The 106,173-nt window shown below is 63.1% G+C and overlaps 9 protein-coding genes across 19 annotated transcripts; 3 read left to right on the top strand and 6 right to left on the bottom strand.

Annotated features, from left to right (window-relative positions):
- The first annotated feature begins 1,430 nt into the window (after positions 1-1,430).
- ABCA2 (ATP binding cassette subfamily A member 2) lies at positions 1,431-22,172 on the top strand. Of its 2 annotated transcripts, XM_036073203.2 has the most exons (48): positions 1,431-1,577; positions 5,244-5,337; positions 6,328-6,439; positions 6,523-6,686; positions 6,975-7,102; positions 7,293-7,406; positions 7,732-7,950; positions 8,262-8,629; positions 8,888-9,047; positions 9,814-9,942; positions 10,016-10,183; positions 10,252-10,348; positions 11,003-11,176; positions 11,253-11,355; positions 11,438-11,552; positions 11,904-12,094; positions 12,283-12,433; positions 12,507-12,711; positions 12,844-13,008; positions 13,096-13,276; positions 13,366-13,578; positions 13,700-13,896; positions 13,982-14,164; positions 14,395-14,579; positions 14,807-14,927; positions 15,224-15,463; positions 15,546-15,752; positions 16,003-16,105; positions 16,206-16,525; positions 16,608-16,821; positions 16,916-17,021; positions 17,115-17,226; positions 17,317-17,377; positions 17,459-17,633; positions 17,827-17,942; positions 18,021-18,168; positions 18,415-18,538; positions 18,643-18,775; positions 18,865-18,982; positions 19,238-19,416; positions 19,488-19,629; positions 19,707-19,841; positions 19,960-20,063; positions 20,144-20,236; positions 20,349-20,451; positions 20,520-20,657; positions 20,732-20,938; positions 21,382-22,172. In XM_036073203.2, the coding sequence occupies exons 1-48, from the start codon at positions 1,512-1,514 to the stop codon at positions 21,415-21,417; spliced, it is 7,317 nt and encodes a 2,438-aa protein (XP_035929096.2). In that variant the 5' UTR covers positions 1,431-1,511; the 3' UTR covers positions 21,418-22,172. The 2 variants fall into 2 exon arrangements, with proteins under 2 accessions (XP_035929096.2, XP_035929099.2); XM_036073206.2 differs by lacking the exon at positions 1,431-1,577 and having other exon boundaries at positions 7,040-7,102.
- A 143-nt stretch (positions 22,173-22,315) lies between these two features.
- CLIC3 (chloride intracellular channel 3) lies at positions 22,316-31,911 on the top strand. Of its 3 annotated transcripts, XM_078062061.1 has the most exons (8): positions 22,316-26,393; positions 26,898-27,007; positions 27,092-27,217; positions 27,350-27,456; positions 27,535-27,710; positions 27,786-27,866; positions 30,856-30,960; positions 31,412-31,911. In XM_078062061.1, the coding sequence occupies exons 1-7, from the start codon at positions 26,127-26,129 to the stop codon at positions 30,931-30,933; spliced, it is 945 nt and encodes a 314-aa protein (XP_077918187.1). In that variant the 5' UTR covers positions 22,316-26,126; the 3' UTR covers positions 30,934-30,960; positions 31,412-31,911. The 3 variants fall into 3 exon arrangements, with proteins under 3 accessions (XP_077918187.1, XP_077918188.1, XP_077918186.1); XM_078062062.1 differs by lacking the exons at positions 30,856-30,960; positions 31,412-31,911 and having other exon boundaries at positions 22,316-26,095; positions 27,786-28,014; XM_078062060.1 differs by lacking the exons at positions 30,856-30,960; positions 31,412-31,911 and having other exon boundaries at positions 27,786-28,014.
- On the bottom strand, positions 28,699-30,458 carry PAXX (PAXX non-homologous end joining factor). Of its 3 annotated transcripts, none has more exons than XM_036073209.2 (7): positions 30,122-30,458; positions 29,981-30,041; positions 29,684-29,733; positions 29,413-29,603; positions 29,266-29,334; positions 29,013-29,097; positions 28,699-28,900 (listed from the first exon to the last, which is right to left on the bottom strand). In XM_036073209.2, the coding sequence occupies exons 1-7, from the start codon at positions 30,247-30,249 to the stop codon at positions 28,882-28,884; spliced, it is 603 nt and encodes a 200-aa protein (XP_035929102.1). In that variant the 5' UTR covers positions 30,250-30,458; the 3' UTR covers positions 28,699-28,881. The 3 variants fall into 3 exon arrangements, with proteins under 3 accessions (XP_035929102.1, XP_035929101.1, XP_035929103.1); XM_036073208.2 differs by having other exon boundaries at positions 28,699-28,904; positions 30,122-30,442; XM_036073210.2 differs by lacking the exon at positions 29,684-29,733 and having other exon boundaries at positions 28,699-28,904; positions 29,413-29,563; positions 30,122-30,445.
- A 2,215-nt stretch (positions 31,912-34,126) lies between the features above and the next one.
- On the bottom strand, positions 34,127-38,525 carry LCNL1 (lipocalin like 1). Its single transcript, XM_036073198.2, has 5 exons — positions 36,931-38,525; positions 36,453-36,526; positions 36,251-36,361; positions 35,877-35,978; positions 34,127-35,598 (listed from the first exon to the last, which is right to left on the bottom strand). Exons 1-5 carry the CDS (start codon positions 36,993-36,995, stop codon positions 35,573-35,575), a joined length of 378 nt encoding a protein of 125 aa, XP_035929091.1. The 5' UTR covers positions 36,996-38,525; the 3' UTR covers positions 34,127-35,572.
- A 131-nt stretch (positions 38,526-38,656) lies between these two features.
- Positions 38,657-41,982, bottom strand: PTGDS (prostaglandin D2 synthase). The gene is made up of 7 exons (XM_036073196.2): positions 41,776-41,982; positions 40,895-41,034; positions 40,715-40,791; positions 39,942-40,058; positions 39,709-39,810; positions 39,086-39,111; positions 38,657-38,806 (listed from the first exon to the last, which is right to left on the bottom strand). Exons 1-6 carry the CDS (start codon positions 41,887-41,889, stop codon positions 39,086-39,088), a joined length of 576 nt encoding a protein of 191 aa, XP_035929089.1. The 5' UTR covers positions 41,890-41,982; the 3' UTR covers positions 38,657-38,806.
- Positions 41,983-56,092: 14,110 nt separating this feature from the next.
- Positions 56,093-61,190, bottom strand: LCN12 (lipocalin 12). Its single transcript, XM_078061310.1, has 7 exons — positions 61,107-61,190; positions 60,599-60,661; positions 59,519-59,655; positions 57,823-57,902; positions 57,617-57,721; positions 57,379-57,480; positions 56,093-56,357 (listed from the first exon to the last, which is right to left on the bottom strand). The coding sequence occupies exons 1-7, from the start codon at positions 61,188-61,190 to the stop codon at positions 56,329-56,331; spliced, it is 600 nt and encodes a 199-aa protein (XP_077917436.1). The 3' UTR covers positions 56,093-56,328.
- Positions 61,191-62,711: 1,521 nt separating this feature from the next.
- FBXW5 (F-box and WD repeat domain containing 5) lies at positions 62,712-72,735 on the top strand. 5 transcript variants are annotated; one of them, XM_036073184.2, is made up of 9 exons: positions 62,719-63,021; positions 69,424-69,639; positions 69,937-70,094; positions 70,359-70,533; positions 70,658-70,806; positions 70,879-71,299; positions 71,491-71,638; positions 71,716-71,928; positions 72,001-72,735. In XM_036073184.2, exons 1-9 carry the CDS (start codon positions 62,787-62,789, stop codon positions 72,242-72,244), a joined length of 1,959 nt encoding a protein of 652 aa, XP_035929077.2. In that variant the 5' UTR covers positions 62,719-62,786; the 3' UTR covers positions 72,245-72,735. The 5 variants fall into 5 exon arrangements, with proteins under 5 accessions (XP_077918183.1, XP_077918182.1, XP_035929077.2 ...); XM_078062057.1 differs by having other exon boundaries at positions 62,712-63,021; positions 70,658-71,299; positions 71,749-71,928; XM_078062056.1 differs by having other exon boundaries at positions 62,716-63,021; positions 70,658-71,299.
- Positions 66,312-68,178, bottom strand: C8G (complement C8 gamma chain). The gene is made up of 7 exons (XM_036073193.2): positions 67,691-68,178; positions 67,478-67,614; positions 67,289-67,359; positions 67,104-67,211; positions 66,723-66,824; positions 66,604-66,642; positions 66,312-66,519 (listed from the first exon to the last, which is right to left on the bottom strand). The coding sequence occupies exons 1-7, from the start codon at positions 67,826-67,828 to the stop codon at positions 66,506-66,508; spliced, it is 609 nt and encodes a 202-aa protein (XP_035929086.2). The 5' UTR covers positions 67,829-68,178; the 3' UTR covers positions 66,312-66,505.
- A 6,622-nt stretch (positions 72,736-79,357) lies between the features above and the next one.
- Positions 79,358-103,754, bottom strand: TRAF2 (TNF receptor associated factor 2). 2 transcript variants are annotated; one of them, XM_036073189.2, is made up of 11 exons: positions 103,692-103,754; positions 95,326-95,535; positions 94,627-94,705; positions 94,279-94,377; positions 89,208-89,369; positions 88,147-88,221; positions 86,319-86,393; positions 84,000-84,347; positions 83,350-83,527; positions 81,865-82,013; positions 79,358-81,276 (listed from the first exon to the last, which is right to left on the bottom strand). In XM_036073189.2, exons 2-11 carry the CDS (start codon positions 95,511-95,513, stop codon positions 81,058-81,060), a joined length of 1,572 nt encoding a protein of 523 aa, XP_035929082.1. In that variant the 5' UTR covers positions 95,514-95,535; positions 103,692-103,754; the 3' UTR covers positions 79,358-81,057. The 2 variants fall into 2 exon arrangements, with proteins under 2 accessions (XP_035929082.1, XP_035929084.1); XM_036073191.2 differs by lacking the exon at positions 103,692-103,754 and adding an exon at positions 102,786-103,270.
- Between the last annotated feature and the right edge of the window lie 2,419 nt (positions 103,755-106,173).

Here is a 106,173-nt window from a genome sequence, read left to right as displayed (position 1 = left end):
CAGGCGAGCCCCTGTGAGAGGTGAAGCTCCCTGGTGCTGCAGATCGGGGCCCCAACAGGATGCTCCACAGGGGTCAGGATTTGTCCTTGCCCCAGATGGGGGTGGGCGGCAGGTGGAGGCCGGAAGCTGCCCTCCCCCTTGACCGTGGCTTGTGTGAAAGGCCTGCCAGTGACTTCCTGCCCCGCCCTAGCCCCACGTGCTGACCAGGGAGAAGGATGTGGGATTGTAAAGAAGGAGCGGGGAAGCGACAGGTAGCTGTGGTCCCCCAGGCCTGCGATTCAGTTTAGGGGAGCCCTCTATGTGCACCCCCTATGTGCACGCCCCCCCCCGCCACTGGACATCACGTGACCTGCCTCTCCCATTGGCCAGTGGGGAGACTGACGTTGGGGAGGGGCCCTCAGAGCCACCCACCAGGGTTCCCTGCCCTCTGCATCCCCCTGCTGGCCACCCGGGGACACTGCAGCCTCGCTCCCCCAGCCACCAAACAGCCTCTGCGGAATTCACTCCACTCCCAATTCCATCTGCAGGGGCCTGACTGGCTCTCGGATGTGGGGAGAGAAAGGAGCCACTCACCGAGGGGCAGCCTCAGTCTCCCCGAGCACCCTGTCTACCCCACCTGCAGGGAACCGCTTCCTTGGGCCAGAGCCCGGCCAGGCCCATCCTGCCACTTGGTCACCAAGTGGTTCATTCTCAAGGGACACAGGGAATTCTCACAGCGGTGGGACAGCCCCCCTGCAGGCCCCCTCACAAGCGCTCACTCCTCCCTTAAGTGGCGTGGGTCAGGAAGCACCTGCTTGGGCCAGAACGTTGATTCTTGAAGACTCGAGGGCAGACACTGCCCGCCCTGCACAGGTGGGATCTCCAGCCAGGATTGAGCTGTCCCCTCCCCACGTGCGGGCGGCTACCCCTTCCAGCCTGGCAGTGACGCTGGGGACCGGGACCTGGCTCTGACGTCCGGATGAAATTCTTGCCCCCAGCACTTCTGCGCGGGCGGGTGGAGGTCGTGCACCCCCTCAGCATCCACCCAGGGGGCCCTGGGGGCCAGGGACCATCTTGGGGCGCCTCTGCGGGACGATTCCAATGGGGGTTGCTGCGCGCCGGCCACATGCCCCTGGGAGAAGAGCACCCCAGACGGGGGTGAGTCGGGGGTTTAGATGTGAGCTCTGGGGCACGTCACTTCAACGCCTGGCGAGATGGGGGCGACCAACGAAGCCTCCCGTGGCCGGCCGGGTGGAGCTCCAGGAACGGCCCGGCAGGGCGGCGGGGGTTCCGGACGCAGCTCCGGGCGGCGGGCGCAGCGCGGCGCCTTTAAGCGGGGGCGGCGCGGGCGGGGGGCGGCCGCGAGTGGCTGTCACCGCGGCCGCCGGGGCGGAGCCAGCGCGGAGCCGGTCCCGGACGCCCCAGACCCCGCCCCGCGCGGGCGATGCCGAGCGGCGCGGCGGGCGGCGGGGCCGGCGGGGCGCGCAGAGGAGCGGGCCGCGGCGCGAAGGCGGCCGGAGCGCGGCCCGGCCATGGGCTTCCTGCACCAGCTGCAGCTGCTGCTCTGGAAGAACGTGACGCTGAAGCGCCGGAGCCCGGTGAGCGACCCCGCGCGCCTCCGGGCCTGCCCCGAGCCGGAGGTCGCGCGCACGGGGGGTCCAGCGGCGCGCTTTCCGCGCGCACGTGCGGCCGGGCCGGGCGCGCGTAGACCCCGGGCGGGCCCCGGGGGCGGCGGCCCGAGCCACCACTCCGCGGGACCCCGCCCGCCCTTGCGGGCTCTGGTCTCCGGGGAGGGGGCTCGGCCGTGCCCAGCCCGCGGCCCGCGCCCGCTGACATTCGCGGTGCTCGGCTGAGTCACGGGATGGGCGCCCTGCGCGCTCTTCGGGGCTAGCGGCTCGAGTAGGGGGGCGAGCGGCCCCAGGACCCTGGGGTCGCGGGAGGCCCTCGTTCCCGGGACAGAGGGCTGGCATGGGGGACTAATCCAGCCCAGAAGGTCCTTGGTTTCTGGGCCCAGCCCCCCTGGAGCCCCTGCAGGGACCCTGCCCCTTCCCTCTGTCCTTGGACAGACACCTCTCCTCATCCTCCTCCCCCCTCCTCCTCCCCCTCCTCCTCCTCCCCCTCCCCCTCCTCCTCACCCTTCCCACAAGTCCCCCAGCCCTTGCTCCTGCTTTCTCACCAATGGGATGTCCTTGCTGTGCCAGCATCTGCCAGTCTGCATCCCTGAACCCTTTTGTCCTTTGGGGCAGTCCTCCCTGAGGCTGATCCACCCTCTGATCTCCCCTGGGAGCCGGGTCCTGCTGTTCCAAGCTGTGACCACCAAGCACCCCAGCCCTGTGCCTGGGGCAGCCCGGGGCCTGAGGGTGCAGGACACAGCAGCTGTCAGGGACAGAAGCCCTGGTGAGGAGCCAGCCTGAGGCTGTATGGATGTCATCATGCTGGCCCTCCCCGCTCCTGCCCTGGGAAAGGCAGGGGCATCTCTTGGTGTCCTGCCCAGCCGATAGCACAGGGAAGCCTGGGCAGCTCGGGTTTCTGAATGGGCCCTGGGGATTTTCCACAATCAGGCCCAGAGCAGGCTGGGGTCCGGAGTGGGGGGCCTGAGGAGGAAGCATCCTCTTGCCCACCTGGGGCCTGAGAGGCTCCTCTCCCACCTGACTCTGAGTCCCCTTGGGCTGATGAGCTCCTGCCAGGGTCCCTCCTTGGGAAGAGAAACCCGGGACTGCAGACAGGGCAGGGTGGCCGTCATCACCATGGCCTGGCAGGACTCCTCTGGGCACCTGAGCCTGGCGGGGAACAAGTGCCTGGGGCTGGCTGGCTCTGGGTGCCATGGATCAGGCCTGCAGCCTCTGGTGCAGCTTCCCCTGCTTCAGATTCGGGTTACTGGGGACACCAGGGCAGGGCTTGGCGGGCGGGAGGGGTTTGGGATGTTTGCATGCATTAGTATCAGCCCCAGGGTTCTTGGCAGTAAGGGCCCCCCAGGGGCTGGGAGCAGAGGCTAGAATGATGGCCCCTGAATCCACTGGGGATCTCAAGGCCCAGGGAAGGGAGCAGTGGCTTGTGGGGCACCGGGCAGGCAGGTGGGAGGTGTCTACTGCCCTACACCCAGGAGTGGCCCCCACCTGCTAGGTTGGGCCTTCCCTAGAATCTTATCTTCTTGTGCCCCTGCCCAGCAGCACTACCAGGGGCTGGTTAGGCCACATGGAGGTCCTTGGCTTGAGACCACAGCAAATCAGAAATTCTTCCTCCAGGGTGGCTAAGGGCCTTTGCTGGGCTTGTGCTACGGGGCAGGGGCTGGGGCTGGCCAGAGGCCTGGCATGCTCATGCTGGCCCCCCACTTTCCGGGGAGGGTCTTGGGCTTCAGAGTTAGACCTGTGGGCTCGGCCAACAGAGGTTTTGCTCTGTATGCTATGCACTTCTCTGGGGGGTGGGGGTGCACCCCTGGAAAGCTTGGTTTGGAGGGTAGGAACCAAGGACCTCTGTGCCTGGGTTTCTCCATCTGTGAGTGTCGCCTGTCCCCTCTTAGCTGGGGCTGCTGGGGCCTCATCACTGGGTAAAGAGGCCGTTCCATCTTCAGTTCTCCTCTGTTCTCCCCTTGGCACAGCAGGAGGGGGCTTAGGCCCAGAGTGGGCACCCAGGCGCCGGGAACAACGTGGGGGCACTGGGGTAATCTCAGGGCACTGGGGTTTGACCACCTTGCGGGCCCCTGGTGGGGTGCAAGGGGCAAGGAACCTGTGCTCCCTGCCCGTAACCAGGTGCCCCTCTGCCCGCCTGCCCGCCCAGCAGGCCTCCCTCTTCCCAGCAGCTCCTGCGGCGGCCGTTGCTATAGCAATGAGGAGGTAGCCGAGGCCTGTTGCTGCGGTTACACGGTGGAGGTGCCCAGTGGCAGGGCGGGTGTGGGTGGGGCTGGTACCTTGGCCGTGACCCTGGCCGCCTGCCTCGCGTGCAGCCACCCTGGCTCTGTGTCTGTGCGTGTGGCATGGGTGCCGTCCCCAGCCCTGTGGGTGCCCATGGTGCCTCCTCGGCTAGCCCTGGGCCGGATCCTGGCTCGGGGCGGGGCTGGAGGCTGGCACGGACTGGGGCGGGCGTGGGGTGCGAACACACAGTGGGGTGTTTCAGACCACAGAGCACTATTGTCAAAGCACGTAAACAACAGCCGCTGTGCCATGCTGGGGGGCTGGGAGTCCGGGCCCTGGGCCAGACGGAATGCCACGGCGGGGGGGGGGGGGGGGCTCTGGAGTCTGTCTGGGCCCAGGTAGGGGTGAGGATGAAGGAAACCTGGTCCTCTGAGAAGAGCTGGTGGGGGTGAGGGTCAGGGTGTGTCTTTGGGCTGAGCGGGGGGGCTCCCCCACAGAGCAGCTGGCCCGAGGTCCTCTCTCCACCTTCCCTCCCTGAGCTAGGAGGGGTGACGGTGTCACAGACGGTGAGAAGTCCTTCCATTTTCCAGGTGAAACAGAGGGAAGGCTGGGGCCCTGGGGCCTCTGGCATTCCTTCCCCACTCCGAGCAGGTTCCGCCAGGGCTCACCTTGGTGCCCAGCCGGGGGTGGCAGGAGTAGTCCTGGGAATAGACAAGAGTTCTGGGGAGCGCAGGCAGGGCTGCTGAGCCCACCTGAGCCACGTGGAGTGAGGGAGAGGGGCCAGGGCAGAAGGAGGCACTCGGGGCTTTCAGACCTCTGAGCAGGCTTTCCTGGAGGCTCGGGGCCCTAGGCTAGAGCCATGCCTCCCCTTGTCCAGGCCTTGTCTTCCTAGGCTCTCTTGTGGGGTGTAATGGCGCTGTGACAGTGAGGGGGGCTGACCCTGGGGGAGTGTGGGAGCCATAGCTGGGGCCCAGGACCACCTCCAAGATCCTAGCCAGGAGAAGGTGGGGAAGGAGTAAGCTGAGCTGGGCAGATTCATGGGTCATAGTGGACCACAGGCTGACTGGTCTGTCCCTGCTGGCAAATCACTGCGGCACACAGAACCTGGGCTGGGGGTGTGGGAGAGCGGATTTGCTGGGACCAGACAACACTCGCGCTCTCGCCCCCATAGAAAAGGCCCTTGAAGAAAGGGGAGGCCAACTCTGTTGGCCCTGAGGGCCTGGGTTGACCTTTTGTGGTCCCTGTGGGAGGTATGTGGGGTCCAGGCTGGGCGGGGCTGGCCCTGCCTGCCAGGAAGACATCTATCTGTCTGGGGAGAGGAGGGTGCGGGTCTGTCCTGTCCAGCTCTGGGCAGGTGGTGTGGGAGGCCAGGCTGCCCAGGGCAGGTGGCCTTACTCAGCCCACGCTTTCCAGTGGGTCTTGGCCTTTGAGATCTTCATTCCTCTGGTCCTCTTCTTCATTCTGCTGGGGCTTCGGCAGAAGAAACCGACCATCTCCGTGAAGGAAGGTGAGTGTCCTTGGTTGGGGGGAGTGGGGGGGGCCCAGGGCACAGCTGGGCGGGCAGTCCTCACTGCATCATGCGTCCGTGCCTGTCCTGGGTGCACGTGACCATACACGTGTCCCAGCTCCCACGCTGTCCTGGTGCGGTCCGTGTGCCCCCCCCCCCCCGCGTGGTCCCTGGCCGTGCCTCCTGGCCGGGCCTGAGGACAGGGCTGGCCGTGGCGGCCATTCCTCACTGTTCTCCTCTGTTCTGTTTTGCCCCTCCCCCGCATGGTCTCTGGTCCTCCTCCCGGGCCTGCATGCAGTCTGTAAGTGAGCGGCCCTCCTGCTGCGGCCTCAGCGCGCCCCGCCCCCGCTTGCATTAACAGCCTTTCCTGGCCTGGCTGTGTCCTGCAGAACCCCCTTGCCCACGGTCAGGGACGGCTGGCGCGCTGGGGGACGGGGGGCGGTGGGTACCCAAGGGGGCCTGGGCCACGGTGGCTCCCAGGTCAAGCTTCTGGGGGGGTGTCCGTCTCTCTGTGGGGTTGCTTGGCCCTGCCTTGCAGGGCTGGGGCCGGGTCACCTGGCTGCTCTCCCCTCAGACCCCCGTGGGCTCCTGCATTCTCTCTGCTAACCAACTGGCCAGAGAGGTCAGAGGTCACTGCCCAGTGGGGGCCCCACATGCTCCCCTGGGCTCTGCGGGCAGTGCTACACCTGAATTCTTAGGGTAGGGGTCAGGCATTTTGGCCTTGGCTGGCCAAGGGAAGAGGGACGCTCTGGGAGTTGTGGGGAAGGGATGACCAGACACCCTTTGACCTCTGGCCTGCTGGGGTCACCTGCACTAGAACTCTTGGCCCTCTGCCCCGTCTGCTGCCCGAAGCTGCTTTTCCTCCCTGACTTTCTCTAAATTTCTCTGTTTGGCCTTCATCTTCCTCCCCTTTCTTGACTCCTTCCCCTGTCCTCTCCTGTCTCCGCCCTCGGGCCCTCTCACCTGCCCCGACCGCCCCCACCCCTGCAGCTTTCTACACGGCCGCACCTCTCACCTCTGCCGGCATCCTGCCTGTCATGCAGTCTCTGTGCCCGGATGGCCAGCGAGACGAGTTTGGCTTCCTGCAGTACGCCAACTCCACGTGAGTGCCCCCCCACCCCCTCCGGCTCCCCCCCGCCCCCCGCCCCCGCAGAGGCCAGTGGGTGACCTCTGATGGTGGTTCAGGGTCACTCAGCTGCTGGAGCGCCTCAACCGTGTGGTGGAGGAGAGCAACCTGTTCGACCCTGCGCGGCCCAGCTTGGGCTCGGAGCTCGAGGCCCTGCGCCAGCACCTGGAGGCCCTCCGCTCCGGCCCGGACACCTGGGAGAGCCACTTGGACAGACCTACAGGTACGCCCTGGGCAGGTTGGGCTGTGCCTATGCTGGGGGGCTCGAGGCCCAAGCTCTGATGTCAGCTGCGTTCAAACCCCAGCTTGGTCACTTCTCACCGCGGGCCTGTGTTGGGGCCTCCGTCTGGGCCGTCGCTTTGCGTTCCTGGGGCAGACGTGCTCAGGCGGACCCAGCCGAGCTGCCCTCCATATGGCTGGGTCTGGTGCGGGCACCTCGGCTCTGCGTCTGTTCTGGGTGCCTTGACCCTGGGCCCAGCTGGCCCTCAGCGCCGTCCTTCTGCCTGTCCAGTGTCCTCCTTCTCTCTGGGCTCGGTGGCCAGGGACCCACAGGAGCTCTGGCGTTTCTTGGTGCAGAATCTGTCGCTACCTAATAGCACAGCTCAGGCCCTCCTGGCTGCCCAGGTGGACCTGCCTGAGGTGAGTGGGACAAGCGTCCACAGCGAGCATGTGTCTCCTCTTGGGGTGGCTCCCGGCCCTGGGCTGTCCTCTCTGCCCTCCCCTGCTTGTAGGAATGGAGAGCAAGGAGGAGGGATGCGGGGCTCTGAGGCAGTCCTGGGGCCGGGTTCTGGGACCCCCTGGCCTGAGCCACGCCCCCTTTATACCCCAGGTCTATCACCTGCTTTTTGGCCCTTCGCCTGCCCTAGACGTGGGGTCAGGACTCCCCAGGGGTCAGGACCAGCCCTGGAGCCGCCTGGGTAGCAATCCCCTATTCCGGATGGAGGTGAGGGGACCTGTTAGTGGGATGGGAACACGCCGCCTGCCTCCGGGTGGGTGTTTCTGCCTGAGAGGGTGAAGAAAGGAGCCCCCTTGATAATCCTGAGCTTCTCCTGAGGGTGAGGGAGGTCCCTGGGAGTCTGCGACTAGCATGGGGAGGGGGAGGGCAGGATGGTGATGTGCGTCCACCCCTCACCCCCATTACAGCGCCTGGGCTATCAGACTTGGTGCAGGGGGTGGGGCAGGGGAGACCTGAGGCCTTCTTGGGCTGGGGCCTTGGTTCCCTCTTGGTTGGGGTCCCTCCCCAGCTGTTCCCTGCACCCCGCCCCCAGGAGCTGCTGTTGGCCCCTGCCCTGCTGGAACAACTCACCTGTACACGGGGCTCCGGGGAGCTAGGCCGGATCCTCACTGTGTCCCAGGGTCAGCAGACAGCACTGCAGGGCTACCGGGATGCTGTCTGCAGTGGGCAGGCTGCAGCCCGTGCCCAGCGATTTTCTGGGCTGGCTGCTGAGCTCCACAACCAGCTGGATGTGGCCAAGATCGCCCAGCAGGTGAGAGCCTGCCCGCCTGCTGGCCCCATGCGCCCACCGCCTGGGCTGGAGGAGATGCTGGGGCTCCTTGGGCCCAAGGCTGCGAGTGGGGTGTGCCTGTGGTTGGGCGTCCCGCGCACCCCCAGTGAGCTGTGCCCCATGTCCTCCCCCAGTCTGTTTCCCAGCCCCTAGCCAGACTCTCCCTCAACCTCTCTCATCCCCGCCTGTGTCCTCTGTCCGCCCCTGACCTCAGTCACGCACCTTCCCATCAGTTCCCAGCCCCTGCTCCCTCTCCTGGGCCTGCATCTCCCCACGTGCCCATTTCCCCTCAGCTGGGCCTGGACGCCCCCGACGCCTCGGCCCCCCAGCGGCAGCCGCCACCCCCACAGCGGCTGCAGGTGCTGTTGGAGGACCTGCTGGACGCCCAGAAAGTTCTGCAGGATGTGGACGTCCTCTCGGCCCTGGCCCTGCTGCTGCCCCAGGGCGCCTGCGCCCGCCGTGCACCGGGCCCCCCAGCCAGCGGCCCTGGAAGGACGGCCAACGGCACCGGAGCTGCGGGGGGCACGAGCTCCAACTCCACGGTGGAGGAGGGCGCCCCGTCCGCTGCGGCTCCGGCCTCCTCGGACGCGCTGCAGGGTCAGTGCTCCGCCTTCGTGCAGCTCTGGGCTGGCCTGCAGCCCATCCTGTGTGGCAACAACCGGTAGGTGGGCGGCAGGGAGAGGGCACAGGAAGACAGATGGGGCGGGGCCTGAGCCCTCGCCGGGCTTTGACCCCCCCTACACCCACCTGGCACCCACTCTGAATCCCGGCCCCGTGCCCCGCCCCTCCCGATGCACCACTCCCACCCTGAGCTTCTGCCCTGTCGGCTCTTGAAGCCCCGCCTCCAACCCCGGACACCCCGCCCTGATCCCCATGGCGGAACCCCAGCTGCGCCCCTAACGTCCGCCCCCCGCGCTAGCACCATCGAGCCGGAGGCACTGCGGCAGGGCAACATGAGCTCCCTGGGCTTTACGAGCAAGGAGCAGCGGAACTTGGGCCTTCTCGTGCACCTTATGACCAGCAATCCCAAGATCCTGTACGCGCCGGCGGGCACTGAGGCAGACCGCGTCATCCTCAAGGTGCGCCAGTCTGGCGCGTTGGGGGCTTGAGCTTCATGTGCCTTCTGCCTCCTTCTGGGGCAGAAGCTGAAGGAGCAGGCCAGAGGGGCTCTGCAGGCGGGGGAGACTGGGGTCAGTAGAATTGTCACGGGAGGGGGCTGCGGCCCTGGCACTTGAGCTCTGACTTGGCTTGGGGGGGGGGGAGGGGAGGACCGTCGGAGGGCGTTCGAAGTGCAGGGGCACTTGGGGGCTGCTGTGGGGATGTCCTGGACCGGCTGGGTCCTGCCCGGGTGCAGGGTCCTGGCCTGGCTGGGAATGGCCAGGGCCGGCAGTGCTGGTTTGGATAGAGGAGGGGCCACATGGGGCCAGCTGAGGGCAAGATGTCCGTGGCCATTCCAAGGGAGAAGTCCTGTCTGGGAGAAGTAGAAATTAGGGCTGGAAGTGGCCCAGGAAGGGGAGAGCCTGTGGAGGGGTCTCTAGGATGAGTGTGGGGGAGAGGAGGGCCAGGTGTCAGGGCTGTTCAAGGAACATGTGGAGGAGGGTCCAACAGAGGTGAATGGGGGAAGCGGGAAGCCAGGTGGCCCCGGGGGCCAGGGCAGAGCCAGTTCTGTGGGTCCTTGCAGGAAGGTGGGGAGGGAAAGTTTTCCGGCACACCGGTGGAAGTCTGCCCAGAGCAAGATTGGCTGTAGGCGAGGACTGGCCTGGGGGGAGACAAAGGAGTGGAGAACCCCCTTGCTGGCCGGGGTTTTCCCATGAGCCCCGTGACTCATGCCCTCACCCTCTGCAGGCCAACGAGACCTTTGCCTTTGTAGGCAATGTGACCCACTACGCCCAAGTGTGGCTCAACATCTCTGCCGAGATCCGCAGCTTCCTGGAGCAGGGCCGGCTGCAGCAGCATCTGGGCTGGCTGCAGCAGGTGCTGGGGGCGCCGGGCTGGGCTGGGGGAGGGCCCCAGCTGGGCCGCCCTCTGAGCCAGGCCTCCCCCGCAGTATGTGGCAGAGCTGCGGCTGCACCCCGAAGCGCTGAACCTGTCCCTGGAGGAGCTACCGCCTGCCCTGCGTCAGGACAACTTCTCACTGCCCAACGGCTCGGCCCTCCTGCAGCAGCTGGACACCATTGACAATGCGGCCTGCGGCTGGATCCAGTTCATGTCCAAGGTGGGTGGCCGGGCCCCGCGGGCTCCGCTGGTGCCCAGGGCCGGCTCCAACGACGCGCCTCCCCCCAGGTGAGTGTGGACATCTTCAAGGGTTTTCCCGATGAAGAGAGCATCGTCAACTATACCCTCAACCAGGCCTACCAGGACAATGTCACCGTGTTCGCCAGTGAGCTGGTCCCCCTAACCCCTGCTCTTCTGCCCCCACCCCCCCAGCCCCAGCCTCCAGTCTCCCCCCATCACAGCCCTCCCCTACCGCTTTCCCTGCCCGTTGTGCCCTTTTCCCTTCAACGTCACCCCGCCTTAGTCCCACCTCCTCCCTGGCCCCGCCCCTCACTCCCCAGCGCTGCCCCAGCCCCTGGTCCTGCCCCCTCCTTCACGCCCCGCCCCCTCCCAGCTCTCCAACCCCGGCCCCACCTCCTCCCTGGCCCCGCCCCTCTCACCCCAGCGCTGCCCCAGCCCCTCGTCCTGCCCCCTCCTTCACGCCCCGCCCCCTCCTTCACGCCCCGCCCCCTCCCAGCTCTCCAACCCCGGCCCCACCTCCTCCCTGGCCCCGCCCCTCTCACCCCAGCGCTGCCCTAGCCCCTCGTCCTGCCCCCTCCTTCACGCCCCGCCCCCTCCCAGCTCTCCAACCCCGGCCCCACCTCCTCCCTGGCCCCGCCCCTCATGCCCCTAAGGCCCCGCCCAGCGCTGCTCTAGCCAGGACCCACCCCCTTTTTGTCCCTGCCCCTCCCTCCCTTCAGGCCCCTACCCCCCCCCGCCACCCCCCCCCCCCCGCAGCCAGCCCCGGCTCTGCCCCTCCACCTGCTCCTCATGTCCCCAGGCGTGATCTTCCAGACCCGCAAGGACGGTTCCCTGCCGCCCCACGTGCACTACAAGATCCGCCAAAACTCCAGCTTCACTGAGAAAACCAATGAGATCCGCCGGGCCTACTGGCGGCCGGGGCCCAACACGGGCGGCCGCTTCTATTTCCTGTATGGCTTCGTCTGGATCCAGGGTGAGGGCCGCTCCTGGGGCTGCGGGGGTAGGGCCTGGCCGCCCCCAGCCCATGGCTGACCCCCCCCTGCCCACAGACATGATGGAGCGTGCCATCATCAACACCTTCGTGGGGCACGACGTGGTGGAGCCCGGCAACTACGTACAGATGTTTCCCTACCCCTGCTACACGCGAGACGAGTGAGTGTGTGTGGGGGAGACTGGGGGCTGGGGCTTAGGCTGAGCCCCTCCCCTCACGCCCCTGCCCCGAACCCGACCCCAGCTTCCTGTTTGTGATCGAGCACATGATGCCACTCTGCATGGTGATTTCCTGGGTCTACTCGGTGGCCATGACCATCCAGCACATTGTAGCGGAGAAGGAGCACCGGCTGAAGGAGGTGGGGGCCCGGGGGCGGAGGTGGGGGAGATGGGGTATGGGGCAGAGGTGGAGGGGGATGGAGGGGTAGAGGTGGGGGGCAGAGGTGGAGGGGGATGGAGGGGTGGAGGTGGGGGGCAGAGGTGGAGGGGGATGGAGGTGGGGGAAAAGGGGTATGGGGCAGAGGTGGAGGGGGATGGAGGGGTGGAGGTAGGGGGCGGAGGTGGGGGAGGAATGAGCGCGGAGGGGAGGCTGCAGGCACCTTTCCCTCCCTGGGGCCTAGCTGGCACGGTGGAGGCAGGTCATTCCTTCCAGCCGTCCCACCCCAAGTGCCGAGGCCTCCTGCCCCAGCCCGCTGTGCACCTGCCCCCAGGTGATGAAGACCATGGGCCTGAACAACGCGGTGCACTGGGTGGCCTGGTTCATCACCGGCTTCGTGCAGCTCTCCATCTCCGTGACGGCACTCACGGCCATCCTCAAGTACGGCCAGGTCCTCATGCACAGCCACGTGCTCATCATCTGGCTCTTCCTGGCCGTCTATGCCGTGGCCACCATCATGTTTTGGTGAGCACCATGTGGCTGGCAGCGGGCTGGGAGGGAGCCTCGCTTGGGTCCTGGCAGAGTATCCCTTGCATTCACCCAGAAACCCGGACACACCCCAGGAGGGACGTCCCGGGAGGGCTTCGGGCTCTGCACCGAGGGCCGGGTGTGGCTGATGACCCGTGGCCCACCCCCCGCCCGCCCCGCCCTAGCTTCCTGGTATCTGTGCTGTACTCCAAGGCCAAGCTGGCCTCGGCCTGTGGCGGCATCATCTACTTCCTGAGCTATGTGCCCTACATGTACGTGGCAATCCGCGAGGAGGTGGCCCACGACAAGATTACCGCCTTTGAGAAGTGCATTGCGGTGAGGGTCATGGGTAGTTGGGGTGGGGGTGGGGTGCAGCCTCCTTCCCCCACTGACACCACTGTTCCCTCAGTCCCTGATGTCCACAACGGCCTTCGGCCTGGGCTCCAAGTACTTTGCGCTGTACGAGGTGGCAGGCGTGGGCATCCAGTGGCACACGTTCAGCCAGTCTCCTGTGGAAGGCGACGACTTCAACCTGCTCCTGGCTGTCACCATGCTGATGGTGGATGCGGCCGTCTACGGCGTGCTCACGTGGTACATTGAGGCCGTGCACCCAGGTACCAGCTGACTCCGTGGAGGGGGAAAGGAGAGGGTGCGTGGCTCCCTGGGGTGGGTGGCGGGCACATGGCCCGGGCTGGACAGCAACCCCGGCCCTCGGTCAGCCTCCCTTGTGCTCCGCCCACCCCTAGGCATGTACGGGCTGCCCCGGCCCTGGTACTTCCCGCTGCAGAAGTCCTACTGGCTGGGCAGCGGGCGCGCGGAGGCCTGGGAGTGGAGCTGGCCGTGGGCACGTGCCCCCCGGCTCAGCGTCATGGAGGAGGACCAGGCCTGCGCTATGGAGAGCCGGCGCTTGGGTGAGGCGGGTGCCGGGGTGGTGGATGGGGCAGTCACTGGGTTTTGGGGGCCCCGGGCAGCCTTAGCTGACCCGCGCCCTGGTGCAGAGGAGATGCGGGGCATGGAGGAGGAGCCCACCCACCTGCCGCTGGTAGTTTGCGTGGACAAGCTCACCAAGGTCTACAAGAACGATAAGAAGCTGGCTTTAAACAGGCTGAGCCTGAACCTCTACGAGAACCAGGTGGTGTCCTTCCTGGGACACAACGGGGCTGGCAAGACAACTACCATGTGAGCGTCAGGGCAGAGCCCTCACCAAGCGGGCAGCAGGGCGGGCTCCCTGCAGGAGGTGGGGGTCGTGACCCTGCACGCCCGCCCAGGTCGATCCTCACTGGCTTGTTCCCGCCGACCTCGGGGTCGGCCACCATCTACGGGCACGACATCCGCACAGAGATGGACGAGATCCGCAAGAACCTGGGCATGTGTCCACAGCACAACGTGCTCTTTGACCGGCTCACGGTGGAGGAGCACCTCTGGTTCTACTCGAGGCTCAAGAGCATGGCCCAGGAGGAGATCCGCAAGGAGATGGACAAGTGGGTGGGGTGGGGAGGGGGCCGAGGGGCTGGGGCAGGGCGGGCCCAGAGGCGACCCCAGCGTCGCTGGCTCCCAAGGTCCAGGCCCCACACGCCCGCTCCCACCCTGTGTGGCCCTCAGGATGATCGAGGACCTAGAGCTCTCCAATAAGCGTCACTCGCTGGTGCAGACGCTGTCGGGCGGCATGAAGCGCAAGCTCTCTGTGGCCATCGCCTTTGTGGGCGGCTCCCGCGCCATCATCCTGGACGAGCCCACCGCAGGCGTGGACCCTTATGCACGCCGAGCCATCTGGGACCTCATCCTGAAGTACAAGCCGGGTGAGCAGGGCGTGGGGCGGGTGTGGGTGGCCCCCACCTGGCCTACCCGGCCCAGCGCCCTGACCCCGATCCTGGGCTCCCCCAGGCCGCACCATCCTGCTGTCCACCCACCACATGGATGAGGCCGACCTGCTCGGGGATCGCATCGCCATTATCTCGCACGGGAAGCTCAAGTGCTGTGGCTCCCCACTCTTCCTCAAGGGCGCCTACGGGGACGGCTACCGGCTCACTCTGGTCAAGCGGCCTGCTGAGCCTGGGGACCCCCAAGGTCTGTGCAGAGGCTGCCTGAGCCGGCCTGGGGCCCCCCCTACCCCAGGACCCCTCCCCCAAGCCCAGTGAGCTTAAGTGGTGGCCCCCGCCACTGCCCCAGTGAGCCTAGTGCGCCTGCTCGGGCCTGGGGCTCCTCATGCCCCCTCTTGACCTGGCTGGGCCCCTGTAGAGAATCCCCCCTCCGGCAGCCCCTGAGTTGGGCTCCTCTGCATTCCCCTCCCTTCCTAGAGCCAGGGCTGCCAGCCAGCCCCCCAGGCCGCACCCAGCTGAGCAGCTGCTCAGAGCCCCAGGTCTCCCAGTTCATCCGCAAGCACGTGGCCTCCTGCCTGCTGGTCTCGGACACCAGCACAGAGCTCTCCTACATCCTGCCTAGCGAGGCTGCCAAGAAGGGGGCCTTCGAGCGTCTCTTCCAGGTGTGGGGTGGAGCGGGCTCAGGGGCGGGGGCCTCTCCCAGGCGCGGGGTGGAGCGGGCTCAGGGGCAGGGGCCTCTCCCAGGCGCGGGGTGGAGCGGGCTCAGGGGCGGGGCCTCTCCCAGGCGCGGGGTGGAGCAGGCTCAGGCGCGGGGTGGAGCGGGCTCAGGCGCGGGGGGCGTCCCTGCGGGGGGCCGTGCTGCAGTGGGTCACGTGCAGCCATTTCACAGCACCTGGAGCAGAGTCTGGATGCGCTGCACTTGAGCAGCTTCGGGCTGATGGACACCACGCTGGAGGAGGTATTCCTCAAGGTGTCAGAGGAGGACCAGTCTCTGGAGAACAGTGAGGCGGGTGAGAGGTCCCCGAGCTGCTCGTCAGTCCTGCCCCCACCCCCGGGGCCTGAACCTGGGCTGGGGCTGCTCACTCTTCCCCTGTTTCTGGGGACCAAGGGCTCTGGGTGGGAACAAGGTGCCACGATTCCCTGCCAGGCTGACTCGGGGGTGAGGAGCTTGGGCAGGTAGGTGCCATGGGACTTGGGGCTCCCCATGGCGAAGTGGGGCTGAGGGTGGGTGGGTGAGCGTGGGGACTGGGGTCCCAGGCAGGCCTGAGCCCTGCTTCTCCCCTCCCTGGCCCCTCGGCCACGGCAGATGTGAAGGAGTCCAAGAAGGACGCACTGCCCGGGGCGGGGGGCCCGGCCTCGCCGGGGGAGGTGCACGCTGGCGGCCTGGCCCGGTGCACCGAGCTGGCACAGTCTCAGGCGTCCCTGCAGTCCGCATCATCTGTGGGCTCTGCCCGTGGTGACGAGGGACCCACCTACGCGGATGGCTATGGCGACTACCGTCCCCTCTTTGACAACCTACAGGACCCCGACAACGTCAGCCTGCAAGGTGGGGGGCGGCTGGGTGGGGCCGGGCAGGGTCCCTGGAGGGTGGCGCGGGGCCGCCTGCTCAGCCCCCACTCCCCGCGCAGAAGCCGAGGCAGAGGCCCTGACGAGGGTCGGCCAGGGCAGCCGCAAGCTGGAAGGCTGGTGGCTGAAGGTGCGCCAGTTCCACGGGCTCCTGGTGAAGCGCTTCCACTGCGCCCGCCGCAACTCGAAGGCGCTCTCCTCCCAGATCCTGCTCCCCGCCTTCTTTGTCTGCGTGGCCATGACTGTGGCCCTCTCCGTCCCTGAGATTGGTACGGCTGCCAGGCCAGGCAGAGGGACATCGGGGGCCAGCGTCCCACTCTGGCAGGGATCACCCGCTCGGGGCCTGGGCACTGCATCCGAGACCGGCAGGCACTCTGCGCGGCTTGTCTGGGACTCATGTCTCCTTGGGACCCAGACCCCAAGCTTGGACCCTAAGGGTCCTGGGGAGGAAGGACCTGGGCCTGGGGGCCGCTAGTAGGCAATCAGAACCTGCTCAGGCTTCCCCGTGCGCCCCTCCAGGTGACCTGCCCCCGCTGGTCCTGTCACCCTCCCAGTACCACAACTACACCCAGCCCCGTGGCAACTTCATCCCCTACGCCAACGAGGAGCGCCAGGAGTACCGGTGAGGCCGCCTGCCAGGCAGCCGTGGCGGCCCAGGGCTGGGTGAGGGCGGGAGATGGGCGGGCACCTCCCCACCCAGACTCACGCTGCGGGTTCCCCAGGTTGCGACTGTCGCCGGACGCCAGCCCCCAGCAGCTGGTGAGCACGTTCCGGCTGCCGTCGGGGGTGGGCGCCACCTGTGTGCTGAAGTCTCCGGCCAACGGCTCCCTGGGGCCCGTGCTGAACCTGAGCAGCGGCGAGTCCCGCCTGCTGGCGGCGACGTTCTTTGACAGCATGTGCCTGGAGTCCTTTACGCAAGGGCTGCCGCTGTCCAACTTCGTGCCGCCCCCACCCTCCCCCGCTCCGTCCGACTCCCCTGTGTCCCCAGAGGAGGACCCGCTACAGGCCTGGAATGCTTCGCTGCCCCCCACCTCCGGGCCAGGTATGGGCCCAGCGGGCTGCCGGGGGGGGGGGAGGCAGGGGAAGGTGCGGGCCTAAGCTGACGGCCCCTGCCGCGCCCACAGACAACTGGACGTCGGCGCCGTCCCTGCCGCGCCTGGTGCGGGAGCCCGTCCGTTGCACCTGCTCTGCACAAGGCACTGGATTCTCCTGCCCGGGGGGTGTGGGTGGGCGTCCACCCCAGATGCGGGTGGTCACGGGAGACATCCTGACCGACATCACTGGCCACAATGTCTCCGAGTACCTGCTCTTCACCTCTGACCGCTTCCGGCTGCATCGGTGAGCCGGGCGGGAGTTGCGTGCCGGCTGTGGGCGAGGGGGCAGCCCACATGCTGCATGCTGGGCCTCACTGCCCCGCGCCCTGCCTGCCCAGGTATGGGGCCATCACCTTTGGCAACGTCCAGAAGTCCATCCCAGCGTCATTTGGTGCCCGGGCCCCAGTCATGGTGCGGAAGATTGCGGTGCGCAGGGCAGCCCAGGTGAGCCGTGAAGCCCGGGCCCGGGGCGCCCAGCTCTCGCGCGAGGTGGGCAGGAACCCACAGGGCTCTTAGGGCACTTCTGGGTCCCTCCAGGTTTTCTACAACAACAAGGGTTACCACAGCATGCCCACCTACCTCAATAGCCTGAACAATGCTATCCTGCGCGCCAACCTGCCCAAGGGCAAGGGCAACCCTGCGGCCTATGGTGAGCCTAGGCGGAGGGGTGGGGGCAGGCGGGGCCGGGGCCGGGTGGGCGCGGAGCAGGTCCCTGAGGCCGCCTTCCCCTGTGCCCTAGGCATCACTGTCACCAACCACCCCATGAACAAGACGAGCGCCAGCCTATCCCTGGATTACCTGTGTGTACGGGGGCAGGGAGGGCAGGGCTGCTGCTGTGGGACTCGGTGCCCGGCAGGGGCTGATGGCTGCCGTGCCCCCAGGCTGCAGGGCACGGACGTGGTCATCGCCATCTTCATCATCGTGGCCATGTCCTTCGTGCCAGCCAGCTTCGTGGTCTTCCTGGTGGCCGAGAAGTCTACCAAGGCCAAGCACCTGCAGTTTGTCAGTGGTTGTAACCCCGTCATCTACTGGCTCGCCAACTACGTGTGGGACATGGTGTGCCCCTCCCCGCGTGGCCGAGGGCGGTTCCCATTACCCCTAGACCCCTGCCGTCCCATGACCTTGTCTCCTGCCAGGCCCACCAGTTCTGGCCCCAGGCCCCCAGCCCTGCCCTGGGAGCCCTCACTCCTGCCCTGGGGCCCCTCACCCCTGCACCTGGGCCCCTTACCTGCCACTCCTGCTCTGGTAGCTTAACTACCTGGTCCCAGCCACCTGCTGCGTCATCATCCTGTTTGTGTTCGACTTGCCGGCCTACACATCACCCACCAACTTCCCTGCCGTGCTCTCTCTCTTCCTGCTCTATGGGTAAGGGGGAGCGGGCGGGGGAGTGGGCCTGGGGTGGGGGCGGGCCACCTGGTGACACCTGCACCCATCCACCCGCAGGTGGTCTATCACCCCCATCATGTACCCGGCCTCCTTCTGGTTCGAGGTACCCAGCTCAGCCTACGTGTTTCTCATTGTCATCAACCTCTTCATCGGCATCACGGCCACGGTGGCCACCTTCCTGCTGCAGCTCTTCGAGCATGACAAGGTGGGGCAGGGGGGCCGCAGGGCACAGTGGGCAGCAGGGCAGGGGGCGGCGGGGCACAGTGGGACAGCGTGGCAGCGGGATGGCGGGCACAGTGGGCGTCAGGGCAAGGGGACGGGGGAGGCAGGGCAGTGGGATGGCAGGGCACAGCGGGCAGCAGGGCAGGGGGGCAGCGAGGCACAGTGGGCAGCGGGACACGGCGGGACGGCGGAGCCCAGGCTGTGCCTGTGACCCCCTGTGATACCCCAGGACTTGAAGGTGGTCAATAGTTACCTGAAAAGCTGCTTCCTCATCTTCCCCAACTACAACCTGGGCCATGGGCTCATGGAGATGGCCTACAATGAGTACATCAACGAGTACTACGCCAAGATCGGTGAGCGGGGCGCGGGTGCCGTAGAGGGTCATGTCCCCAGAGATCGGGATTTGCAGGTGTGGGGGGAGCCCCCAGGCACAGGCCCTGAGCCGGCTGCCCCACAGGCCAGTTTGACAAGATGAAGTCCCCGTTCGAGTGGGACATTGTCACCAGGGGGCTGGTGGCCATGACGGTCGAAGGCTTCGTCGGCTTCTTCCTCACCATCATGTGCCAGTACAACTTCCTGAGGCAGCCACAGTGAGTTGGGGAGTGCCAGGAGATGTGGGGGCCATAGCAAATCGGGGAGCAGTGGGTGATGGATGGCACGGCCTGCCCTGTCCCCACAGGCGAATGCCAGTGTCTACCAAGCCCGTGGAGGACGATGTGGACGTGGCCAGCGAGCGGCAGCGGGTGCTGCGGGGGGACGCTGACAATGACATGGTCAAGATCGAGAACCTGACCAAGGTGGGCCAAGCCCTGGTGGGGCTCCGGGGGGCGGGGCCCAGGTGGGAGCGTGTTTCCAGGCGGGGGTGGGGCCCAAGTGGGGGCGTGTTTCCAGGAGGGGGAGGGACGCGGTGGGGGCGGGACCCGGTGGGGGCGTGTTTCCAGGGGGCGGGGCCCAGGTGGGGGCGTGTTTCCAGGCCGGGGCGGGGCCCAGGTGGGGGTGCGGCCTGGCGAGTGCTTGGCCCTGCTGAATGGGCTGAGCCCTCCCCACGCCAGGTGTACAAGTCTCGCAAGATCGGCCGTATCCTGGCGGTGGATCGCCTGTGCCTGGGCGTGCGTCCTGGCGAGTGCTTTGGCCTTCTGGGCGTGAACGGCGCCGGCAAGACCAGCACCTTCAAGATGCTGACGGGTGACGAGAGCACAACGGGGGGCGAGGCCTTTGTCAACGGGCACAGGTGCAGGCGGGCGGGCGCCTGGGCGGGTGGGGTGACCGTGGCCGCCGGTGCTGATGGCACGGTGTCCGCAGCGTGCTCAAGGAGCTGCTCCAGGTGCAGCAGAGTCTGGGGTACTGCCCGCAGTTCGACGCCCTGTTCGACGAGCTCACGGCCCGGGAGCATCTGCAGCTGTACACGCGGCTCCGCGGCGTCCCCTGGAAGGACGAGGCGCGGGTGAGGGGCGCCCGGGCGGGGGGGGTAGGGAGGGGCTGACGGGAGGGGCGGGCCCTGATGTCGGTTCTCGCCCCCAGGTGGTGAAGTGGGCCCTGGAGAAGCTGGAGTTGAGCAAGTACGCCGACAAGCCCGCGGGCACCTACAGCGGGGGCAACAAGCGGAAGCTGTCTACAGCCATTGCCCTCATCGGGTACCCCGCCTTCATCTTCCTGGTGAGCCGGGATAGGGGGTGGGCCCGTCTGCACCCCCTGGTGAGCGGGGCCGGAGGCAGCGGGTTGGGCCACCTGGGGTGGAGCGGGCCGCCACGGCTGAGCCTGGCACCGCCCCCAGGATGAGCCCACCACGGGCATGGACCCCAAGGCCCGGCGCTTCCTTTGGAACCTCATTCTGGACCTCATCAAGACGGGGCGCTCGGTGGTGCTGACGTCCCACAGGTGTGTCCCTGCCCGTAGCGCCCCTCCCCACCACACACAGTGCCCCGCCCCACCGTACCAGCCTGTGTGTCTGCCCGCAGCATGGAGGAGTGCGAGGCGCTGTGCACACGTCTCGCCATCATGGTGAACGGGCGCCTGCGTTGTCTGGGCAGCATCCAGCACCTGAAGAACCGGTGAGCCGGGCCAACGGTGCCAGCGTGGGGTGGCGGGCTGTGGGGTCTGTGGCAGGTGGGGGATGGGCTGCCCTGGCGGCTGGGGACTCGGGGCCACAGGCCTGTCCCACAGGTTTGGAGATGGCTACATGATCACGGTGAGGACCAAGAGCAGCCAGAACGTGAAGGATGTGGTGCGGTTCTTCAACCGGAACTTTCCAGAGGCTGTGCTCAAGGTGGGTGGGGCCCCAGGGGTAGGGCTTTGGGGCCTGCTGAGCAGCCTCTGACCCCCGTGCCCCCCCAGGAGCGTCACCACACGAAGGTGCAGTACCAGCTCCAGTCGGAGCACATCTCACTGGCTCAGGTGTTCAGCAAGATGGAACAGGTGGTGGGCGTGCTTGGCATCGAGGACTACTCCGTCAGCCAGACCACCCTGGACAACGTGAGTGCTCCAGGTCAGGGGCGTGGGGCCAGCCTGGGCTGGCCCCTGCTCACCCACCTGCCCCCATCCGCCAGGTGTTTGTGAATTTTGCCAAGAAGCAGAGTGACAACTTGGAGCAGCAGGAAACAGAGCCACCCTCGGCCCTGCGGTCACCCCTGGGCCGCCTGCTTAGCCTCTTCCGGCCCCGCTCAGCCCCCACGGAGTTAAGGGCGCTGGTGGCTGACGAGCCTGAGGACCTGGACACAGAAGACGAGGGCCTCATCAGCTTCGAGGAGGAGCGGGTGAGCCGCCTTGGTAGGGTCAGCCTGGCCAGAGGGCTCGGGTTCTGCAAAAGGAGAGGTGTGGGGGAGGGCCGCCTGGGGACTTCTGCTGTCCTGAGCTCAAGGGGACAGAGGGATCGCTCTGATACTTAGGGCGAGGGTAAACACCGGAGGCCCCAGGCACAGGCAGGTACAGACCCACTGCAGACCGCACAACACGCTGGGAACTTGGAGGGATGTCCGAGGCGGGCAGAGCAGAGTAGGGGGAGCAGAGCCTGGGGACCGGGGAGAGCTGGAAAGACTGCAGCCACCTGACCTGGCCGACAGACGCCCAGGAGGCTTCACCACTGAGGGAGAACTCCAGAGGGACAGAGGAGGGGTACCCAGTCCCACACCGGGGGTGGGGGCTGGGGGTGTTTGTGGACGCCCCCCCAAGCCCGGCCTGCCTGCCTTCTGCCCACCAGGCCCAGCTCTCCTTCAACACGGACACACTCTGCTGACCACCAGGCGCTGGCTCAAGGACATGCAGTGGGGACAGAAGTCAGGCGGTGGCCGAGGCCCCACCCCGTGCCCCCAGTGCCCACCCACAAGGCCCTGGAACGGGAGGTCCAGGACCTAGGGCTTCATGCCCCCTCCAGCCCCTCACCTGTCCTCAGCCCTGCCTGAGGCCACTGCGCTGCCCTCCCCTGATTGTGCCAAAGGTTGGCCTGGCCCTGGGCTGCGCACACCCTCACCCTGCTCTGCCTTAAAGCCTTGGGGTCTGGCCGGCCCCTCGTCTCTGCCCCTTTCCAGCTCTGCCCGCCACTCCTAGGGCCACTGGGCTGACACAGGCCACCAGGTACTACCAGACTCTGCTGGCCGGGCCTGACCTCCTGAATGGGCTTTTCTCTGACCCTCAGTACTGATGGGCCAGTCTGGGGCTGAGGTTGGGGACTGGGGTAGGTCCTGTCCCCAGACCCTTATTTATTTTGCTTTAGGAAGAGGCTTCCTCATCTTGCTGTCGTGCAGGGAGGCCCCCACCTGAGGGAAGCCGTGGGCGTGGGCCAGGGAGGGGCTGCCTCAAGGTGGTGGGCCGGGTGGCAGGAATGGAGAAGCTGGACCCACTGGCCGACAAGGGGCCAGACCCCCTCCCCACCCCCTCCAGCTGCCATTGCTCTCCCTCCCAGCTTGGCCCCCTGCACACCCACCCACCCGGGAGCCGGACCTGTACACAGCGCACAGATGTTTGTTTTAAATAAATAAACAAAAAAGCCCATGCAAGCCTGCGCATGTGGAGTGGGGTGTTGGGGTGAAGACGGGCCCCCTTGATGCAAGTTTATGGTCTCTGCCTCATAGGCACAAATGCAGTGTCCCCGAGCGCTGAGCCCAGAGTGAAGGGAAGGTGGCCGGGTTAACCAGGAGGGGGTGGGGCCCCTCATCCCTCTAAACAGCTGTTGGGACAGAGGCAGGGACTGTCCATCACTCCCCTCCCCTGCCCCACCCACACAGCCTGGACTCCCTGCCTGGAGGCAGGTCCTGAGTGGGCCTCTTTGTGCCATGTTGCCCACCCTGGGGGTGTGCACTCCCTGCCACCTTCTCCCCAACCCCTGGGACTCAGGGCCCACTGAGGGCCCACAGGCCGGCTCTGTGTGCTGGGCTGTATCCATCTCATCCAGGATGGGGGGCTTGCAGGACGAGGTGATCTCTAGGCTAAGAACCAAGTCCAGGAGGGAATATCAAAGGTTGGGGGCAGTGTGGAGGCTCCCAGGAATGGGGGGTGGGGCGCTCCGCAGCGATGGACCTGGAGACAGGCCACAAGGAAGGGTCCCAGAATCAGCACCCCTCGAGCTTGGCCGTGGTCAGTCTCCCAGCAGAGACCCGTTCAAGGGGACTGGAAGGGACACAGAAGACTCCCCAGGAGGATGAAGGGTCATGTGAAGAGCTTGTTTCTCAAAACCTTTTACCCCAGTGGGGGGTGGGCTGCAAAATGGTGGTTTTCTTTTTATTCTTTCTTGTTTTAAGATTTATTTATTTATTTATTTATTTAGAGTCCGGGGAGGCGCCCAATAAAGATTTTTTTTATTGTGGAAAAATACACTTAACATCTACCGTTTTAACCCTTGTAAGTGTACAATTCTATTGCTGTCATTTTTACGCTCAAACTATCCTGGATATGGCCAGTGGGACTCCTGCATGGTGACTTCCGTGTCCTTTCAACTTGTCCTGGCCATTTCTTTTGGAGACTTCCTTTCTGTTACAATGTCCAGGTCTGGGGTGCCTGGATGGCTCAGTGGTTAAGTGTCTGCCTTCAGCTCAGGTCATGATCCCAGGGTCCTGGGATCAAGTCCCACATCGGGCTCCCTGCTCGGCAGGAAGCCTGCTTCTCCCTCTCCCACTCCCCCTGCTTGTGTTCCCTCTCTCGCTGTGTCTCTGTCAAATAAATAAATAAAATCTTAAAAAAAGATTCAGCCATTTTCCAAGGAGCCCTGGTTCCTCTGGGCAGAATGGTATTTGGAACCCCTGTCTGGACTCTGGGTGGGCTCACCTGGCTCTCTCAGTGGGCAGAGCCAGGAAACACATGTCCACGGTCCTGCCACGACCCCCTGCCGCCGCAGGGCCCCTCCCCGTCCCCCTACAAGTCTGTGTCTCCTTTCAGAACAGACTGTTGAACATTGCCATGAGGGGCCCCCAGCCAGGGCTCAGGAGAGAAGTGTGGCCACTGCATGGATGAGGCCAGGTCCAGCAGCTCCTGGGACTGCAGGCCGAGAATGCCCCCCACCCTCCCAACCCCCGGAAGGAAGGGAAGGGCGGCCGGGCGGCGGCAGGGAGGTTTGCTTCGGGCCCTGCGTAGGTCAGGGGCCAAAGTCGGTGACTGTGAGCTTCTGGTCTCATTCATTTAAAAACACTGCCTATGAAATCATGATAGGAAATTCAAAAGGTCTGAGGACATCCTCTTGGCTTTTTTCAGAAGGATAGGAGCAGACCCAGACGGACACATACCGATGCAGTGTTTTTCAGCTGGGTCGGTTTTTTCTCTCACTGGTCTTGGTGTGCTACGGCTGCCGAAAAGTACCACAAACTGAGCAGCTTAAAACAACAGAAATGTAGGGACGCCTGGGTGGCTCAGTCGGTTCAGCGGCTGCCTTCGGCCCGGGTCATGATCCCAGGGTCCTGGGATCGAGTCCCACATCGGGCTCCTTGCTCAGCGGGGAGCCTGCTTCTCTCTCTCTCTCCCTCTGCTTGTGCTCGCTCTGTCAAATAAATAAAATCTTTAAAAAAAAAAAAAAAAACAGAAATGTATTCCCTCATAGTCTGGAGGCCAGAGGTGCAAGATCAAGGTGTGGGCAGGGCTGGTTCCTTCGGAGGCTGTGGGCAAGGGTCTGGTCCACACTCTCCCAGCTGCTGGTGGTTTTCTGGCAACGTTCCGTGTTCCTGGCTTTGCAGACACCACCCGACCTCTGCCTCCATCCTTGCGTTGCGCCCCCCCCCCCATGTGTGTCTGAGTCCAAATCTCCCATTTACGAGGACACAGACTGGGGTAGGGCCCCTCCTGATGACCTCATTCTAACATGATGACTTCCGTAAAAACTCTGTCCTAATGTCACATTCTGAGGTGCTGGGGGCTAGGACTTCCACCGTGAAGGGGGGGGGCACAATTCAGCCACGACACCACCAAACCTGAGACTAGAGAGACTCACTTCCTCTGTCTTCTTCTGTGAACATACCAGGACTCTCCCACAGACGGGGTGCTTGCTACCCAGAGGACAGCACGGATCTGTGTATATGTCCCTCATGCTTTTACAGGGACACTTGGGGCTGATTCCCAGGGGGCTGAACCATCTGGACAGTCTTGCCAGCCCACAGCCACCGGAGCGATGTGTGCTCACACCCTCGCTGAGCACAGGGTTACCTGCCCATTGCAGCCCTGAACCCCGTCCTGTCCTAGTTTGTCTCTTGAAATAAGTGTGAAGTGAGACTCCCACACACCCTGTTGGGTGTTGGTAGATTTCCTTTTCTCTGAACCACCTGGTCACTGGTTCATTTCCGATTTTCTACAGACGGGTAAGGGTATTTTTATACACACAGAAATACCCGTGGGACGGCTGGTGAGCACCTGCAGCTGTGGAGGGGCCTGGGGCCCTTCCCTGGGGCTGCGGTGCGCGGGGGAAGCAGATGAGCAGGCCGAGTCCCCGCCACGTCGTGGAGAAGCAGTAGAAATACTGGTGCCCCGGGAGGGCAGCCAGGTGCCCAGCTCCAGTCTGTGTCCAGGAGCCCTGAACAGTCTGGGGTCCCCGCAGAGCCCTGGGGGAGGAGGCAAAGGTGCGGGGCAGATCCCCAGCTCTGCCACTGGGTGGCGCGGAGCCTTCGCAGGCCCCTCCCTCGGGGCACACCGCCCCCGGAGCTGCGGGGGGTGGGCAGGGGCGGAGAAGGTTGGGGGTGTGTGCACACAACGTCCCCGCGTCGGTTCCTTCCAGCCAACGGCGGGGGCGGGTGGACCCATGGGTCAGGAGGTTGTGGCTTCTAAACGTCCTGGTGCTTCTTCTGAAAGGTTAAGAAGGGGAAAAGCCTGCCTGGAACCCCACCGGCAGGGCAGGGGGTGTGGGGCCGGCTGGCCAGGGACACCTGAGCAGGCCAGCAGCACTCCTGGAATGTGGGCAGGCCTGGGGGGGCGGGGCTCTGCCTGGCCGAACTCGGTGATGGGAGGGGCGTCCCTTCCCAGGAGGTAGGCAGATTGGGAAACTGAGGCTGGGGCCAGGCTGTTCCTTTCTCCTACCCCCACCCCAGCTTTCTGGGGCGGGGGCGACAGACAACAGGGTGTTCCCTGCAGGGAGGGTTGTGGGGTTCATGGCAGGCGTGATTCTGATCCAGAGCTGCCCTCTTCCCAGACTGGCACCCTTGTCTCCCCACCTCCGAGTCCGTTGGTCTCCACCTCCATCCCACACACCCCCTTGGGGTGCTGGGGTTCCCAGCACCGCCAGCCCTGCACACTCAGTACCCCCACAGTCACACCTGCATGCTTGGACACGGGGCACTAACCGCCTGCACAGTGACTCGTCAGGGCGGGCCCTGGGCTGGGGAGGGCGGGGCACCCCGGGAGCCTAAAAGGGCTCTCCAGGCCCCCACCCCTGCCTCGCCGCCACCGCGCCACCACAGCTCCTAGCCATGGCGGAGACTGCCAAGCTCCAGCTGTTTGTCAAGGTGCCACTGGGCCGGGAGGGCGGCCTCGGGGATGCGTGTGCTCTGGGGGGGCTCTGCTTTCTGGGGCAGGCAGTGGGTCTGCACTGTCTCCCTGGCGGTGAGCTCAGGCAGCCCTACAGAGGCTGAGGAAAGAGGGACCAGGACTGGAGGAGGGCCCAGTGAGCTGTCCCCAAGGCCGTGGGGGTGCCGACTCCCAGCCTTGGCTCCGGGACCCAGCCCAACCCTCCTGGAGAAAAAGCCGCTCGGTGGGGAGGTGCCAATCCGACAGCCGGCGGCCAAGGCCCAAGTGGAGCTTGAGGTCAGTGCAGCAGCAGAGGGGGGCTGGGCCAGGTGATCCCGATCCTCGCATCACTGCCCAGATCTGTGGATCCCCGTGCAGGGGCTGCCAGACCCTGGCCTCCTCCCCACTGTCGGGGCGTGGGACAGAGTGTGCCGCCAGCCACTGTCCAGTTTGGCAGGTGAATTACTCAGAAAGCAGCTCACTCGGCCCACTCCACCCCTTGTGACCAGCCTGTAGGACCTGGAGACCAGGAGCCTGGCCTCTGCCCAGGTGCTGATGATAAGGGTCGAGGGGCCAGGCTCCAGAGCTTGGGTCCCACCCCCGTGTCCCTAGGAGGTGGGGAGGCCCCTCCCCACCTCCCGGGGACCCAGTCAAGGGCTCTCACCCACCACTTGTCCAGGCTGTGCCCAAACAAGCTGGAGCCCTGGATCATTCCAGGCTCTTGGCAGTGGGAAGCAGGGTCCTTACTGGCAGAATTCTTAGGTCTGCTCTCTGCCCCGTCCCCCTCTACTCGCCCCCCAGGCGAGCGAGGATGGCGAGAGCGTGGGACACTGCCCTTCTTGTCAGCGGCTCTTCATGCTCCTGCTCCTCAAGGGCGTGCCCTTCACCCTCACCACGGTGGACACTCGCAGGTGAGCCCCCTGCCTCCAGGGGAGCCACTCCCTGGTCTCTGGCCCTTCTGACCAGCGGCTTCCCCACCTGCCTCATGCCCACAGGTCCCTGGATGTGCTTAAGGACTTTGCTCCTGGCTCACAGCTGCCCATCCTTCTCTACGATGGCGACGCCAAAACGGACACACTGCAGATCGAGGAGTTTCTGGAGGAGACACTGGGGCCCCCTGAGTGAGGACCCCAGCCTGGTGGGAGGGGCGAATATGGGGCCCCCAGGGAGGAGCCCAGGAAGAACGCTGAGGGTCCGGCAGGGCAGGGGGCGCGGCACAAGGGTCTGACCAGAGATTCCCTAATTCCCCGTAGATTCCCCAGCCTGGCGCCCCGCTACGGGGAGTCCAGCACAGCGGGCAACGACGTCTTTCACAGGTTCTCCGCCTTCATCAAGAACCCGGTGCCCACGCAGGACGATGGTGAGGAGGGTCTGGAGCCACGGCGGGGGGGGGGGGGGGCTGGCCCAGGCCCCGCCCTCACTGCGCTCCCCGCCCCAGCCCTGTACCAGCTGCTGCTGCGCGCCCTCACCAGGCTGGACAGCTACCTGCGCACGCCCCTGGAGCACGAGCGGGCGCAGCAACCGCAGCTTCGGGAGTCGCGCCGCCGCTTCCTGGACGGCGACCAGCTCACGCTGGCTGACTGCAGCCTGCTGCCCAAGCTGCACATCGTGGACGTGAGTGCCGGGCGCGGGGCGCGCGGGGGGGGGGAGCTCCACAAGGCCCTGACTTGTCGCGCCCCTCGCCCGCAGACGGTGTGCACACACTTCCGCCAAGCGCCCATACCCGCCGAGCTGCGCGCCGTCCGCCGCTACCTGGACAGCGCGTTGCAGGTGAAGGAGTTCAAGTACACGTGTCCATACAGTGCTGAGATCCTAGCGGCCTACCGGACTGCCGTGCGCCCCCGCTAGCCCCTCCCCCACCGTCTACGGCCACCCCCTGCCCACTCTTCTACAGCCCCATAAAGGCACCTCTGCCCCAGTGAGCGTGTCCTGACCTGCGAGGGACCAGAGGGCCCTCGATTTCTGCCACCCCCAAAGCCCCACCATGGAACGCACAGCTCCACATGATCGCCCAGAATGACAGGGGTGGAGGGTCAGGAGGCGGTGTCCAGGAGAGTCCCTCACCCACCCCAGTGGGTGGTTCTGCCCATCCCTCCACTCACCCTATCAGGGGTGGTGGGGGACTGGATTGGGCTCCCAAACCAGTCAGGCCAGGGTGGGGCAGCAGGATGGCCAAGGAGGGTGGGGAGCAGAGCCCAGCCTGGGCACCTAGGGGCTCCAGGCCAGTGGGTGGGGCCAGCCCACATTCCTCAGTCCTGCCCGAGGGAGCAAGCCACAGTCTGACCTCCACAGGTCCTAGTGTGTGTACGGTGCGGGGTACCCACGCTGTGCCCTGTCGGGTGGGGTCTGGGAGAGTGAAGTGTGTGCCTGGAACAGCTGGTAACCGAGTTCCAGCCTGAGGAGCCCTGCCCTGCCTTCCGGGCCCTGGGCTCCTGTGAGAACCAGGCAGGGGCAGCTGGACGAGCCTGGAGAGCTTGGGGCCTCCTCCTCCCAGGGAGTGTGGGGCTGTGCATCTGCTTACATACTCTGGCCCCGTGCCAAATCACAGGCCCCGGGAGATCCCTGACCCCTCTCCCCCAGCCAGTCCCCAGAAGTCGGAGCGTGACCGGTGCCTTCCTCTGGGGAAGCATTTATTTGATGGAGAAGGGGTTTGAGGAGCAGGTGTGTTCCCACCGCACAGCAGGATGGGCAGGTGGCGATTGTGGGGTCTCAGAGGCTATCCCCACCTCACAGGCAGATTCCTGGCAGGGCCACACTCTGTTGCACCTTCAGGGGCTCTCAAAGTCTACACCGCTGGCTGGCTTCTTCCTGGGAGAGAAAGGAAAGTGACACTGTGGTGTTATGGGGGGGGGGCAGCGGTCCAGGGCTTGACCCTGGGCACAGGAGGGAGGGACAGGTGGGTGAGTGGGTGAGTACCTCTTGAAGCCAGGGTTGATGAGGGACTCTCCTGGACACCGCCTCCTGACCCCGAGTCCAGGGCCGCCTCTCTGAGGATCCGGGTCTGAGGCAAACAGGACAGGAAGGGGGTTCCTGTGTCCAGTGCAATTCCAGGGCCACAACCCCCTCTCCACATGCATCCTCTCTCTGGAGTTTGAATCTGGTTCTGGGGAAAATGCGTTGCAGAGGGAAGAGCACAGCCCCAACCAAAGTCCTAGGTGACAGGCCTTACCTGGTAAGAAGAGCTGAGGCCCCACCAGACAAGGGCTCTTTTTGGGGCTGGCAGCTGTCACCTCCACAGCTGGGGAAGAAAGACAAGAGTGAAGGCACGAGCAGGGGGGCCCTAGTGAGGACCCAGGGCACGCCCTCCCCACCCCACCTGCCAGCTGGCTCTTCAAGGTGCACACTTGGGCGGCCAGGCTCAGGGTCAGCGCCCGCAACCTGGAAGCTGCCTCTGGGCCCGGCACCTTGGAGAGGTCAAAGTCCAGTGCTGAGGGCCCCCCGGAGAGGGTTAGGGATGCTCGGTCCTCCTGCAGGGTGAAAGTCACAGCTTGCTGCTCGCAGGCTGCCCTAGGAAAGGACGGCTGCTGAGTGCCGTGTGCAGATCCCCTTGCTCCACACCCACCCTTCCTCCCTGCTCAGGGGCTCACCTGAACCGGGGGGTGATCTCCTCAGCCGCACTCAGGCCAAAACGGGCTTTCTACAGGGCACAGGGGCTGGTCACCAGCTGCTCAAGACCCTGGAACCACCCCAAAACTGCCTGACCCAGAGCCACCCGGGACGCCGGGCCAATCTTAGGACTACAGCTACAAAGCTGGGGGCAGGGTGTCCAGACACCCCGCCCCCCGGGGGAATCCCAGACCGCCCCCCTCGATCTCCTAGGTGGTCTGCACTGCAGGAAGGGGTGCTGGGGGCTTCCAGGCCCGCCCAGGAGCCCCGCTACCCACGAGGGCCGCCAGGCTGTCCGCCGTGAAGCAGGTGCTCCAAAGCTCCGCGGCGTCGGTCACACTGTGGGGGGAGCGGCTGTCAGATGGGACCGCCCGCTGAACTGTCCGCGCCCCCAGAGCCCCGCGCACCACGCCACTCACTAGAGGTTGAAGTCGCCAGGGCCCCCGTCCTCGCTTCCCTCCCCCTCGCAAAAGCACACGAAGCGCGGGGGCCCGGGGCCCGGCGGCAGCGTGCAAAGAGGCGGCGACAGCGGCGGCGGCGGCACCATGACACCACGGCGAGCGGAAACCCGGCCGGGGCGGCCGCAGGCCTAGGGCGCCTGCGCGGCAGCCGGCTCCGGAACCGGGGGCGGGGCCCGCCCCGAGCGGTGCCCACGGGGCCTGCGCGGGGCGGGGCTTACGGCCCTGTCTCGGCCCCGAGGACCCTGGACCCGCGCGGGGCTGGCGGGGCGCGGCGGACCCAGCTTAGGGCGCAGGGCGGGGCTCGGTCTCGGCTGGGGCGGGGAGGGGCGGGGCCTGCGAGCCTGCGGCGGGGCGGGGTCCCCGGGCGGGGCGGTCGCAAGCGCTGTCCGCGCGCCCGCGTGGAGGCCTCTGCGCGCCTCCGCCACCAACCCCGCAGCTGCGCGCCCGCCCCCCCGCCGAGTCCGCGCTTCCCTCCGTGTGAGCCTCGCCCCCGGCTGTCCCAGCGGCCTCCTCCTGCCTTCCCCACCGGCTCTCGCCCTCCCCGAGATATTTCTCAGGTTGTCTTCAGATACACAAAGGTTCCTAACGCCAGACTGTCCAACAGGTCAGAATACAAAAGTGAATAAAGTTTGGCAGTTGGTCCGTTCCACAGTATTTGCCCGGCACCTCTTTTGTGTCTCCTGGTGTCCTAGGTCTCGAGCACACCTTCACCAGCAGACAAGGTCTCGGGTCGCCTGGAGCGTGTGAGATCTAATGGGATGGACGAATAATAAACACCGGAAACATGAAACTCTCAGGTAGCAGTTTGAGCCGTGTGAGCTGTGACCTGGGCAAGGGGGGGGCCGTGCGCGCCAGGATAGGGGATCCCAGGCAGAAGGAGCAGCCATGGAGGAAGGCCCACAGTGGGCACAGCACAGTTGTGCTCAAAGCTTCGAAAGAGGGCCAGGGTGACCCCAGGGCGGCCCTAGGGAGGACGGGCTGGTGGGTTTTCAGGCAATGCTGATGTGTCCTCCACGTGCCTGCTGCCAAGCCTGGCCCCTCCCCGACCTTCCCCTGGTTGACAACCTCAGGCTCCTGCTTCAGGGCCTTTGTCTGCCACCCCATCCTCCAGACTCACATGCTTCCTTCAGGTCTTCAGTCAAGGGGTCACCTTCTCAGTGAGGCCTTCCCTAGTCACCTTACGTTAAAGGTCAACAGCACGCCCAGCATCTCACGTCCTCTCTCCTGTTTTATGTACTTGTTTTCCAGACTTGTCACTATATAAAGTACATTCTGGTTTCCTCACTGTGGCAGCGGCCTCTGAGATGGCCCCAACCATCCTGCCTCCTATGTTCAAACGTTTACTATCCCTCCCCTGAGCGTAGGCTGCATTCAGTAACCTGCTTCCAGCCAGTAGAACGCTGCCGAAGTGATGGGCCGTCCCTTCTTTCTCCTTGAATTGCTCACCACGACATGTGTGGCAGCCCTGGGGACACACCCACGTGGCCCTGGACCAGGCCTGACAAGGGCTAGTGAGGGAGCTGGTATGCAGACCCCTCCCAGCGGAGCCTTCTGCGGAGCACACAGCTCTGGCCGGTGGCTTCAGATGGCAGCCTCCTGAGAAGTGTCAGAGGCCCCAGAACACCCAGGACCAGGTTCCTGACCCTCAGAAACTGGGGGGATGATACAAGCTCGTTGTTTTAAGCCACTAAGTTTGGGGGTAATTTGTTATTCAGCAGTAGGTGACTAATACATTTATTTATCCTGTTTATTGCCCATTTCCCCCAGAGGTCCATAGGGCGGGCCTTTATGTCTGGTTTACTTGCCACTGCATCTTCAATCCTCAAACACTGCCTAGCACAGAGATATTCAATAAATATTGTGGATGAAGGAATGCAGAGCAGGGAGCTGCAGGAGGGTGCAAGCAGGGGTGGGGTGGGGTGTGGTACAACTGATTTATGTGTATAAAGCCCATGTCGAGTGTCACGAGGAGAGGCCACTGCAGGGGTGGAGCCTGGGGGGCAGGGAGAATAGTAGAGGGCTGCTGAGTCCCTCAGGGCAGAGCTGATGGACGCTGGGCCAGGGGCTCAGAGTGTAGGTGGAGAGAGCCGGGGTGAGGGAGGGAGGGATCATGGCTGACCCCTGCAGGTGGGGAGTGCAGAAATGCCCTTGCCCTAGACCACTGGGCTGGGCAGGTTTGGAGATGGGCCACTCCTTTGCTATATGAACTCTGATGGAGATGGTGGAGGCGGCTCCGTACCCAGACTCTAGAGGAGGACCATGTCCAGAGATGTGAGTGTGGAGTCCCCAGCCCCGAGGACCACTTTAAATATCAGTTCCTCCAGGCCCAGCGATTGGGGCCTAGGACAGTGTTTCCAGGAAGAACGAGGCAGGCTGAACGATGACCTGTCAATGTCAGCTTGTATGGAAAAGGGGTTTTTGCAGTTGTGGGTAAGGATCTTGAGATGGGGAGGTTTTCCTGGGTTATCCGAATGCCGTCCCAGGCGTCCTCATAAGAGAGAGGCAGAGGGAGGTTTCACAAAGAAGAGGAGAAGGCAGTGTGGCCAGGGGGCCAGAGGCTGGGGTGATGCAGCCACCAGTCTGGGCTGCTGGCCACCACCAGGAGGTAGGACAGGCAAGAAGGCTCCCCGCCTGGAGCCTTTAGCGGGAGTGTGGCCCTGCCCGCCCCGGATTTCCGGCCCAGGGAAACCGATTTTGGGCTTCTGGCCTCCAGAACCACGAGAAGGTAAATGTAATGTTTAAAGCCACCAAGTTTGTGATCATCTGTCACAGTAGCCCCAGGGAACTAGTTCAAGACCTGAAGCAAAGATTTGTTACAAAACATGGTAAGAAAACCGACAAATTGAAGTTTTAAAAAGATGACACAAATATCTAGACAATGTACGGGATGGCTGGGTCTTCAGCACCTCAGCCCTCCTGCAGGGAGCCGTCTGATGAACATGGGCGTGGGCACAAGTAGGTGGGGCCTCCAACGTGGGCAAGGAAGAGGCTAAGAAAGGCTCCAGCTACCCGGGCTGGGGACTGTGGAAGGGAGGGCAGCCAGGGCTGGCCTCTCGCCCCAGGACACGCCGCATTGCAAGCCCCCCGAGTCGGAGAAGGAGTCGCTAGAGAGGCCAGAGGGCAGCCAGGGCTTGGGGTCCCAGAGGCCCAAGGAGGGAGCACACAGGGTGGTATTTGAGCAAAAGCTTTCAGAGGAGCAGAGCGAGCTAGCCAAGCGGAGAGCTGGAGAAGAGCACCCCCAGGCAGGGCCCGCCTGCATCTCGGCCCTGAGGCCGTCGCAGGGCCAGCGTGCTCAAGGGACATGAGTTGGTCAGCAGGGCTGAGGGAAAGAGGGTAGGTGGTGGGGTCAGAGGAGGGCCGGTCAGGGAGGGCCTTCTTGGCCAGCTAAGGACTTTGGCCTTTTCTATCTGATAGGACGCTCTGGGGGCGGTGGGGAGCAGGGCAGGGAGGGGCTGAGGCAGCACGCAGAGTTCCGGGGCTTCTGGGGAGAGAACTGGCTGAGGGCTGCCCCCGCGTGGTCTGAGCAGGGTGGTGCAGGATGAGATGATGAGCCCGGGGCGGATCTGCAGACGCCTGGGGGGACAGCCCTCCTGGGACCCAGAGGGGCCCCGTGGGGCTGCCCCACCCCAGAACGGAGCCTCTCTCCGAGGAAAAGGTGCCCAGAAGGCCATGGTGGGCAATCTGCATCTCTCCACTCCAGATCCTTCCCAGGGGCGCTGGGAAGGGTCAGTGGGGGAGGGCAGGGGGTCCAGAGCCTGGTGGGCGTGGAGAAGCTGGTGGTGAGACTTCCTGCACCACTCTCCAGGAGAGCAAGCATCCCTACCTCTCCACTTTAAATCCTTGCTGTTGCTGCCGTGGCCTCCTCCACCCCATCTTCTCTTGGTCCATATGGAAGCCAAATGATAACTAATCAATCCATCGATCAGTTGATTTATCGCCTGGAGGTCAGACAATATCTCTCAGCAGGTGCCCCTCTAGGTGGGCAGACGGCACCTTGCCCAGGTGTCGGGAGGAAGGGTGGGTGGGTGAGCTCATAGGTCACCCGTGTGGGAGGAGGCTGGCTCTCTGGGCCTTCCACACACTTGTCCCGACCCCCAGGGCTTCAGTTCCACCGGGGAACTGGTGTCAAGCTGGGGGCAGGGAGGAGACCGGGGCAGGTCCCTGCCTCAAAGTGTCCACAGGTGGGCCAGAGGGTTCAAAGGCACAGGCTGGGTGCACAGGTGTTGGGTGCAGGTGTGGAGGGGCTGTTTGGGGCCCTCAGGGGGGGCTCTTAATCTCTGTGACCTCCTAGCCCAGAAGGACCCCAGTCAAGGCAGCAAATCTGGCAGGACCTGGCTGTGGTTTTATTTTTTTAAAGATTTTATTTATTTATTTGACAGAGAGACACAGCGAGAGAGGGAACACAAGCAGGGGGAGTGGGAGAGGGAGAAGCAGGCTTCCCGCCTGAGCAGGGAGCCCGATGCGGGACTTGATCCCAGGACCCCAGGATCACGACCTGAGCCCAGGGCAGAGGCTTCACGGACTGAGCCACCCAGGCGCCCCCTGCAGGACGTGTCTTTAAAGAAGGGTGATAATGACACAGGGCAGAACAGAGCTTCGCACACACCCCCTTTCCTCTGGCTCTGGGTGGGGAGTGAACTGCGGGTACTTAGGGGCCAGAGATCAGGGGCGAAGTGGGGGGATGGAAGTGGCCCAGATCCCTGCTCTGTGCTGTGGTTTGGGAGGACCCCAAAGGCCCAGGAGGCCCACTGTGCCCGCGGGAGCTCTGGGCTGCTGAGCAAGGGCGACACCCCCAGTCCGGTGCCCTGGTGGGGGGGAGAGTGGCGGGGAGGGCCCTGCAACCCTCCTGTTTGTCTGGATAAGCTTGCTTCCCTCAGAGCAGAGCCCCAGCTCCTCCCAGGCTAAGCACCTGCCAGGCCGGCCGAGCAAGGGGTCCCGCCCTGGTCCCAGAAGCCCGGGGAAGAAATGCACTGCAGCCGTGGAAGAAATGCACTGCAGCCGTGGGCTTTAGGAGATGATTTATTGTGCTGGGGGAGGGGTGGCAGAGAGAAGTGGTGCACGCTCTTTGGGGAAGGCCCAGTACGCGGAGCATGGGCCCCCCCCCCCCCCCCGCCACTGGCACTCCTGGGCGGGATCCTTCCTTGCAAACAAGAGGGCAGGTATAGTGGGGTGAGCACCGTCTTCTGGCCTCTTCCTGCCCTCCCTGGGCCCAGCCCCAGGGCCCCACTCTGTTCCTCCCCGCCGCAGCCTGCCAGCCCACCTTGATTCTGTGCTATCACCCCACCCTGCTCCCAGGATGAGGACCCCACCGGACAGCTTTCTGGCCAAGAGGGGCCTCCAGGGGCCAGCAGGGCACGGGGCACTGCGTGGTCTGGGCAGTGGCGTCCGCGCCTGCCCCTGAGTACTCACCTAGGAGAAGGCACCAGCGCACTGGCCTGCGGGAGAGAGTGGGGCCTGAGGAACCACCCGGGGCCCCCTTCCCCAGGGGTGGAGGCCCCCAACCCTCCCTGAATAACCAAGCCCCCCAGCCTGCGAGCCATCCCCTCCTGGGGGGCCACGGCCAGGGCACCGTCCGGCCCTCCTCTGGCCCAGATAGGCCAGGGCTGCCCCTGGAGCTGCCGCCCCATCCCTAGGGGGAGCCTTGGGGCCTGGCCCTCCCAGTCTGGGTCTGGGGTCTGCCGTAACCCTGAGCTGGTGTGGGGATAGCACTCACCTGACCTGGGCAGCAGGGTGCCCTGGCTGGGGTTCAGGCCTACTTGGGGCACCAGCTGTTGCATCTTCTGGGCCCCTTCAGGAAACAGCTCTGGGGCACGGGCTGAGGGCAGGGCCGACAGGTGAGCAGAGGGGCAGGGGGGCGGCGGGGGGAGGGGCAGGGCGGGGCAGAGGGGCTGGGAGGGGCTGGGTGCGGAGGGGTCCCAAGGAGACCCTGGGGGACAGTGGATCCCCCTGCCATGGAGTTGGAACTTGCTGGAATGTGCCCAACAGTCCAGACCAGGCTTGGGCGCAGGGCTCCTAGAGGAGAGGCCGTGCCCAGTGACTAGTGGGGGCACAGGGGTGCCGGGAGCGCCACCGGGCAGGGCTGCCCACCGTAGAGCTGCAGCCAGACGTTCCTGACGCCCCCCTTCTGCGTCTCCACGTACAGCACTGCGAAATGCTTGTAGTCGGTGGACGCCACGCGGATGTCGGTCTGCGCCATGGCTGAAGGGCGAGAGCCAGCTGAACCTGACAGCCTGGCCGGGCCCCCACCCCCGCCTGGCTCGGGAGCCCTCCCTGCCCTGCCCCCTCTCACCCTCGTTGCTGAACTGCCCGTCCACAGCACCCTTAGTGAAGGTTGTGTCCGTCTTCTGGCACCCGCCATCGGGCCTGGGGAGGAAGACCCACAGCATCCTGAGCGTCCGGCACACGCCGCCCGGCCACGTCGCAAAGGGCCACCCCTTGGGCACTGCTGACCACGTAGGATGGGCCGGTGCTCAGGCTGCCCGGCACCCCTGGACCCCCCTCACTCTGTGCTCAGAGCTGAGAGACCCTCTCAGGGGCGGGGGGCAGGTGTTGCTCAAGGACACACGAGCCAGGAGACGCAGGGGCTCCCTGGCAGACTCCCACAGGCAGACACAGGGACGAGACTCCTCCATGGCCAGGCCACAGGCAAGCCCCTCAGCCTGACCACGGGGGGCCTGGGTCTGACTCCCTATGGTGCCAGGGACACCTCTGGTTCTCGGTGGCTCACCTCTGGCCCAGTCTGAGGTGGGGTTCATGGGGTCACTTACGTGGAGTACCCAAACTTGAGGGCCAGGTCACCATTGGCCAAGGGGGTCACCAAGACCACGGGCATCTTCAGGTTGTCCTTGGAGTCCAGGAAGCCCTGGTCATCCGATACCACCCCGACCACATACCAGATGCCCTGGAACTACAGGGAGGGTGCAGGGAGAGCTGGGGGGACAGGCCCTGCACCCACATCAACTCTGACCCAGCATGGTGGCGGGTGGCTGCAACTCGTCCGGATCTGAGGACCTGGGGAGTGGTGGTGGGCACGAGCCACAGACCAGCCTAAGGAGCCCGTTGTCCTCCCCACACAGCCCACCCCCAGCTGATGGCTGGCCCTCTGGCCCTCCAGCCTCTCTGGGGATAATGCTGGCCCCTGGGACCTGGATGGAGAAGCAAGGGGGTCATCCATGAGGAGGACAGGATGGGTCTGGCATGGGGGTGCCTGGGCCCACCTGGCTGGCATCAAAGTTGGCCTGGATGGGGACCTGGGCCTGGCCTAGGGACACCCTGAGCAAGGCGAAGACCCAACCGATCAGCAGCATCTGCAGCATCGTGGAGGATGGTTCTTAGCAGGAGAGCTGGGGTGGCCTCTCCTGCCCAGCCTTTATGACCCCCCAGATGCCCTGGGGTGGCTGGCCTGCTGGCCCGGGACCAAGCCTACTGAGATTAGGCTGGGATCTTGTTGTGCCCTGCAGTGCACGGGCTCAGCTGTGTCCACGGAACCCCGCCCATCCCCGGTGGCGTTTCCTCCTGAGACTTCAGATCCTTCGATGCAGGGGGAGAACTTTTGGCAGGCTTTCTGGGATGTCTGCCCCCAGCTCTCAGCTCAGACATAGCCCCCAGACCCCCTCCTCCAGGAAGCCTGCCAAGAAGCTCACCCCCACCTCTGAGCCTCACAACTCTTGGTGCCTCTACAGGGCCTGGCTGAAATTTGCCGGGGTGGGGGCCTGGTGGGCAGGATGCCATGTGTGCTGCCCACTGTGAGCCAGGAGGGCTCAGGGCAGGGCCTGGAACCTGGGGGACAGCGGGAGACGTGGGGCAGGGCTGGTCAGGGAGACCGTGCTCCGGGGCCCACGGTGGCTTTGGTGCCAGGGGTCTGGTGAAAGGGTGGGGCCGGCAAACAGGGGACAGGAGTCACCACAGTACCCAGAGGGATGAGGGTGTCCGGTCGTCAGCCCACTCAGTCAGTCCGTCCCAGTGTGGGGGGCATGGACAGGGCAGCCCCTTCCTCCTTGTCCTCCGGGACCCTGATCTCTGCCCAGTCTGAGTGTACTAACCCCACACCTTCCAAAACCCAGTGGAGGCAAAGCTTCCCTGGGCCTCAGGCCTCTCTAGACTTGGGGTGAGGGGGCAGGCCCCAGGCACCTGCCTACGGATTAGGAGGTGACTGGGCCCCAGCCCAGAACGTGCCGGCTGGAGGGGCAGCTTGCAGGAGTGTGGCTGGAGGGGGTGCGGCGAGGTCAGAGCCCGGCGTGCGTTGGGGGAGGGCCGTGATAGTACTGCTCCTCAGCGGTCCTGATTCGGACCCGCCCCACCAGGAGCAAACACGAGCGGGCCCTTGCCCACCCCTAGGCGACATCACGGAGAGCCAGCCTCAGAGACTTTCCAGAGGGGAAGGGGAAACTGAGGCCCAAGGTTAGTGGGGTGTGGTCAGGTCCCCAGGGAGCAGGCCAGAGCCAGGCCATGGGCAGCGAGGACGACAGGACAGACGGGCAGGAGCTGGACGGCTGATTTGCTTCCGGAGTTTATTCTCAGAGCCAGGAGAAAGCCAGAGGGCGCAGAGGTGGGGTCAGGGAAGAGCCAGGGCTGGGGCCTTGGGGGTCTTGGAGGGAAGAGCAGAGCAGGGCAGGATGGCCAGGTCCTGCGGGCCGGGGTCTCCTGGCAGAGAGAGCGGGACCAGTGGGTGGGGCAGGCAACACGGCCCCTCCCAGCCACAAGGGAGCGAGCGCCTCCGGACCCTCCCTTCCCATCGACCCCACGGGTTCCTATCCCAGCCTCCAGCTCCTCTTACCCCCAGGAATCTTGCGAACCCCAGTGGAGCCCCTCTCCCTTGGACAACCCCCGTGTGCCTGGGACCACCCTTGCATGGTGGGGTAGTGTTAGCAGGTGTGAGGGGGGACTGCCAGGTGAAGCCAGCCCACAGCCCACAACACTCACCTACTTGCGCTCCTCCATGCATTTATCTGCCAAGAAAGACACCCGGGGACCGTGGTCAGCGCCCCAGGCTGGGGCCACTTTCCCCACCGGGGCTGCCTGCCCCCTCCCGACAGCCCTGAGCCCCCCAAAACTGCTGAGTCCATCACACTCCGTCACTCTCTCCCCTCCTCCAAACAAAGAGGGGGTTCTGTCCCCACCTGGGTCCGGAGCAGGCTGCCTGCCTCAGGGAAGCCCCGGGCCCCGAGCCCTCGTGTGTTCCTGCAGCACCCCACCCCCACCCCGCTGGGTCTGTTTCTAGTGCCTGCCCCCCCCCAGGCTGGGGACCCTGTGTCCTGAGGGCTCATCAAGGGCCTGGAACACCGGCTGCTTGGTGAAACTGGGGAGGCGGGGGGCGGATGTTCCTGCAGAAGGAGTACCTTCCTGTGCCCCGGCCAGGGGCTGCAGGCCAAGGTCTCTGGGTGAGGACAGACTGCCCCCCACCCCGGAGGCCACAGTGTGCTGGTCAGTGGTCAGTGGGCGGTCTGGCCGGATGCACCGCATGCCGCAGCCTCCCCTGAATCAGGACACTGTCCGCCCCAAATCCGACCTTAGTCCCCTCCCCGTCAGGTCAGCAGCCCCCTCACCGGTCTGTGGCAGGAAGACAACGGCATCCTCCGTGAAGCCCCGGGTCTTGGCGAAGGTGCTGAATTTCTCCCTGATGTTGGCGCTCGGGGTCTGGGTGCGGCCTGGGGCAAGAGGGAGAAGCTGCTGGCCTCAGCTGGGGAAGGTCTCTGCTGCCCCCACGCCCGCAGCTTGGGGAGCCCCCCGGGAGACACCCATCTCAGGCCAGACTGTGGGTCCCTGGTGCGGTGCGTACTGTAGAGAGTGGCCATGTGGAAGTCTTGGCCGAGGCCTCTGGTGCCCGCAGTGTAGAGAAGCGCGTACTCGTCGTAGTTGGTCGCCGCCACCCACACGTCGTGGGTACTGCCCCAGTCTGGGAATCCGCGAGAGAAGCCCGGTTGGGGACCCTGGCCCTAGACCTCCGGCCCACCTCTGCCTGGGAAGGGGTGCGCTCTCCCCGGGCCGGCTGCGGGAGGAGCCAGGGGTGATGCCCTCCCCCAGTGAGACAGGCGGCTGTCCCAGCTTCCTGCTGCGCAGCAGGGGCCGGGCTCCTCACACCAGAAGTCCTGGGGGCAGCAGACACACAGGATCAGGACATCAGGGGCTCATGGTGCAGCCACAAACCCCTCGGCCGAAAGGAAGAGGAAAGATTTCCCAGTGGGAAGCCGTCCCCAAGGAAGGGGGTAAGTGGTGGGCTGGGGCGTGAAGAGGCCCTTGGCCCTGCTCCTGGGCTGGAAAACCGTGGAGAGGAGTGAGGGGGGCTGGGGGACTGCCCATGTGTGCTCCGCCTGAGGAAATATCATTATGGGGGGGCAGGAAGGGGCTTGGAGTTCAGCTCCAAAGGGGATCCAGTGCCCAAGAGAGGGGTCGTGGTCCCCCCACACCTGAGCCTGGGGCAGGTCCAGGCCAAACCATGGACTAGCTGACCCTGGTGGAGTGGCCACCAGCCCACCCCATGTACTGCTGGGGCAGGCGGGTCTCCCTGGCCCAGGGCTGGGCCCAGGGGTCCCTAGAGGGGGCCCCACTCACGGGGACTGGTGTAGGTGTAGCAGCCGGGGGCTCCCGCCGGCCGCAGCAGCAGGGTCCGCGTCTCACACTGCTCTTTCCTGTGGGCAGGTCACCGAAGGGGTCAGGGGTCAGGCCAGGGGCTGTCCCTAGACCGTGGTCATGGGGCGGGGTGCTCTGGGCCCCAGAAGCCCGGTGTCCCACCTGAGGAAGGTGGAGGTGAGGTTGAGGCCTCCGTCTGCGGTCGGGGCCACCACGGACATGCACATGGACAGCACATTCTTCTTCTCCCGGAACCAGCTCGAGTTGGAGGCGAGGCCCGAGGTGAACCAGCGCCCCAGGAACTGCGGCGAACGGACCCCGCCCGGGTCGGCCAGGACCCTCCCGGGCGGACCTGGGTGGGGAGCGCCCCCCCTCCCCCGCCTCCAGCCGCGCCCCGCCCCGCGCCCCGGAGGGCGGTCACGCGGCGCGCAGTCCCCTCCGCCCCGGCCCGGCTGGTTCGGTGGCGGGAGCGGGCGGCAGAGGGCGCCCGGGCCGTCCCTAGAGGGGTTGGGGCGGGCTCGGCTGCCCGGGGCCGGCCGCTGGGCGCCCGCGACGCTCGGGAAGGGGCGCGGGGCGGGGCGCGCGGGCCGGAGGACCGACTGAGCGTGTGCGGAGCGCGTCCCTGCGCGCACTCGGGTGTCTGGGGCCATCCCCGTGGGCCATCCCCGTGGGCCATCCCCGTCGGCGCGCTCGCGCACCATGTGTCCTGGGACCCAGGTGTGGAGCGTGTGCCTGTTTTCCTCTGGGCGTCGTGAGCTTAGCGGGGTGACCGTGTTTGGATGGCGGAGGCACGCGTTCGGCCCGGGGGTCCCCATGTGCCGCGTGTGCCCTCACGGACGCAGGTGCTTCCCTGCCGCTCCGGGAGCAGTGGCTCTGCTCTCTTGGTTGGCGAATTGCCGCAGGCCCAGGGACGGGGGTGGTTCTGGTCAGCCTCCTCCTGCTCAGCTCCCCTCTTCCCAGGAAGACAACTCGGCCCCAGAGAGCGCCCCCCTCCCCTGACAGGGCCCTGTGCCGCCTGGGGGACCGGGCCGGGAGCCCCTCACCTTGTCCTGTTGGAAGTTGGGCTGCAGGGAGACGGGGGCCTGGGCCTGCGTCTGCAGGACTCCCAGGACCCCCAGCAGGACCAGCCCCATCCACAGCGCGTGCAGAGCGGTCATTGTCCTGGAGCTGAGTGTGTGACCAGGGCCGGGATGCCAGCAGTGCAGGCAGAGGGAGGGAGGCCGGCAGGGGGAGTAGAGGCCACTAGAGAGACCCCTATTTATGGGCCTGGCTTGGCCTCCACCCAGGGCCCAAGGACAGCCCACTGGAGGCTCGTGATGCTGGGGGAGGACAGAGTGGAGGAGCCCAGCTGCAGCCTGGCCCCCACAGGGCTGCTTATGTAAGAGGCTCTGACTGGGGGCCTGGGCCCTGCCACCTGCGGCTGAGTGAGGGCGGAGGCCGGGCAGAGGCTCCTGCGAGGCTGGTCCCGTCTCCAGTCCCAGGTGCAGCCCAGCAGCCTGGATGGGGACAGGGAGCGTGTGCCTTGCCTGGGACCCCTGGTCACTTCTTATCTGGGGCTGGAACCCCTCACACAAGCCCTACCCTCATTCTCTCTCCAAGCCCAGTGACCCTGGGAGGGGATTTGCACTGCGCGAGTTTGGTCCTGAAAGGCCCAGCGGGCTGGATGGTGACGGCGGACTTGGGCCCAGATAACCAAGGTAACCGGATCTGCCCCCGAAGTCGGGCCCGAAGGCCAGGCGTGCTGGGCACACCTTCCCCACCCAGCCAGCTGCTGGGACTCTGGCTGGTGGCCCCCTGGGTACCCTTCTCAGCCTGGGGCCCCCCTCGCCTCAGGCACAGGCCCACCCTTTGTGTGTGGTTGCAGCTACACTGGTCCTGCCCAGCAGTCTGGCCCAGGAGCACCATGTGGACTCAGGCTGTCACCTGGTATAGACACTGAGACGGGGACTGCTCCCAGCCCCAGCGTCTCCCTGCCAGCACAGGACTCAGGGATACCCCCACCTTCGGAGGCCTCCCTGGGTGGACGGGCTGTCTCTGAGGTCCTGGGCCCTGTTCAGATCTCACGGGTGTCACCTGTCCCTCTGCTTCAGCCCGAGGCCATCCCAGGCCGGCGGGGCCCCAGCTCAGGGCTGAGTGGGGTCCACAGCTCTGACCACTGTGAGCGGGAGAGGTGTGCTATCCTGTGGGAGGCGAGGAGCCTGGGAGGGAAAATGAAGCAGGGGAGAGCTCCTATGTGGGGTGCAGACAGCGGGGCTCTAGCTGTGGTCAGTTGGGGGGCAGGGGCCGCCCGTCTCCGGACACAGGCCTAGCCCATTTGGGGGGTGCAGGCTCCTGTCCCAGGGCTTCACCCAGAAGCTGGATTCTTGGCAGCCCTGGCCTCTGGCTTTGGAACGGCCCCTGTTCCAAAGCTGTTCAGAAGTGATCAAGGGGGAGGCATAGGGTCAGGTCAGCTCCCTGAATGGGACCAGCATGGGCATTGCCACCCACCTCGTGAGGGCGGGAGGGCGGTCCCAGGTCCACAGGGGCCCTGGCAAGGGGACATCTGCACCTCGGCCCCCGGGCTTCCTGGCCCTGGCTGGGCCCTTGCTGTGGGGTCATTGCAGGTGGGCTGAACCTATTCTGCTGGGACTGGCCCCTGTCTCCCCTTCTGAGGCTGGGATCTCAGAAATGCTGGAAAAACAGGTGTGGCAGTTCTGTGGGAAGGGTTGAGAGTGGGCTGCTGGGAGGGGCTGGGCACCCGCGGGTCTGGAGCCTGCCCCTTCTTCCCCTGGCACCTTTGCTCTGCAGCCCTGATATCCAGGCCAGGGACGTGAGGCCCCCTCCCCAGTGGCCCGGGGGTGGGGGAGCGCAGACTGGAGCACTGTGGGGCTCCATCAGCAGGGCAGCCTGGGGGAGCTGCCGGCTGCACGGTGCCACGTGGAGGATCTCCTGCTTCTTCACGGGGGCCCGGGCTGGCAGGGGGCTGTTGGCTTCCCGGGCAGAGGCCAATGTGAGGGGGTGGGGTAGAGAGAGACAGGAGACACCTGAGAGGGAGGTGGGAGTAGGGAGGGGAGGGGGGCGATGGTGCGGGGGAGGGGGCGGGGGTGTGGGGGCAGTGATGTGGGGGAGGGGGGCGGTGGTGCGGGGCAGGGGGCAGAGGCAGGCCTGAGACCCCCAGCCTCCGCCCTGGCCTCCTGTCAGCCTGGCTTCTCGGTGCCATCCACGTATGGGCCATAGGATGACAGTCCACTAGAACAGGCAGGAGTTGGGGGGGCTGACGCCAGGACCCTGCACGGACCCTGGGCTGCCCCAGGCCCAGCCTGGCCCAGGAATCGATCTGGGAGTTCCTTTCAGGATGGGACAGGGGCAGGAAGAGGACTGTGGAGGAAGGCCTGGGGGACACGGCTGCACCTCCATGGGGGCACTGGGCTTCCTGCCCATTCACCGGCTGGCAGCCCTCTGGCTTTAGGGAGGCCTGAGGCTCTCTGAGTGGCTGGGCTGCAGGTCCCTTATCAGGCCAGGCCGCCCCGAGACAAGGACACCTCTACCAGTGGTGAGCACACCCCAGGGCAAGGCAGTAAGGTGACCCAGGACAGTGGGACCAAGACTGTGGGGGGAGACCCGGGATGGCAGGACCCTGGAGATATGGGCCTGAACAGCTCTCATCTGGGCAGGCTGGGCTAACCTGCCAGGAGGGGCACTTGCCGCCGGACCCCCGGGGGTCCCACAGATCCTGGTGGAACGAGGTCTTCCTGAGGACAGAGTGGCCCCTGGGGACCCCAGTGTCTGGCCCTCAGACCCAGCGCCAGGGACCGAGTCCCTCCTCCTCCATTTCCCCACTGGCCAGCAGAAGGCCAGATGGTCCCCATGTCCCTTCTCCCCCAGGTGGCCGCCAGCAGCGGGACACGGAAGATGCTGCAGTGGTGGGTGAGGTTTGGGACTCAGCTGCTCGGGGCCCCTACGGCCCAGGTGGCCTTCCATAAATGCTGTGGAGTACTGGGCCTTCTAATGGAGGGCCCTGGGTCTGGGCGGGGTGGCCACTCTTATCTTGGGTCCCTGTGGGTGGGGTCAGGACTCCTGGAGGGGTGTCTTCCAGTGCCTGGTCTCCCTGCCTGCCTGGATGCTGCCCCTCCAGGCCCCCCAACACCTCCTGCTGGGGCAGCCACACGAATGGCTGTAGGAGCAGCTCCCTCTGACCAGGGTGACCTGGTTGGGCAGGGACAGGGTGATCCTGGATAGCGGCCGGCCTTCCTGAGCCTCAGCTTCCCCATCTGTGCAGAGGGCCCCGGGTCCCTCCCTCCCCTCTGCTCCCGACCCTCTCAGGCCCTCCAAGGGGTGCCCCTACAGGCCCTTACTCATTCCTTCCTCAACGGGACCCTGAGCAGAGGTGGGGTGGGTGGGGGCCTGAGGCACAATTTCGGGGCTCAGGAAATAGGTGCTCCGGGATCTGTTGGGCTGGCAGGTAGAGGAGGAGGCGCAGTGAGCGGTGACTCATCTGTTGCGGGGTCCAGGTAGGGTCTGGCTGTTGCCCCACCCCCTCCACTGTGCAGGACAGAGGCCTGGGGAGGAGGGAGGGCGCGTCCAGGAGCTGTCCCTCCCTCCCTCCCTCCCTCCCGCAGTCACAGGACTCCCCCTGCTCTCTCTGTGTCCCCCCCCCCATTCACTGCTCTGAGCTGGGCCCTGTGTGGTCAGCAGCTCTGAGCTGGGCCATCTCCGCCGCGGGGCCCCTGCTCAGCTGATGTGGGGATGGGGGATGGGGGGGTGCGTCCGTGCTGGATGCTGGCGGTGATGAGGCCCCTCCTGGCCCCCCCACCCCGCGGGCAGACCACGTGCTGCTTCGCGGCTCTCAGAGGGACAGGTGGGGCTGGCTGACCCGTGAGGGCGGGGCGCCCGCTCTGAGCCCATGGCACAGGTGGTGGTCGCCCGGGAGCCCCACGCCAGGACCTTAGGTCAGGCCGGCCCCCCTCCAGGCCCACCGCAGCACCCAGATAGCTCTGGATGCAGAGCTGAGGCTGAGACCCCCCGGGCCCTGCAGCCCAGGCGTGAGGCTGACGATGGGCATCTGCCTGAGGACGGCTGGGGCAGGAAGGTGCTCTGGATGCCAGTTGCCTTGGGCCGCGGGGATGTCAGGAGTGGGCCTCATCTTTGAGAGGTCATCGGGGCCGTTTCCCTGCCCCTAGCCTGCCCGGTCAGATACAAGCCTGGGGCCCAGGGCTAGGCTTGATCTCCGCCTCGGGGCTGGGGGGCCGGCAGTGTGCCCCGGGGATGGCTCTCCAGGGCTGAGGCTGTCCAGGGGCCTGGTGGCTTCTCACTGGCCTGCAGATGACAGTGTCCTCCAGCCTCAGACAAGGGACTCGCAGGGCCCTGTGGGCCCCACCCACCTTCTGCTTGGCAATCAGCTCCCCCCAGTGTGTGGGAAGGGGCTTTGAGGGGGCCCTGAGCTGCTGGGCAGGGGCAGCCCCACTGGACCCCACCCCACCCCCTCAGGCCCTGCCACCTGCCCCGGGGCTCACCTCACCCCAAGATGCTCCTCCCTTGGAAGGTGTTGAGGAGACTGGCTGGTGGGTCCCCAAAGGATTTAAGTCGGGAAAAGGCGGTGCCCTGGGTCAAGGAGAAGCTGCTAGACAAAATATTCTGGAACATCCCTGAAGGCCTCATCCCCTTCCCCTGAGCCCTCCCCAGACCCGGATCAGCCGCATCTCCGGGCCGTACTGGGACAGAAGGCCTCCTTGGGCAGGTGGCCAGGGGCCAGCACCCGCCTGGAGCAGAGGGTTGGGGGCAGCATGGTTAATGCCCCTGAGTGGGACACTGGGACCCAAAGAGGGAGTGGGGGTGCCGGGTCTGCAGCCTGACAACGCCAGGCAGGTGCAGCAGGGCCAGCTCAGAGCTCCTCCCCCTGCCAGAAACTCTCTAGGCCCCTCCCCTCCCTGAGTCCTAGGCCAGCCCAACCTCCAAGGCCCCGCTGGGAAAAACAGCCACCAGATTGCCAGGTGTCAGCAGAGAGAGGACAGAGACAGGACCCATGCAGGGGAGCCGTGGGAAGTGAGTCTTGCGTGGTCTGGGCAGAAATCCAGAGACAGCCTCGTGTGGGAGCACCTGAGTCCCGCTGCCTCCTTACCTTGAAGGGCAGCTCCCAGGGCTGGGGGCTGCCCCGGGAAGGGTGGAGGGCCTGCAGCAGGTCTGCCTCCCAGGAAGGGGTCTGTCAGGGCATTGAGGAGAGCGGCCCGGCCCCCACCATGCTCCCACACGCCCCGCCGCCTCCCATAGCTGTGACACTCAGCATCAGGGTGACCAGGGCAGATGGCTTCTGGAAGGTTCCAGCCAGGCAGTGGGTGGTGGGGGCTAGAGCCTATCCAGTCACCCGTTTGAGGGCTGGGGGAGAGGTCTTTAGGCAGATCAACAGATGGGCCCTCCTGGGTCACCATCGGCTGACCTGGGCGTCCCTCTCCCCAAAGACCCGGAAGCCAGAAGGACAGTTTTGGGTAGAGGCTTGCTCATTCAGGGCCCTAGTGGAGTGTCCTGATTCTGGAAGTTTTCTTGGCTCTATGACCTGGCCATGTCAGGCTGGCCCAGGCGTCTACAGGATCTCCTGGTCCCAGCAGAGGAAAGCAAGGCTGCCACTGGGGCCTAGGCCCTGAGTCCTTGGTCCTTGGCCTAAGCCTGCCCCTGAGGTGGGTGCTCCTGCCTTTCCCTGGGGGCCCAAGGTGACTCCGAGGAGATGGGGGCCATAGCTCTGAGCAGGGCCGGCAACAGGGTGGGCACCTAGCAGGGCTGGGGGGGGCTCTGGGCCCCGTGGGGCTGGACAGTGGGCACCCGGGTCACAGGCCCCCATCTTGGCACCCCAGGAAGCCCTCCGGGTGACTGCATGACCCTGCGCCCCAGGCTCCCAGCTAGCCTCTGCTAGATGCCATCAAAGATGGGACGTGTGTGAAGGTGGCTCTGTCGGTCCTGAGAGCCCAGGACAGTGCCCAGCCCTCAGGGTGAAGGCCCCGGAGGGTTATGTGAGAGGAGAGGACATCCCGCTCCCGCCCGGGGCTAGAACCGGGTGTTTTGGGAGCCACCCGCAGCCTGGCCTGCAGCCCTCACCCGCCCCATGGGTCATCTGGCGGTCATGCTGGCTCCTCCTGGCACCGAGTGTTTATTTCTGATGGGGGAGGAGTATGGGGACAGATGTGCCTCGGGGGACAGGGCACCACGAGGCCTTGATGGGTGGTGGGAGGCCTCTCTGGAGGGAAAGGAGCTGCCTGGTCTGACAGCCACTGGTCCTGGAGCCTGGAAGTCACTCCGGCCACTGTCTCCCACGGCCGCCTTCCCCGGGTCACCCACAGCCCAGCGCCACGCGAGCCCGGAGGCCTAGCCAGGCCGTCGCTAGGGATGACCCCTCCTCCCCTCCCATGCACCTGCCCCCCAAGGGTGCACCCTGGCCTCTGGCTAGTCCCTGCTGGAGATCTTGAGGCTGTGCACCCTTGCCCGTCCACGGGCCAGCTGGGCTCCCACCCTGGGCGGAGGTGGGCCTGGGGTTGTGACTGGCTGTTGTGGAGGGCACCTGGGAAGGGACGGCAGTGGGCCCAGGAGACCCAGGTCGGGTCTGCTCCAGCAGTAAAGAGACGGGACAGTGGGGGGCCCCCCGCCCCCAGGGTTAGAGAGGGCCGGTTAGTGGGTCTGTAGGGGCCGGGGGGTCAGGAGGAATGCCCGCTTTCTTGGCTGAGCGGCCGTGGGAAGGGAGTGTGAGGTGGGAAGGAGGCAGCGGGGTTTTGCCGGCACGGGGCGGGGCCCCAGGGGTGGCTGTGCACCCGGCCAGGAGCCAGGAGAGCTGAGGTCACAGATGGTGACAGAATCAGGACAGGGAAGGGGCGACTGGAGCCATGGTGGGGCCCAGGGGAGGCTGGTCCCTGGGGTCAGAGGCCGAGGGAGGTCACAGATGTCATGGCCTGGAATCGGGCTTCTGGACTAGCAGGATGCAGGCTGTGCCCACTCCCAGACAGAGGCTTGTCCTTTCCTGTGTGGGAACGCTGGTCACAGAGCCCAGATGTCCCAGAGCAAGCGGGACAGCCGTGCCTGGGACTTCACCTGGCCATGGGGGAGGGAGGTTCAGCCCCAGATGAGCCCGGGCCAGAAGAGGGGTGGGGATGGGTTGGGAGGGGTGAGACTGGGAGGTGAGCGGGAATAGGGCCGCACTGCCCAGATGGGCCCGGGACCCCAAGTGGGCCTGGGTTTGCATGGCTGAGATCTGGGTGGGGGCTCTGTCCAGCTCAGCCACAGCTGGGCCCCTCAGCCCCAAGGTCCCCTGGGCATCAGGCAGGGCTGCGCTTGGTAGGGCCACTGACTGTTGGGGTTTCTGGCTGGAAGGATTCGGGAAGAAGCAGTGTGGACACCCCAGGGGTGTGTGTAGGGCAGTCATCCTGCCCGAGCCTGGCCAGACGCGGGGGAAGAGCTCTGGCAGGAGGTGAGGGGCTGGGTCATTGGGCTTCTCCCTTGATTTGGCAAGGGGTGATCACCCCGTGCTGGGTGGTCAGCTGTTGAGTGGCTCATGAGTAGGGTTCTGCAAGGTGGCAGCCTCACGTGCCTCCACAGGCTCGGGGATGGGTGCCCTGCGGGTGGGGCTGAGGCTCTGAAGGCCCAGACACAGGCTTGTGACAAAGCCCTTGAACTGTCTCCCACAGCAGCCAGACTTGGAGAAGGATGGGGTGGGGGGGACCCGGGCAGGGGTGGGGCAGGGGCTTCTCGGCCTGGGCCCCCCAGGGCAGGGTGGGCTCTGTCCATCCCCAGCGCCCTGTGGTTTAGGCCTGGTGGGTAGTACCCAGGGGAAGGCAAACGGGAAAGTCACGGTGTCCTTCCAGCGCTTAGGAGCTGAACGCAGACCATGGCTTCAAGGTCATGGTCTCCATGTGAGGACAGCCGCAGCGGCTGTTGGGGGTTGGCGTCTCTCCGAGCCCAGGTGGAGGGAGACCTTCATCTTTGCCAAGACAGTGTCCTTCCTTCCCTTCTCCTGGGCTCAATCCCCAGCCTCTACTTGGTGTGGGGGTTCTGTGCCCCTTCCTCACTGTGGCCCCCTCCCCATCCCCAGAAGTAAACAGGTCTGCCAGGGGTCAGGGCTCTGAGCATCTTAATCTGCAAACCAGCACCCCGGAGGTAAGGGAAAGGGCTGCATCCTCCCCTCCCGTTCCTGTGCCCACACTGCCCACACTCTGTCCTGGCCTCTTTCCCCCCCTCCCTCCAGCTCAGCTCTGCTGCAGCCCTGAGTGGGCACAGACTTGGCCATCCCCAGATGGCTTTAGTCAGGGCCCTCTTGGGCGCCCTTGGCCCCAGGGCGGGGGCAGCTCCTTGCACCTGGAGGAAGGGCCAGGCCAGGCCAGTGGGGCCCTGCGAGTGGTGGACGCCATGCCCGAGGGTCCCATTCGTGAGGTGCCCCTCAGCCCCTGAGGGCTTTCTGGGAGGTGAGGCCCAAAGCAGGCCCCAGAGATGCAGGGGAAGCTGTATGTGTGGAAGAGACAAGAGACAGGGCCGTCGTACCCCCTGCCCCGAACCCGAAGAGTGGAGTCTACTTCCAGGGACCCAGGCCTCCCGCCAGCTTCCCAGCCACCAGCCCCAGGAGCAGCTCATGGCCCTCCCCAGTGGGGACAGAGCCAGGGGACCCTGCTGACATGCACAGATGCTCCAGGGACATCTGCTGTCCAGGGTCTCAGAGGGCCAGCAACTGATAGGGTGGAAAAAACCCAACTCCCAGTTAATCCACACAAACCCAAGAAATAAAATAACTTCCTTCAAAACAAAATAGCTTTCTGCCAGAGCATTCCTGCCTGATACGGGCCATGGGTCCCACAGGGAGAACTTTCGGAGGAAACACAAGAGACAGTGTGCTTCAGAACAGAGTGATGGAGCATGCACCTGCGTGTGCGCGTGTGTGTACGCCTGTGTGTGCATGTGTGTGCGTGTGTGCATGTGTGTGCGCATGTGCGTGCGTGCGTGTGTGTGCGCGTGTGTGTGCGTGTGCATCTCTGTGTGCGTGTGTGCATGTGTGTGCGTGTGTGCATCTCTGTGTGTGCGTGTGTGTGCGCGTGCGTGCGTGTGTGTGCGTGTGTGCATCTCTGTGTGTGCGTGTGTGTGCGTGTGTGCGTCTGTGTGTGTGTATATGTACATATATATTCTTTCGTGGTTACGGCCAACACCACAGTGCACAGCTTTAATATGACGAAGTCACAGAGATACCTTTCCCTCCTTCCAAACAATGCCATTTTCGTCACGTTTTAGAATTCATACATTTAACCCCCTAAACATTATTGCTGTTGTTTTATGTGGCCAAGATTGAGTTTCAAATGATCCACCTGCTTACTGCCTTCTGTGCTCTTGGATCCCACTGGAACTCAGGCCTCGGACCTGGAACACTTTATTCTCTCTTGAAGCACTTCCTTTAGGGTTTTCTTTATGGAACATCTTTTTTTTTTTTTTTTTTAAGATTTTATTTATTCATTTGAGAAGAGAGAGAAAGAGAGCACAAGCTGTGGGGGAGGAACAGAGGAGAAGCAGACTCCCCGCTGAGCAGGGAGTCTGATGCAAGGCTCGATTCCACGATTCCACGACCCTGGGATCATGACCCGAGCTGAATCCAAGAGTCGGCACTTGACCAACTGAGCCACCCAGGAGCCCCCTTTATGGAGCATCTCTTGGTGACATATTCTCTCTGTTCTGTCAGAACCACTCCAGGCTGGAGGCTTTACCTGCAGTGGGGCAGTGTGGGCCAAGGAGTGAATGGGGGCGCCTGGCTGGCTCAGTCAGCTGAGTGTCTGACTTTGATCTCAGCTCAGGTCTTGATCTCGGGGTTGTGAGTTCAAGCCCCATGTTGTGCTCTGTGCTGAGCCTACTAAAAAAAAAAAAAGTGGATGCAGTTGTCCCTTGACCTGAGAGTGACCTGGGGCGGGGTGGCCCTGGGCCTGTGTGAGAGACAGAGGCTACATGCTGGGCAATCCCAAATCAGGCCAAACTCCTCCACGGAGATGGAATTCCATCTGTGGCTGCCGGGGCAGAGGGTGGTGAGGACCAGTTGTGAATGGTCACCAGTGAGCTCTCTGGGATGATGGAATGTTCTGCATCTGGATTGAGTTGTGTTTACACAGGTGTCTACATTTATCCCAACTCATCAAAGCAGGCAATGAAATTGTGTCCATTTTAGTGCATGTCAAATCTAAGCTCATATTTTATTTTTATTTTTTTAAAGATTATTTATTTGGGAGAGAGAGTACACACTGAGGGGGAGGAACAGAGGGAGAAGCAGACTCCCCGCTGAGCAGGGAGCCCGACACGGGACTCGATCCCAGGACCCCGAGACCACAACCTGAGCTGAAGGCAGACACTTCACCGAATGAGCCACCCAGGCGCCCCCTAAGTTCATATTTTAGAAATAAAGACTAAATAAGGACTTTCCAGACAAATGAAACCCAAAAGAATTAATCACCAATGGATCTGCAATTAAACAAAGATATGAAAGGACGCCTTCAGCCAGAAGGAAAACGCTGCTGATGGGAGCCGGACGGTGAAGGAGGGATGACAGAGCAGAGCAAAGGCCCTGGGGACCGCGGCCTTGGTCACCCTCAATACGTCTTGCAGGGTATAAGACATAGTTAGAATTAAAATACATGACAAAAATAGAACAAAATCTCAGAGGGCATAAGGGACGCCTGGGTGGCTCAGTGGGTTAAGCGTTTGCCTTCGGCTCAGGTCAGGATCCCGGGGTCCTGGGATCGAGTCCCACGTCGGGCTCCCGGCTCAGCGGGGAGTCTGCTTCTCCCTCTCCCACTCCCCCTGCTTGTGCTCTCTCTCTCTCTCTCTCTCTCTCTGGCAAATGAATAAATAAAATCTTTAAAAAAAATCTCAGAGGGTATAAATGAGAACTAAAGTGTTGTAAATAATTACATTGCCCAGAAGATGGTGAACATGCTTATTTATATTCGACATTAATAACTCAAGGATGACCTTGTAACCTCCAGGCTAACACAAAAAGAACAGTACAAAGTTAAGAAAGCAAGGTTTGAGGGGCATCTGGGTGGCTCAGTCGGTTAAGTGTCCGACTCTGGATTTTGGCTTGGGTCATGATCTCAGGGTCGTGAGACGGAGCCCCGTGTCGGGCTCTGTGCTGAGCGTGGAGTCTGCTTGAGATTCTCCCTCTCCCTCTGCCTCTGTCCCTCTCCCCTCTCTAAAAAAAAAAGGTCTTGAAGAGAGATCTGAACACTCATGTTCACAGCATTATTCACAATAGCCAAGGGGTGGAAGCAGCCCCAGCGTCTACTGACAGGTGAATGGATAAACAAGACGTGGTCCGTCCACACCATGGAACATTATTCAGCCTTAAAAAGAAAGGAATCGCGACACCTGCTACAACGTGGATGAAGCTGGAGGACGTGGTACTGAGTGAGATCAGCCGGGCACAGAAAGACCAATTCTGTATGAGTGGAAACTCTCAGGAGGCCGGAAACTCGGGGGGTGGGGGCTGGGAACGGGGTTTAACGGGACAGAGTCTAGCCTGGGAAGACGACCACGTTCTGGGCACGGACGGAGGGGACAGCTGCACAGCAGTGTGAACGTGCTTCATGCCACAGAAGTGGTTACTTAAAGACGTTTTATTTATTTATTTATTTATTTAAAGATTTTATTTATTTATGTGACAGAGAGAGACACAGCGAGAGAGGGAACACAAGCAGGGGGAGTGGGAGAGGGAGAAGCAGGCTCCCCGCCGAGCAGGGAGCCCGATGCGGGACTCGATCCCAGGACCCTGGGATCATTACCTGAGCCGAAGGCAGGCGCTTAACGACTGAGCCACCCAGGCGCCCCTTTAAAGATGTTTTAAAAAACTCAGCAAAGTAATATTTACAAGTTAATAAGGAGAGAAAATGATGTAATAAAGAAATTAGTCCAACAGGTGGGGCAAGAGCACCTGTCGTCAGACAAAGGGACCCAGCTCACCTCTGGTGGCCCCGTGGGCGCCCAGCCTCTCCCGTGCCCAGGCTGGTCCCACGGTGGCCTGAGCCCACAGCTGCTCTATCCTGGAGCTCTCCAGCTGTCCCTCCTGCCCCTGCTGCCCTGGCTCGTCCCCACCACACACGGTCAAGCCCCCAGCCGACTCAGGTGCAGACATGGGGCCCCAAAGGTCCCTTGGCCTTGCCGGCCATCCCTCCCAGGGGGCCACTCTCCCTGGAATGGACCCCCAGAGGCTGGGGAGGACTCCCCTGCAGCAGGCTGGTTTCTCAGTCCACCCAGACACAGTCCTGTCCTGTCCATCTTGCTGCCCTCCACAGCACCACAGCAGCTGGGTTGCAAACAGAGCGATGCTGGCCCACGAGGTCCCGGACAGGGTGTCCCCTCAAACACCACAGCCACGGCTCAGGCTGGACCTAAGGATGTCCACCCGGCCCCGACGAACTGGGTTAGAATCCTGCCTCGGGGGAGGGGGGAACAATCCGTGGCCCTCACCCACGCCTACCCTGCCTGTCACAGGGCTGTGGCCCTCCCTGACCTGCAGGGGGGCCTGGGTGAGAGAAATGGCAGACTGAGCCTCCAGGAGGGTTGGGACACCAGCAGGGGCACGACCTTGGAGGCGGTCTTCTGACATCAGGTGCCTGCGCCATGCAGGACCTGCCCGGGGACCCGAGGAGGCAGGGGACCCGGGGCAGCTGGAGAATGTCCAAGGCTCAGCTGGACCCACTTGTGCCCTTGGCTCCAGGGTCCAAGCCTTTTCCATTTTATAGGGTTTCTGCTTGTCTAGGCCCGAACGGGGAGGTTCCTGTGGCACTGACCATTCCTAGGGACAGGCCAGTAACCGTGCCGCCTGGAGCATGGGGACGGACGTCCAGACGGACGGCACACCTGCTCTCACCAGGCTCAGGGAGAAGCTGCGGGGGGCCGGGGGGGCGTCGAGGGGTATCCTGGGCCGCCAGCCACTGGGCAGCTGTGGCAACACTGAGCCGGGCAGTGGCACTGACCCTGCAGAGAGCTATGTCCGGCCGCGGGGCCTGCTGGGACCCACAGCCCCTCAGGAGGGGGACAGGGCCGGGACAAGGGCCGGAGGTGGTCGCGGGCATCCTCCAGGGTCCTGAGTCCTGCGTGTCACTGAGGAATGGGGACACCCCAGGGACCCAGGTCCCCAGGCAGGGCCGAGAGAATTCCCGGAGGTCCTGAGTCGCTCAAAATCATGACCTGCCCTTTAGACTAGTAAACAAGGCAGCTTCTGTCCTTTCGTGGAAGTGGAGGCTAGGGTCACGTGCAGGGGGCTCAGCCCGCCCCAGCCATCCTTGGCCAGCTCTCTGCATGCAGCTGGGCTCGGGTGGAGCACCTGCCCCATGGGGCCAGCGAAGGTGCGCCGTGACAAGGGACACCGGCGGGAAGGGCTATGGCTGGAGAAGGGCCAAAGGAGCCTCTCCACCAGGGCGCTAGGGCAGCTCGCTACCTGATCCCCAGATCCCCAGATCTCCGCGGCCCCGGGTAGATGCAGCTCACCACCATCTGCGGCCTGGAAGGCTCTCCCGGGATGCAGCTTTGTGCTCCCAGGACCAGGGGAAGCCTGAGGCGGCCCATCGATGTCACTGTCACAGTACAGGGCTTTGTGTGACTTTGGTGGGCAAGGCTGGGAGGAATGCATGACCCAGGCCATGGGGAGTCTTTGGGGAAGGGCCCCTCGCACCACCCAGGGCTGAAGCTGACAGGCCAGGTGAGTGCCAGAGGGACAAATGGCTCCCCCGAGCCATGGACAGCCCACCTGCTTTCATCCCCTTCTGCTGACCCTGCCCCGAGGGAGGAACAGGCCCAGATTGGGGGGGCCCAGGGCCCCGAGGGAGGAACAGGCCCAGATGGGGGTGCCCAGGGCCCTGAGGGAGGGACAGGCCCAGATTGGGGGGGTCCACTCAGGCCAAAGAAATGCAATCTGGCACACAGCAAGAGATCTCTCTAGATGTTCTTTGATCTCTGGTGGGGCCAGCTTCCCGGCAGGCCCTGGGCTTGGAGATCCCTGAGGGCCAGGATCGGGGGAGACGGGTCCTGTTTGGGGCAGGGCAGCTGCCCTGCACAAGGAGGTGTGCAGACAGCTGGGATCCCAGGTTGTGGCTCTCTGTACCTGAAGAGTCCCTACACCCAGTGGGGGTCAGGCCTCGGAAGCTTGTCCCCCACCCCCCCACACACGGCAGGAAGCCAAACCTGTCTCCCCCCACCCTGCCCTCCAGGCTGGGCATCTGCATCTAGGCCTGCTCCTGTTCTGGGGCCCCAGCTGCACCCCCATGGCAGCTCCAGGGCTCTGGGGGGTGGGGAGGTGGAGCTGGGGTCTGTGAACTCGTGGAGTGCTCCCAGGACCAGGGGAAGCCTGCTGAGTGGGCAGGAGGGAGGGGTCTTGTCCTGGGACCCACAAGGACCTGCAAACACCCCCACACACACTCACAGACACACCCCGGGAGGCCGGAGGGTGAGCACAGGCCTGGAGGGCTGGGGGTGGGCATGAGTGTGTGCAGAGGGTCCTCCCCTACTTCGTGCCTCCCCTACCACCCCAAGGTCATGATGGCTCCTACTCCTGGATCCCACACGGGATTTATTCCATGCTGAGAGCAGAGGCCTTGGCTGGGGAGGAGCTGCGTTCACCTTCAGCAGGTACCCAGATGGGGTGACCGATCTGATGGGGGAGACAGAGTCTCAGATGGAGGCCGGAGCAGAGAATGGGGATAGAGCCGGGGAGGAGGCCAGAGGCATGAGAGCTCCAGGGAGGGGAGAGAAATAGGTGACGGAGGGAGGAAGGGGGCCTGCAGTGAGGTGTAGTGGGCGGGGACGGTGCTGGGGCCCGGGAGGCCAGCCGGGGACTGAGGGACACGCCCTCCAGGGCGCTGCCCTGCCCCCACCCCGGCCCCCAGACTCCGGGCACATGTGCAGCCGAGCACTCCTGTGCTCGTGCTTGTGAACGCTGTGCACACGCACTTCTCCCTGGGTGCACACATGTGCATGCACGGCTGTGTAAGCGGGGGCGTGTGCCCGCACGAGCGCTGCGTGTCCGCACGTGTGCACATGGTTTATGGACTCCACCATGTGTGCACGTGGTCATACACGTGTGAAGAGCCAGACATGGGAAATGCTCCTGGAATGAGAGGAGGTGGCCCAGGACGGGGGGGAGGGGGGAACCTGCGTGGGGGCAGGAGGTGGCCCGGGACGGGGGGGGGGGGGGGGGGGAGGGGCCCGGGTGGGGGCAGGAGGTGGCCCGGGACGGGGGGGGCCTGGGTGAGGGCAGGAGGTGGCCCGGGACAGGGGGGGACCTGGGTGGGGGCAGGAGGTGGCCCGGGACGGGGGGGGGAGGGGCCCGGGTGGGGGCAGGAGGTGGCCCGGGACGGGGGGGCCTGGGTGAGGGCAGGAGGTGGCCCGGGACAGGGGGGGACCTGGGTGGGGGCAGGAGGTGGCCCGGGATGGGGGGGCCCGGGCGGGGGCAGGAGGTGGCCCGGGACAGGGGGGGCCCAGGTGGGGGCAGAGACCAAGGAGTTATGAGGATCCACCCTTCGGGCTCAGGCTGAACCCTCTGGGTTTGCCAGGACCCAGGTAGACCCTGCATGCAGGCCACGTTCCCCTGCGGGCTCCCATAGGGCTTTCGAGGCCCATGGGCAGGCCCCATGCTGGGTGCAGGCCCTTGCCACAGCCTGGGGGCCCGTTACCTGTCAGGTCTGGGAAGACGATGTTGTTATCCGACAGGCCCAGAGCTCTGACCAGGCAGACAAATTTGTCCAGCACCTGGGTCTGGATCATCCACATCCTGCCTGGGGCCCAATGAACACAGCACGGCCCTTAGCCACGGAGGGTGAGTGGGCAGTGCTGGGCAGTGCTGGGCACCCTGCCCTCCCTCCCCCTCCTGCTCCCAGCAGCTCGACCGTGGCCACTGGGCCGGGGACTCACACAGCAGGTTGACCCTGAGGATACTCTGGCCACCTGACTGTCTTCGGAAGAGCATCAGCGCGAACACGCTGTAGTCCGTGTCGTACACCTGGACCTCCTCGGGCTCTGCCCCGGACACAGGGGTGGTACCGCCGCAGCGTGAGGGGTGCTCCCCCCCGGCGCCCTCCGCAGGCTGCCCCCCTGCCTCCCGCCGGTCACCCTCTCACCCTCTCTGCTGTCCACCCAGAATCTCCCAGGCTGCGCCGCCGGAACCAGCACATAAGACCAGGTGACACAGCGGTGGCCCCTGCGGGAGAGAAAGGTTCTGGAACCTGGCCAGACCTCGGGTTTCCTTCTCTGTCTCAGGGGCTGGCCCCGAAGTGCCCCCCGCCCCCCCGAGAGAGAGAGAATTCAGCTGTTTGTTCGGAGGAGGCGTCTGTCAGAAGCCAGGGGCAGGCCCAGCACGCGGGAGGCTTTGCTGCCCTCCCCCGGGAGCGGTGTCCCTCCTGGAGGAACGAGGCAGGAGCCCTCCCCGGTCTGCGCGCATCCCCTTGAAGCCCCTGGCCAGCCCACCCACTGGCTGCTCCTCGTCGCCTGGATTGGACCTCCGAAGTGTGTGTATGTGCGATGCTGAGAAACAGGCGTTTCTGGCCACAGGGTCCCCTCTGGGAGTCTTGAGTGGGCCCAGCTGGGCATGGTGGCCGGTGCCCCCAGCCAGCAGCCCTGGACTTCGCTGAGCCAGGCCAGATGGGGAGAAGTGGGGCCGTGGGCGGCTGCTGCTGGGCCGGGCCTGGAAGCCCCCCCCCCCCCCGGCTCAGGCCCCAGGGAGCCCTCCCGCAGTGCAGCGGCCTCTCCAGGTGGGTGCCCTTGTTTTGGGAAGCAACCAAGTGCAGTCTGGCCTACAGGTGGGGGAGAGGTGAGGCCGCCCAGAAGGCTTCTTGGTCCAGCTGCATTGGCACTGGGTTCTCTGTCCCCCACTTCCCCCATTAATCAACCTCCGGCCGGAGCCAGGCCAGTCAGATGCTCCCAGGAATCTGAGACACTCCAAAGGCGGGTTCTGGGGTGGCTGAACCCATGCAGGTGGCTTTGATGGTGCTCGCTGAGGCTGGGGCAGGGGCCAGTGGAGACCCTCAGGGGGAGGCTCTCAGCTTCTAGGATCTACTCCTGGTCGGCATGACAAACCCACCTTGCTTAAGGTCCCTATTTTATATTACCTGGAGCCAAAGAGTCCTAACCAGAGGTTCCCAGGCCCTCTCTCCCCCACAGCCAGGCAGGGGGGCAAGGAAGGCTCCAGGCCTGCTGGAGACGTGGTAAGGGTAAAGAAGCCCTCATGGCATCGGTGTCCCCCAAAGGGGGGACGGCACCACCCTCACCTCACTCCAGGGGGTTAGCCATCAAGACGCCCGACTTCTTCCCATCCAGGCGGACCAACCAGAGCACCTGTCACCCTGGATGCAGCAACGGGTCCAGGAGGATCATGTGACTCAAGGAAACCCGGTCAGAGGCCATTGCCAGGCTGACCAGGATGCTCTCTCTTTTCTGGAATTGGAACCCTGAGAAGGACATCAGCCTAGGCTAATGTTTTATCCCTGCGAAGTGAGAACTTTCTGGAACAGAGGTCTGGGGCAGACAGAGATGAGAGAGGGAGAGGGAAGGGGTGATGGGGCCCTGATCACACTGTTTGAGCTCCTGGATCCAGCTGTACCTGAAATCCATAAGCCCCCAAGGCTCTTCTGAGTCTGTGATCCAGTATGTGCCCCTCTTTTGTGTGTGCCCCCAGAGCTGGCTTAGGTCACCAGCAGCCTGTGCTGAACTTTGAATTAGGAGGAGGGCCCTGGGAGAACCGGGGCACTGGGGCCCGTGCTGGACCTGAGCCATGAAGCCATTAGCTTCTAGGGGTACAGGCCAGGGATCCTCACTCACCGGGTCATGGCATATGACACTTCAAGGCGACTGTTTTCATTTTGCTCGAACGTTGCAATGAATGGGTTCAACAGGAACCTGTCCGTCTTCCTGTGGGTGCTGCCCGCTAAGCCGACAACAAACCATTCCCCCTGGAACTGTGGGAACCCGAGGTAGGCAGAGCCCAGGACAGCCCCAAGGGCCCTCACCAGGCAGTGGCTCCCAGCCTGAGCCTGCACCGATGACGCTGGCAGGAGCCGGGGGGCTGCCCTGGGCCTGGCAGGGCCAGGGTGACCTTGCCCAGTGGCTGGCCTTTGTGAGCTTCAGTTGACAGAGATGTTCCCACCGCACGGGGACTGGCAGGGGTTACTGCTGACCCAGGACGGCCTGTCCAGAGTCCTTTTCTGATGGACGTCAGGACTCTCTCTCTGGGGGGATCTGAGACCAGGCTGGCCAGGCTGGGCTCCCTGGGTGGTGCCTCCCCCCGGCCACCTTGGCCCTCCTTTCTCCCTGCACTTGGACCCTGGCTGACTTTCTCCCCCGCCCTCCAAGCCCCCAGACCTGGTCTTCTTGGAAGCTCTGTAACACGGAGGTAATGCCTGGCGGGGTGTTTGGGGTCTGGCCCTTCAGGCCCTTTAGCAGGGTGAGCACCACCCACAGGGCACAGCAAGGCCCCATCCCAGTAGGGACGGACAGAAAGCAAGTGGCCATGTCACTGCTGACTCAGATACTCCCCGCTTTATGGGCCCACCTGCAGGTGCCCCTCCCCAGGGGTGTGCCCCTTTCACCTTCCTCCTCAGAACTGGCAGAAGAGGTGGGCCCGGAGGAGGGCTTGGAGGTGGACTGGGCAGGGGCAGGGCCCTCTTGAGATCCTGCCCACCAAAGATGGGGGCATCTGGGTCCCACCCCAGGAAGGGAGACGGGCAGAAAATGGAGGGGCTGGGGGTGCTTGCTGGGCCCACTAGCTCCCAGGGATGTCTCTGCACCTTGCTTCCTGAGTCCTGAGACCCCCAGCTCCGCCCCTCTTTGGGACCCCTTCCCAGTGCCCCATGCCAGTGGCGGTGGCCAGGGGCCTGAGGTGTCTCCCCGGCCGAGCCCTACCTCGGTAGCTTTCCTGCCACCAGGTGGAAGACAGAATGTTCCATCCCACACAGGGAGCTTAACCTTTTCTTAGTCCCGAAGGTCAGGGGCACAGTGTTCTTGCAGAACACCGAGTGCAAAGCCCAGGCCCGCCACCCCCGCACTGTTCCACACGTCCCTAAACCCAAAGCGTGGAGCAAGAACAGGGCCAAGGGGCCCTATCGTCACGAAGGTGCAGGGGTCGCGGCCAGTCAGAGTGAGGCCAGACAAGGGGGTGGTGGGGCAGGCAGCCAGAGCACCCAGATCAGAATGACTGAGGGGTGATTGCAGGGGCCCCTTTGCCAGAGGGAGGGCAGGGGGCAGGCAGCCCAGCCTAGTGGGGGTGGGGCACCCACACACTGGGCCTGGGGACAGGAGGGCTCGGGCTCTGGGCATGTAGCCCACCCGGCCACCCCCCGAGAAACGGCCTGGTAGTCAAATGCGTAGGTGCTGGGCTCTAGGAGACATCCTGGAAGGATATGTACCTGACCTGTGAGCCCCCTGTCCCGGCCACCTCCTTCCCCACCTGGGTCCCCATGTCCCGGGCCACCTCCTGCCCCACCTGGGTCCCCATGTCCCAGGCCACCTCCTTCCCCACCTGGGTCCCCCTGTGTCCTGAGCCACCTCTTCCTCACATCCAGGTCCGCCTGCCCTGGGCCACCTCCTGCCCCTACCCAGGTCCCCATGTCCTGGGTCATCCCACCCCCCCACCCCCCCACACACTGCACGGGGTCCCCCTTCCCTCCCCCCAGGTCTCCATATCCTGGGCCACCTCCTTCCCTTCCCCACCCTGGCCTCCAGCAACCTGTCCTGAGGAGGGGCCCTAACCGGGACACTCAGAAAGCACCCGTCCCCCGACAAGGAGCTTCAGGGCTTGGCTCCGTCCCAGCCCTCACTCTGCGTGGAAGGGCATGGGCCCTGGTCCTTCCGCCTCCGGGAGCGTTTCCCATTGCCAGGTGGACCATCGAGGCCTCTCTGGGGGGCTGCAGGCCCCAGGACAGGGGAGGGTCCGGGGTCGGGAGGGCCACCAGCATCTCCCCGAGAACCGAGCCCGCAGGGCAGCGCCCCGACCCCTTGAGCTCGCGGTGCCCGCCGCTCGGTAGGCCCTACTACTTCAGCGCACTCTGGCCCCCACAAGAAGAGAGGTTGCAGATAGCCGTTTGTTTCCCTGAACCTCCCAGAGGAGCCATCACTCTCCACCAGAAGCTGCGGTGGCAGTTCCGACCGCAGACGCTGCGAACGCCGGGCCTCCCCCTCCCACCCCGCAGGCAGCAACCTGCCCCTGGCGATCCCGACCCCTCAAAAACGGAAAGCGGCCCCCTTTGCGCCTGCGCTCTGGGGAGGCGGGGGCGGGGCAGAGCACGGACACCACCCCCTCCCGACCTAGGCGGGGACGCAGCTCCGGGCGCCTCTGGCGGCGTTTAGTGACTCTGGCGCCCCCTACAGCCCGCCAGGCGGCTCGCAGGCTGGGCGGTGGATTTAGGAGGCGCGCTCCTCACGCCCGGGGCCGCGGCAGGCGTGGCTCCTCCCACCGTCAACGCGATTGGTCGAGGGCGGGCACGTGACGCTGGCCGCGCGCTTGGGCCAGGTGTGCGAAGACCCCCGGAGTCCGGGCCTCGGGCCGGCAGCGGCGGCCGCGTCACCCCAGAAGGGCGGCGGGGTCCGCGGGTACCGCCGGTCGGGGTGGCTGCGGGGAGGGCCAGGGCGCAGGCTGGACCCTCCCGGGAGCCGGGCCTGGCCTCCCCGCAGCCCCTTCCCCGCCGGCGCCCCGGTGTCCCCCCGGGCCTCTGCAGGACCCTCCTGCGCGGCCGCGGCCCTCCCTCCCTCCCCCCCGGACGGCAACAGCCGGAGCCCCCCCGCCCTCCGCGCAGCTACTCCCCACGTCTTTCCTCTCGCCCCAAAGCTCGGACGCCGTGCTCTGGGCTCGCTCTTCCGACGGTGGGCAGGGACCAGCTGGCACCGGGGAGGCGAGGGGAGGAGGAAGGCAGGCTGGATTCAGGGATCCCCGCGGGGCCGTCCCAGCCGCTGAGGCCCTCAGCCCCCGGGGGGGGGGCGGGGGGGGCGCGAGGAGGGGGAGCAGTGCTGTCAGGAGCAGGACGTGCGGAGCGACCCGGTGTGAAGGCCCTGCCACGAGCCGGAGGGAGCTGGTGGGTCCCCTCCGCGGCGGGCTATGTCCAGCCCTGTCCCCCAGGCAGGGGTCCTGGCCCACCTGTCCATTGAGGGGCTGCGTGGGCAGGGAGGGCGGGCACCCCGCAAGAAGGGCCAACGACGTACCTGCCTGTGGGACCACCGGCGCTGGGGGCCTGGGACACAGCACCCTCGCATCCTGGCAAGGCCCGCGGGCTCCCAGGACAGTGCTCCTCTGGCCTTCCCTGGGGGCCCCCAACCGCCACTGCCAATTAGAGGTAAGCTTCTATACATTTTTAAAAGGTACTTTTCTTGGGGCGCCTGGGTGGCTCAGTTGGCTAGGTTTCGGCTGAGATCATGATCTCAGGGTTGTGGGATTGACCCTGCCTTGGGATCCCTGCTGGGTGTAGAGCCTGCTTAAGATTCTCTCTCTGACCCTCTGCCCCCCAACCCTCGCTCTCTCGAGCTCCCTCTCTCAAATAAAATATTTTTCTTCCTTCTAAGGTATTAAAAATCACCTATTACAGTTAAAAGGCAAAATACAAATTATAATTAACATCTTTACCTAAAAACAGTTCACTTAGAACTACAGTTATTTCACCTAGTTTGTGACAATGAGAGTTCAATAAATATTTTTGTGGAAATAAAATGCATGACAGCTGCCCCCCCCCCCAGACCTGCTGTTGGGGACCCAGAGGGACAGGCCTGGGCTGCTGTGGGGTCTCAGCCCTGTGGTCACGTGGGTGCCGCCCTTTGGACCTGCAGTCCTTCCAGAAGCATCCTTCCCTGGAATCCTTGAGAGGGGGATATGTTTGAACTCTCCCACACCCCAGAGCAGAGGCCCTCATTTTCTATTTGGGGGCTGTGGGGCCAGGCATGCAGGGGGCTCTCTGAGCTACGGCCCCACTTGATACAAGTGTGCGGAGACTCCAGCAGGTGACCAGTGGGTCTCTGGGTCGTAGGGTCCACGGGGAGGCTACAGTTTCCTTTGCCCTTCTCCCTCAAAGCCCTGGGGGCCAAGGCCCCCTGCCTTCCCCTCTTCTCCTCAGCCCTATATGTCTGCCTTTCTGGGAGGCCAGTTCCAAGGGACATAGGGTGGGCACTGCCCAGTCTGTGGGGTTGGGCATGGTCCCCACCCACTGGAGACATTGGAGCCCATACAAGGCTGCTGGCTCTTCCTAGCAACCCCCCACCCCAGTCCTCCTGGTCTGGGCTGAGCCAGTCGGCCAAGTGGGCATGCAGCGGTGGGACCGGATAGTGGTCCCTACAGCTCACCTGGGATGGCCTGGTGCTCACCCCTACTCCCTGGCAGCCCAGGGAGGAAATGGGGGTTGGTGGGGGTCCAGCTCCCAGGTGCCCTCTCAGCCTCACCAGCAGTCAGTGGTGAGCTCTGGACCTCGAGATTCCAGGAACAGGGAGCCGCCCCACTGGGGTGCCCAGGATTGAGAAACGCTCATCAGATGGATGCCCAGGGCCCCAAGACAGCGTGGCTTGGGGCCAGTTCCAGGCCCAGCTTTGGCCAAGCTAATGCACATTTCCCTGAATGGACCTTCCAGCTCCAGTCTGGACCCAGCCTAGGGCTGCCATTTGCCCTCAGATCCTCCCCAAGTTCTCCTGAGGGGAGGCCACCCCCCAACCCCCGTCCTGGTTCCCAAGGGGACAGTGGGAGGGCTGAAGGGGAGGCGTGCACATCTCTCCAGGATGGGCAAGTGTGTGCCCGGCATGTTTGTCCAGAAGCACCCCAGGGTGCTGACTCACAGCCACGTGGGCCTGGATCTTGCCCAGCAAGGCTTGGGGAGGCCGAGGAGGGGAGTAAAGGGAGAAAGCTGGCCCCCCACACCGCCCTGGAGCAGGGCGCCTCCAGGCCCCTCAGGGCACCGGGTGGGCATGCATGGGGGCACAGTATGTGCCCCCAAGTCATCAGAGCTGTTGAAATTGGCCAGTGCCCTCCAGCAAATGGAGGAGATGGCTTAACAAATGGGGAGTGGGGGGTGTTGGCAGGATCTGAAGAGTGTTCTCACCAGCAGGGGCCGAGCGGAGTCCAGGCCCTGCCCACTGGGCTCCTGGCACAGGGTGAGGGCCATGGCTCCCTCCCCTAGCCCCAGGGCAGCTGTCCACCCTGTGGGACCCCCCTGGGCAGACCCTGACCTTGGAGGGGAGAGCTGCATGCTGGGTGACTCAAAATTGTTTCAAGTGCCCTTTGCCCTCTTGGAGTAGCTCTGTTTCCTCTAGGGTCAGTCTCCCAGTCCTGATTCTTCTCTCGCAGTGATTTCCCCAGTGTCTGGGACCCCCGGTGAGGGTCAGGCAGGTCGGCCAGGCCCCAGGCTGTGGGAAGCATGTGCAGTCTACCCTGGGGGGCAGTGGGGATCCCCCGGAGGCGGGCCTTCCCCAGCACTTCACATCTCCCCAACAGGCTGGCATCACTTGTCCCTCCAGGCAGCCATTGCCCCGGGGGGGACACCGTTACCCCATTTTCAGCCCCTCTCCCCCTGCCTCCATCTCCCATGGGCCTTGGAGTTCCCACATTCCAGAAGGTTCTCTACAGAGAGCAAAGCACACACTCGCCTTCCTCATAGCTGGTAACCTTGGTCAGATCCTGGGTGTGGACTCCCCCACTTGTGCACCAAGCTCCTGTGCTCACCCCACTCCTAGCGCCTGAATTAGGCTGGCCTGCTTCCTCCATTTTGGGATAGACCCTTCCCCCTCCCCCCTCCCCCCCGGCGCGCGCGCGCGCGCGCGCGCGCACACACACACACACACACACACACACACACACACACACACACACCCACCCACCCACCCCCCCCCCCCCCCCACCCACCCACCCTTATTCTCCCTGCCTGGGTAGTCTCGCCATCTACCCCGAGGGGCACCTGGCTGCCTGATGCCAGGACTGGACTCAGCCCCAGCTGGTCAGTCCTGCTCCCAGGCCCGTCCTGTGTCCCTTCTGCCCCTGCCAGCCCTCGGGGCAGCCATAGGGACAGCCCAGCCTCCTGTCTTTCTAAGACCGTTGCCAACTCACTGCAGACCCAGGCACCACATCCAGGAACGGGGAGGGGGGCTGCCTGCCCCCTCCCCAGTAGCCTGTCCTGTCCTGCCTCAGGCCAGAGGGCCACTGGGACTCTGGACCCGTGCCTCCCAGGAGGAGCTCAGGGTCAGCAGCAGACCAGAAGAACCTGTGGGGAGGGCTCCTCATCCCTGTAGGAAAGGCCCCCCACCATCTGGGCAGGGGGCAGGCTCCGGTCCTGGGCCTACGCACGGCGGCCCGGCAAGACCAGCAGGGCACGTGTGCTCACAGACTGGGAGCGGGAAGGGCAGCTGGGACCACAGTGCAGGGGCCCAACTGAGAAGCCGAGACCGGGGCACAGGGACAGCAGGGCAGTGGACGCTTCCAGACCTTTAAAAAGAGCCACTTCCACCCTGCCTCTCCGGGGCAGAGGGTTTTGACCAGGGGAGGAGCCCCTTCCCTCTCCAGCCCCCCCGGGGGGAGCAATCCCACGTGCTCATGAGAAGACGGGCTGGCAGAGGCCCCCGTCCGGGTCCAACACAGAAAGGAAGGAGTCAGGGGCCAAGCTGGACAGCGTTTAATGAAGGTAATGCTCCTGAGCTCTGTGGGTGACGGGCAGCTTCGGGGCACACACGGGAGAGCGTCCCCCCATGGGGTGGCCCTGACCCCGTGCGGCCCTGGGGCTCTGAGTGGGGTAGCAGGTGCCACCCCTTCAGGGTCTTCACTCCTTCTAAGGTCAGGGCTGTCGCCTGGACTCACCTTCTTGTTTCTGGGGCAGAGACGAGACTCAGCCAGTGAAGAAGCTGAGGGGTGCCCCCCTCACTGCACCACCCGGCCAGCACTGCCCACTCACCATCTAGGATGTGGAACTGGTCTGCGGCCTCGCAGAAACCTGAAGGCCCAAGCAGGGGTCAGGAGTGGCTGGGGCAGGGCACACGGGGAGGACAAGGCCGGCCACTGGGGGAGGCTTACCATACTTGGGGAAGAACAAGATATGGTTCTCGGTCAGGTTGGCCCTCTGGGTCCCCTGCTCAAATGCACTCAGGGCCGAGTCACTTGCCGGGAACGAGCGGGCTGTGGGGCACACAGGGCTCCTGGGCACGCGGTGAGGGAGCAGGTGGGGCGTGCTGGGCGTAGGGTGTGTGTGTGCTTGTGACACACCTATCCCCTCCCTGTCCCCTCTGTCCCCACACCCGGGCCTATCGGCAGGGGCTCCTCCCCGGACCCCTGCTCAGCTGAGGAGGGTCAGAATGCAGGGAGGGAAGGGCAGGGAGGGTCCGTGTGTCCCTCCGAGCTCGCCCCGCATGGATGGCTCTGAGTGTGTGCAAAGCGTGGGCCCCCGCGTGGACGCACTGTACAGCTTCACCGACAGCCGCCGCTTCTGCTCCAGGTACAGGACGGCGAAGCCCTGGTAGTCTGTCTCCCCGACGACCACGTCCACTGCCCTGCGGGCACCTCGGGCTGGGCAGAGCTGAGTCAGCCGAGTCAGCGTCTGGCCCCTCAGCCCTGCACCCCAGCCCCCGATGCCCTTGCCTCACCTTGGAGCAGGAAGCGGCCGGGGACTCCCGTGTCTGAGTAGAGCTGCCGCACCTGCCAGCATATCCCATCCCTGGGGGGGGACGGGGGGGAGCACAGCAGGCTTAGGGACCCCAACCCGGGCAGGGCCTCACAGGACTCCGGTCCAGGCCACAGCAAGGTGGGGGCAGGGGTCCGTACGGGGGACTCACAGCTTCTGGAAGGTGCTGACAGCCACAGCTGCGCCCTGGGCAGCTACACGCAGTAGGGTGGCCTCAGCCCGGTGGCCTTGCTCCTGCAGGAAGCGGCACGAGGAGGCCACGGCCACAAGGAACCACGTCCCTGCAAACTAGGAGCAGGCCATGTGAGGGCACGAGGGGATGAGGGGCTGCCCGGCCCTGCCCACCCACCTGTCCCCCCTCTACCTGCTGAGCATCGAAGTTGGCCTTCGGCTGGATGGTGCTGATGGGGGACGCTGGCCGAGGGGGTCCCCGAGCCCTCTGGCTCAGGGAGCCCCCAGCCAAGAGCAGAGTCAAGAAGAGTGCAGTCCTGGGGGTCAGCATGGTGGTGGCAGTAACAGTGCCGGGTCTGGGGGAGGCAGAGGGCAGGACGGCCAAGTCCTGGGCCAGAGTCCACTGTCCAGTGCCGCCCAGAAGCCTGGCACCGGAAGTAGGCGCCAGTCCGCTTCCAGCCCACGAAGTCCCGGTTGGTCCTCCTGCCTTACCAAGCACCCTGCCCCCCACGAGAGTCTACCCCCAGCCTCCTCGACTCTGCACTTCCCGGCAGGGCCCTGGCGCCATATCCTGTTTACAAAGTCCGAGTTGACCTCTGGTTCCTTGTCCACGACCCCCTAAACCAAAGGCCCCAGCAGCTGGGAGCGGCGGGGCGGGGTCTCGAACCCCAAGGTGAGTGAGCCTTGCCCTCAGCCCAGCCCACCGGCCTCGGTGCAAGGCCGCCGCCCCTCCCGGCCGCCGGGGGCGCTGTTGGGAGCGAGCTCGAGTGCGCGCAGGCGCAGCAACAGCCGAGGCGGGCTGCCGGGTGCTCGACACTCTGCGGCCATCGATGCCTCAGGGCTCGAGGCGTCAGCCTGGCGGGCTCCATCATAGAGACGCGGCGGCAGGAGCGGCGGGGCGGAAGCAGGTCGGCCGGCTGAGGCTGGGCGCCGGGCAGGGGCAGCACAGCCGGGCAGAGGCGGCCGCGGTGAGTGCGCCCGGCCCCGGGGAAAGTCGTCGTCCGGCCCCGGCCCCCGGCCCCCGATCCCCGGCCCGGAAGAGCGTCGCAAACCGGCCGTGTCCGGTCCCCGGCTCCCTGCCGCCCGCTCCCCCCCCGCCCCCCCCAGCCTCTGGCCCCTCGGCCTCGGCCGCGCCCTCTGCCGATGAATGAGTCGCCGAGGACGCCCCGCCGGGCCCGGGGACCGAGCCGAGGCCCCGCCCCCCGCAGCCCCTCGGAGGGAAGGTGGGAGGGGACGTTGGGCAGCCCCCGCCTCGCCCCGCCCCCAGCTCGCCTGGCAGTGGCCGCGCTGGCCCGCTGACCGCCTGGCGGGGCTTCCCTAGGCCACAGGGCCGAGGCCAAGGGCCGGCTGGTGCCCCTGGCGGCGTCTGGGGCAGGCGGGCAGGCGCTCGTCCCGCCGGCCCCAAGCCTCTTCTCGGAAGGACCTCTGTCCCACGCTGACAGCTCTGAAGCCTTGGGGCTACAAGGTCAGAGTGACAGGCGTGCGTGGGGGTCACCGGTTTCTCGGGCTCGGAGCAGTCACCAACCCAGGCATCCAGATGTGTCTCTCGGCCCGTGAGCGGGAGGAGGTCAGAGGGCCCCACCCCCGCGACCGGGCCTCTTCTGGGCTGAGAGCACATCTGGAGTCCAGCTCAGGCTGGACCAGGCCGGGAGGTGCTGAGCGCGGTCTGCTGCCCGCCCAAAGCTGCCTGTTCCAGCGCACCCCTGGGACGGGCAGGGGCGCCGGTCAGGAGGATGGGGTCCAGGAGCATGGTTGTCCAGGGGGCTTGGAGAAGCTGTCGGACCCCTAGCCGGGTGGGAGCGCCAGCTGGCCTTCCGCACGCGCTCAGTCCGACGGAACTGCCAGCTCGGCCCGGGGGCCCCTGCCTTGGGGCCAGTACCCTCCGCCAGTGCACCTGCAACTAAGGGGACCACGTGTGGGTTTCAGGGCTGCCCGGGCAGAATGTCACAATGGACGAGGGGGGCACGCCCCTGCTCCCGGACAGCCTCATCTACCAGATCTTCCTGAGCTTGGGCCCAGCGGACGTGCTGGCCGCCGGTCTGGTGTGTCGCCGGTGGCAGGCCGTGTCCCGGGACGAGTTCCTGTGGAGGGAGCAGTTCTACCGCTACTACCAGGTGGCCCGAGACGTGCCCCGGCACCCAGGTCAGGGCCTGCACGTGGCCCCACAGTCCACCAGGCTGGCTGGGAGGGCGGGAGGCAGGGCCGTTCACATGCTGCCAGCTGAAGCCGCAGCACTGGTCCCCGAGGCACCGTGCGGCCCTCATGCTGATGGGGAGCAACGAGGCCTGGCAGGGAGGCGGGGGCTTGGGGGTGCCAGGGGCACCCCTGCAGCTGAGGTGACGTCCTCCAGGGGCAGGGCCGGCCCCTCCGCTGTCAGGGTGCTGGCCTCTATGGGGAAGGAGGCTCAGGGCCCTGGTGGTGACCACCCCCCACCCCTAGCGGCCACGTCCTGGTATGAAGAGTTTCGGCGGCTCTATGACACGGTCCCTTGTGTGGAGGTGCAGACGCTCAAGGAGCACACCGATCAGGTGCTGCATCTCAGCTTCTCCCACTCGGGTTACCAGTTTGCTTCCTGCTCCAAGGATTGCACTGTGAAGGTGAGCCCAGCCCACGGCAGCTGGGGCCGGGGAAGGGGGGTGGCCCTCAGTGCTGATGGAGGGAAGCGAGTTCTGCTCCAGAGCCAGGAGCCAGCCACGTGGACCCGCACCCCTCGGGTCAGCGGGCAGCCAGGGGCAAGGAGCACCAGCCTGGTGGTGGTTTCTGGGCATGAGCCCAGCCAGGAGAGGGGCTTGCAGCATGGGCCCTGGGGTCCCGTGCAGGGCGGGCTCATGGTGCCCCCAGATGACTCCGCCCCCACGCAGGTCTGGAGCAACAACCTGACCATCTCGCTGCTGCACAGCGCGGACATGCGGCCCTATAACTGGAGCTACACCCAGTTCTCCCAGTTCAACCAGGACGACTCACTGCTGCTGGCATCTGGGGTGTTCCTAGGGCCCCACAACTCCTCGTCGGGTGAGATCGCAGTCATCAGCCTAGGTGAGAGCGGGCCTGGGGCGGGCTGGCTGTCCTGGCCAACCCCAGCCCTCCTCCTACAAAGCCCTGCACCCCCCCCCCAGCCCCTCCCGGCCCCTTCCCACAGCCCTGTCCCCACTCTCCCCAGACAACTTCGCCCTGCTGTCCCGAGTGCGCAACAAGCCCTATGACGTGTTTGGCTGCTGGCTCACGGAGACCAGCCTGATCTCGGGGAACCTGCACCGCATCGGAGACATTACCTCCTGCTCAGTGCTCTGGCTCAACAATGCGTTCCAGGTGCGGGCGCGCGTGCCCCCTGCGGCCGCTCCCTCCTTGGCCTGGTGCCCACCTGCTGTCTCCCACCCCCAGGACGTGGAGTCAGAGAACGTCAATGTGGTGAAGCGGCTCTTCAAGATTCAGAACCTTAACGCCAGCACCATCCGCACGGTGATGGTGGCCGACTGCAGCCGCTTTGACAGCCCGGACCTCCTGCTGGATGCCGGTGGGCCCCCCGGCCGCGTCTTTGACCTGGGCAGCGACAGTGAGGACGAGGCGGTAGGCCCGGGACCAGGGCCGGCTCCGGCCCGCACCAAGGAGGGCTTGCGGCGATTCTTGGATGGGCTCCTGGACGGGCGGGCGCAGTCCCAGCTGTCAGAGCACGCGCTGGAGACCAGGGTGGCCGAGCTGCTGGCCCAGGGCCGCACCAAACCCCCAGAGCACAGCATGGCCGACGCCCGCAAGCTCCTCATCTTCACCACGGGCTGCCTCACTTACTCACCACACCAGATCGGTAGGGGAGCAGGCCCTCCTCCGTCCCTAGAGCCTGGGGGGTGAGGCTTCCCTGCAGCTGGGGTGGGGTCTTGTGGCCAAGGGCAGGCCGTGAGTCTCTGGGCAGAGTCGGCTTCTCTGTTTGTCCTGGGGGCCCTGCCCTGGGCCAGCCTCCTGGAGTGCGTGTTCCGTGGGGGCCTCTGGTTCCTGCAGGCGTCAAGCAGATCCTGCCACACCAGATGACCACAGCCGGGCCTGTGCTGGGCGAGGGGCGGGGCTCAGATGCCTTCTTTGACGCCCTGGACCACGTCATCGATGTGCACGGACACATCATCGGCATGGGCTTGTCCCCGGACAACAGGTGGGCCTCCAAGAGTGTCCTGGGGGGGGGTGGGGCTCTGCAGGCTGCTGAGACCAAGCAGGGTGCCCCTTGCCCAGGTACCTGTATGTAAACAGCCGTGCCTGGCCCAGCGGCTCTGTGGTGGCCGACCCCATGCAGCCACCGCCCATCGCAGAGGAGATCGACCTGCTGGTGTTTGACCTCAAGACCATGCGGGAGGTGAAGCGGGCTCTGCGGGCCCACCGTGCCTACACGCCCAATGACGAGTGCTTCTTCATCTTCCTGGACGTCAGCAGGGACTTCGTGGCCAGGTAGATGCGCAGGGCAGGGCCGGGCCGGGTCCAGGTGTGGCGGGCAGGGTCTCACCCGAGGCTCTCCCGCAGCGGAGCAGAGGACCGGCACGGCTACATCTGGGACCGGCACTATAACATCTGCTTGGCCAAGCTGCGGCACCAGGACGTGGTCAACTCGGTGGTCTTCAGCCCCCGAGAGCAGGAGCTGCTGCTGACCGCCAGTGATGACGCCACCATCAAAGCCTGGCGCTCACCACGCACCGTGCGCGTCCACCAGGCCCCGCGCCCACGTCCCCACCCCTTTCTCTCCTGGTTTGCCAGCCAGAGGCGCTGAGAGGGGCGCTGGCCGACAGGAGCGTCCTGGGTGTCCTGGGGCCGCTGGGACCCATTGAAGATGCCACAGAGGCCTGCAGCCCTTTCCCAAGACCACGTGGTGGGCAGAGACACTTGTGACAGTCATGCCTTAGAAGGGGGTCCAGCAGGACTGCAGGGAGGGGACGGCCTGCCCCCCACCACGCTCACACCACACACCACCTCCCACAGCTGTGACCTTCAGCAGCGGGGCAGCCCCCTGGCTGGCTCGGGATGCCCTGGACACTGGGGCCCCACTCCTCCCCCACCCTCTTCCCCCAGGGCCTGTGCCCTGGGACAGTCAGCAGCACACATACCTTTTGGCCGGCCCCTTGGGCCCCGGGGGGCCCCTCCTCTGGGAACGCGTTTGCTCACCAGCAGGGCCGGCAGCGCAGGTCAGTCTGCCGTGGGCCCAGGCAAACTGCATGTCACTGGTCACCTGTTTGGGGCCTGAATAAACAGTTGGCAATAGCACCGCGCTGTCCGATCTTTGTGGGCAGGGAGGGGCCCGGTGGTATCTGCATGGACTCTCGTGCCCGACCGACAGATGGCAGGACGCTTGAGGCTGCGTCCCCCGTCGCTGTCCCTGGAACCCCTGAGCGGACGAGGTCACCGGTGCGCAGAAAGTGCCAGAGCACGTCCACCAGGACGTGTGCTTGCCACCAGCAGGGAGGCGTAAAGGGGCGCACCTGACCTGGGGAGGTGCTGAAGACGGCCACGCACGGCAGGGCGGGGCGCTGGGGGCGTGGGGGGGCAGGAAGCAGCCCCAGACACATTCTCAAGGCTTGACCCACGTCTGTCCTCTCACCTGCCCCCCCCATTTTGATGGGTGCTGGGTGCCGGGTGGGGGTGCTGAGGGGGCAGCAGGCCTGATTTCCGTGCCTGGCTACACACGGGGCTCATCGTGTCGAACAGTCTTCCATGCACGCAGTGACCATCACCACGGTTGGGGGACAAACGCGGCAGACACGGACGTGTCCACAGGAACGAGGCCAGAGGCAGCGCCGAGCAGAGGCTGCTGGCCTTGGAACCGCACTGGCTACGGGGGGAGGGCTGGGCAGGGGCCGTGAGGGGCTCGGCCGGGAAGGCACAGGGCCCAGAGGAGCTGCTCGTGGCCAAGTGTCCAGCAGCGTGGGCTGCGCACCCAGAGGTCGCCCCAGCCCACAGTAACAACAGGGAAGCCCAGGGCTGCTGGGGTTCACGTCCAAACCCCCAGACACAAGGACAAGGAGGGGAACTTGGAGACAAGGACACAACAGCAACGGAAGCCAGCACGTCCCACACGCAGCACCTGAGACCACCCAGAGCCACGAGCAGCCACGAGCAGCCACGAGCAGCCACGAGCAGCCAGCAAGCTCCGCAAGGGCAAACACGCTCCTGACAGGTGGCAAAATGGAACAACTTTCTGAAGAGATCTTTTTTTTTTTTTTTAAAGATTTTATTTATTTGAGAGAGAGAATGAGACAGAGAGAGAGAGCATGGGGGGGGGGGGAGGGTCAGAGGGAGAAGCAGACTCCCCGCTGAGCAGGGAGCCCGATGCGGGACTCGATCCCGGGACTCCAGGATCATGACCTGAGCCGAAGGCAGTCGCTCAACCAACTGAGCCACCCAGGCGCCCTTTTCTGAAGAGATCTTAAAATCATCAAGAACTAAATCTGTAAAACAAAAGCAGGAAAGAAGAATAAAAAACACCCAGGGGCACCTGGGTGGCTCAGTCGTTAAGCGTCTGCCTTCGGCTCAGGTCATGGTCCCAGGGTCCTGGGACCGAGCCCCGCATCGGGCTCCCTGCTCGGCGGGAAGCCTGCTTCTCCCTCTCCCACTCCCCCTGCTTGTGTTCCCTCTCTCGCTGTGTCTCTCTGTCAAATAAATAAATAAATAAAATCTTTAAAAAAAAACAAAAAACACCCAGACTTTCAAAAGGAAGCCAGCTTCTGGCTGCTGGTGGGGCTGGCCATCCTTGGTGTCCTCATGTGCTGACCCATCAGTCCCACCTTCTGTCTCCACATGGCCTCCCCCTGGGCCCCTTAAATCACCGTCCCTCTGCAGGTCTGTGTCCATATCTCCCCTTTCCATGAGGTTCCCGGCCCTCCGGGACTGGGCGCGCTCTATGCCTCGTTGTAGCTTCATTACCACTGTACAGACCCTATTCCAAATAAGGTCACATTCTGAGTCACTGGGGATTAGGATGTCAACGCATCTTTTTTTGGGAAATATGATTCAACGTGTAAGAACTACCAACCAACTGGATTTAACGAGCTGTCTACAACACTGCCCTCAACAAGAGCAGAACACACATTCTCTTCAAGCGGACAAGGAGCATCCACCAAGAGAGACCACAGCCTGCGCCACAGGACAAGCCTCAACAAAGGTCAGCACTTCCCAACTCCTCTTCCATAGGACCGCCGTAAGCCAGATACCGAAACCAAAGACTACAAAAAGGACAATTATAGACCAACATGCCTGGCAAATATAGATGCAAAATCCTCAAGAGATAATTAAATCAAATCCAGAAATAATATAAAATGAATTGTATGCCACGACCAAGTGGGATTTAATCCAGGAATGCAAGGCTGGTTCTATTTAGAGAAAAATCAATGTAAGCCACCATAGGAACAATACAGAAGAACCACCTGGACGCATCACTTGCAGGAAAAACATCCAAGTCATGACCAAGCCCTCAGCACACTAGACGTAGAAGGGAGCCTGCTCAGCCTGGTAAGGGCATCGGCACCATCTGGGGGTAACATCATACTTGGTGAGGGAACCTTCCCAAGACCAGAACAAGGCCAAGAGCTCCTCCTTCCACTCCTGTTCCACTCGCAGCGGGAAACTCAGCAGGTGGGATAAAGTGAGCAAGAGGAATGAAGGGCATACAGACAGGAGAGGAATGAAATTGTCACTCCCAGATGACATGATTGTTTATGTGGAAAATCCCCAAAAAGCTACAAAAACAAACAATTCAACAACCTCCTAGAACCAGTGAGTTTTGTCAAGGTTACAGAATATAAAGAGAACACACAAAAAACAACTGTTTCTAAACACTAGGAATATACAATTGGGAACCAAATTATTTATTTATTTGTTTGTTTGTTAGAGAGAGATAGAGAACAAGCAGGGGGAGCAGCAGAGGGAGAGGGAGAAGCAGACTCCCTGCTGAGCAGGGAGCCCCATGCGGGGACTCGATCCCAGGACCCTGGGATCATGACCTGAGCCGAAGGCAGATCTTCACCAACTGAGCCACCCAGGCGCCCCTGGAAACCAAAATTTAAAAAATACCTTTTACGGGGCGCCTGGGTGGCTCAGCTGAGCGTCCGACTCCTGATTTTGGCTCAGGTCATGACCTCAGGGTCGTGGGATTGAGCCCTACATTGGGCTCCCTGCTCAGCGGGGAGTCTGCTTGAGATTCTCCCTCTGCCCCTTACTCCCTTGCTTTCTCTCTCTAAATAAATAAATAAAATCTTTAAAGAAATAATACCTTTTACAATAGTTCAAGAACGAGAGAAATGCTCAGGCACTGACCTGAGAAAGCATGTGTTTATGCTGAATACTACAGAATGATGACTAAAAAAAAAGCAAAGACACAAATAGAGACAAATTATGTTCCGGGACTGGAAGACAACATAGATGTCAATTCTCTCCAACCTGACCTGTAGATTTAATGCAACTCCAATCAAATCCCAGCAGGGCTTTTTGTAGCTATAGACCAGGGGATTCTAAACCTTATCCATACTGGCAAAGGAACAAAAAGAGCTCAGGTAATTCTGAAAAACAAGAATAAGATTGGAGGAATCACACCACTTGAGCTAACGCGCATTAGGACGTAGGCTATCAAGACAGACTGGCGCTGGTGCAGACACAACAGATCACACGTACAAGGCGAGTTAACTTGACAAAAGCACCAAGGCCCTGGGCAGAGGAGAGGCAAACAACGGACGTTCGTTTCCATAAATGGTGCTGGAACAACTGGCCATCCAGATGCAGGAAAATTCACCTAAACTTCATGCCTTGTATAAAAATCAACTCAAAATTTTTGGATCAAAGGTGTAAATGTAACATGTCACAATATATTTCTAGAAGAAAGCACAGAAAAACCTTCATTATCTGGTGGAAGGCAAAGAATTCTCCGACATGACATTGAATGCACAATCCGTGTCACGAAAAGTCGGTAAGCAGCACTTTACCAGAACTTAAAATTTTATTCTAAAAAACAGCTAAGCAGATGAAAAAATAAGCTACAAACTGGAAGAAAACATTTACAAGTCACATACCGGACAAAGAACTTGTCCCTAGAACATGCAAACAACTCTCGAAACTCAACAGTAAGCAAACAACAAACCCAACTGAAAAATGGGCAAAACCAACAAGCAGACACGTCTCCAGAGAAGATGCTCATCTTAGACGTTAGGGGGACGCAAACTAAAACGGAATACCAGTGCACGCCTTTGTAACAAGGGCTCAGACAGGGTGTGGAGCACGGAACCCCACCTGCACCGCTGGGAACACAGGGTGCAGCTGGCGGTCTGTCCGCTTGGGCCGCGGAACGAGACGCCACAAGACTGGGTGGCTTATCAGCAACACACATCTATTTCTCACAGCCGTGCAGGCCCAAGGCCGAGACCAGGGTACCAGCATGGGGCCCTCTGGGCTGCAGACTGCTCGCTGTGTCCCCGCACAGCGGGAGGGGCAAGGCAGCTCTCTGGGGACCCTCTCCTGAGGCCCCACCCTGTGACCTATTATTCCCCTCCCAAAGGCTCCGTGACCTAACACCTCCAGCTCGGGGTTAGGTTTCAACCCATGACTTGGGCAGGGGGTGGGGGGGCGGCACACATATTCAGACCATAGCAGCTACTCTGGAAAATGGTTGGCGGTTTCTTACGAACTTAAACTACACTTACTGCATGACCCAGCAACGCCACTCCTCAGGGAGAACGGAAATGTGCTCCCTAGCAGCGTGTATGCAAACATTCAGAGTAGCTCTACGCATGACTGCAAAAATCTGGAAATCACCCAAATGCCCTTCAACAGGTGTATACTCAGACAAACTGGCCCATCTGAGCTGCTGAATGCTTCTCAGCCCAAAACGGAAGGACGAATCTCTGGTTCGCAGAACATCTTGAATCTCCAAGGCATTCTGCTGAGTGGAAGCACCAGTCTCAGGAGGTCGCACACTGTACGATTCCATCACAACATCCCTGAACAAACAGTAATGACGGCGAGCGGGGCTCTGGCTGTGGGCTCACAGGCCGGGGGGGCCCCACGGGGCAGCGTCTGCAGAGATGAAGGAGCTATTCTGTGTCCAGACCAGGGTGGTGCTCACATCAATCTGTACACGTGGGGAGACGTGCAGAGCTGCACCCGAAACACATGATAAATCAACTTTCCTACAACAAATCAAAAGAGCTATTAGAGAGAAAGTGCAGCGGACTCACCCGCCACGGGCCCGGGCGAGACTGCAGCTGTGGCCTCCAAACGCAGAGAGAGAATAACATCGACCCAGAGTTCTAAACCCAGTCAACATCTAAACCAAGGGTAGAATTGGGGCGCCCGGGGGGGTGCTCAGTCAGCTGGGCATCCAACTCTGGATTTCGGCTCAGGTCGTGATCTCAGGGTCGTGAGATGGAGCCCCGCGCCGGGCTCCCGCTGGGTATGGAGTCTGCTCAAGATTCTCTCCCTCCCTCTGCCCCTCACCACCGCACACTCTCAAACACAAAACAAAAACACACCTGCGGACTTGTGAAGCAGAGGCCCTGCAGGACAGCGCGGCAGCCGACATCTCAAGTCGGGGACACAGGGACAGGCACAAAGCAGCACACCTGGTGCCGTGGCGCTGTTGATGGTTTTTAGTTAAGTACTTTTAAAAAAGATTTTATTCATTTGAGAGAGAGAGACAAAATAGCGACAGAGATAGCGAGAGAGCGCACGAGCGGGGAGGAAGGGGAGAAGCGGGCTCCCTGCGCGACACTCGATCCCAGGACTATGGGATCGTGACCTGAGCAGACGCTTCACCGACTGAGCCCCCCAGGTGCCCTATTCTTAATAAGTACTTTTTGTGTTGAAAACTAATATGGACTCGAAATTCTGGAGAACATGCAGAGGGAGCAGGAGGTCAAACGAAGGCCTAAGTGGAAATCACACTGTGCAGAACGTCGGGTGGCACGGCTGTCACTGAAAATGAACCTGGCAGCTCCTCAAACATGTCAACACGCGGCCTATCGCCTCCCCTGGCGGCACCGTCCCAAGGGCGAGGGAACCCGGCCACACACAAACCGCACACGCCTCTCCCAGCAGCACGGCCCGCGACGATGTGGGGACAGCCTGTAAGTCCGTTCGTGGACAAATCCACAAATGTGGTCTGTCTGTAACTAGAGTCTCGTCCAGCCCTCGAAGAAAAGGAGTCCTGAAACCTCCCGCTCAAGCCGGGCGTGAAGGCCATGCTGCACGACGGCACGTGGGTGCGCGTCCAAACAGGAGCCACGGGGACGGAGCGCGGGCCGTGCTTGCCAGGAGCGGGGCCCGCTGCCTTCTGGGAGCCGACAAGGGCCTGGAACAGACCTCTCACAGGGTCTGCCTGTAGACCCCGTGCTGAGGGGACCCCGGCCTCCCGGTGGGAGAGGCTCCCCATAGCAGGCAGCACTCGGCAAGGGCGGGGGGCTGGTGCTCTCGGCTCTGCTGTAGACTTCCACCTGCTTCTTCTGGAGCCTGACCGTCCTCCTCTACACCGCAGGACTTCTCCAGCAAGTTCTCTGGACCCAGACCCCCGGCCCCCTGCAGGCCGGCGGGGATGAAGCTGCCCTGGAGAGCAAGGGAGGACTGGCAGGCAGCCTCGCCAGGGCCCTCCTCAGCTCGCCGGCCACCCCCCAACCCACCTTCCCCCTTCTAAAATGGGTTCACATCTTTCTGCCCTTGCCTCCCCCCCCCCTCTGTCCCCGTGGGCAAAAACCTTTCTAATCCTCTTTTACTGCTCTGTTTGCAGGAAAAGGAAGTAAATTCACTAATGTACTTGGTTTACCCCGACTGACCTAATGGAAAACAAAATGCACACACACACACACATACACACACGCATCATATACAAATTCCAAAAGTAAAAACCCAATGTGTTGAAAATAAAGCTTTAAAACCATCAGAAAAAAACACAAAAGTATTTTCCTGGGGAGACTTAGGACTTCCTGAATAAGTGGTCAACGGCACAATCCACAGGAAAATATTACCCAACTCATCATATTTATGTTTTAGGTTCCCGTACGCTAACACAGTTCAAAGACACAATCAAGGACCAGTCTTGCCAACAGTAGGAAAACAAGACCCACAACCCAGGAGACAGGTGGACAAGGGCGGCAGGCGAGTCTCTGGACTCCGCAGCCCACCAGCCCCTGTGCTCCCAGGTCAGGAGCCTGACGCGGGCAGTCTGTGCCCTGCAGCTCGGAGGCAGGGCTGACCAGCGGGTGCAGTCAATTTGGCACCAGCTCAGCGCGAGGTTTCCCGCTGGAGAGGACGCTGTGGTCTCGTTTGTGGAAACACAGGAAAGAAGCAACTCATGAGGATGGCGCTCCGGAGAGCTGGCAGGGAAGGGCCCGGAAGGGCTTCACTTTTCTGCTGCGTTTCTCTTAGCACAACAGCACATGTCCTAGGGCTCGTTTCTTTCTTCTCAGTGCTTTTCTATCACATCAACTCTCGACACAGAGAAGTGAGTCACGGTGTCAGGGGAAGTCAAACGTGTCGCGGGTTCTCTACAAAGACGCCTGGGCAGCCCCCCGCCTGGCCCTCTGGAACCAGGCAGTTCTGAGAACAAACGAGGGGCCACCAGCAGCGCGGTGCAGACGGCCACTGGCCAGGACCCCCGAGTCTGCCCCAGTCCCGCACCGCCCAGGGCTGAGGCCCCGACCCAGGTCTCACAGAGGTTCAGGCCTGTGGTCAGGGCGCCAGAACTACCGGCCACCGGTGGGAGGAAATGCCTGGCGCCTGGACAAGTCCCGGTTCAGGGCAGGCAAATGCAGAAGGATCTACTGGCCGCCCTCCCAGCACCAGAGGTCCCTGCGGGGAACAGCAGGGACACACGTGGACCTGCTCTCGAGGCAGCCCCTGGGGAGGCCTGAGGGAGGAAGAGCTAGCTGGCGAAAAACATTCCAGAAAAAAGAATAGCAGGAGCGAGCCTGCAGCGTCAGGGAACCCCCGTAACTGCTCGGGGACCTGGTGACTTGTGGGGAGGGGGCCACGGGAGGGCAGAGAGCCAGGAGGCCCCATGAGGGTCACCGCCACCAAGGCCAGAGGCAAATGGACACTACTCTCCCCAAGATTTAACAGTTTAATAACGACTTCTCCACAGCCCAACGGGGCAGCTAACCCACCCCATCTCGCAGCAGGGCCCACCGTGCACCCCACACTCACCACAGGGGCAGCCGGCAGGATGTCCGGAGGACACAGAGCGCCCTCCCTGCCCATGGCCTGGCCGGGCCTGCACAGCAGGGCCTCTCCTCAGAGTAGTGGCCAGGCCTGAGAACGTCCCTCCTGTCCAGGCCAGAGGGCGGGCCAAGGTACCAGCTCACCCTGCCCCTCTGCTCACCTTGCCCCGAGCGCCCGCACAGACGGCCCGCCGGCAGGTACCGACAGGCCTGCAGCCCACCCCACGTGGCCTGGGCTGAGCGGCCTCTCCCAGGAGGCGGCCCCTTCCCAGCGGGACATGAACGCAGCAGGTGCCCACCCTCCGCGAGGCTCAGGCCCAGGGTGGTGGCTCCTCACCAAGCCGTCAGGCCCAGCTATTCCTGACCCCCGACCCCCGACCCTGGTGGGAGGCGGCTAGAGCCCCGTCAGGTCCACAATGGCCTTGATGAAGAGGGCATCATCGCGCACGTAGGAATTCTTGGCCTCCATCTTGGAGACGGGGCAGAAGAGGGGGCAGCCGCTGGCGATGTTCATGTCACTGACTGGCCTCTGGAAAGAGGATGAGGTCACGTCGGGTCTAAAGGCATCAATCACGTGTTCCCGGTTGTTCTGGTCAAGCAGCATTAAGGTCACCTGGAGGGAGAGCGGCCGGGGAGGGACAACACTCTGAGTCACGGCCCCGCCCAGCTCCAGCTCCCTGTCCGGGTGATCGGTGCCCATTCCGGCACTTTCCGTCCATCAGCCCCTGGGGTCTGAGGCTGCAGTTAACACTACGGAGCTGCACTGGTTGGTGCCTCGCTTGCTCACGTTCACGTGACGGAGGTTCTTGTGCCAAAGAGCTCGCAGAGCCCCCACTGCCCTCCCGAGGGAACAGGACCCTGTGCTGCCACCTCCACCAGAAGCCCAGAGCCGGCCCAGCGTGGTGGAGGGAAAGGACGATGGCGCTGGCACCTTCAAGCCCTCCGCCAGGGGCAGGTTCCGGTTCTCAGTGTCCCGTAACACCTGCAGGCGCAGGCTCCCCAGCCTCACCCCTTCCCTGGGAACGGACCCCGAGGCGGCATCTTTAACCGCTGGCCCGAGGGGCCGGGAGGCCAGGGAGCCGACTGGGCGGTGCCCGAGCTCCACTGCAGGGACAGACCCATCGGCAGCCCAAGGGCCCGTCCTGACAAGCTCCCCGCCCCACGGGGCCCCCGGGACAGCCGCTGGGACAGCCTCACGCACCTTTTGGTTGAAGGGCCACCGCAGGAGGGCGTCGTTGGGGCCCTTCATCACCACAAAGAAGAGAGACAGGTGTGTCCCGCGCCCGGTGCCATCTCCGTTCAGGTAGATGCGCAGACACATCTTGTAGCCGTACCTGCTCGTGTAGAAGGCTGCGGGGGGAGGGGGGGGGCGCCGGTGAACCCACGCCGAGGGCTCCCCCAAGAAACACAAACACAGAGAGAACACCCAGGTTTGGGGGCACATACTTTTTCTCCAAGCATGCAGACTTAGTTCCTAGTGAAGACAAGTGCCCCGAAGGAAAAATAATTCATCACGGAAAGCCCTCCTAAGAACCCTGAATGCGGGGCGCCTGGGTGGCTCAGTCGTTAAGCGTCTGCCTTCGGCTCAGGTCATGATCCCAGGGTCCTGGGATCGAGCCCCGCGTCGGGCTCCCTGCTCCGCGGGAGGCCTGCTTCTCCCTCTCCCACTCCCCCTGCTTGTGTTCCCTCTCTCGCTATCTCTCTCTCTGTCAAATAAATAAATAAATAAAAATCTTAAAAAAAAAAAAAAAAAAAAAAAGAACCCTGAATGCAAGCCCGAAGTGGCCACACGCGAACCAGCCATGAAGCTCGGCGGTGGCTCGGGCTCTGGGCAAAGGGCTGTGGTCAGACCTGAGCCCGGCCTGGAGGGGGCAACAGTGGGTGACGACCCAGGACAAGCTAGAGGTGACACTCTGCCGACACCCAGCAGGGTGCAGAGAGACCCGATGAGAGCCAGGCCATCCCTAGGGGCAGACCTCCCTGCCTTCCTGCTCGAGCCCCCAGGAACCACCGTCCCTCAGCTCCCTGACACGGCCCTGCTCCAGCGGGGGGGCTCCAGCTGGGGCGCACGCCTGAGCCCCGGCCCGCACCCCCTTCTCAGTCAGGTTTTGTCAGAGCTAAACTCAGAAGAAGTTCCCATCAGCAGGGATGCCCCCACTCCTAGGAGAATATACTAGCAAGGAGGCACCTGCTTGAGTCCAGTGCAGAGAGGACGGTGCCCCGAACAGACGGCTGCTCCCCACCCAGGAAGCCGGAGCGTGGGCTCCGTCCACGACTGCCCCAGGAGACACGGCAGGATCACACAGCAGCTCTGCCTACGGGCCTCACTTCCCTTCCTGCCCCGTAACCTGCAGCAGGAGAGGGACCTACACCCTCTCAGCCCGCGCCCTGGATGCACCATGGCAGCAGCCTCACCAAGGGCACATGCGGCACTCTCCACCAGGGGGAGGCCCGGGCAGGGGCGAGGCGGCCGCGCAGCTAGGGCCCCCCCCAGGAAGGGCTGCAGAGCGACCGCGGCCAAGGCATTGCATAGGACTCTACTCCGAGTCCCCGCTCGCGGTTCCGTCCCTGAAGACCCAGCCCCATCGGGGAGGCGTGGCAGCCGCTGGTACTGACAGGGGCTCCAGCCTGGGGGGCACGGGCATGTCAGACAACCGCAGCTCCGAGGGCAAATCCCAAACAGCACCTGGGGAGAAGATGGCGGGCGTGCGGCCGGCCACGGCTTCCTGACGCTTCCTGGCGAAGTCGGAGATCTTCCAGACGAACACGCCGTCGAAGGTGGTCGCCTGCATCTCGTGGACCTTCTGCTCCAGCTCGGCCATCGCCAGGTCCTTCAGACCGATGCTCCTCTCCAGCTGCTGCACCTGCGGGGCACAGGGAGCCCCGTGAGGGCGCGCGCCTCCTGGGTGCCGCTGGGAGGGGCCGTGAGCCTCCACCCAGCGCGCTTCTGAGCCACCTTGCATTTCGCAGGTGCTCATCAAAGTGCCCCCACGCCCAACTTCCCACCAGGTTCGGGCAGGACGGCATCTTCCAGTGCCCCCGAGGCTTCCCTGGGCTCCGCAGGTCTCGAGTAGGCTCCATCCCCACAAGACTCCCAACCCCACCTATGGCCCGGGTTCAAGAGCTCCGTGCAGGCCATACACTCACAGAGCCCACCTCAATCGCGAGGCCCGTCCCCCCACAGGCCAGAGAAAACGACCACTAGGACCCCCACATCAGGCAGTCAGTGAGCAGGGCTCAGAAAGGGGCTCTGTGCTAGAAATCAAGGTGCCGTCCTTAAAATCCCAGCTCTGAGGCCCCGTGATGCCCTGGGACCTGTGTGCCCCAGGCCCAGACCTTGTTACTCAGGGCCTCGATCCTGTCCTGGTCCAGCCGGTGCTGCCGGCCGCAGGCCTCGGCGGTCATGGCCACCCTCTCCACCTCCCGGTTCAGGACGCAGACGATGTTCTCAAAGGTGGCTGTCTTCCTCTCCAGGGCCTCACACCGCTGCCGCAGCTCCGCGGCCTTGGAGAGCTCCAGCTCGGGGTGCAGCGTGCTGGCGTCCCAGCCCCCCACCTCGCTCTGGCCCAGGAAGTGGCCACCTGCTCCTGAGAGGTGCTTGGCCTCCAGGAGGCCGCCCAGCAGCATGGCCAAGTGCTCTCGGAGCCAATGGGCCTCATGCTGCTGCTGCTTCTCACTCTCCACCTGCAGACAGGAGATGGGGGCTCAGCCTGACCCAGGGCCCTGCGGACCTGCTGCAAGGCGGGTCAGGGCTGTGACACCTCCCTGTCATTCACTTGCCGGCATGTCCCGTCACTACCTGGAATCAGTATCTTCCAAACATACAAGCCTTCCTAGTGACTTCTCTGGTTGTATTTGAAATGACAGGGAAGAACATTTAAAAGTTGCCCAAGGAGGGTGGGGGAGACCAGTAAAGCTAACCTTCTTCAAATATTCTTTATCATACAATTCTGACTTTGTAGCCAAGTTTCTTCTAAAACTTCACAACAAATAAAAATAAGTTTTTTTAAGATTTTATTTATTTGTTTGAAAGAGAGACACGGAGAGAGGGAGGGAGGGAGGGATGGAGAGCACAGAGGCAGAGGGAGAGGGAGAAGCAAGCTCCCTGCAGAACAGGGAGCCCGATGCGGAACGCAATCCCAGGACCCTGGGATCATGACCTGAGCCGAAGGCAGACGCTTAACCAACTGAGCCACCCAGGTGCCCCCAAATTTTAAAATGTTACACACTCTCAGGGGTGTCTGGGTGGCTCAGGTGGTTAAGGTCTGACTCTTGGTTTCAGCTCAGGTCAAGATCTTAGGGTCATGAGATCCAGTCCTGCGTCGGGCTCTGCGCTCAACTTGGAGTCTGCTTGAGAGTCTCTTCCTCTGCCCCTCGCCACTGACCCATGCCTGCACTCTGTTCTCTCTCTCTCTCTCTCAAATAAATAAATAATTTAAAAAATAGAAATAAAAATGTTAGTCTCAAAATATCAAAAACAGAAAGAAACAAACGAACCCCACGAGGCACGGTGCCCAGAGAGCAGCTCCCCAGCGGTGCTGGGACGAGGCCCCCTGCCAGTCCAGGGGGTGGGCGTGGGGGCAGTGTGCGCGTAACATGGGGCTGGGGGCCTGAGGTCAGAGTCAACGTCAGGCCTCAGGTGGAACCACCCTCGGGACGCGTCGGACACTGACCGCTGAAAGGCCGCGGCTGCCGCACCCTGAGCCCACACTCCAGCAGCGCCCCGGCCGGGGACCCGGGCCTGTGTGTGACGGCACCAGCACCGCGTCCCCAAACACAGAGGCGCAAAGGTGGAAGGAGCCATCCCTGTGGACGGCACCTGAGACCAGGTGTCAAGGCCCCAGGTGACAGCACCGCCGGGATTACCGCCATCGAAGTGCTGCCAGGGTGTTTGCAAGCGGCGGGGCGCCAGCCGTGCCCCAGGGCTCAGAGAGCCAGGGGGGTGCACACTCCCACCCCCCGGGGCACAGAACAGAGTCGGGGAAAGAAGGGTAGAGGCCACATGGACAGAGGCCTGGACGAGCTGTACAGAAGCCCACAGGTCAAGGTCCCGAGGTGGGAACAGGTCAGCGTGCGCAAGGACAGCCGGGCCAGTGACCAGCCCCGAGACGAGGTCAGGGCAGCCAGGGCCACACAGGCCATGGAGGCAGGGGAGGCAGGTGGGGTCCGGCCCCGTCTGCAGCAGCATGGATCTCCGCGTGGACGGGACACGGTACCGGAGACGAGGGGAGGGCCCACAGTGACTGCTGCGCTTTGGCTGGAACAGCCGGGCAACATGAGGTGCTCATTTCGGGCAGGTGGGAGGACTGGGTAGAGGGGGGGCCCGGTGTGCAGCTGAGGCCTGAGACGCCCACTAGGTATCAGGGAGGTACAAGGCACTGGGCACTTTCAGCGGAGAGAGGTGGTCAGAGGGGGCCCCATGAGAGCACCAGGAGGACGAGTGGGCGGAGCAGAGCCCGGACTGAGGCAGGGACACCTGCGGGCCGAGGAAGCAGCAGGGGAAGGGGGAGGGAAACCAGGAGGCCAGGCTGGAGGCCGAGCAAGGACTGCATTCAGGAAGAGGGTGCACGGCACGCTTCTGTGGGGCCCCCTCTCAGGAAACAGGGAGCTCCCATGAGGACCAGCCCCAGCGGACCCATGGCCAGTGGGACTCACCATCTCGGGGCAGCCGACGACGTGGAACCTGCACGGGACTCGGCACTTGCCGCACGCCCTGACGTGGTCCTGGAACTAGAAGGACAGACGCTCTAAGTGCCTTTACTTTCTCTTCCCCACCTGTGCACGCTTTAGTCTCACGCTGACAAAACCTGACAAGCCCGTTCCAGAGCCAAAGGGGCGCACGTGCACACGTGCACACACGCACACGCACGCAGCTGTCAACAAAGGGAGGTGGGTGCAGGCTGAGGGCCCCACGCTGTGGGCCAGTGTCTCAGAGCACCTGCAGACACCCTGTCCCGTGCTCGGGCCTCTGCCACAGCTCATAAGACACGTGGTGTCTGAGGCCCCAGGGCCTTGGGAGCAAGGAGGGGCCGGCCTGACCGGGGGTCGGACACCCACCACTGGCCCAGAGTGGTGCTGGCGCACGACCACACAGAGCCCCACAGAACAGACGCAGAACCCAGAAAGAGAGAAACTACACATGCGCTGGGCGCTGACCCAGCAGCCCCTCCTGCCGGCAGACAAAGGTGGATTGCTGTCCGAAGTGGGCGAGGGCAAGGGGCAGCCACGGGACCACTTGAGAGAGGTCCCTCTGCCTCCATGCACCAGGGCCCTGGAACGACAATCAGAGCTACTAACGCCAAATGGAAACACAGACAAAACATTAAGTAAAAGGACAAGGGACTGTGACGCAAGCTACCCAACACTTAGAGTTCCAAAAACAGAGAAAAGAAGGACTAAGATTCTCTCCCCACCGCAAGAAATGGGCAGGAGTCCCCAGTGGTCCCCGGTCCCCAATAAGAGAAACACAGGTGAGCCCTAAGCAAAAAGCCCCAATGGATTCATGATTTGAGACGCAAACTGAACCTCCTGGGACAGTCTTTCTCAGTCATCACATGGCAAGCCCCCAAGGGTGTCTGCTGGTGGGGCAGGGACCAGCACTCTGACCTGTCAGCACACTGTCCCTGGTTTTCACCCTGGACCCACACAACTGTTTTACAAAACTACAAGACAATTTGCTCCGGAAGGGCAATTTTCAGAGACTCGAAAGCAGAGAGACGAATGGCAGCCAGCTTACCACCGAGAGACTGCCTCCCAGGACCGCCAGATGCAGCAGCCCGACTGCACGTTCCGCAAGAGCAGAAGGAGCCAGAGACAGGCCGCCAGCACACGATCAAGGACTGGCGTGGGCAGCGGTGGGGCTGCGTCTGGCGGGGACAGCACCTACAAGCCCCCAGGCTGAGATGAGCAAGTACCACGATGCCCTGCAGCAAGAGGAGCTACAAACCCGGACGCCAGGCAGAAATCGTAACCACAACTACCACTACGACCCACGACGCAGTTTCTCTTAAAATGGAACGTGAGGGCGCCTGGGGTCTCGATGACTCTTGGTTTCAGCTCAGGTCATGATCTCAGGGTCGTGAGATCGAGCCCCACCTCGGGCTCCCCGCTCAGCGTGCAGTCTGCTTGTCCCTCTCCCTCTGTCCCTCACCCCATCTGCTCGTGGGCTCACACTCTCTCCCAAACAAAATTAAAAAAAAAAAAAGGAGCACAGAGTCCCACTGCCACCACCAAAGTGTTCTGGATGAAAGGCAGTGCGTGGGCAGGCTCTGGGCCAGGGTCTCAGGCGTGTGTGACTTCAGGCTGGGTCATTTCCACCTCCCGGAGTGTCACAAAAAAGCGACGCACAGGTGACCCAACCCTCTCGCCACAAGCCGTCGCTTCTCCTTCGGGCGCCAGGTCGGAGCCCCGCACCACGGGCATGAGCTCCTCCCCACCACCGCCCCCACCCGCCTGTCCCCGCAGGCGCCAGCAAACAACTTACTTTCTCCCGTGAGATCTTCTTCTTGCCGCAGCCATCGCAAGTCAAGGGGAACTTGGGGCAGACCTCGTGGTGTGCCTGAAAGACACGGTCAGGGGCCGGGGTGTGTGCGAGGCCACCCGTGCCGTCTCATGGCCTCGTTCTGGGGCAGTGGTTCCCCTGAGACCTCCAATGGGGTGGGTCCTGCAGGCGCTCAGAGGCATCAGAGAACCGCCTCTTCATCTGGCAGCTCCAGGGCAACGCGAGAAGGACGAGCCAGCCGCGGTGACTCGGGGAGAACACTGCTGCGGGTCACCCTAACTGAAACCGGGCCACTCTGGCCCCGAGGAGCAAGGCTGGCGGCACTGACCACGGCCCTGCAAGGGGATGGAACGCCTCCGGGCGACAGCCCTGGCGCCCCGATGCACCCTGGCCCTCAGCAGGCCTCTGCACCGAACGGCTCACAGACGAGGGGACTGAGGAATGCAGGATGGGCTCCTTGGGGACGCAATCGGCCAACCGTGCAGCCCAGCTTCTTTAATAAATAGCGGCAAAGGAAAAGAAAGACACCCACGGAGCACCATTAAATATACAGAGACCCCGTAGACACATCATCGAGAGGCAGCGTGGGGACAGATGCTCACAGACGTCAACAAACGTGCAGCAAGTGAGTCAGGGACAGCAGGGAGTCGCCTCAGAAGTAACAGTAACACATACGGCTCTCTAGAAACAAACATGCTCAGAAACGGTCTCAAGGATTTTCAGAGAGAACGACACAAAGCCTGGGACCCACGCACTAAGCGTGCGGAGCCTGGAGCAGCCCGGTGAGTGCCGACACGGACACGTGCGAGTGACAGTGGCATGGGCCTTGTACCGCTGCTGTGTGTGCGTTCTTCTAAGTAACAACTCAGCTTTGCCTTCATACCCAACGCAGTTCCCCACCCAGAACCTTCTACCCAAGTGGCTGCGAGGAAAGGGCCGGCGGCATGCAGCGAAAACACCAAACCAGCCGCGACGGCAGCCGTCAGCTCCGTGCTGCGGTGACAGCCCACAGGGCCAGGCCGGGCACTGCCGGGCGCCCTCACCTTCATGTCCGCCCAGCAGCAGGGCGCCCGGCAGTGCCTACAGCTGAGGCTTCTCTCCGGGCACTCGTGCTCCGAGTGGCGCTCCTTCTCCCCCAGGCGAACCAGGCCTTTGCACGCTGGGCACTCGGTCAGCATGAACGGGCAGTGTCCTTCATGGCAGCTCTGGCAACAAAGGGAGCAAAGTGTCGACAGAGCGCACAGGGGAGCCTGCAGGCTGCCACCCCTGGGTCCGCGTGCGCAGAGATGGCCGCCCCGCTGAGGGCCACTGGGACCCTGCACCAACCCCAGAGAGCCAGGCGAGGGGTGCCGCTCCACGTGCCAAGAATCTCATTCACTGCAATACCTGTGCTCCGGGTCAGGGACGGGTAGGGCTCAAGTCGAGCTGGTTGCACCCCACCCACGTGACACCCCAAAACATCCCTCCCTGGGGATGCTCCAGAGTGACATTCAGGGACAAGAGGACCACTGTCCAGACAGTGAGGGGGCCGTAGAGGGCAGGGACAGCGTGGGGTACGGAGAGGCAAGAGCAGAGGGAGGGCACTCCAAGGGGCGACAGAGCCCAGGCCCCAGGCGGAGGGCCTAGAGCAGGGCCGCTTCTAAGTGGACAAAAGGCCCAGGGGTGACGAGAGTCTGTGTGCTGGGAGGACAGGCCACAGCAGCCAGACTGGGGGCCCACCTACTCGTGCCAACACCCTCGCTGACAGCCCACACCGGTGGCGTGGCCGGGGAGGGTGTGGTGACCTAGGGAGGCAGGGCCCAGCCCAGGGCCCTCCAGCTAACAGCACCGAGGACGAAGGTGCAGGGAGGAGGGCGGGCATGCACTGCCCCTTCTGGAGCCACAGAACCACATGCGGGTGGGAGCGGGAACCCAGCCGAACCCCGGCTGGTGGCTTTCCTGAGCGTGAGGAGGACGCTGTGGGAGGGGGCTCGGCGGCAAACGAGGGGAAGGTGGTGGCAGAAAAGATGGGGAATGGCGGCAGGAAGGACCCGGAGCCCACAGCCCAACACAGCCTGCAGGCCCGTGGCAAGTTTGCCAGGAAGGGGAACTGCAAAGGGGCGCAGGGTGGAGGACAGGGAGCTCAAGGTTTGTCTGCTGTTAAGTGTTTTTTATTGTGGCAAAACATACACGACAAACTTTACCATTTTCACTACTTTTAAGGGTGTCCGTGCGTTCACACTGCTGTGCACCATCCCCCCCGTCCGTCCCCAGAACACGGTCATCTTCCCACACTGCACTCTGTCCTGTTAAACCCTGTTCCCCCCCACCTCCCACCCCCGCATCTGTGGGGCCAACTCCTCCGGCCTCCTGGGAGTTTCCACTCACACACGGGATTGGTCCTTCTGTGCCGGGCTGACCTCACTCGGCACCATGTTAAGTTTTAGGCAGGACACGCTAGGGCACACTGGGGACGACGTGGAGCCTGCTGCAGAAGGAGGGGGCGGTCACTGTGAGAGAAGTTCTGGACTGGCCCAGAGCAGGAGGAGGCCCTCCAGCGTGGGCTCAGCACCTCCACAGAGGTCCGGGCGGGGGCAGCCGGGCCGCGATGCCCTCCTGAGGGACCGGGTCTTCAGGGCTCCCCCGGAGAGCCTGGTCGTGGCACACTTGAGAGGAGCAGGAGGGCCTCAGACGTGCTGTTCCCGAGCGGGGAACACGCTGGCCGTGTCTCCATCCCGTGCCACAGGCTTGGCTGTTGGCGCCAAAGCCCAGCACTTCAGAGGGAGCAGAAGCAACGGGTGAGCTCCAGAGACGCAGCGCACGTGCGGCGCCCTTCGCGCCATCTTCCCGCGTGCAGACCGCGGAGTCCCGGCCGGTGGGGCCCACACCTCCTCACGGGACCCCACGCCACGAGCTCCCAGAGCAGGCACCCCTGCCCTCCGACCTCCCACGGGCTCACACCCCAGACCAAATGCCACACTCCCAGCAAGCCTCCCCGGTGACCCCACGGCAGCCCCGCAGAGCACCCCACAGGCTGCCACGCGAGGTCCGCCGTCGGAAGGACGCACACCAGGCAGGCTGTCGCCGCACGACGCCCCGGACGCCGTGGCCCAGCAGAGGAGCACCCCCACACTGTCACTGCAGCCTGCTGGGCTCCCTGCCGACACGGCCTGGCCCCCCACGGCCCGGAACCCCCAGGGGCTGTGGCAGAGGGACCGCACAGCTGACCACGACCCCACGGTAGGCCGCGCCTGGGCCACACCGAGTACGTGATGAACAGTCACGGTGAACCAAGGAGGGCTCTCAGAAATGATCACAGCTCACAAAGTGGAAAAGATCCAGCACCTATAGTTCAGGTGCTGGGTTTAATTAAGACTGTTGTTTAACGCACAATAAAACACTCGCAGGAGCGACGTGGGGGCGCCCAAAGCAGCACAGAGCGGGCAGGGGTGCACAGCGCTCTGCCCGCCCCCCCAGCAGCATGTCTGACATCGGAGACCCGCACGCCTGTCACCCCAGGGCCGCCTCTGAGCAGACACACAGCACCTCCTCACGGGCTCAGAGGGACCACGCTCGCGTCAGCTCCAAGAGAAGCACACACTTTGGAGAAATCAGTATTTATTCAACCAGAATTCAAACCAAGTGTCCCCGTGCACAGAGCTGTGCTGACTCTGAACTCACTGGGACGTGTGGGGTGACCGAGCATGCCTGGCTCGGCCTTGCCTTTCAACTGCGGCCTCCGGGGACCTAGGTCTCCCCTCCGGGCCCTTCTCTGGAGAGCCTTCCCCCCCCCCGCCCCCCCGCCAGTCGGCCCCTCCTCTGCCGCCAGCCACAGGCTCTAGGCCCGGTCCCAGAGCAGCAGCTCGGGGCCGTGCCCTGGGGCACCTTCAGCACTTGGCAGGCGCTCCACAAATGTCTTTGACCTGACCTGGAGTTTTAAGTCATTGCATTCTTAGAAAATACTAGACAGTGTCGCAAAGGAAAATCACATTCAAAGGCTAGCCAGGACTTTCCAAACAGCTCAGCCACAGCACAGCATTTCACAATGCCAGCAGGAGCTCGAGCACCACAGAGGGCAGCCGTGCTGGCCCGCAGTGGGTGGTGGGCGTGCTCGGAGGCCTCGATCTCGCCCAAGCCTGTGACGTTCACAGCCAGGGTAGGTTTTACCAAACGGCCAGGCCTAGTGGCCCAGAGCAGCGCCCGCCCTCCCACATGACCAAACCCACCCTCTCAGGGACTTTCCGGGGCTCTCCGGGCCAGCCAGGGACTTTCCAGCCTGCATGCCTGCAGGGCCGTGGCCAAGCCCACAGGCTGGCTGTGGTCCCTGGCCCTCAGCTGGAGGCCCATGCAGCCACCGCCTGCCCGCACCACGGGCCTGGGGGCAGCAGAAACCAGCCTCCCCAAGTGGAAGGTGGGGGTTATTCCGCCTGTCCCCAGGGGGGTCTCTGGGTCCCTGCAGAAGGGAGCACAGCTCCCCGTGCCCCACATGGTCTCCTACACCCACCCAACCCCCAGAGCCTGCTGGGGCTCTCCACCCTCCCAGGAGAGACCCCAAACCCAAGGCCTACTCTCTGGACAGCCCCAGGCAGTAACGGCTGTGACAGCCGCAGAGCAGAACCTCCCACCCGCACGTCTGCAGCCCAGGGGCCTCTGGGTCTCCCTCCTAGGAAGGCATCAGAAAGGGCGTGGGGAGCCCAAAGGTGCTTCGCTTCTAGGCCTCAGGTGCCCACTGGAAAGGAAGTGCCTCTCCTAGCCTACCCCACCAGAGGCTCCTCCCTAGACACGGCCAAGCTGCTCCTCTGGAAACACAGCTTAGGCCTGAAGACCAGAAGTCTGGTTGGTCAAGAGAACGAGAGAAGTTCGGCACACAGGCTGGGAGCAGGAAGGCAGAAGGCTGCTAGGAGCTCAGGTCCCACTCCCAGCCCCGACGGGCCCTCCGCCACTATCACGACTCAGTGCCCAGCGCCTACCTCATGGCAGGGGCTATCCCGGGGTTGGGCAGGAGCGTGCCTGAGCTTAGGAGAGCCAGGGTTCCATACCAACAGCCCCTCCAGCCTCACTAACAGGGCTGTCCACTGTGAGAGGCCAACCTGCTACTCTGCACCACTCCCACCCTCCCGCCCGGGCAGCCACCCTGCCCCTTCCTGCCTCGCTGGCCCTCACAGGAGTACACTCCCAGAGGACGTGTCCTCGAGGACGGGCTCACTTCACTGAACACAGTGGCCTCAAAGTCCACCCACATGTCAGGACTTCCTTCCTTCCTTTTTATGGCTGAATACTATTCCGTGGTGTGGACAGACCACATCTGGTTTGTCTTTTCATCTGCTGGTGGACACCTGGCTACCAGGACGTTTGTGTGCCATAACCGTCCGAGGTGTGCTAGTCAAGAAGAGGGGATGGCCAAATGCGTGAGCTATGGAGGCCGCCCGCTGTAGGCCTGGCCTCTAGCTGCCAATCATGCAGAAGCCCCCCCCCCGAGGCTGACACAGGCCTCGGCAACATGGGCACACCAGCCCCTGCCCTGTCACTGGCCAGGTGACTTTCTTTCTTTTTTTTTTTTATTATTTAAAGATTTTTATTTATTTATTGAGAGAGAGAGAGAGGGCATGAGAGGGAGGAGGGTCAGAGAGAGAAGCAGACCCCCTGCTGAGCAGGGAGCCCGATGCGGGACTCGATCCTGGGACTCCAGGATCATGACCTGAGCCGAAGGCAGTCGCTTAACCAACTGAGCCACCCAGGTGCCCCTGGCCAGGTGACTTTCTATGACCACAGACCAAACGTGCAGCTTACTTCCGCAATTTCCAATGTCTGTACAATTCAAAATGAGAAAGCCCTTGTCTGAAAACACACGGAAAGATCCCACCGAGCAAAGAAGCTCCTTCCTGCACATTCCGGGGATGCTGCAGCGGCGCCCTCAGAGCGAGCACGGGGTCTGCCCCCCGCCACGGCACTCCGCCGAGCAGGGAACTGGGCCCAGCGAGGTAACTCCCCCTTCTGAGGCCCGATCCCCCTAAGTCTGCGTGCACCTATGGGGAGCAGCTAGGCGCTCCCTGGCGGGCTCGTGGAGACTCCGTGTGATCATTTTGGGGGTGGGGTTCAGGCTCGGGAGGCCGTGCCAGCGCAGGGGGCCCCTACCTCATACTCTTTAAGAGTCCCCTTCCAGGTGCAACCGTCGCTGGGACAGACGGCCGGCAGGCTCTCCACCTCCCTGCGAGCAGCGTTGTCTGGGAAAGCCTGAGGAAAGCATTCCTAGGGTTAGGCCGCCTCCTCCCAGCTGCCCGCCACCCTGCCCGGCCACCAGTGCTGCAAGTCTTCCAGCCTGAGGCCCAGGACCAAGACGCTCTCTCCCAGCGCTCCGAGCTCTCGGCAGGACCGTGGCGGGGGGCGCGTCCTGGTGCTCAAGCTCCACACGGCCATCGGTGTTGTCAAAAGAAACATTTTCCGTTCACTGTGGCATTTTTTGCTTGAAGACTTTTCACTTACCGAACCACTTTCCAAAATGGAAATGCCTTCTTCATATATGCCCTCGTGAACGCAGGCAGCGCAGTTCTGAGGCCCGGAGCTGGTGAGGAAAGGGGGAAAGGCCCACCATCAAACCCGCTGCAAAGAACGCTGTGTGCAACTCTCCACCCGAGTTCTGCGCCTTCCGGGCTGACACCGCATCACTCGGGGGCACGCATCGACGTACCACGGTGAAAACCTTTAAAATGAGGGATATGATCCAAACCCTCTAATCATGACGATCCCTTCCACTGTGAACAGAGGTGCTCTCTGATGGCCCACCACTCGGGGCCAGGTCCCCAGGAAGGAGCTGCTGGCTCCCTGCGCCCACCCCGGCCCTCCACGTGCCACAGGGCCCCGCCCTCAGACTAGAGGCTGCGGGCTCTTGGGGACGTGTTCATCATCTGGAGTAGCACATCCAACGCAAACGGTCTTGTGCCCACGTGACAAACTAGGAGCAGCCGGGAACGGACTGTACTGTGTTTATTTCAGCCCCCGCGTCCAAGTCCACGTGCAACCCATCCTCTCCCGTTACTAACTTCACGCTCTCGTTTGCAGCGGACCTCTGCCATCAGGGAGCACCACCTGGAGCACAGCCCTGCGGACGCGTGCGTGCCTGGAGCCGCCTCCCTGGACAGCACAGCCCCGAGGCGAGCCCACTGCCTGCCACCCGCGCAGTACCTCAGGATGCTGGTCAGACAGTAGGAGCAGTAGCGGTGGCCACACTGTGCCTGGAAAGGCCTGCGCAGGACGTTCCTGCAGGCCGAGCACAGGTACTTGTCCTCCGGCTTGGTCCCCAGGAGGGTCTTCGAGAAGCCAGGCTGCAACAAGTCTAGGGAGCCGGGAGGGGTCACGCTGGCTGCAGCCATGAGAGCCGCAAACCGCCACGGCCTAAGGAAGAACACAGAGCACGTCCTGGAGAGTCCTAAGAGGTGCCTCAACTCCAGGGTCCTCCTCCAGGGAAAACAGCCCTTGCCCGGCGGTGAGGCGTCTGGGTTGTCAAGCTAATGGTGGTCAAGAATCTGAGAAGCAAGATTTTAGCGCTCTGGAGAGCTTGGAGACCATCTAATCCAAGTTCCCACTACACGCATGGAAGCCAAGGCTTAGCCAGGGCTTGCAGCAGCACACCCTCCCAAAGCCTCTAGACCAGCCGGCTGTTCTCAAGGTCACCCAGCCTCCCACGGACAGAGCGTGTGCTGGCATCGGGGGATGCCACCTTCCCACCAACATGGCCAACCGCAGTCCTTGATCCTTGTGCCTTCCTGTCTAGCCCGAGCTTCCTACAAATCAGCCCGGCAGGAAATTCTGACCAGCTGTGCTCGGTCTGAGGCAGTAGCCAGGAGGTGGCCACCCTACACATCGGCCTCTCCAATGTCACCCCTGAGAGGAGGCACGTAGCCCGCTTGGCACCACTGCTCTGCTCCCCGGCCACCGTCACCAGGGTCCCTCTCACTTGAGAGCCGCCCTCTGCTATCCTCCAGGCCTTGGCAAGGCCCCGGAGGCAAGGCAACCAGGACGCACAGCTGGATGGGGGAGAGGCTTCCACAGCGTTCTGAGACCTCGAATGGAACACACTGTTCCATGTCCAGCATCTCAAAAGCAACCGTACCTGCTAACCCTTAAAAAAGGACAAGCACCCAACAGCCCCTGAACAGGAAGCACTATTACCTCAGAGCCACCCCGGCCCCTTTGCAAACGCTCCAAAGAGCTTCCTTCCCCAAATGCCCCTGGAAACACGTCCCTGGGTCTTCTCCTGGATGTGCATGGGGAGCACACCAACTTCCAAACCAGGACATTCTGAAATGATGTGCCTCTTTCCTATGTCCGTAAGGCGCTCTTCCGTGTCCTGAGCTGGTCGGACACCACAGAAAGCAGCGACAGACAGCGTGTCCCTGTTTCCTATCTACTGGGCAAAGCCACCTTCAATCAAGGCTCTGAGGGGCGCCTGGGTGGCTCAGATGGTTAAGCGTCTGCCTTTGGCTCAGGTCATGATCCCAGGGTCCTGGGATCGAGCCCCACATCGGGCTCCTGGCTCAGCAAGGAGCCTGCTTCTCCCTCTCCCTCTGCCTCTCTCCCTGCTCATGCTTTCTCTCTCTCTCTCTGTATCTCTGTGTCTCAAATAAATAAATAAAATCTTTAAAAAATAAATAAATAAATAAATAATTTAAAAAAAAAAAATCAAGGCTCTGGATTCGTAATCTGTGAGGCCCTGCTTGGGCTGGCGTGACAGAGCACACAGGTTATATTCCTATAACCTGCAATTACTCCTCCAACCACCGGACAGACGGAGGGTCATGCTCACGGCCACTCAGCAGGACGGCGCGAGTCCCACTCGCTGGTCCACACACTGTCAGCACGTGTGGGCGTGTCTGGGCCCCTGGACCATCCATCTGTCCCTCTGACAACTGGGGGATTTCATTCTTTTGAGCCCTCATGACACAGATATGTAAGCACTACAAAGTGCCACTTAATAAAGCCTTTGGTGGAAAAGCTAACCCAAAAGTTGGAGAGCTCAGGATGCACTAACAGTGCTGGCCAGGGCAACCGAGGAGGGAGGACACCCTCAGCCCACATTTTTCAAGGCCATGTTCGTGCTACACACAAGTACTGACTAGAACAAAGGACCCATGACAGTCTGCTTACTCTCAGGCATTCTGCACATTCTGTCTTTTTTCTGGTCATGCTACTAAACTGATTTCACGAACCATCAATGATTTGAAAATCACTGTTCTATAAACTACATCAGACAAAGACTTTTACCTTTAAATAATACTAGAAAAAAAAGGCACACTCTTTAGATCTCCATCTTATGCTCAATTCATTAAGTGAAAAACAGCATCACATATAAAGGACGTTAAATTTAGTAATGTTTTATACGGACAAAGAAATAAAGTAAAGTAAGAAACAAACACCATCATGACAGGATACAAGGGTTACGGGAATGCTTTTCTCATTTTAAAACCTCACCGAACAGCTTCCCTCAGCATCTGTGAGACAAGGCTTTATTCTGTGGCATCGATGTTCCATCTACTTGAAGCCAGGCCCAGTTTTTTGGCCAACTGATCACTCCTGTGGCAGACTGAACTCATTTTACTAATCCATCAACATGTACTCCCCTTAGATATAAAAGAACCACACAAATGGTCTCTGTTTCTGAGGGATGAAAAAGGTGAAAGGCCACAACACACAGCCAGGCCTCGATGACCTCACCAACACAACCTACTCAGCGGTCACAACTACCTGAGAGCCGGATGGTGGGGGTCTGTATTTCTGTTCTGAATGTGGGGAAGGCCCTGGAGAGCCCAAGGAACCCACCCACACCACGCACCGGCCCACGTCCCACCGCTGCCCATGCTGTGCTTTCGAGTTCCCAGCTTACGTCCTTAAACGTGTTGTTCAAATCTCATTCATACACATTTGACCTTTTGAGAACCGTAATGAAAAGACATCATAAAGACTCAAAAGTGTTGTGCCAAAATGTAACACTTTGAGGGACACCTGGGCGGCTCAGTCGTTAAGCGTCTGCCTTCAGCTCAGGTCATGAGCCCAGGGTCCTGGGATCAAGTCCCACGTCGGGCTCTCTACTCAGTGGAGAGCCTGCTTCTCCCTCTCCCTCTGCCTGCCGCTCCCCCTGCTTGTGCTCTCTGTCTGTCAAATAAATTTAAAAAGTTAAAAAAAACCAAAAAGTAACACTTTGAAGGCCATCAACACTAAGTCCTGCTGCTGGGTTGTGGTGCTTGCCCCAAGCCTAGGAGAAGACTTCCCTGTCTCTGGCCCTGAACTTCTGAACCTCTAGGTGGTCTGCACACGTCCACCCGTCTGAAACTACACGGGGCCTGGGGGCCTCCCTGGATGACCGGCGCAGCAGCAGCACCAGACGCCAAGGACACGGGTGGGCCAGCCCGCTACCGCAGGTAGGAGAACAGGAGTCAGGAGTTCTGAGCACCCCAACCGAGAACCAAAACGCCCTACTGGTCCTGTCAAGCTTCCAGATCCTCTCGAGGGTAAGTTGGTTATAAACATTTGCAATGATTCGTGGGAACGTGTGAGCAAGCATTCCCATTCAGCCTGTCCTGGATTTTATATTCATTCCCCAAAATCAAGCTTCAGACACGAATGCATGAACTTCGTACAACCAAGAGATTTGTGTTTTGTTAAGAGGGCATTTCTACCAGACAGAAAACAGTATGTCCAGAATGGTTCCAGTTATCTGAAGTTTGAGGACAGACAAAACTAGCCTGTGATAATAGAAGCTGGGAAGCAATCCCCTTTGGCGGCATGGGGCTGTGACACACTGGAGACTCGCTCTTCTTCCCTGTTCCTGGCACAAAGCTCCTAAAACCCCTGGGACTTCCCGAGCCACGGGGACAGGGGAGCCTGTTTTTCATAAGCCCCTTCCACATCTGCCCCCCACAGCCAGGGAGGGGGGTGGGACTGGAGATTGACCTAATCACCAATGACCAATAATTTAATCAACCACGCTTTCATGACGGAGCCCCCATAACCTCCTGAAGAATGAGGCTCAGAGAGCTCCACAGTGCCGAGAGGGGGGTGTGCTGGAGGGCATGGAAGCTCCGCGTCCCTGTCCCACACCTTGCCCTGTGCATCTCTGCCATCGGGCTGTTTCATGGAATTGGTGTTTGCCTGAATTCTGTGAGACACTCTAGAAATCATTGAACCCAAGGAGGGGGTCCCAGGAACCACATATTTGGTGTCAGAAGTACCGTGAGTAGAGAAACACAGCCATTTTCCATTCAGGGGGTCAATGCTTGCAAGAGGCAGGAGGGGGCCTTTTGGGGTGCTGGAAATGACCGTATACGTAGACAAAAGTGCATCTAGCTGTATTCTTACGATTTGCACATTTTGCTGGATGTATGCCTCAACTTCAAAAAAAAAAAAAAAAAAGATGGAATTTCTATTCCCAAAGAGTCAAAAAAGGCCTTTAAATCCCTAATTATGGTACACCCATGCATGTTTATCCAAAATAACCCTGTCTCATAACATTAAAAATGGCAGAGCAACCTGAAAACCAGGTTCTGACATGGAAGGGTTAGGGTTAGAGTGGGGGCAGCCAGCCCCTTGACAAGCCCAGGTCCTGCGTCAGTGCGGAGCACGAGGACCCAGGGAAAGGGGCGTCCCTGCGAGGAACCACTGGCTGAGCTGGAGGCCACAGGGCAGCTGGCATCACCGTCCCCAGCCTGGGGCATGAGATGGGGTAGTGGTGTAAGTCCCCAAACTAACATCAAATGAGGCATGGGAGCACCTGGCTGCCGGGGTGGGCGTCACCAAGCCGCCAGCAGGCACAGGGGTTCAACCCTCAGCCTGTGATACCCCAAACGCCAGGGACTCAACTTCCCAAATTCATGTCCTCACTGACAGCCAGTTCTGTTTTGTCCAATACTGGGATGCCATGCCCGATTTTACCTGGTTCCACCCAGTTCCAACACACCTGCCTAACAAGCCCACTGAAGCAATATTCGAGAAGGCCAATCAACATGCAGCTGGGAGCACAAGACAACCTCCCCCCCCCCACAGGACTAGAAATCCACTTTAAAATTGTAATTTTGTACTTAAGTTCATCTTTTTCCAAGCTCAGCATAATGCCAAATAGTAGCCTGGTACCAACTTCACGCCCAACAACTGTTTCCATCGGGAGCAGATACTCTGGGGGAGCGTCTCTAGTCCGAAGTGCTGGCTCACATGTCCTCACACGATCTACACGCTGATACTGAGTGTCTATGATTCAAAACTGGGGCTCTCAACAGGGACAGGGTGATCCGTCAGTCATGATGCAGCCACTGTGTCCCTTCTTCCGCCTGACCCAAGTGACCGCCCTGCCCCCCCGCCCCTCTCCCTGACCTCTGTCAGTGCCCGCACTTCCCCCTGCCCCGAGAGCTGGAAGCCCATCGGCTCAGCCCATCGGCTGCTCCAGCCACACTCTCAGAGACCACTCTCGCTCATCCACTCACCTTGAACAGCCCCGCCCTCCACAAACACCCGGAATCTGACCGCACTGCGACTGCTGGGCCCTGGCCGCCGTCCACCGCGACCTGGTACACAGCCACAGCCTCTCGGGGCCCTCCCGGCAGCCACAGGGGCCTTTGGCTGGGACTCAGTTACTCTACCCTCACATCCCAAGGCTTCCCAGTGGTTCTGCCCGCCACCCTGCCTGTCCAAGGGGTCATGGCTTCTCAACAAGGCCTTCCCTCTCAACGGTCATGAAAGTGTACTGTGCGGGCCTGTCTCCTCTGGATAATAAGCTAAGCACCAGGAGGTAGGGACTGGGAGGGCAGGAGGAAGGACCCAGGCCTGTGCATGGGGCGCTTGCCGCCCCTGGCTTCCCAGGCTCCTCCATGGACTCCTACACACCCATTAATCTAGCCTTTCCTCCACACCATTTCAGATGGGGCACCCCGATTCTGGAACCTGTACAAGCCGTCCCTTCTGAGGTACCCCCCTATTCTACCTCCTAGCCCCATCCCTGCTGAGTACTCACCTTCCTAAACCACAACCGGGTCACAAGACCACCTGCTCCACTTGCCCCCGGGGCCCTGCCAGGAAAGTGGCCTCAAGCCCGTTCCTGCTCAGACCCTGGACAGCTTCCGGAGTCTGCCTCTTGCACCCTCCTCCGAGGCTCAGACCCTCTGTGCAGGGGTGGGAGACTGTGGTGGGACAGTGACATGTCTTCCCTGTGGACGCAAGGGCCAGGCCCCTTAGAGAGGGGCCCTCACCCATCCCCATGAAGGAGCAGGCCCAGCGCATGGAGAATGGCACAGCAAGCACAGGCCTGGCCTCCAGAACACAATGAAGATGTGCACCCCATTCCTGGCATCACGTGTGCAGTCTGGGGGTAATTTTTTCTGGATTTTCTTCTCTGGACCTTCTTGCCTTTGCCTCTCCACACGTTCATGATGTCCTGCCGTGGACATCCACACGCCAGTGAGCTGACCATGCTGGTGGGAGGGTGGGCAGGCTGGCATTTCCCACTGCCAGAGAGGGACCCAGATCTGATTCTCCAAACACAAAGTGAAAAGGCCTTCATCTTCCCAGAGACAATGCTTTCTCCCGAAACAAGTGACCACTGTAAGTCCTGTGCTCTAGTCCCCAAATTATAACCACTGCGGCAACCTACTCCTTTAGGTCCCCAAAGAAACGACGTTTACATTTATTTCCCCAGGGAAGTTTAAAAACCACTCAATAGAGAGAGAAGGCCCAGCTGAAAGCCCCCTGCCCTTGGAGCCCCCAAGGGAGCCAGCAAGGCGTGCAGCAGCGAGGGGCACACACAGCCGCTGCACGTCTTTACAGGCTCCTGCCCTGCACTAGGCGCGGTGCCGAGGACACTGAGGCAGGTAACGGGCTGGGACCACACAGCACACTGCGGCCACAGGACGCGGAGGTCTGCGACACCGCAGAGCACTGGAAGGACCGGCACAGGGGCGCCCGGGGCGGTCGGTTAGCTGTCTGACTCTTGGTTTTGGCTCAGGTCATCATCTCGGGATCCATCGAGCCCTGTGTCAGGCTCCGTGTCCCCTGCTGGAGATTCTCCCTCCCTCTGCCCCACTCCACCCCTGCTCAAGTGCCCTCTCTCTCTCTCAAATAAATATTACAAAAAAAAAGGACCTGCACAGAGGCCCAATGTGCCCAACGTCCCAGTGCATGCCTTTGGGAGCTACGGCTTTGGGGGCTGGGCTTTATTCTGAGACCCGGGCACCCAGGGAGAGGGGCCGCCCAGGTGTGTGGAAAAGCCACCACTAGAAGCACTGAGGGCCTCTGTGGCTTGCAAAAGGCTTGAAGCTAAGCAACTCTTAGCGTTCTGTTTCAGATTCAAGCATTAGTGAGTACCGTGGCGTGTAAATCATACTGGCAACGACGTGAGGCTGGTCGAGACTTCCACCTAAACCCCGCCACTGAGTGGACAGACACCACGGCCCTCCCACACCGCCAGGCTCCAGGCAGGGCGTCTGCTCTCCCGCACACCGCTGTCCTGGGCGCTCCACTGCCACGGACCCCTCAACGGGCAGTTCTGAGTCGCCCCACTGCAGTCTGCACCCCGGTGCCCAAGGCCACCTCCACGTCCTCACCAGCCACCTGGGGACTCTCACCCAGCCCCGCAGACACACAGGACACCCGGCTGCACTCACAGGCGTCGCGAGGCCACGGGGCTGGGACAGGCTCCGCAACGGTACAGGGGACGCTTCGACCACACGCGCTTGGCTCGGACACGCACACGTTAACAGCTCAGTGCTGTGAAGGCACCTTCCGTCCCTCACGACCTTCCTGATGCCGTTTTCCTTCCTCCAGCTGACTTAGGGTATGAGTAGGACACACAACACACGGCGTACGAAACACGGGCCAACGGACTCTCGCCGCTCCCGCGGGCCGTCAGTTCGGTCGGTGCGGAGTCCAAGTCACCGGTGGCGCTCGCTGCTGCGGCAGGTGAACGACAGCCAGAACCGCACAGCGGGGAGCGCGGCCGCGGCCGGACACTCGACTGTCCGCGAAGCACTCTCCGGAAAGCAGCAAGGGCTGCGGGCTGCCTGTCCCTCCGCAGGGCTCGGCGCCCAACCCCCAGGACGTTCAAGGGTCAAGCGCAACGCACTGACCCAGAGAGCGTCCCGGCGCAGCAGCAGGCGGCGGGCAGAGAGGGGCGAGCCGGCCCCCAACAGGTCCGCAGCCCCGCTGCGGGCTGGGCTCCGGGCGCCGGACTCGGGGCGCACAGGCCGGCCAGCGGCTTCCCGGCAGCTGCGCCGGACCGCGAGAACGTGCGGCGCGCTGACCCGGGCGGGACCCTCCCCGGCCGGAGCCGCCGTGGACGCCCGCGGGCGTTCGCGAACTTTCCTGCGCCGGCCCCGCTCCGACTTTCGGTTTCCGGGCGGCCCAACTCCGAGAAATCCCCTCAGGCCCGCGGGGCGGCGACCCTGTCTGCGGGCCCCGACTCCCCGGCGCCACGCGCGCCCGCCGCCCCGGCCCCGGCCCCCGCCGCCGCCCCCACCTCCGCCAGCGCCCCCAACCGACCCCCGACCCCCGACCCCCGCAGCTCCACTCACCAACGGTCGCCGCGCGCCCGGAACTGCGCGCCCGCCCAGCCGCCGCCGCCGCTGCGGACCCGCCCCCCGAGCCCGCCTGACTGACTGGCGCGGGGGCCTACCGGAAACGCCCAGCGAGCCGTAGCGGGCGCCGATTGGCCATATCTCTCCCCGCCCCCCCCCCCGCTTCGGCCCGCCCTCCCGACGGACTGACGCCAGACCCTATCAGGAGCGCGCCGGAGGCCGCAGCGGGCGCCGATTGGTCGGAGCCGCCGCGACGTGGCTACTTAAGTTGAGCCCCTGCTGGGTCAATGCGGAGTCCGCGCCGCGCGGGCCGCTGGGGTGGTGTCGCGGCGGGGAGCGAGCTTCCTGCGGGAAGCCCTTCTGTGCGCCTCACTCCTGGGAGCCTGGGCCATGGGCACCGCGGCAGCGCCTTCCCCTCCCCGGAGCCCGGCTCAGAGCAGGGCCCCAGTTTGGGTTACAATTCTGAGAAGTACAAAAAAACCCTGCTCACTTAAAGAGCAGGAAGGATAGCAGGTCCCCTGTCGGGGTAGTGAAATGTTCTAGAACTAGACGTGGCGATGGTTGCCCAACATTATGAATGTACCAGTGCCACTGAATTGTACATGGTTTAAATGGTGGGTTATTTGTTGGGTGAATTTTTCCACCAAACAAAGCTAAAAACGCACAACTTAGGGCCTCCAGACACATGAAAATGTGGCACGCGCAAACATCTAGAAACAAGGCGGTGGTCTCGGCAGAGAAAGCGCTGAGCGCTGACCCCATCTCTTCCTGTGTGTGACCCGAGGCCAGTCTGTTTCTCCACCTACCAAAGGAGACTATTTCTCACTGAACACGGGTTCCGCTAAGTATCTGACAAAGAGCATCTTGTCTCGTCTCATGCTAGTGTTCACAGGTGGCAAGTGCTCACTGTATTTCGGAAAAAAAGAAATGAAGACTCAGAGAGGTGGGATTCTTTACCCCGTCACCCAGCACCATCCGGCAGCCCACTCCGAGGGGGTCATCTAGCAACGGGAACGGTTGTGGGGTGGGACAAACCCACGAACAGGGGCGTCTGGGGGGCTCAGTGCTGGAGCCACTGCGTTCGGCTCGGGCCGTGCTCCCGGGGTCCTGGGATCGAGCCCCGCATGGGGCTCCCTGCCTCTCTGCTTGGTGGGGAGTCTGCTTCTCCCTCTCCCTCTGCCTACCACTCCACCTGCGTGTGCTCTCTTTCTCTCTGTCAAATAAATAAATAAATTCTTTAAAACAAAAACCCGAAAAAGAGGCAGGCTTTGTTTTTTTTTTTTTTTAAGATTTATTTATTTATTTATTTGAGAGAGAGCACAAGCAGGGGGAGCGGCAGGCAGAGGGAGAAGCAGGCTCCCCGCTGAGCAGGGAGCCCGATGCGGGACTCGATCCCAGGACCCCGGGATCATGACCCGAGCCGAAGGCAGACGCTTAACCGACTGAGTCACCCAGGCGCCCCAAGAGGCAGGCTTTGAAGTGACATGATTTAAGTGCTCCACGTGTGGTCCAGAAATGCTGGCATCGTGCATAAGCGTTACTTGGTCTGGAGTCCGAACTCCCCTTTCCAAAGTGCCACATCCTTGGATTCAACCGCTAGGCCGCCTTGCCTCTGACAGAACTCAGGCAGCGGAGAACTCAGGCAGCGGCCGGGTTCCATGAACTTCGAGGCTGAGTTTGCCACAAGCAAATCCCCAGTCCAACCTACAGGCTCAGTGAAGTTTCATTCAAATCCCGTAACTAAGTGAGCGCCTCCCAGCATCCGGGAGGCCAGGGCTGTCCTGGGAGCCCACCAGCAGCCGGGCAGGAAACGGTTCTTGTTACAAAGAGGAGGCTCACCTGCCGCAGGGGCCCCTCCTCCACCCCCTTCCTTCAGGGTGAGATCAGGAAGCTGTCCGCCCACCTTTCTGCCGTAGCTCCCAGAGAGTGGCACACCCCACTCTTCCAGGATCGGGGACCATGTGGCCCTGAGTCCAGAAGAGATTTCCCTGGCAAAGTTCCTGCCCCCTGGGCAGGCAGCCACTTGCAGACCTCGGCGCCTGCAGGGCTGAGCCGATCTTAAAGTACCTGCCAGTGGTTTCAGCAGGAAAATGCTCTTTGACTTTGCCGTTCCCGAGGATTTTCACACACACATTTTTTAAAACTTTGATTCTGGTGACAGGCCTTTGAGGCATGCAGAGCTGAGAACAGGAGAGGAAGCCCCAGCCCAGCCCAGACTGGGAAGTGGCCGACCCGCCCCCACTGACCAGCTCAGACCGGGTGACACCTCAGTCCTGGCTGGCTGGAAAGGGGTGACTCACTCTGGTCGGCAGGCAGCTCAGGGGATTCCCACTCAGGTTCCTTCCTGCCAAAAAGAAAGCAAAACTCCACCCAAGGCAGCCACAGTGGGAGGGCTTGGGGAGGGCCTGGGGCAGCCCCAAGCAGACCGGGGAGGGCCCACATCATGCTCCCACTGCTCCCTGAAGCCTGGGGTCTTGGA

Source organism: Halichoerus grypus, chromosome 14 (genome assembly GCF_964656455.1).
Source record: "Halichoerus grypus chromosome 14, mHalGry1.hap1.1, whole genome shotgun sequence".
NCBI lineage: Eukaryota > Metazoa > Chordata > Mammalia > Carnivora > Phocidae > Halichoerus > Halichoerus grypus.
The sequence above is the reverse complement of the archived record's forward strand: the minus strand, read 5'-3'. Positions and strand labels throughout refer to the sequence as shown.

What these genes read in the sequence shown, in the direction of transcription:
- LCN12 (XM_078061310.1), bottom strand. Translation starts at nt 61,190, where the DNA reads ATGGGGACCCAGGTGGGGCAGGAGGTGGCCCGGGACATGGGGACCCAG. An exon ending in CCGGGACAGGGGGCTCACAG is followed by an intron (nt 60,662 to 61,106) that starts GTCAGGTACATA and finishes GACTAAGAAAAG; the next exon opens with GTTAAGCTCCCTGTGTGGGA. An exon ending in GTGTCATATGCCATGACCCG is followed by an intron (nt 57,903 to 59,518) that starts GTGAGTGAGGAT and finishes TCTCTCCCGCAG; the next exon opens with GGGCCACCGCTGTGTCACCT.
- FBXW5 (XM_078062056.1), top strand. Translation starts at nt 62,787, where the DNA reads ATGTCCAGCCCTGTCCCCCAGGCAGGGGTCCTGGCCCACCTGTCCATT. An exon ending in AGACGTGCCCCGGCACCCAG is followed by an intron (nt 69,640 to 69,936) that starts GTCAGGGCCTGC and finishes CCCCACCCCTAG; the next exon opens with CGGCCACGTCCTGGTATGAA. An exon ending in GATCGCAGTCATCAGCCTAG is followed by an intron (nt 70,534 to 70,657) that starts GTGAGAGCGGGC and finishes CACTCTCCCCAG; the next exon opens with ACAACTTCGCCCTGCTGTCC.
- TRAF2 (XM_036073189.2), bottom strand. Translation starts at nt 95,513, where the DNA reads ATGGCTGCAGCCAGCGTGACCCCTCCCGGCTCCCTAGACTTGTTGCAG. An exon ending in TCGTCGGCTGCCCCGAGATG is followed by an intron (nt 84,348 to 86,318) that starts GTGAGTCCCACT and finishes TCCTGTCTGCAG; the next exon opens with GTGGAGAGTGAGAAGCAGCA. An exon ending in GGTGGCCCTTCAACCAAAAG is followed by an intron (nt 81,277 to 81,864) that starts GTGCGTGAGGCT and finishes CTCTCCCTCCAG; the next exon opens with GTGACCTTAATGCTGCTTGA.
- PTGDS (XM_036073196.2), bottom strand. Translation starts at nt 41,889, where the DNA reads ATGACCGCTCTGCACGCGCTGTGGATGGGGCTGGTCCTGCTGGGGGTC. An exon ending in CTCACCTCCACCTTCCTCAG is followed by an intron (nt 40,792 to 40,894) that starts GTGGGACACCGG and finishes ACCTGCCCACAG; the next exon opens with GAAAGAGCAGTGTGAGACGC. An exon ending in CCACATGGCCACTCTCTACA is followed by an intron (nt 39,811 to 39,941) that starts GTACGCACCGCA and finishes CTCTTGCCCCAG; the next exon opens with GCCGCACCCAGACCCCGAGC.
- C8G (XM_036073193.2), bottom strand. Translation starts at nt 67,828, where the DNA reads ATGCTGACCCCCAGGACTGCACTCTTCTTGACTCTGCTCTTGGCTGGG. An exon ending in CCAACTTCGATGCTCAGCAG is followed by an intron (nt 67,615 to 67,690) that starts GTAGAGGGGGGA and finishes GCCTGCTCCTAG; the next exon opens with TTTGCAGGGACGTGGTTCCT. An exon ending in GTCAGCACCTTCCAGAAGCT is followed by an intron (nt 67,360 to 67,477) that starts GTGAGTCCCCCG and finishes GTCCCCCCCCAG; the next exon opens with GGATGGGATATGCTGGCAGG.
- PAXX (XM_036073208.2), bottom strand. Translation starts at nt 30,249, where the DNA reads ATGGTGCCGCCGCCGCCGCTGTCGCCGCCTCTTTGCACGCTGCCGCCG. An exon ending in CGGACAGCCTGGCGGCCCTC is followed by an intron (nt 29,734 to 29,980) that starts GTGGGTAGCGGG and finishes TGTGCCCTGTAG; the next exon opens with AAAGCCCGTTTTGGCCTGAG. An exon ending in ATCAACCCTGGCTTCAAGAG is followed by an intron (nt 28,905 to 29,012) that starts GTACTCACCCAC and finishes TTTCTCTCCCAG; the next exon opens with GAAGAAGCCAGCCAGCGGTG.
- LCNL1 (XM_036073198.2), bottom strand. Translation starts at nt 36,995, where the DNA reads ATGCCCGTGGTCTTGGTGACCCCCTTGGCCAATGGTGACCTGGCCCTC. An exon ending in CTCAAGTTTGGGTACTCCAC is followed by an intron (nt 36,527 to 36,930) that starts GTAAGTGACCCC and finishes CTTCCTCCCCAG; the next exon opens with GCCCGATGGCGGGTGCCAGA. An exon ending in CGTCTGGCTGCAGCTCTACG is followed by an intron (nt 35,979 to 36,250) that starts GTGGGCAGCCCT and finishes CCCTGCCCTCAG; the next exon opens with CCCGTGCCCCAGAGCTGTTT.
- ABCA2 (XM_036073203.2), top strand. Translation starts at nt 1,512, where the DNA reads ATGGGCTTCCTGCACCAGCTGCAGCTGCTGCTCTGGAAGAACGTGACG. An exon ending in TGGCTTCGTCTGGATCCAGG is followed by an intron (nt 11,177 to 11,252) that starts GTGAGGGCCGCT and finishes CCCTGCCCACAG; the next exon opens with ACATGATGGAGCGTGCCATC. An exon ending in AGATCGAGAACCTGACCAAG is followed by an intron (nt 18,983 to 19,237) that starts GTGGGCCAAGCC and finishes TCCCCACGCCAG; the next exon opens with GTGTACAAGTCTCGCAAGAT.
- CLIC3 (XM_078062061.1), top strand. Translation starts at nt 26,127, where the DNA reads ATGCGTGTGCTCTGGGGGGGCTCTGCTTTCTGGGGCAGGCAGTGGGTC. An exon ending in ACCACGGTGGACACTCGCAG is followed by an intron (nt 27,008 to 27,091) that starts GTGAGCCCCCTG and finishes TCATGCCCACAG; the next exon opens with GTCCCTGGATGTGCTTAAGG. An exon ending in ACCTGGACAGCGCGTTGCAG is followed by an intron (nt 27,867 to 30,855) that starts GTGAAGGAGTTC and finishes CTGGTGTCCTAG; the next exon opens with GTCTCGAGCACACCTTCACC.